Source organism: Trematomus bernacchii, unplaced genomic scaffold (assembly GCF_902827165.1).
Source record: "Trematomus bernacchii unplaced genomic scaffold, fTreBer1.1, whole genome shotgun sequence".
In the NCBI taxonomy this organism is placed as follows: Eukaryota; Metazoa; Chordata; class Actinopteri; order Perciformes; family Nototheniidae; genus Trematomus; species Trematomus bernacchii.
Genome location: NW_022988176.1, coordinates 780,332 through 897,466, shown reverse-complemented (window position 1 = coordinate 897,466; position 117,135 = coordinate 780,332). Strand labels below are relative to the sequence as shown.

The following is a 117,135-nucleotide window of genomic DNA, read 5'->3' as shown; positions in this document are numbered from 1 at the left end:
CTGGCAGACACATCCCTGTCTGGCAGATTCCCATGTCACCATGGAAACCTAGCATCAGTTGTTCCTAGACAATCAGAGCAGCACGTGGTGGATCCGCTCCCCTCGGTCATCATTGGCAATAAGGCAGCAGACTTTAAACAAACACGCTGTGCGGACTGCAGAAACACAATTATAGTCTCAGAAATCTGACAAGTTATGCAAGACCTGCCGACAGTAATGAGAAGGTTTATTGTATAATATGTGATGCGGTGGAGAGTCGCTAAGTGCATTTCTAAAGTACTATGCACATTTGAAGCACTTGTATTTTACTTGTCAATTTTCTTTTAATGCCACTTAAGCCTCTCTTACCTCCTTTGTAGTTTTTTTATAATTATCCAACAGCTTAAGTTACTAGTTTCTTTTAGCTCATAAAACTGTTTTGTTATTAATAATGCGAAAACATTTCATGGCTTGAAACATGAAGATTTGGTGCTTTTCCTTTATATTATTTTAAATTTGGAGCTGTCATATGATTTGTTTAATACTTATTACAAACCAAACAAACCTTTAATCCAAAAGTAATCAGCCAATTAAGTATGAAAATAATAAGTAGCTGCACTTTTATACAAATGGCCAAAGACTTGTAAAACTGCAAAGGTAAAATGTTGATTTTACATTGATGCATGAGTAATTATAACTGAGTATATAATAGTGTATATCTAGGTTTTTTTTTTACTTTTCAGTAAATGTTCTTGAATATACTTACATTTTGCCAAAGTAATATTCCCAATGTCTATTTCCTTGTCCCTGTTACATAGTATTTTTACATTGTGGTATTAGTACTTAGTTATAGTAGTAGTATTAGTATACACTTGGCACAGTCGGTGCATATTTCCCTAAGTGCATTGCATTTGATTTCAACATGTCCCAGTGTCCCGAACAGAAGGCCCTCATGGACAACACTCCTGCTGACCAGTTGCTCTGCTGGGACAGCTGCACTGGCCTGAAGACCCTCCCTGAAGCCCAAACACACTCTCAGCTGGACACACAGGAATGTCTGTCTCTATGTCCTTGCATTGTTTTCAATGTTTAGTGTGTGAGAGTACATGCATATGTGTGTCTGAGAACAAGTGTTTATTTGTGTGTGTCTGACAGGCTCCTCCAATTGAGACACCCACTTTTCTTGCACCTCCTCGCCACTCCGGTGGTGAAGGATGACTCAGGCTTAAATGAGTCTTTCTTTCTTTCCTTCTTTCTATCACATTGACCCAGCAGAACAGAAGCACTTCACCACTTCGCCCCACTGAGTACCTACTTATCGGTAAAAGTCATCAATAATGACTCAGACCTGGTGTTATGTTTGATTTTTAGAAAGCTTGGTAGGCTGTTATTTAATCTGTAATGTATGGCCTTCAGGATAAAAGTCAATGTTGGTTTATATCTGGATTGTGGGCATGAAGTAGAGGTTGGGGTTCCTGTTGAAAGTATAGTTAGGTTAAGGTGTAGTTGTATTAAGGTGAATAAGTGGGAGATCCAGTCAAATCATACCAGTGAAAGCGGAAAACTGACCCAGAAATCCTGTAGCTCCAACCTTACAACTGGTTTTTAATAGTTTAATTGAATACGTGTTGGTGTTTACCCCAGGACCAGGTTTCCCTATAGCATTATCCTGCATGGGTCAAGTTTTAGGGTTAGCTGGGTCATTTTGATGTTCACATTGGAGATCATTTTAAGATTGAAGGAAGTCATCGTGGGTGTGGTTTTAGGTCAGGACATTAAAGTGGATGAACTTGTTAAAGTTGGTGTGAACTTTAGGGTCTGGTGTCAGTGAAAGTAGGATGTTCTTTACAAAGATAAAAGATCAAAAATGATGAGTGTAGGGAGTCATCACATGACTCAGCAGCGTTTATACCAACCCAGGCACGACCACACGATCACGCACTTTGCTTTTTTTTATCAGGTGATTGCTTTTCTGTCGTTTATCAGGACTCTCTCTGTATCTCTCTCTCGCTATCTAAATATGACTCTGTTTCTCTGAACAGTGAAGCCCTGCCTCTTACATGCCTGTTCAGACTGGTACATCAATGAGGGAATTAAAGCAATGCAGCTGCTCATAATTCAAATTGTTTAATCAAACTTAAGTGTAACTCTCAGTGTGAGTGCTGAGCCGGTGTGTGAGCAGATCCTGAACAAAGAGCTGGCTGCTGCTGGTGGAGAGGGCTGGGTTTGCTCTCCAGACTGCTAAGGGATTTTTTTAGACTCTCAGACGGGACCATCGGACACAAGGCAGGGCTCGGTAAGGAAACCAAAACATGTAAAATATATTTGTACTAATTAATCCGTTCAGATTTCAGTCCCGATATGTTGGAAGGGCGAAGATCATGATCATAGGGAATATAAAGGATTGGAAGTGTTACCTCGATAAATAAGTTAATTGACAATGTAATCGATTTATGACTGAAACACATTAGGAACTTTCCCCCCCATTGGATTTCCCTTTGAATCCCGATGGTAGCCCGGTGGTTTCGGTCCTATTTCCAGTCGGTGTGTGATGGATGTGGGTTTATGGCAGGCGGGCTGGGCAGTTGTCCGAGGTTTTCCACTGAAACGTCAGATGTTTGCTCACCGGTTATTTCAGAGACTGTGATCCTCCCGGCGTCCTGACGTCAATTTATAAGGACCAGCAGTGCCGGGCGGCAGCAGAAACAGCAGAGAGGAGCGGGACCATGTCGGTGTGATATTCTTCATTTATTGCTGAGCATTCGGGTAGGATTATCTCTGTTTTCCATTGCTTTCTTTTCTTTCTTTTCCCTGTAATCTCGTGGTGAGCCTGACTTTCTCTCATTAATATTCCCTTTCGTTGTATGGGTAATTATGGTAAATGATCTATACTATACTATAGTACAACTATACTAGGGTTTATTGGTCGGTTAACCCAAATAGTTGGTGTAAATGATGGTATGAATTATTGGTGTGAATTGTCGGAGTTTAAGACTGTGGGCTCTTTCTTTGTATAGCGCACCGGTATCTCTTTGTCTGAAATCATACAGACAATACTATCATAGCGTTTTATGTAACCAGGCTTTTCCGTCCACTTCTGGTGAACAGAGGATCAGTGTGTGCTGCTCCGAGGCTCCGCAGTGAAGGTGTTTGTCTGACACGTTGTGTCTCCAGCTGGCAGCAGATCTGGGATCAGCCAGAAGCCAAGTCATTTCTATTTATTGCACAAAATCAGATTTCAAAATAAGTGCATTTTAAATAAATCAAAGTAGGTGTTAATAGCTAACCTGCTGGTCCGAGCTGATATGGAGATCCTCTTCATAAAGCAGATAAAGGGGATTCCTCTGCAACACATCCCCATAGCAACAGATAGTAAAACCAACAATGGAGCTGAAGATTAATCCATTCATCAAATAGTTGTCAACTATTACTATAAACGTAACACATTTTGATAATTGATTAATTGCCAAGAGTCATTTTTTAAGAAAAGAAAATGTTTAAATTACCTAATTCCCTCTTCTTTAATGTGAGTACTTTCTGGATAGTTTACTCCTTTATGACAGTTAACTATGTCTTCGTGTTGAGGATGTCGTCTTGGGCTTTGAGTTGAATTTTCACCATCATCTGACAATTTATAGACCAAAAGGTGAATCGACATGAGATATAGCACTCAGTGTTCCCAAATCTAACTATTGCCAAATAGATTTCACAGTAAAGCTCTGAAGATGGAGATAGGACATTATGCTGCTAATCTGTCCAGCATCTTCTGTGAAAAGTGTTATAAAACTCTGACAGTAGCCTGGTATCTCTCACCAGTGACTGACCACAGCCTGAGCTGAAGAGGGGGGTCCCAATCCCGACAGTGTGTGCAGCAATGGGAAAGGACTACTACAAGACCCTGGGCATCTCCAAGGGCTCCAACGAGGATGAGATCAAGAAGGCCTACCGACGCATGGCCCTGCGCTTCCACCCCGACAAGAACAAGGACGCCAACGCAGAGGAGAAGTTCAAGGAGATCGCAGAGGCCTATGAGGTACTCAGCGACCACAAGAAGAGGGTGGTCTATGATCAGCTAGGAGAGGAAGGTGAGTAGGGGGCAGGGGGGGTTCATGTCTGGGTTTGATCTTGTCTGTCTGTGTATGATCACAGACTGAAAGCGGTCAGAGAGTGCAGGCCTTGTTATACAGGCGTTATGATGTATTAAGTTGTTATTAAAATAGCTCAGGAACAGCATGTTATATCATAGTAAAGGGCTTTGGGGGGAGGGGAGGGGGGTCAATCACTCAAGTAATGATACTGTGTTCTTCCATGCTTTCTTGTAAGTGTGTGTATGTGCTGAAACGTGTGTGTGATTGTTGTCTTCAGTGTCAACAACACTTACTAGCTCTAATACCTCATAGTCTACCTCAGCTGCTAGTGTAGTGTAGTGTAGTGTGTGTGTGTGTGTGTGTGTGTGTGTGTGTGTGTGTGTGTGTGTGTGTGTGTGTGTGTGTGTGTGTGTGTGTGTGTGTGTGTGTGTGTGTGTGTGTGTGTGTGTGTGTGTGTGTGTGCGCGTGCGTGCGTGCGTGTGTGTGTGTGTGAGAGCTGACAGACAGATGGCTTAAGATCATTACGTGGTTGAGTTATGAATAGCGGCGGCTGCTGAACATTTGTGGGTGTTTCATGCATGTGTGTCTCTGTTGAAAAGGTGTGTGGGTGTTGGATGGAGTGACCTGGTATTTGATGAATTCCTCCACCACCACCAGGGCTGTGTGCAGATCACTGATGCTGTGGGATTTACCTGCCCACGTGGGCTGTGCTCTTCTCTGTGCTCTTACCCACACAAAGTATTTTCTGAACACGGTCCTGTGTCTGGTCTCTGACTTCATTTTGATGTGTGTTTTTCAGCATGTTGGGTGTTTTGCACGTCTCACGTTCCTCTCTCTCCTATTTCTTTCAGGTTTGAGGAATGGCGGCAGCAACACTTCAGGTGTTCCTGGCAGCTCAACGTACCACTACACCTTCCATGGAGACCCACACGCCACCTTCGCCTCCTTTTTTGGCGGCTCCAACCCCTTCGACATGTTTTTTGGCTCCAACCGCAGCCACAGCCGCTCCAACGGTTTCTCCTTTCACAACGACCACGACGCAGAGCATGACATGGACATGGAAGAGGAAGACCCCTTCGCTCATATCGGGAGGCAGTTCGGCTTCCCAGCGGGGGTGAACAACGGCTTCCCAGGAGAGGGTCGCAGGAGGCGGGGGGTGCACTCAGAGCGCCTGGGGACAGGGCGAAAGCATCAGGACCCCCCGGTGGTCCACGAGCTGAAGGTCTCGCTGGAAGAGATCTTCCACGGCTGCACGAAGCGAATGAAGATCACGCGGCGCAGGCTGAACCCGGACGGCCGCAGCATGAGGACAGAGGACAAGATCCTCAACATTATCATCAAGAAGGGATGGAAGGAGGGGACCAAGATCACCTTCCCCAAGGAGGGGGACGAGACCCCTGAGAACATTCCCGCCGACATAGCCTTTGTGCTGAAAGACAAAGGGCACGTCCACTTGAAGAGAGACGGTTCCAATATCATTTTTAACTGCAAGATCACTCTAAAAGAGGTGCGTTTTCATCCATCATCCCTCTCTTTTGTGCCTCTGCTCATCTGTCTATCTGTAGTGCTCTCTCTTTGTCTCAGTGCATGCAAATTAGTAGATAATGTTGCTGAGGTTGGAAGTTTGATTCCCAGTAGAGCAAACCAGACGGAGAAGTGAATGCATTCACCGGGGTGCAAAGGCTTGGATGAAAATCTAAAAATGGCACTCCTTTTCTTTGTATCATTCATGTCATATTATTATTTCTCGGGTAGGTGGATATACATGTCATGTTAAGGAGGGAGTGTGCATGTGTGTGTGTGTTGCTGAAGCCAGGATCAGTGAGCGGCAGAGTCTCTGTCGCTGCAGTGTGAGAGGAGCAGCAGAATGTGATGTCCTTGTGTGACCGGCACAGAGCCATCGTCCTCACTTGTTCTGCACTGCTGTATGAATTAATATCCATAAACGCACATGCAGGCAGGCATAACAAAACTACACACAGGCATACACATCCACTTAGGCGCACACTCTCTTGCATCTTCAAGGGTATTTGCAAACACACTCGGTTGTTAAAGATTAATTGCAGTGTGACAGTGGTGACAATCCAGGCTGCTATTAATGTGACTGGCAGGACATTTAATTAGCCGCTCCTACGGGGGCATCGGGTCCAGCTCTGCTCTGTCTGTGAATTACACAAGCTTTAATGTTTCTAATAGCGCCTGCGCTTCACATGGCTGGCTTAATGGCAGGTGTTCTCAAAGATGTCAGGGGAGTAGTTTGTTCTCCACTCAAACCAATTTTGAACATTTTCCCTCTAAAAGCAGCTCCGACTCCATGAGGTAATTCAATGGTAAACAAGGGTCCCTGCACGTCATGAAGACAGTCTATTTAATGAGAGCACAGTGCCGTTTATGAAGTCGCACTAAGCAGGAGATGGCTCTTGAACAAACCCACAACGATTACGTTTGCACTGCAGAAGTCCCACAGCTAAGTCCTCTGCTCTTATGGCAGCCAGATAAGAGACTTAATTCTGATGCAGCTAAAGACAGGATGGGGGAGAGAAGTGGAGCTGAGAATAAGGGTGGAGGGGCTATCTTGGGAATATTAGGGAAGTGGGTCAGATGATTCAGTAAGCAAATAAGAGCTCATATTCCTCTGCTCCACTCTGCTTCCCTGAAGATGTGATTCAGGGTAAGCAGAGCAACGGCAACATGCTGCACACAGGCCATATATAATGTTGCAGATGTTATGCAATGCACCCGTATATATAATAAACCAGGCCAACAAGATGATTGTTTCCAATCAATGCCCATTCTAAACAACAACAGCAGTGGTTATTGTGCAGTCTATAGTCTCATTTCGCCCCCTGTATGAGTCACCATGCTCAGGTTTGTTTACAGCCTGAAGCATGTCCCGGTGAGCAGTTTTTATTTAGTGCCGCCAAGCTCATTTGACCTCGCTGTAAACTCCTTGGAGACTCTGCTTTGCTAGAGGCAGCCCTGCGATGTCTTCACCTTGACAGCAGTCAGAAGCAGTTAGAGAGCTTAGCAGGAATTTGACACATTGATTTCATTGAGATCTATATAGACCTATAGACCTATATTTGGATCTTTCTGCCGTTAATGGTCCCTCTGCAGTGTGTTGGTATCATCTGTGACCGTGCATGTCTAGCTCCTGTCACTCTGCACTCAGCTCGGCAGCGAAAACCCACGTCCAAAACACACGTAGGTGCTAACTGTAGCTGTGAGGCTCTAAAGGCAAAGTGGGCCATTTACAGCAACACTTCTGATATCAATTAAAAAGGCAAGTATTCAGTTTATCCGTGATGGTAGAATATGTTCAGTCAGTGGGAGTGAGGAAGCATGTGCATATTTTAGCAATTGTTATGCAAATACTTAAACACAGCAGAAGCTGAATAGACGGCCCACAGCTTTGCTTATTATTTTCTCCATCAATAATTTGTTTTATAATATGTCAGGAAATAGTGAAATATATCCACCGCAGTTTGTCAAAGTCCACGTTGATGTCTTTAAATGTCTTGTTTTTTCAGTCCAAAACAAAAAGATATTCAGTTTAATGTTATGTAAAGCAGAGAAAAGCAGGAATTCTTGATCATTTAGAAGCCGTTTTTGCTTGAAAAAAAATTAATGGATTATCATAATAGTTGGGGATTATTATCTTCGACTTGAATAGTTCACTAATGAAGCTTAGTCCACAAACTTTGGATTATGAGTAGACTTTTAACGAGTCCTTTTGGTTAAAAACAGCTGATCATAACTGCCGGGTGCCATGTAAGAAAGATGTTTAACATTAGGATGTGACCCTAAAGGAATGAAGGTCATCTGTAAAAGTATAGCCAATTCAAAGTGTGTGTGTGTGTGTGTTTTGGTGTCTCTAGAGCGGTTGTCTGAGCTCAGGCTTATGTAATCAGTGGGTCCTCATATCAGCTGCCAGCGTCATGGCAACCTGTCTGTGTGTAAGACTTGTGTTCGTGAATGGACGTGTTCATAGCAAGAGGATGAGTCTCCATCACAGTCACAGGCTTACTCACTTATCATGTATGTATCGTGTAAAAGGAGGCTGATGTTATGGCTGGAAAACTCTGTCTGTCCTGAGAAGCAGCTGCTCTGCCCGACTGAACTCCAACTGTTAACACGCCAGACTAGACATAAAACATCTCCAGCAGCTTTGATACAACATTGGTGGCATGACGACAGGGACCTGGTGTGAGAGGTTAAGCATGTGCCAAGCCCGGCAGAATCACTATTACATCATGACAGACTAAATACCTCGGGAGTGTAAAGAGTTGGTATGCTTTGGACTGAGAAGGATACATCAACGACTTAATGAGCTTCATAGCTTGATGAAATGTGTCTTAGACATTAATGAGCAGAACATCTCAACATGAATTCCTCTCTTAATAGAGTATTCAGACTCTTTTGATGTCTTTTTAATTCTCTCCGGTACCACACAAATGCTTTATCTCATCGTTGATCTCATCTCTTACACATGCCATTACCTCTGCCTGAAAGGGATTCATGCTTCCCAGACTAAGGACTTTAGTGATCCCCTAACTTTCCTTTAGCACCACCGTTTGGTGATTTTGCTGAAAAGTCCCAATAACTAGTAAACTATCACCTTCCCCTCTGGATGAATTGTAATCACTTCTCTTTAGTTCATCTGCCTCAGCTGTACCTTGTGTTTTAAATTGAATCAAAGTAATAATCAATCATTGATCATTGGAAAATCTTAACTTGTTCCCATGCTAAATTGGTATGCTAACCAAAGGTCAGACTAACAGCGTATGGTCAGGGTTAGGTTTGTGTGTGTGTGCGTGTGTCTCTCCTTGCCCTGCCAAGCCCATCTGACAAGCCTTCCAACTATTTACGAGCTCAGCCGATTCCTGCCTCACTTCATTAGTCCCGGCTATGAGACCGTTGCTAAAATTAGACCCCTTGTGCAATGTGAAGCCCCTCCAACATTCACACAACTACACACTCACGCACACTTCTACCTACACACAGACACACACACAGACACAGACACACACACACACACACACACACACACACACACACACACACACACACACACACACGCACACACACACACAATGAACAGAACAGACACATGGAAGTTTGAAATGTTCAGATGACATACTGAGAGAAGATAAGCTAAAGTCTTGAGTTCATGGAAACATGAAGTCATTGAGATATTCACGGCTTTGGCATTTCCTTCCTACTCAAAATGTTAACCGCACTGCTCTTTTACTTTTAACCCAGATATACTGTGCATATCTTACTATTCCTTCATAGTAATTTGTCATATTCTTGTTGTGTTTCCTTTTTTTCAATTGTTATGGGTTTTTAAAAACATTTTTATAATAGATTTTTCAACTGTTTTTATTTTTTTTATTTGCTTTTATTTAACATTTTATTTGTGGAAACACATAAACCAAAGGAAATTCCTTGTATGTGAAAACCTACTTGGCAAAAAGACAAATTCAGATTTTCATTTGAACCCTCTCCTCTCTTCCTCTCCAGGCGTTGTGTGGCTGCACAGTCAGCATTCCCACGTTGGAAAACCGCATCATCTCGCTCCCGTGTCACGACATCATCAAGCCGGGGACGGTGAAGCGACTCAGAGGGGAAGGCCTGCCGTTCCCAAAGAACCCGTCACAGCGCGGCGACCTCATCGTGGAGTTCTCTGTCCGTTTTCCCGACAGAATTCCCCCTCAGTCCAGAGAGATTATCAGACAACATCTCCCCCAGTCATAGGAGGACTCACCTTTAACCCCCCCATTACCTCACTTGAGACTAAATGACCCAAACCCTAGTTCTCAATTCTGACCCTTATTGTAGTTTCCCTTCCCACTTCCTGATGTCCTCAGTTGACGCACGCAGCTTCAAACAGACGCTGCTGTTTGAAGGGACTTTGCAGTGGGAGGACGACGGAAGAATGCCAAGATGAGTGGCAGAATCAGGATGTAATTATTCATCTTTGTTTTCTTTTCAGGCCCAATCAAACACACACACACACACACACACACACACACACACGCACACGCACACGCACACACACACACACGAGCAGCAGAGTTGTGTTGAGGGTGGGCTCAGCACCATGAGCTGGCTTTCAACACAGTTTTTTTACAGATTTATCAGTGGGTTTTATATGCTGTCCAACTCTCTGATCCTCAACTTTTTGTGATAGGATGAAGCGTGAGATCTTTTTCTTTTTTTAAAATAAACTTTTTTCCAGGGTTTTTCTTTCCGAAGGAAGTTTTAAAGAGGATTATTTATTTTTACCTTGAGTGTACCAGCAGTGTGTTCAGTGCAAACCCCGGTTTTAACTTAACCCCTTCCCCCCTATTTGCCACCTACTAGTTTGTAGGCCATTTTGTTGTCTCCTATAATCAGCTGTGTACTGATGCGTGATTCACTGCGCATTTATAGTACTGCTCTACTCCAAACAATATGAGCGTATCTCAGCTTCATTGGAAAATCTAGGTATGACAATCATGGACAATAACAGCAGTGTAAGCTCGGACAATACAATCTACACATCATATGGGTGCTTTCCCTTCTGAACTGCCTGGCTTGCTATCTGAGGGACATTCAGGTGCCTTAGCACGGTGTCATAACACGTATGTGAACACACATACACACACAATGTTACACTGTAATAAACACAACCAGCACAGACGATGCCCTATGCTGTTTTAGACAATAACAACTGGTGATCTTGGACAACCTTCAGTAAGCAATGTAATGTCAATCACCATATTATACTTTTATGTGAGTGAGGACATTTTTGGAGAGATTTGATGCAAAATTGCTGAAATGTGCCAGTCCTGTTAAGTGCCATACAAGTACAGGTTGGATTTCCCAGAGGAATATATCTGAAGTCCGTAGTACACAGTGGAGCTTTCTCTGGGAAACACAGCTTTATTTATTCTGATTTCTCCTGTGCCATTTGAAGGCCATATCTCGGTGCTACTGGAGGCAGTGCCAATGTAGACCAATTCTGTGTCTACTTGGTTTCATGGTTTTTGATATCTGCTCCTTTCCTCTGTAACATGTGTACATCAAATGTGTTTTGATGTTTAGGAAACAGGCTTTTTTTAACATTGCAGCTGCCGTTCTCTGTCTGAGCTGCAGGGGGGCTCTGATCCTCTCTTCAGCTCTTCCTACTGTACGACAGAGATATGATGTATGTGTGAGAATGGTTTCATGCAGGCAGCAGTAGAAGGTCATATGTCACGTCAATGGGAAAATGTTTGTTGAAACATGTTGATAAATGCACTTTTATGTCATTCAAGACAAATTGACTAACTATGAGATGGTGGGAAAGACTTGAATGACTTGTGTGTGAGCGTCCTGCTGCTCGGGGCCTAGGGGGGTGGGGGGGGGGGGACTTTGGCGACAACAGGAAGCACAAGTGCAGCTGCTGGAAGCCTGCCACTGCTTAGGTGCATTCAATAATATTTATGATCTTTTCAAAATAGCTGCAAATAAACCAAATGTGTGAACTTACAGTGTGTGTCATTTGAGTTTCTCATTCAAGAATGATCACCTCCCTGAGTATGTTAACAGCATGTGCACCTCACATTCTTACATTAATAAGTATGTTAATATGTGTTTACACAACTATAGGGACTTTTGAGGTTCAAGAAATTACTTGTCAGAGTTTATAGATGTTTTATCTTCACAGTCTACTTTATATTTTCTACTTTTTAATGCTGTTTTAATTCTATTTTGTTTAATTTCTAGTATTGTTTATTTCTACTCTTTAATTTCTACTGCCTTGTTTTGTTTTTTTATGCTGCAACGCAAACATTTCCCAATTTGGGATCAATAAAGTACCTCTTATCTTATCTTAAAACAGGATTTGTTTTGAAAATACTTCAAATAAGAGCTTAGGAAACTTTAGCAGTTCCATCTAGGAGAGATTTTCACTCCAAACACCTGACATGGTTTTGTTTGTTTTCTGTGATTCAAAAAGGTAAAGTTGGACATCATGCCGTTAAAGACAAGCCCAAAAAATGTATTAAAAAATGGTGTGTTGCAGAACTTTGTTTTTCGGCTTTTCTGCCTGACGGTGGCTCCTTGAGAGGGGCCCCTGGGTTCAGAGCCAGTGGACCAAAACTGAACTGTATAAACAACTGACCTGTTACAACAGTAAAATGCTGCTTAAACCATGGATGCATCCCTATTAGATCTAATAATGCACCTTATGATAATGTATCAATCACAGGGGCCACTTCTGTGCAGAATAAGTCTAATTAACTGTTGGATTTTCCCAGTAATGCAGTTTTTTTCCATCGTTGTATAAGAACTATCACTATAATAAAGAGTACTTCTTCCACCACAGCTCATTCTCTGTTGCTACAGATATGTCTGGCAGAGATGTTTAGGAATAAAGATGATCATAAACCTTAATAATAACTAGGTTTCTCAACTCAGAATAACATCAGTTGAAAACGAAATGATGTGTGAACGAACTGACAGATCTGCTTTAACCAACAAATGGAGGTAAGAAATTGTTTTAAGAATCTTGTCTGATCAAACATTGCCAATAAATATTTAACTTTCTGTTTTTTGTTGAGCAGAGTTTGGCCATTGTCCACGAGTTTGAGTTACAGATAAACAACGGAGGCAGACTTTGACCTCTGTTCAAATCCAGATGGACAGCTATACCCTCCGCTGATCACCGCTCCGTCTACCAGAGCTATTACAGGTAGGAACTAAAGTCTAAATTTAGACTAACAAACTAAACAAATAGACAATAACTCACTTCATGTTTAATGTAAAGCATTAATGAATTGCATGCTGTCTTTTGATGCTGGGTCAGGAGGCAGGTGATCTGTGTTAACTGACTCGATCATGTGAAACAAATTGTGTGTGTGTGTGTGTGTGTGTGTGTGTGTGTGTGTGTGTGTGTGTGTGTGTGTGTGTGTGTGTGTGTGTGGAATATAGCACACCATTAGCGACCCATTGAAAGGCTGTGAGATGTGCTGCAGTAACACCGCGCTGTGACTAATGCCAAATACCTGAATCATCTATTTCTGGCGATAGGGCAGAGGGTTTATATCTCCACTGAGACACAGAGAGTGGATAGAACAAATAACAAAAAACAGGCCACCAAATGATTTATATTGTTTTGCTGCTGTCTGCTGTGTCTTTTTATATACATGTGTGATGGCTAATGGCTGGAGTGTAGGAACACACAGCCAAAGGTGGGAGAAGTACTCAGATCGTGTACTTAAAGGGGACCTATCATGCGAAATGCACTTTTGTACGTCTTTTATACATGAATATGTGTCCCCGGTGTTCCAGGGAACTCACCAAGTGTCAGAAAACACAACCCTCTCTATTTTCCTCCATACCCAAATCTCTAAAAAAGGGGCTGCAACGGATCTGATAAAAACTGATCCAGATTTGAACACTGTCCTGACGTCAGGACGGTGGCGCTACGGCTATTGGGCCAACTCCACCAATCAGGAGGAGACAGCCACGGCCATTGCCGTTCGAAAGCGCTGGAGACGCTGTAGTACATATGCCAGGCCTGTAGATGGTGCTGTTCTCACTGAATCTGCCCTTGCTAAAACAGATCTAAAAAATGTCAAATTGAGCAAAATGAGGCATGGCTAAAATGCATGATCTGTTTGGTATTTTGAAAAAAAAAAAAGTATAAATATGCCATATATAGGTATGGTCCTACACTATATTATTCAAATATAGCATGATAGGTCCACTTTAAGTAAAAGGAGAAGTACCAGAATGTAGCAATACTCTGTTACAAGTAAAAGTCCTGCATCAAAACGTTACTCAAGTAAAAATACAAAAGTGTTAGCATCAAAATATACTTAAAGTACCAAAAGTAAAAATACTCATTATGCAGATTGGTCAATTTCAGAATAATATCATCATATGTTTTGATTATAATTATTGATGTATTAATGTGTTTATCAAAGCTGGTAAAGGTGCAGCTAGTTTTAAATACTTTGTATACTGCAGGGTAGATTGTGAATTTACTCCAGGTGTGACTAAAGTCTTATTTAAGTGTTGAATATATTTCACATCATTAATCCAAATCTGCAAAGTAACTAAAGGTACTAAATAAATGTAGTGGAATTAAAGTACAAAGTAACAAAAAATGAGAATCCTCAAGTAAGTACAAATACCTCAAAATGATACTTAAGTACAGTACTTGAGTAAATGTACTTAAGTTTCCCTTCACCACTGCACAGCCCCTGCTGAAGTGCAGGAGTTAATGAATTCTGATGTGAGTGATAATCAGTAACAAAGTATTAGTACTTGGTCATGATGACTGGGTCGGTCCCACAGGAGTCGACATGTGAACACCTCACTTCTCTGTCTGTCCCCTTCAGGTCTTCAGGGCTGAAACATGAGCGACTTCTTGACCCTCTCCACGGGGCAGAGGATGCCCGTGGTCGGACTCGGCACATGGAAGAGTGCTCCAGGACAGGTAGGACTATAAAACCCTCACACAGGTATTGAATCACATTTCTGGAAATTGTCATGTGATGAAATAGAGTGTTTCGTCTGTGTCCATGTGTCCTCAGGTGAAGCAGGCCGTGCTGGCAGCGTTGGATTGTGGGTACAGACACATTGACTGTGCTGCTGCGTACGGCAACGAGCAGGAGGTGGGGGGGGCTCTGTCTCTCAGGGTCGGCTCCGGGAAGGTGAGAAAAACTCTGGTTGAGCTTAAATCAGGGGTTGAGTTCATGCTTGACCTTGGAAACAGCAGTTGAAAAAACAAGTGTACCTGAAGATCCACTCACGTGCTTTCTCTGGAGCTTTCAACCAAACAGTGGAGTTTGATTATCTTTGTTGGTAAAGCCCAAAAAGAGTGAACATCATCGTATATATTTAGTTTCTAAGTTATTATGGCTTTGGTAAATCGAGTATAGTAAGTGTTAAGTTCAGGATTAAAGGAATACTTCACCCCTAAAATGATCATTTGTTTCAGTTACTCACCCTGTTTTACCTTGAAATACTAAAGAACTCTCACACTCAACTCAATGATCGAACAAGAACCTAAAAACTGACACAACTCAAATGTATTGACGTAAAAGGGGGTCAAAGTTGAGCAAAACCTAATTAAGTATTTACTCATCATAAACCTCATGAATATCAAAATCAGAGCTGAAACTTGTTCATGCTTTGTTTCCGGTTCAAACGTGTAGCTCAATCCTTCAACTATCAGATATTTCCCTGTATTGAACATATGTCCTCCACCCATGATCCTTCCCCCTCCAGGCTCTGCGTCGTGAGGATGTGTTTGTAACATCCAAACTGTGGAACACCAAGCATGACCCGGAGGATGTGGAGGAGGCCTGCAGGACCAGCCTGGCCCACCTGGGTCTCTCCTACCTGGACCTGTACCTCATGCACTGGCCCATGGCCTTCCAGTGAGCCGCTGCACACACTTCACTGCCTCAGGCTCTGATTGGCTGTCATCGTGTGGATCAGAGTGATATGACATATTTTCATTATGTGGATGTTTCAGGCGGGGGAAGGAGCTGATGCCTCGGAGGGACGATGGAAGTATTTGTTACTCTGACACACACTACAGAGACACCTGGGCAGCCATGGAGAGCCTGGTGGACGAAGGTCTGGTGAAAGCTATCGGACTCTCCAACTTCAACGCCAGGCAGATGGATGACATCATCAGCATGGCCAGACACGCCCCTGTGGTGAACCAGGTACCATCTGGCTCTTATGGTCCAGAATAAATACATTTGATAAAGTTTTTATAGGTTTGAAAACCTTGTTATTGTGCCACAGGTGGAGTGCCATCCTTATTTGTCTCAAGCAGATCTCCTGTCTCACTGTCGGTCAGTATGACACATTTCTTTAAAGTCCATTAAATATTGTTTCATTAAAATGTAACTTTTACTTTATGTCACTTTTTACTTCTACTCCACTACATCTCAGAGAAGTTTATTGTATTTCCTGTAGATACAACTACCCAATATTATATTCAAGAACAACTGGAAAAAAATGGATTAATCAATTAACTGGAAACGATTATAGTTATCTTTTAGTCATTCTTCACAAAAAAAACATATCCCGGCTCCAGCTTCATACATTTTTTAATGATTTCTTTAAATATTCCATCTCATGTATCGGTTTCTAATCTCTAAGAAACCAAACATTACAAAAGGAATTCAGGATTATTATTATTATCAGCTATGTAAGATATACTAGTATAATAGTAACAGTCACATGGGACCTTATTCTGCAATTTTACTTTTAAGTACGATTTCATGATCATATTTCACATTTTAACTTAAAAAACATTGCAATGCATTTTCAAAGCAGGTCTTTTCACAGTGTGGTATTAGTAGTTTAAATTCAGTAAATGATCTCCTTCCTCCACCACTGACAGTAACAGAGCACACACACCTCCTCCTCAGGTCCGTGGCAGTGTGTGTGACGGCCTACAGTCCTCTGGGCAGCGGGGACAGACCCTGGGCCGCTCCAGATGACCGGAGTCTGCTGACGGATCCTCGACTAGCAGCCATCGCACAGAGATATCAGAAAACACCGGCCCAGGTCGTACTCAGGTGAGACAAAGCTTCAACCTCCAAATAACTTGTGAGCTCAAATGTACAAGAGATGATCCCGGGCCTCTTTGCTTTAAAGGTCACCTATTATGCAAAATCCACTTGTTCATGTCTTTTCTACATAAACATGTGTCCCCTCTGTGTAAAGAGATTCTGAAAGATTCGCTCACTTTTTGTCCTGATCCATTTATAAAAACCTGTCTGAAAATGAGTTGATCAGATTTTGGCCACTTTATGATGTCATAACGATTTTTTGGCTTGTGTAACCATTAGCCAATCACCAACCAAGGTAACCCCCCCCCACCTTATCAACTGAATTTCCTCCTAGAGCTCCATTGTGTTATTTTTTTTACCAAATATCTCTCAGAGGGGCGTGGGGAGTGGCTCCTTATTTTCATCTAAAGTAACAGACAGAGTGTTTCTCAATGTCGAGGACGCTTCCTTGGTAGGACATGTCTTCCGAGTCACTTCCTTCAGAAGCGAGGCAAGAATCCTTCCTAGCCTCGGAAAACGAACAATGGTGGAACAGGCTAACAGGTGTGCGTCATATGCGAGGCCCCGCCTTAAATGGAGCGCGATTTCCGTGCGCAAAGCATTGTGGGGATTTTAAGACCGCGGAGGATACACATGTGCAGCCTCGAAATTTCTCGCTACGAAGGACGCCGGGCTTGGTAGAATTCCAAGGAGCCTGGACATTGGAACAGTCCTTCGGCGGGACTCGATGACGTAGCATCCTTGAAATAGTGGCTCTGGAGCATCCTTCCTTGACATTGAGAAACACCCAGAGAATCAGCACTTTTGAAACAGGGCTGAAACAGAGGAGATTATGGGATGCTGCAATAATCTGTTTGGTTTTTTCGAGCCAAACACTTCAGAGACATGTTTTGTGTATATCTGAGACCTATAATATATTGATGAAAAACAGTATAATAGGGGACCTTAAAATCTGTGGTGTCCTGACAGGTGGCATGTTCAGAGAGGCGTGGTGTGCATCCCTAAGAGTGTGACGCCCTCCAGGATCCAGCAGAACCTGCAGGTGCTCGACTTTTCTCTGTCTGCAGACGACATGAAGCTGCTCGAGTCCTTCAACTGCAACCAGCGCCTCATCGTCCCAGCGGTGGAGGTGAGTCACTGAGATGATACTTCACTACATTTTAACAGGAAGGTTTCTCCAAGCAGAGCCCACTTTAACCTTTGACTTTATATACTTGTAACAGCCATCTCAGTCCAAAATTAACTTAAAGCTTGGACTCACAGATGACTCGGCTTGGGTGACACACCTGCCTGTTTTAGATCGTCATGCATCTCAGATATACTCAGGGGAGACTCTTAGCTTGCAAAGCTAAACTTCAGTATTCTTGTTCTAACTCCTTGGCTGCTATAGTTTATTATTTTGTAAACATATATAGCTTTGAGCTGAACTAACCAACTGTTTTTCTTTTTACAGAGGGATGGCAAGAGAGTGTGGAGAGATGCAGAACATCCTCATTTCCCCTTCAATGATCCTTACTGAGGCGACACAAGATAGATGCAATAGTGTTTTTAACATGATTGTCACAATAAAATATGGAAAAAAAATCTATTGTCTAGTTTTTCTGGGATTAATTATAACAATGAAAGCTTAGTGTTCTATAACCTATTCAACTAGTTAAGAACAAGTGACTTCCACTGGCAGAGTGACACTGTGTGGCCGGTGGCAGAACTGCCTCTGTCCAGGGACGAGCGCTGATCACCTGCTTCCTGCTTCAGAGTGAAGACTCTTTCAAAGTAAATCATCACTGAAGGAGCAATGCTCTCCAAACTGATTTACAGTGAGTTATCCCTTTAAAACCCATGTAGAATTAAGTGCACAACTGTTGTGAATTTAATTTATCCTAGTCTACATGTTTCCTTTATGTAACTGCTGTAACTATGACATGTACCATTGTGAAAAATACATAATAAACTCAAATTAAACCATTACCATGTGTGCACACTTTAAAAAACAGATTAATTAATTCACAAGATGATTCAGTCCAATTAATGTTAAACTTTGCCAAAGAGACAAAATGTACAATCAGCTAAAACACGTCAGTTTGCTATCCTGGCTCCAAAATGGTGGAATGAGCTCCCCATTGAAATCAGGACAGCAGAAAGCTTACACATCTTCCGGCGCAGACTGAAAACTCATCTCTTTCGACTCCACTTCGAGCAATAAAATGACTAACAAGGCACTTATATACTAACAAAGGACTGGCTTATCTAAAGCCAGTTGAGTAGCACTTGAAATGTTTTGGCTCTATGTAACCTGATGTACTTATATGATTCTGTTTTCTTCAAGTTTGTATCTTCTTGGTCGAATGCACTTAGAAGTCGCTTTGGATAAAAGCGTCAGCTAAATGCAATGTAATGTAATATGTACAATAAAACCATTTTTATTCATGTGGGGCGCTGAGGATGGAAACAAAGCAAGAATCAAATGAATTCAAAATGATATGAGAAGCACTGAATTATACACGTGTTTCTGATATTTCATTTCTTAAATAAAGGATTTGAACAACCTTAAGATTGAAAACTTAATATGCTAAATCAGTGACGATGCACATGTATCAATAAAGAAGTTTTAGACGCCGATAACACTTCCATTTTGTGAGATTTTATTTTCAACAACATAACTTTGACAAATTTGTAATACATTATATGCTACTGTTTATTTAAAAAAAAAAAAAAGAGTAAGTCATAAGCAATATGTTTTTTTCTTTTCTTTCTTATAGTCTAGCATAGAACCCCGTCACTAAAGCCATTCATGTTGGTTGTGATATACTGACCCCCCCCCCCCGCCCCCCCTAAATTCCCTCCTAAATCTGCCTCAGTCACTCACCTTCCAGATCCAACATCCCCTAACCCCCACCCACATCAAAGCCAGGGCAAACCAAGCGGCTACATGCTTTCTCCAAGGGTAGTCATACAAAAAAAAGGAACACATGAAAGAAGCACAAAGTCCTAAAAATGTGGAATCTGGTGAGAATTTGTACAGGTGTGATCCCGGTACTGACCACTGATGGGCAGTGTACATTTATCCGTAAAGGTCATCGTCGTTGTCTTCATTGAACACTGGGCCGGTGCCAGTTCCTCCTGAGCCTTGGGTTGGCCCGCTGCCGCCTGCAGTGCCGGTGGGAAACCTGGAGGAGGATGAAAAGTCACTTAACATGTGTACTGGGGAAATGATGTTTGATACGGCATCATCAAATATTTAGGAACGTTTTAGCATTTTAAGTGTTTAGTAACAATAATTTGCTGTAGTCAGTGTTTCAGGGAAAACATATTGATTATTTCTAATGCATGTTGTATTTAAGTCTACACAATCAAATCCATACGAAACGTACCTGAAGCTGCCGAAGCCACGGCTCTGCTGCAGTGTCTGAGCAAACATCTCATATTTGCGAATGTCGTTGTCACTGACGGAGCGACGAGCAAATCGCATCGCCTCCTCAAAGTGGTCCTTCCTGATTTCGGGCACAGGATCGTCCTCTTCCACCTCCTACGGAACAAAGTGAAGAAGAAGTTATTACACTGCAGAGACTTACTCTGATCAGTAACACAGCAGTAGAGCAGGTATGATGCGGTTAGCGACAGAACAGGAGCTGACCATGGCTGAGGGGTTGGTCTGCCTCTCCCTCTCTCTGCGGATCTCGTTCTCGATGCTCTCTCTGATAGCCAGCTTACACGCCCGCTGGCAGATCTCGGTCAGATCGGCTCCAGAGAAGCCATTGGTCATCTTTGCCAGGAATTCCAGGTCCACATCCTATTGACACATTTAAAGAAATTGCAAACAGGATAAGTTAAGAAACGTGACACTTTTTTCCTATTCCAAATTATCTCTGAAGTTACATTTAAATCAGGATAATTTCTCTCTTAGCAATGCTCCAACCAGGCAGCATGGTTAGACCGAAATAGCACACGACTTAATGACAGCCAGGGTTCATACACTTTTTCACCAATGATTTTCCAGGACTTCTCCATGACCTTTACCTAATTTTCCATGACCTTTACCTAATTTTCCATGACCAAAAACATTACTCTTTCTCAGCAGTACCACTGAAAATGGTTTATTTTAACATGGAACAGGAAAATAAGGTCTGCATATGAAACATGTTGAGCCTATCTAAAACAAATCAAATAGTAGGCTTACTAGCTTCTACACGCTAAAGCCACTAAAATCTCTCACCAGCAAAATACCTCGTCAGCTAAATGCCATTTTACATTTCATTACTACACAGTATTTATTATCATTATAGTATCACTATTTCGGCGAATAGATAAAATATAAATTATATTTGATGCAACTTTAGTTACATTTCCATGACTTTTCCAGGGCCTGGAATTAGCATTTTGAATTTCCATGACTTTTCCAGGTTTTCAATGACCGTAAGAACCCTGGGCAGCACTGTCACCTTGGCGATGGGGCTCTTGCGGAGGTTGGCCTTCAGGATGTTCATCCGGCTCTTCTCGTCGGGCAGGGGGATGTAGATGAGCTGATCCAGACGGCCGGGTCTCAGGATGGCGGGGTCGATGATGTCTGGTCTGTTTGTGGCTCCGATGATGAAGACGTTCTTCTTGCTGGACATACCGTCCATCTCGGTGAGGATCTGGTTGATGACACGGTCGGCTGCTCCGCCTCCGTCTCCCACGTTGCCTCCACGAGCCTTGGCTATGGAGTCCAGCTCATCAAAGAAGAGAACGCATGGGGCTGCTTGACGAGCCTGGGAACATCACACACAGAACGATCTTAGTTAGACGGGAGCATGGGGGGGGGACGCATTTCATTTCTCTCAGCAGGTTTTATGGCAGACACTCCAAGCACATCCTCACCTTGTCGAAGATCTCTCTGACGTTGGCCTCAGACTCTCCGAACCACATGGTGAGCAGCTCGGGTCCTTTGATGGAGATGAAGTTAGCCTGGCACTCGTTGGCGATGGCTTTAGCCAGAAGGGTCTTACCACAACCAGGGGGACCGTAGAACAGCACGCCCTTGGATGGGGTCATGCCGAACTTGAGGAACTTGTCTGGGTGCTCCACTGGGTACTGAATTTAAAGACGGGGAGAAAAACATAGTAAGGGAAACGCATTTAAATTGACCGTTTTTGATACATTTGACATTTTAAAAGATCTCCATACCTGCACCAACTCCTGCAGCTCCCGCTTGACGTCCTCCAGACCGCCGATGTCCTCCCAGGTGACGTTGGGAACCTCGACAACCGTCTCCCTCAGAGCTGATGGGTTGCTCTGGCTCAGGGCCCACTGCAGGACAACGTTGAGCATGTTAGTGAGGGCTCTGAAGGAACACATGTGCTCTCACTGTAAACTCTACAACAGCTCTTACCTTGAAGTCGTCCATAGTGACAGCAAGTGAGTTCATGACCTCAGCATCAATGGTCTCATCCTCAAGGTCGATCAGGTCCATCTTCTTCCTGATGGCCTGCAGGGCGGCCTCAGAGCACAGAGCAGCCAGATCGGCACCAACATGTCCATGGGTCTCATTGGCAACCTAGAGAAGAACAATATTACTGCCTGTATACGACTGTTGTGCACTCAGATTTAAAGATTGACATTGTATTGAACATTTCAAATACAAAAAGGCACACTGAAGGATGCCACTGCCTTAAAATGATATCAGTCCTTTAAACAAGATATGAAGTAAACCTTTTGACAGTTTAAGACATTTCCCTTTCACTTAAGAGGCAGTGATAATAACCATGCGGCGACTCCTCTCTTCAGAGTGGTGTCACCCGACTGCACAGAATAAAATGGTGTACAAACCTGTTCCAAGTCAACATCGTCAGACAGTTTCATGTTTTTGGTGTGAATCTGGAGAATCTCCAATCTGCCGGTGGCGTCAGGGATGCCAATGTCCACTTCCCTATCGAAGCGCCCTGCGGGTGGTGGAAGATCAAACACTCTCATTTAGTTCCGACTGAAACCGACTTAAAAGCAATAAGACGGTCTGCAGGAATGCATCGTCTTCTCAAATGTTGGGGCAGCAGATGTAACATTTAAGAGCACATCATTTATTAAAAAATAACCATCTAAGATTGTACTAAGTAAGAGTATTTGTCAAGGCTTTCAAAAACATACAGCCCACTAAATATACAGCAGTCAATCATATGACAACATGCTTCAGTGAGCCATACGGGTCCATTAGAGTTACATTATATAAATCTGTCTCAAAAAACAATCTAGGAAATCAGACTATTCTTTTATGAAGAGCTGTTCAGCAATTCAACATCTGTGTACTGTGCAAATACATACAATATTTTGACTAGCTATTAATAGAGTTTGACTAATCAAATAATAAATACATAACCAATAATTGATGAGTTAAACATAACCAGCTGGAATGATGCCAAAACAAAAGGATCCAGGTATAAAAGTGAAATGATATTCTGAACTTTATGCATTGGATGCTTCCTCTAGTTCTACTGCAGTAATTTACCGAATCTCCTGAGAGCTGGGTCGATGCTGTTGGGTCTGTTGGTGGCTGCCATGACGATGACATGAGCCCTTTGTTTCAGGCCGTCCATGAGAGTCAGCAGCTGGGACACAATGCGCCTCTCCACTTCTCCGTGAGTCTACAAAAAAAAACACGACATACATTTAAAACCTTATTGACTCAATTCAGTTATTCAAGTTTCTAATCATTTCTTACCACGGTCTAGAAAACGACCTGCACTGTGATGTATTTCAATCAATTTAAATGTATTTGAATCATGAACAGACGCAGCATATTTTTGCAGCTATTGATTTAGTTTTCCCGTCCGCTCACTCACCTTCTCTCTCTTAGGGGCGATCGCATCAAGCTCATCAATAAAGATGATGGCAGGAGCGTTCTTCTCTGCTTCCTCGAAGGCCTTCCTCAGGTTACTCTCGCTCTCTCCTGCCAGCTTACTCATGATCTCAGGACCTAAAATGGAACCCAAAATACTTCAGTCAGGGTTCATACACTTTTTCACCAGTGATTCTCCATGACCTTTACCTAATTTTCTATGACCAAAAACTTTACTTTCTCAGCGGTGCCACTGAAAATGGTTTATTTTAACATGGAACAGGAAAATAAGGTCTGCATAGAAACATGTTGTGCCTATCTAAAACAAATCAAATAGTAGGCTTACTAGCTTCTACACGCTAAAGCAACTAAAATCTCTCACCAGCAAAATACCTCGACAGTTAAATGCCATTTTACGTTTCATTACTACACAGTATTTATTATCATTATAGTATTACTATTTCGGCGATTAGATAAAATATAAATTATATTTGATGCAACTTTAGTTACATTTCCATGACTTTTCCAAAACTTTGGGAAAAATATTGTTTTCCTAAACTTTTCCAGGGCCTGGAATTAGCATTTTCAATTTCCATGACTTTTCCAGGTTTGTAATGACCGTAAGAACCCTATTCAGTTTCAGAGAAAGCTGACCTAAGAGCACATGCTATATTCAATAATCATCATAATATGTATGAATCACATGATAAACCCTAACCCAGCAACAATAAATAAATAAATACTCGTCTGAGACACTTGCATGGACTTGCATGGATTTATTGCATGAATAAAGTATTATCAAACAATACCATTTTCCTTAGTAAACCTTATTATGGAAGATGTTCTATTTGACCAAAGAAGTTTACAAAAGGCGAGTCATTATGTTTCTTAAAAGAGTTAAAAAAGTATCTACTTGAGTTTTGGGATTGGATAGAATAAGGCTTTGGTTTTGTCCTAACCAACAGCATGTACAAGGCAATGCTGTCGGGGACAAACCACACATCAGAAAATGCTACAAATAAGTAGGTAGGTGGATGTTCTCACCATTAATCAGGAAGAAGAAAGCTCCAGTTTCATTGGCCACAGCTCTGGCAATCAGGGTCTTTCCAGTTCCAGGGGGTCCATAAAGCATAATTCCACGTGGGGGCTGAAAAGGGGGAAACCGTTGAATATCTTAAATCGAAACTTTATAGCACAAACAAAGAATGACAAACACAACCAGTAAAAAAATATATATAGTGAGTTAGTGCATCTACTTGTTTCGATTAGATGATACTGCTAAAGGGAATCAAAAATGTAAATCTCACATCACTAGATTGGCAAAGCTCAATATATTGCGTGTTGAAATTGTGGATGGGTGGATGTTTTTTCATACAGTTTCAACTTCACAATTTTTAATTCTTTAGTTACACATGCTCAGTTCAAACTCAATGAAGGCCAACGTGTTTATGCGTCTCTCCATGCATATTAATGAGGGGACCTTACCTTGACTCCGATGGCCTTGAACAGAGCAGGGTGTCTAAGAGGCAGCTCCACCATCTCTTTGATCTGAGCTAACTGCTTCCTCACTCCTCCGATGTCATCATAGCCCACCTCGTTCAGGGACTCTTCCTCATCCTGTATTTTCAAACGCAACAAGTTCAAATGAAAATGCACATGTATTTATTGGTAAATGTTAACCCATGCACTGTGTGCCTGCTACCCACCTCTCTTCTGATTGGCTCTCCCTCACAGTGGATGACGGTGTCAGGCGCAACGATGCAGTAGGGAGAGGGGTCGGTCTCTACCACCTTGAACTCCACAGCACGCATGCCTCCTCTGACCAGGAAAATATCCCCTTCACAAGGCAATAGAAAACATTGTTCATTTTAACAATCCAACAAGGTTGCATGTAATACATTGTAAATGTTTTGTTCTGAAAATGAAAATGTGCACTCACCTTTACGGATTGGCCTGTATGCCTCCAGAAAGTATGGCTTCAGGTAGACCTCAAACAGGTTGCCAGTAATCCCTTCTACTGTGTCATCTATTGGCAGAACGTGGATCCTCTTTCCATACTTCACATCGGGACATGGCTGAATGCTGTAGGAGATATTATACTTAAATACACCACTTTTTTTTTTTTTAACGGGCTGTGTAAAGAAAGTCAAAATGTGTGCTTTTTTTTACCTGATGACATCACCCAGTCTGACCCTCAGATTGTTGCGGACCACCCTGTTCATGCGAACCTTTTCATCGGAGCAGGTGTCGTCAGACAGCACAATGCAGACAGTCTCCCGCCTCTTCTTACCCTTCATCAGCACCGTGTCTCCACGGAAGAGCTGCAGCTCGTCCATCTTGGTCTTAAGAGACATTAACCAAAGTCATTTTGAGCTTTCAATGTTTATAAATGTTGAATGTCAAGTCAAAAGATAATTGAACCATTACAATATTTAACAGGGTTTAGAAATGGTAGAGACATTAGCCTTGCATTAAGCCTTCTGAATGTTTACCTGAGAGAGAGAGACCACACTGTTGTCTTCATTGATGGATTCATCAACGATCAGTCTGTTGGGTCTGCTCTTCTGTTTCAGAATTGCAGTGGCCAGATCATCTTGTATCTTGCTATGAAAATAATAATAATAAAGTTGTAGATTAATAATCAAATAAACTTGGTGCACCTTTAAGGCATTACCCACATCCTGCAATAAGCAAGTTAGTAACTGTATAACAGACATTGTACAGGAAACCATTAATGTTACACACTAAAGGGTTAGTGTTTCCAAATTGTTAGATTTGGAAACTTAATTACACATGTTTATGTTAAACCAGTGCCCCTAAAGGTGTTCTGTGAAACTTCTCAGTTTCTTTGTAAAGTCTTGGGGGCATAACAAAAAAAATGCTTTAAATGTTAACTTGGAGAGCTTACTGTGTTCAGGGGGTAAATACAATGAACTCCTTACCCTAGAAGTTCTACACAGATCATGACTGGTGTCATATTGCTCTCAAAAACAAACAGTGTCTGACGAGAGATTACTCTATTTACTTATACTTAGTACTCAGGAATTACTGCATGTTACCATTGATTGTTTGTCTGTTGTATTAGTGGTTGTGGGTTTATTTAAGCAATATCCAATCGGGATTTTTTTTTTTAAGAATATGAATTGTACATACATTTAAATTATAAATGATATGAACTATTCGTGAATTCTAGTAAACTGGTAATGTATTGTGAGTATATATATCCATGTTTTCTTATTAACAGAAACTCTAAGAATAAATAATTATTTAACGTCATTTATGTAACAATAAGTGTAAACAGGTAGGCTAAACAACAAGGCTCTTAACCCCCGTGACCAAACGTTTCTTTCTGATTATATGTACAATCTGTTAAAAAATACCGTCGAACCAGTAGTCAACGGAAAGCTGTACTGTCCACAGGTTTCCTGAAAGATCCAGGACCTGTTTTGAAGTTTCTCTTTCATGTTGTTAGCATGCTAATACTAGCCTTGAAGCTAACTGACTGGCGAGCAAGCGAGCCCAGATGACACGGCAAAATAATTAGAAAAAAACTTTGTAGCTAGCTTGGATCCTCAACATAAAGACTAACGTTACACTTTATCGGGACTTCAAATACAATAACTGCCGACCTAAGCTTAGACTACGAATGTTATTTCACGACCGTTAGGCTCATAGCAAATTAGAACTCAAGTAAAATGTCAATCGTTTGGAATGAATAGCCCGTTAGCATGCTAGCTGTTAGCCACCTGGATGACTAGCGTAAACGGTTCGTGGGGCCGTTAGTCTGTTACCCACGTCTTTGCCACTTGCCCGTCATACTTATAACGTTATGTGTCCATTTACATAATGAAACGCGTTTATAAGACAGGCCGTTAGCTGGTGTATAAGCTAACTTGTCGGTGTAATGGCGTTGGCCTTGACACAGTTGCTAAGCTAGCGTTAGCATTCAAACACGACAGCGATGACTGCGCTTTGTCAAGTCGCTGTCACAGCAATGGCTAATTTGAGACAGTTAACTGGCCAACGTGTGGATGGAAACTGTCAACAATACGTTGGGATAATACCACCATATTAATACCCAACTGTCAATAGATCTGCAACAATAGGTTAATCAACGAAGGGACACAAGTGCGGAGGCTGAAGTAACTGACCCCGTTAGCAACCAAGCTAACTTAAATAAACCAACGTTAGCCGTTTAAAAGGCATTTGCTGGCAGACATTGTTCAGAAACCTGCATTTTAATACGACAGAAAGATGTTGGTACTTACTCCGCTGCCGAGGACATGGTCGTCCGCCTGGTTTACTGTTAATAAATAAAGAAATTCTAGCTAAATGTTTAAGAGGCTTAACCGGTTCAAGATACACAACGTTCTCTGTGATTCCACACGAAACAGCAGCAGTTTCCGTGCTCTTCTTTACAATTATACCGTGAGCTGAAAGAATCCTGCATTCTGATTGGCTGGTAGCTGTACATCAGATTCGGTGACCAATGAAAGAGTCTGCAGTCTGACGTCATCGAGAATATTGAGAAAATGTGTCCAGTTACAGATAAGGGGGGGTTTCTATTTTCCCCAACTCAACTCTTATTGGCCATTTAAGCCCGTCAGCAAACTTCTGTCATCCAATACATTTGCACCGCGTTGTTGCTGTGAAATCGTATACATATGAAATGTGTTTTTTACTCTGGACATTTAACGGCATCCATGTAAAGAACGGTGCAAGTCATTTGTGAGTTTTATTTGTAATGGCAATCCATACAAAAACAGGTATAAATAGACATTTTAGAGTAACACAGTTTATTGTGTGTGTCTTCTTAAGTAGTACGTATTGTGTTATCTTATGTAACCCACAATCAATTTTAAAGTAACATTCCTTATTACCCATGCCTGGCAAAATACACATTTTGTTTCTAACAGGCCAGTTGAGACCCTCTGTGACCAAACAACAGCATATCAAGTCATCTTAATTTCAGGAATAAAACACCTGCCAGATTTACCACACCATGCACTTTCAAGACTTGTTTATTTTTACTGTCCAAGTAGACACGTGTTTGTTGTGGGTATGGGTTTGAGTTTACAGGACAGAGAAAGTTGATCCTGTTCAGTAAGTGATAGGGTATTCTTCTTTTGTCTCGCTCACAATAAAGGACCAAGTTCCTGTATTCTGCGGCGCAGCTCCATGGAGTCCAACTGAGGACCAGACTGGGGTTCGTGTAGGTACACAGATAGACTCCTGCAACACAGTAGGCATATACCATTAAGAATTAAGGTAACATAACTGCAGAGTAAATGTGCTTAGCTTGAAGCAGCAACAGAACAATTATACTAATAGGGGCTTTAATTGTGTTTTCTTTGAAGAACATCCTGATCAGAACAAGTATCTCAAGTTAGCAGCACATATTCAGCGTCTAAATCCAAACGTGATAGACTCCACTTCATATGTGGAATCAGAATACATTTAAAATGCATCGAGTAACCAGTTTTAATCAGATTTTAACCTCCATGTGTATATTTTGGTTCATCAGTCTGATTAAATGTGGTCTAACTTTATTACTTTGTGAAATTGTATGTTTGAGTGATATTACCTGATCATGACAACTGCCTGCATACCAACAACAATGACAGGAAACAACAGGCATTACTGCTTTATCATTTTGCTGTAATTAAAATGTCAAACTCCAGTCTGAAATGTTAAGAAAAAGCCAAATTACCATTTGTCCTGGTATATAAACTTAAAGATAAAGGCAAAATAATCTGGGTTCATCTTACTCTACACGGTGCAAGGTCACATGGGGTCGTTACTACTTCTGGGTGTGGCTACCATCAAATCCTACTACTACTTTCAGGCACCTTTACTCATGTATTTAGAGCTGTACACGTGTAACCAGGTCACCCAAGAGATGATAAGATTTACTTTATTGATCCTAATTTGGGAAATGTTTTCATCACAACAGCATGTTAAAAACAAGGCATTGCACATATTTAGTAGAAAATAAACAAACAAAACATATAAACATCTCAAAATAGAAAATAAAACAGAACTAAAAAGTCAAATATATAAATGACGACAGTGAAAGATACAAATCTGTAGACTATCTATCAAATAAACACTATAAAGGGCCAAATTAAAGCTAAGAAAATGTAAAAGTAGGATATTGTTTAAATTAAGTGTGCAATATATAATATGGCCGTGTCTTACTCTTCTGAGGACTGTGGGGTGAAGCTCCAAGTAATTTCCCAACAAGCCGCTGCCTCCCGTCTCCTGCCCAGCCTCCACAGCACCTCTCCACACCAGAGGCCTGCAGCGGCACACTCTGAGGCAGCACATCAGACACACATTATTAGTTTATAGTAAAAGACCACACAGACCAAATACAGAAGTGTGATTGTATTGTCCTCTACTCAGACTTCAAACATCTGGTAAAAACAATACTCAATCAGAATGCTGTTCGTTGATTTTAGCATCAGAATCAGAATCAGAATCAGAATCAGAAACAGAAACAGGTTTATTACCAGGTAGGTTTACACGTACGAGGAATTTGACAGGTAGAGAACTAGAAAAATATTTAAAATAATAAAAAAGATAGTAAAATATATAACAGTATTTACATTGCAATGTAATGGAATAAAAAGGAATACAATATGGAATAAAATCGGCAGTAATAAAAAAAAAAGAAAACAGATATTGTTGTATATTGTGTGCATTAAAAACAATATTCCCCTTGAAACAGATGTAGCACCCTGGGCTTGAGTAGCACACCCTAATAAGGTCTATTGGACCACCACCCAGGTAGAGTGGTGCTCAGAAAACAACTTACATCTCAATTAAAAAAAATCAAGGAACTGATCGTTGATTTAAAATAAAAAAAAGAGGTGCACATGCCTGGCTACATCCCTGGAGCTTTGGTAGAGCAGGTGAACAGTTTAAGGTTCATGTATAGCCTGTTTTTAATATCTATTCTCTTATTTCTAATCTCTTGCCACTTCAATAACTGTTTAAATGTCATTTTATAATGTGTGTCTTTTGCACTCATTACTTGATGCTTTTGATGTTTTTGGTCTAGCACCATGAATTGACTCCTGTCCTCATCCTCTACACAATCCAACACATAAATAGACTTCTGTTTCTCTTGGTGTTCTTGTGTAAAAAGTGGGAATACAATTGCATTTCGTTGTTTATTACAATAAATGATCCTTGTATCATGTTGTTTAGATATCTTACAGACAAATACAGTTCGAATCATATGGCTGACATTAAATTGCCTTTCACCCGTGCAAAGGCATATATCTTGTGTCCAAAATAGCTCCAAGCTCTGCGGTCTATATCATTAAGTTACAGCTGCGGTAAGTGTACCTGGGAATGCCTGCAGGCTGAGCTGTAGGTCCCTCAGTGCCTCTCTCAGTTGGTCTGTTTGGGTGAAGCTGATGCCCCTACCAGCCAGTGAAAGCCCCTTCAACCTCTGGAGGATACACAGGTCTGTTCCCTGCTTTCCAACCATATCTGCACTGGGAATCTGCGGTTGGAAGCCTATAATTGAACAGCAAAGCAACAGAATTAAAAGCAGTCGTAGCAGTAAGGTGTGTTAAAGCAAGGCAATTACTCTCCAAACTGTCAACAAATAACACAAATCATTCTCACCTCTTTTTTTCACGCGCACCTTCACCAGCAGGTTGAAACACCTGTAAATGCAGAGTACATTTCACATCAGTAATACATCTCTGATCTCCTGCTACATTAAAAACTCTCAGGTGTCCTGGGACGGGTCAGCTTTCTGTCCCCAGAGTCAGAACTAAACATGGAGAAGCAGCGTTCAGTTATCCAAATATCTGGAACGAACTACCAGAAACCTGCAGGTCCGCTGCAACGCTTATTACTTTTAAATCCAGGCTGAAGACTTTTTGCCGCTGCTTTTAACTGAACTATTCATATCTTACACTACACTGTAGGGCTGTGCAATTAATCGTATTTTAATCGCAATTACGATTTTGGCCTGCCACAATTACGAAAACAACATAATCGAAAAAAACGATTATTTTGCTTTGCTAGGTTGTGACTGCACTGCAACATATTTGATCTCATTTATTTTGGTCTCATTTATTTGTATTTATCATATTTATATATGTTTAGTAGCTTGTGGAAGTGCGCTCCAAAATATTTGTTGATCTTGTTTATTGGTATTTATTATTTTTGATATTATTTATTTAAATGTATCATTTATTTTATTTATTTTTGTATTGGTTTTTCAGTTGAATTATACGTTCAGGGTAATCAACAGTTAAAAAGATACTGTTCAAATTATTATTTGTATTTGTTTTAAAGTTCAATAAATTGATTTTTTCAAAGTCAATGAATAATCGTATTTAATAATCGTGATATCAATTATTGACCCAAATAATCATGATTATGATTTTTGCCATAATCGCACAGCCCTACTACACTGTAACTTGTATTCACATATTCCTGTGTAATTCTATATTAGCTTGTTTTACGTTTATTTTATTCTCTTTGCTTTTGAATGAGAATGTGTTTCCGCTGCACTATTTCTTAATGCTCTTAATGTTTTTCATTTTTGTAAAGCAGTTTGATTGCCTTGTGTTGAAAGGTGCAATACAAATAAACTTGCCTTGCATTGATTTACAATCTTACATTTTTGTTTTTAATCTCAAAAACTGTAGGCAGAAATAAAGGCAATTGTACGGGCCTTGTGTAGTGGGTCACAGCTTGTTTCCAATCCTTCAGGTGAGTGTTGCAGTGACCCTGGAGGAGGTAGGCAGCCGCCGCCCAGAGCAGCATTCCCACCCTATCTTCACCCCCCCCCGCTCAGAGCCTTGCTCCCAGCCTCACACTCCTCATCCGGCTCTTCCAACACCACTCTCTCAGGCAGCAGCTCCAGTGTTGTAGTGATGACTTCATCGCACAGCGCAACACAATCAGCGGGGCGTTGGGCCATGAGCAAGGCAGCGCCGGCCTGCAGGTAGAGCTCAGGCAACCTGGGGAGGGGAGGGCTCCCAGCATGCATCTGAGGAAGAGACATACAGCCAACAGATGGGTATTAATGAGATAGGAAAGTATATAGGTAATGTGCTCTGTGCTTTTTAAATATATCTACTGCTCAAAGAGTATGTGTCGTTCATACTTACTCCATGTTGATCTTCTGATTGAAGAGCAGCCAGCAGATCTAAATAATATTCAACACCCTCTGACACCCTGTGGAAAAAACACCCATATCAAAAATCATAATGTGCACTGCTCTCATCTTTCTGTTTTTAAGTAAGATGCCAACAAAAGACAGCGCCTGTCTTCATACCTCCCATGGAGCACACACTTCAGGGCCAGATTGTGAAGGATAGAGAGAGCAGAGGGGACTGAGAGCATGCTGCTCAGTGATTGGCTGTGCAGCAGTAAGGACGGGGAGAGGAGATCAGTACCGGCCAGAGGGGGCTCTGTGGCAGAGGGCAACATCAGAGTCTGTGGGACAAGAGAGGCTTCATGTTTCACTATGCAGGCCTACATTTACATGAATATATGTCAGTGAGCCAAATTATCTTTTTGTTAACTAGGCAGAGACTATGTTTTGAACAACATTAGTGTCTCTACAACTACAAGGCCAACATTTAGACTTATTTCACAGGCATTTGACACTTCTTTTGTTGTTGCTTTCCCTGTATGTACTGATGATGTGTGCTACTCACTGAGTGCAGCAAACGCAGAGCTTGTATCTCAGCCTGTGTGTTGCCAAGCTGCCTGTAAATGAGCATGCTCCGGTACAGAGCACACACACACCGGCGATCTGTTTCCAGGGCTTTCCTGTAACACTGCAACGCCATCTGAGGGCGGCCCTGGAGACAAATGCAAACACACACACACTCTCACTGCATGCACATCTAAAGACTGTAAAATATATGCTATTTTTATTTTTTTAGTACTGTTTGAGTAGTCAACGTTTGCATGTGTACCATATGGGCGAGGCAGGATCCTGAGAGGAGGTGTGTGTATGCTATTAGAGTCCTGGGAGCAGGCAGAGAGGAAGCGGTGTGGAGACCAGACAGCGCTTCTGAACTCTGACCTTCACTCAAGCTTTCTGCACCTTAATAAGACATACAGAGGACAGCAACACATATGATTAGTTACTCAATTCCTCAAAGAGAAGGAGACAGATCTTCCCTATGCTACTACTGAATTATAATCATGTTGTCTTTCATTGGCCTCCATGCAAAAGTATTACCTATACTCAAATATGCATTAACAAAAAATAAGAATGTTGCTGACCTTGGGCAATGTAAGTGCAGATCTGCAATAATTCAACCAGCTTCCTTGGGTCCATCACCAGTAGAGGATCGTCAGAGCACTTCCTCCCCTTATCCCAAACTTCAGTAGACAGTCTTTCAAACACAGACATCAACTCATTCTGTATAACAGGAAAAATACAGTATAGTTTAACTGGATGCCACAAAGTTGGGGACTGGACACGTAAGCATGCCAGCAAATATATATATTGAAGAATATAATTATCATATACTTGATTTCTGTGTCTGTTTGTGTGTGTGTGTACATAGTTGGGTTGTGGCGCGTGTTATGGCATATCACAATAAAAAAACACTCACAATAAGTTGATCTTGAAGAATTTACATTATCGGAATATTCATGAGTATCATTTCAGGAGTGAATTGAAAAAGCTGATTGGTTTGCTATCATGGTAGAGTAAACCCATTAAAACATGGTGGGGTTTACTTGGAAATGACTTGGAGGTGTTGTTTTATGAGGACTTTGGTGGAGTGGTTTGGTCTACACTATCCTAAACTAAACTGTACTGAAGGGAGGTTAAGCAGAGTCCCTTTAACCACAATAAACATGTGAGGAGAAACACAGCCTAAGAGCAGGATCTTACCTGAAATTCCTGTATAGTTTTCAGCTGGCAGGTAGACAGCCATATTGCCCACTGCAGACAGAGAAGGCGCAGTACACAGGGAGCCAAAGCGGTGTTTCCCACTGATTTAAGAACTGTTCTCCAAAACAAATGAGGGTCCGAGGCAGCAGGGTCATCTTCTGTAGAAGAACTGTGTATTTGTAGAACTGCGAAAAACAAGAGCAGGCTGTTAAAAGTCAGAGCTGAGCTATTTTTCAAAAACAATAATACAACTGAATGGCCCTTGTGTATGGCACGAGTTCCAGTTTCGTCTTCATGTCTCGTTTTGTCATTTAACAATTGAACCTACCTCTCTCTGTGGATTGTTTGAGGAGCAGCTCAGCTTCTGAGAACTGAGACTGAGCAGTGAAGCACACACAAGCATTGTACACCACTGTCAGCTCCAACTGTGTGTGATCTGCAAGAGGAGGGATACCTGCAGGAGGGGACACAGGGACAAAGAGTGAGACAGAGGAAGCTTAAAAGGTAACAGCTGAGCTCTCTGCATCAACAAATGAGACCCAGATGGGTTTCTGACCTAAGAGGTGGTGATTCCCACTACCCTACAATGGATTTTAGATACATTCAAACATGCATGTCACCATAATGAAGGACTTGGATCACCTTGGATTTTCCTTAAAAGTTTGTGAAACTCAGAGGAACAGCATCTCAGATGGGTCTGGCTCTGGCTCTGGTCTCGTCCGAGGGTATCTCCTCCTCCTACTTGCTGCTGAAATAATAAATTGAAAGAAAACGTTGTAACTTTACTATCATACTGAGGGTATTAAGATGTTATGCTACTGTAGATTGCTACTGTACTACACATTAATATGGGCATATTTAAGGGAATGTATCACATAACATATATTAGATCTTTTTAAATGATCGCTCCAAAAAGACTATATACAAAACACATTATCAGTTTATAATGATTACAAAACCCAACAGTATTTGCATCGGTCTTCAACTCATCCAGCTACAGCAATACAATTACCTTGTAAGATGTTAACATTATGTAATTATAATAATGTTATGTAAAGCATTAAAATAGCAATATAAAATTAACGAAGAGCCATTCTGGATAATGACTAATTTCCCTTTTGATATAAGAAGTATATTTTTCTGTCAATACTACAGACTTGCGGTGGTGGCGAAGTCCATAGGCCATAGGGACTTGGCTTGGCAACTGGAAGGTCACCAATTCAAGTCCCGGAAAGACCAAGTGCTACCGAGGTGTCCCTGAGCAAGGCACCGTTCCCTACACTGCTCCCCGGGCGCCGTACATAATGGCAGCCCACTGCTCCTAACACAAGGATGGGTCAAATGCAGAGACCGTCCGGCAGTGGCTCAGTCAGTAGGGGGCTTGGACTGTGAGCCGTAGGGTCGCCGGTTCAAGTCCCCGAACAGACCTAAATATGGAGTGTGGACTGCTACTTGGAGAGGTCCCAGTTCACCTCCTGGGCCCTGCCGTGGTGCCCTTGAGCAAGGCACCGGACAACCCCCTTCCCCCCCCCCCCCCACTCCCACTGCTCCTAGTACTAGACTCCTGGTACTAGGATGGGTTAAATGCAGAGGCCACATTTCACTGTGTGCTCTGCATGTGTGACCATTACAGAGGGTTTCATCCCTCCGATTCTATTCTATTCTGCTTTAAGTTTAATTTTAAATGCAGGACATTATTATTGTACTGCCATACATTGCTACATAAATCGACTCAAATCCTTGTTGTGCCTTTGGTTTTGATCATCAATACATAAAACATGCAATGAAACCTTCATATTTCAACTATCATATCATATCTTTCAGAAATATATGATATGATATGATTGTACTAGGCAGTTTGTTATTATATACCGACGTTTACGTTTAATGTAAGTAAAACTAAAATACTGTTTTAATGCTCTTTATTCTATTCTCAAGCATAGAGTATAATATAACGCTAAATTAAGGTTACAGTATTTAACAGAGTTGTTGATGCTAGTGTTAAGAGACGAGACACTTAAACTTCCTACCTTCCATTTGTTTACTAACTCGTTGTTTTCCTGGACCCATCTCTCTAACAAAGGAAGAGGTTGAAACGGTTTAATAGACATTACATCGCTGTTTTGTGTAAAAGTTAGACGTGTTTTGTTTAAACTTTCCCTCGTTTGTGGAAAGGGAGCTGAAACAGGAAGTAAACATTAGTGAGGTTGTTTTTAACATTGGGGCTGTGCTGCCCCCTGTGGACAAAGCAGGAAACTACACATGCAGTCTGCTAACTGTCCAGCAGGTGGTGCTGCTGCAGCGCCAACAACACTTGTGTTCTAGAAACTTCAATTTTAGGATTTGTTTTTTTACAGCCATCAACCTGAAGTGAAGTGTTTCTGCTGTTTATGTGTGTTTATTAGCTCTATAATCAACAAAATAAGCAAACAGATATAGACATGATTGCACATCTTTTATATATTCAGGAGAGTATTCACACAACAGGTTTAAAGCAAGTGAACAGTAGCCAAGGCCGTAATTGTATTGGTGCTGAGTCATCCTTGAGCCTGCCAGGATGGCCATTTCTCTAGTTGTCCTTACCAAGGTGACTCCCTCTTTTCTCACCCATCTCCACTCCTCTCACCCATCTATCATCCCTCCATCAGTGCATCGTCTTGTTCCCTGTTGTCTGCAACCTCCATGTCTTAGCTTCATTACAATCTTCCAGCTATTCCCTTCTTTCATTGTCTCAAATCACAGAAAACTCTAAATATATCATCATGGAAAAACATCCACTGCTTCACACTCAAAGACTTGCAGATGCACAGGCACGCACACACAAACACAAAAGATGACTTTATGTCTGATTCGACACATTTGTCCTCCTAGGGTTTCACTTCTCTCGTGGCGTTTTTCCATTTCTTTCCATCCATTAAAGTGCAAGGTCATCAAATGACTGAAGTCTCCCATCTCATTTGATGCTGTCCCTCTGACAATGTCATTCACATGGCAGGAATTCAAACTTTCACAAGAAAGGTTTGAAAAATAATGTAACTGCGACAAATCCACCCCTGGCAGCAGTGAAGTGCAGATTGTGTTTCATTTGAGAGGAAGCCTAAATCTGCCTGTTCTGCTGGATTTAACAGCACCCAAACACCTTGGTCATTATAATGAGTTATACCACTGACCATCACTGGTACTAAAACATCAAATTAAAGCCGATATGTTCTAACACAGAATGATTACAACAAATGTAGAATTGAGCTGCTAACAGTTAGTTTAAATAATAATGAATAAAGGGCAACATGAGCCATCGTGGAGAAGAGATCCTTATAACACAACTGAATTCTGCCTACTCTGCTCCATTATCCTCATCTTTAAAACATGAAGCTAGGGAGGGGCTGCATGTTATTTCTGTCCTGCATGACCCTCAGCCACTGTAAACATGTGACATGTTATGCAAAACACTCTGACTGTGTTTCACAAATAAGAAAACCAACACGTTTTATATAACGCATTTGAATACGTTTAAGAAAAAGGGTGATCAACTGGTGTTCAACTTTGATAATAAGATTAAACAGACAAGGTTGCTGGAGGACAAGCCTTTTGTGTCACACAGTCCCCTGGGTGTCATTGGGCTGACAAACACACATGTTCCGGGACGAAGAAAATGCTGATACAGATAAATTAGTGTGTGCTGAACCGTCTATTAATAAACAGGGAAAGGCTCACAGTTATCCCTGCTTCTTAAATGCATGCAGTCTAAACTCACTCACCCTCAGTTTGAGTAATCAATAAGTTCTATACGTGCTCCTCAGAACTGGTCCTTTTCTGAGAGCAGACATCCCCTCAGCAAAGTGTGTGTGTGTGTGTGTTAGTGCTGTATCACTGTAGCTCAGTGTGTGGTGTGCATGAACTACAATACTTGGATTCTTATACAAGGCTGCCATGTTTGGTCTGCAAACACATCTGCACAACTGGAGATGATTTAATTTTTAGAAACAGAAAGAAGCAGCAACAAAAGTAATATTTAAACTAAAGGGGGGAATAAACCTTTGTGTGTGTGTGTGTGTGTGTGTGTGTGTGTGTGTGTGTGTGTGTGTGTGTGTGTGTGTGTGAGTTAATAGGGGAAAAGAAAAAAGAGATTCTGTCAATGGCCCAGCAGTCCCAGGGGGGTGGCGTGGATCTGCAAACTCACACTGCAGCACTACAGCTGGAGCATCAGCAGAACACACTGCACACTCACACTATCAGTTCACACATACTTCAGCCCAGGATTATAAATGTATTAAAATGCATAATAAGCTTGCAAAAGCAGACTTGTTTATAGATATAAAAATCACCCAAATCCAAATATGTTAGTTAATATTTACCACAAATGCTTCATTTTTTCCCCATGTATTTTTACGCACTCAAGCTTTAGGGTGTACAATGATGAGAGAAGCTTGAAAACATTTTACATCCCTTTAAATCAGTATTTAGATGTGTTGCTTTGATCAATTACACCTCGTTAACACCTTAAATAATAAAACTCAACAACAAGGTGCTACACTGATGCGGGTGAATATTTTCCTGCGCAGCCAGTACTTTTCTGGGGAACAGATATCTCTTTAAACAGAGTGTGTGTCCTGGTGCTGACTTGAGAGTTTTCCCTCCCTCCTATAAAAGCTCAGCGCTCTCGCTCCTCTGCAGTCACATCTCATCCAGCCAAGATGAGTTTCACAGCAGAGCACCACCTCTACGGCCCGTCCTCGTACCGCAAGGCTCGGCCCTCCTCCGGGTCCTCCAGCGGCTTCCACTCCCAGCGCCGCCGCCTCACCTACAGCCAGCCGCCCTCCGCAGACAGCCAGGACAACTTCGGCGGAGACATGACTCGCAGGAACGAGAAGGAGATCCTGCAGACTCTCAATGACAGGTTCGCCGGCTACATCGACAAGGTGCGCAACCTGGAAATGCACAACCGCAACTTGGAGGCAGAAGCCGAAGCTCTGCGGCAGAACCAGGCCGGGCGCAGCTCGGTTGGAGAGCACTACGAGCGAGAGCTGGGCGACCTTAGGGGTCTCCTGCAGCAGCTGACCGGGGAGAAAGCCCGCGCTGCCCTGGAGCACGACCACCTGGATGAAGACATCCAGCACCTGCAGGCCCGGCTCGAGGAAGAGGCGCGAAACCGGGAGGAGATGGATGCTGCCGCGCGCACCATGAAAAAGTATGTGGAAGAGTGCCGCTTGACGCGTACGGAGCTGGACAAGAAGCTTCGCGCCCTGGAGGAGGAGGGCGTTTTCCTGAAGAAGAACCACGAGGAAGAAGTGGCGGAGCTTCTCGAGCAGATTCACGGTGCGCAGGTGAGCTTTGACATGCGGGACACGATGAAGAGTGACGTGACCGGCGCACTGCGAGAGATCCGCGCGCAGCTGGACGTCCATGCATCCAAGAGCTCAACACAAGCCGAAGAATGGTTTAAAGGTGAGTAGAGTGAAAAGGGAGAGTCAAAAAAAGTTTTAGTTTTTAGTTGAGTTTTTTAACTAAAGAAGAGAAAACTATTACGTGAGCTTTAAATGCGAATCATAGTGTTTTGTATCTGCCCATGGTGCTGAAGACTCAGTTACTTTAGCGTTTGATTATAGTTAGAAGCGTCATTGTAGCCCTATGCGTAAGGTCATTTAAGGTGATGCGCAGGAGCTTGCAGTATAGTGCAGACATCGGGTTTGCAAGGATTACTATTTTTTTTAAATATTAACATATCAACAATAAAACTATGAGGGAAACGGGTCCTGCCTTGATAACCGTTAGACCAAACCAAATTCCCAGATTACAAACTTTCCACTAAATGGAGAGGTTTAATAAGAGAATCAAGTCAGATATCAATAATATAAAATGCAGAAATATAACCCTGGTAATATGACTTGCAGTTTGAATGGTTATCCTCTATGGGTGCATCGCTGCCGCAGAGTGATACTTTTTACTTAAGGCAGGCACTGCAGGAGAGAGATGGCACAAAGAGAGGAGACGATGATTCATTTGCACTCACTGTGGGTAACAGTGGGTGTGCTGTTGCTTCCCCCAATCTGCACTGTGTGTTTCTCTCACCCTGAACCTCTACAAATAGAATAGCCACTTCAAGGTCACGGTTTGTGGTAGGAGAACACGAATAATACTGCTCCATCACTCTAGTCATCCATAATGATGTCGTGACTGGAGCTCTCCAAAGACATGGAAGTAAGCTAGTATTTAGATATAATGGCGAGATGATAGATGAAGACACATTTATACTGCAAGGAAATGCAGCATCAGGTCCACACAGCACTTCTGACCTTTTGTGGTATACTGTACAAATAGACAGTCGACAGCTTTACAGGCCAGGAAGGTTTTCTCTTAACTGCATGTCACAGAATGATTTATAGATCCACCCTTGCTGCACATCTACATGCTGACGTGATAGAACAAGTGAAAGGTGTAAACAGAATGACCTTCCCTGTGAGGTCCGGCTGACTGCAGCACTGTGGCTTTTTCATGCTTGGAGGAGGGAGGGAGCTGAGTCAGACTACTGACTGATAGATGCAAACTGCCAAGGTTACTCAGTAGAAACTCCCTGAGGACAGGTCAAATGTCTCAGGACCAATTAACAAAAAAAGACAAAACTATAAATAATTCAGAATTTCTCTATACTCCAGCAGATCACTTGATACTGTTTTTGCACAAATCGAATGACACAGCAAATGTGATTGATGAATTGTGTTCAATCTCTGCAGTGCGCATGGACCGTCTGTCTGACGCTGCTCGCACCAACCATGATGCAATTCGTGGAAGCCAGGAAGAGATTGGAGAGTACCGCCGTCAGCTCCAGAGCCGCACCATCGAGCTGGAGACTCTTCGGGGAACCAAGGACTCCCTGGAGAGGCAGCGTATGGAGTGTGAAGACAGACACCACGATGACCTCAACTCCCTACAGGCATGACATCCACACACACATCTAATTTATCCCAAAAAAGGGAAACACACATGCATTGCACATTTCCTTTTATAACATCTGCATCATATTTGATTTGTTTTCTTTTTGCAGGAGACCATTAATCACCTGGACAACGAGCTGAAAACCACTAAATGGGAGATGGCCAGCCAGCTGAAGGACTACCAGGAGCTGCTGAATGTGAAGATGGCTCTAGATATTGAGATTGCTGCTTATAGGTTGGTCACGATTTCAAACCACACATAATTAAATTGATTCTTTCATTATTTACCTTTTCCCTAACTACGTGTTTTGGTCTTTTAAACAGGAAGTTACTGGAGGGAGAGGAAAATCGCCTTGTTTCAGGAGCAGGTCCCTACTCTTACCTCGAGAGCAGAATCTCTTCCCACTTGAAGATGAAAGCAGAGGAAATCTCCGATACTGTCATCGTGGAGGAGCAGACCGATGAGACCCAGGTGACAGAGGTCACAGAGGAGGCAGATGAGGATGAAGAGGAGGGAGAGAAAGAGGAAGGAGAGGGAGACGAGGAAGAAAAAGATGAGGAAACCAAAGAAGATGAGGAAGAAGGAGAGGGAGAAGAAGACAAGGAGGAAGATAAGGAAGGGAAGGGAGAGGAAGATGAGGCAGATGAGGAAGAAGATAAGTCAACATCTCCAGAAAAGAAGGGATCTCCTCAGCCTAAATCTCCTGTTGTCAAATCACCAGTATCCAAATCACCAGCACCCAAATCCCCCATGCCCAAATCTCCGGCTAAGTCCCCTGCAGTCAAATCCCCCGCAGGAGCAGAGTCCAAATCCCCTGAGTCCAAATCCCCTGAGTCCAAATCTCCTCGTCCCTCTACCCCTGAACTGAAGTCCCCAGAAAAAGAGAAGGCCGAGCCCGCCGCCACTAAAGAAACCCCAAAAGAGGAGAAGAAAGAGGAGAAGCCTCAGCCTGTCAAGGAGGAAAAGAAGGAGAAAGAACAGCCCGTAAAGGAAGAGAAGAAGCCCGAGCCCAAGGAGAAAGAGCCCGAGGAGAAAGAGCCCAAGGAGAAAGAGCCCGAGAAGGCCGATAAACCTGATGCTAAGAAAGAGAGCAAGGCAGAGGACGCTTCAAAACCTGCAGCTGCCAGCAAGCCCTCAGAGGACAAGCCCAAGTCTGAGCCTAAAGAGAGCGCTGCCCCCACCAAGGAGGAGAAGCCCGCTGCTCCTAAATCTGAGAAGACCGAGCCCGAGACAAAGCCTGCATCTAAAGCAGAGCCGGAGAAAACCGATAGCAAGAAGGACGAGAAGAAGTCAGAAGAGAAGGCCGCACCTAAAGCCGAACCCGAGAAAACCGACAGCAAGAAAGACGAGAAGAAGCCCGAGGCTAAAAAGGAGGCTAGTAAAGATGAGAGCAAGGAAGTGAAGGATGAAGGGAAGCAGGAGAAATCCTCTGGCACCGAGGCAAAGGATAAGGAGGAGAAAGTGAAGAAGTCAAACTGATAAGCTGTGATTGAAGGCACACAGGGAGGAGGAAGTGGAGATGCCAAAGAACTATGAGAAGTGAAGGAAGCCAGGGTAAATAGCAGGAGTAAGAAGCGTGATGCTCCCAGCTGTTCAGATGGACGCCTTAATGTCCAAAGTAAAGCAGGTTATGGTATAAGCAATAGTGATTTCTGTAGCAAATAACCCCCAGCACCCTGAGTATGGCCATTACCCCCCCCCCCCCCCCCTTGAGCTTCTGATGTATGACTGTGAATGCTCTAAACTCTTTATCTGAATGTGACAACTAAATAACAAGTGCATTTAAAATGAAACCCGCTGAGGGGAACCGCAGGGGCCTGCTGAGATGTCAAAAAAATGTCAAGTGAGAGATTGTGACAGATATTATATATATATATATATAAACAAGTATATTTAAAGATACAAATGTCTATATTATATTTACAGATACATCAGTAAGAAAGACTTGAATTTATGCTTTTTGTGCACCTTGCTGCTGCTTCTCCTGACAGGTGAACTGCAGCGTCTCACTTCTCTGGTCTGCAATGCTAGGACAATGATGACTATGTGTTATGTATTAACTGCTGAGAATATGCAATATGAAACAGATAAATAAAGAATGATATCAAACACAGAAGGCGTTTGGGAGATTGTCTTTACATTGCATGCCAAACAGAGTCAATTGCACGCTGACCCTCAAGTGAGGATTCGTGAAGGAGAAGTGTCAAGAGTAATCATATACAAGGTGTGAGGCTTTAAAAGGTAAATGCACTGCACTGCGGACAATGAGAGGGGGAGCTGTACCCCACCAAAGCAGACACCGCACCCTTCCTCACATCCCATAGACCACGCTCATGTATAAATCAGGAGCGGTGATGCTTGCTTGCACGAAACACATTCAATTTCGCCTCTTACTTCCACTCCTGCCTCACTGCAAAGAGGAAAGTCCACACACTGAAGCTGTGGTTCAAAATGACCATAAACACAAGTCATGTTAATATCTTAAATATCACGAGTACGGTTAAGATGAATAAGGATCAGGCCTTTTTTAATTTGAAGATAATACAACATTATCCGGTTATGCATTAAAGTAGTATTTGAGCTATAGATTTTAAACGTTGATATTGTCTATAGCTGCCTATCATGCCTATCAATGCCTATGCCTATAGGATGAGTAGAGCAGCAGGTTCAAAAACCCACCCATCTTTTTTTATAGATACATTTATTGACATTGGACACACTTTGGCTAACTCAGGAAGATTTGTTCAACCTGGCAGGGCTTTAGTGTTTTCTTCACATCCAATGTTTGCATCACGTAATAAAACACTAATCCTTTTGAGTATATCCAAATATAAGAGTTATTTTACCCTTAAATATTGAAATGGAAATGTTCCCATGCAACAATGTGTCCCTTAATAGAAGTACATGAGAGCCAGCAACTTTCTTTTTTCCTTGGTTCACATATATGGAGGAGTACCAGATTGCACCACCTTCTACACCATTGAAGATGCTCATGAATGAAAACATGCGGCTTAGTCTTCTTCTACATACACCCATATATCTGAGGGATTACTGTCTGGATTTGGATTAATCCCAATGGAATTGGATGGATATTTTAGCATCTCTAGACAGCTGCTAGCTAATCATAACATGTGAGTAATCCTCGATTGAAATGGCTCCAGTATCCAGAATAACCTGTTTTTTCTCAGTTAAATAATGCAGGATTATAAATGAAAGGTCCAAAGTTTCATTTATACTTTGCTGACTGCAAAATATACCAAATATCATATTCCTTGGACTTAAATCTCTGGGGAAATGACGCAGCTCGCTGTGGCAAGGAACCACAACGGCATAATAATCAGAGAGTGCAGACGTCGCCTATAAATAGAGCCGCACGGAGAGGTGAGTAGGAGAGGAAGGAAGAGGGATGGAAAAGAGAATTTAGATTACACAGCAAAGCACTGCTTTAAATAGACCAGATACACACTCATTCAAGAAAATAACGCAGCTTTTATTTCCACACATGTAAAAGGACTTTAAAAAATTGATACTTTCTGGATCTAAGAGCCACAAAAAGGTAAGCATACAGGAGTTACAGTTGTAAAGTACAGCACTGAGAATCATATGGACAAATCTAGCGGTGACTGAAGAAGCCCTGAGGGTGGTTGTACTTGAATGGCTTCAGACGATTTGGACCCCTGAGGAAGAGAGTGACATGTCAGCGATACAGTTTATTCACACACAGATACATTGTGTGAGCTGATGGCTTCTTGTGACGGTGTACCTGACGGTGCGCAGGCACATCTTTTCTCTGGGAAACTCTAGTGGTCCCTCCACACTGTCATCTTGACCTTCAGTCTCCAAATAAACATCCAGGCAGACACAGAGGCGTGAAATCTGATTGGTCAGGAGCTGGTGTCCCGGGCGGGGCCCCTGTAGTTCATTTTTGAACACATTGATCTCGCTCTCCATGGCCTAAAAAAAAGCAAAGATGAGACTGAAATATCTGGACGTAAAGTGAGATGGCGCAACAACAACCTAATTGATCAATATTGACAAATGCTCATACTCGAAGGTTGTCATCTGTGCGTCCGGTGCGCTCTCCCTTCCAGCTGAGGGAGAGGGAGAACAGGGGGGAGATTTCTGGGTAACGGGGACTCAGCACCAAGGCGGCCTGGAGACGAGCTGAGAGGAAAAGGAAAAAGATAAAGGCAGGATTGTTATAAGAAACAAATACAAAATCTAGCTATTGAAATGGCCAATTCTAGCATTAGTGTTAATATGTTACCTGTGCCTCTCTCCACCACAGACATAAAGTACAGATCTGACTCCTTTGCCAGCCCAGCATCAGACACATGACGAGTATATGGCAGCTCCTACCGAACAAGAGAAATATCACAGTAAGACAAGGTGACCGGTCATTTAAAATATCAATGCATATGTGGTGATGTGTGTATACCATGTACTCCTGCTGAGTGATGGTGGTCCAGCGGGATAAACGGGAGATGATCTTGGCAGGAAAGAGGTGCTGACACTCACTGGAGACCGGGATGATGCTGTGCTCTGAGGGCAGGAGCACAAATAAACTCAGTCAAAATGTCATATCTCCTCTTCAGCACTATTTGTTCTTTGATGGTTAACATGAAGTGTACCTAAAGAGGCAAACTGTTTGTGCAAAGCCAAGCGAGCCTGCAGCCGTCCCCTCAGCAGCTTCATGGTGTTCTCCATGTGGCTGGCACTCAGAGAACTGCCCACACTCACACCCTGGAGAGACATGAGCATAGAGGAACATGACGAGGCTGTAACACACAGAAACTGCTGCACAACGGGGATCATTTCAACACACACCTCTGAGGAGTCTTTAGGGAAATGTAGTCCTCCCAGACTCTGAACCCACATGTAGGGATGGCCCAGCTCCTCCACATAATCAGCAAAGGTAACAATCCTGAAAGGAAATGTTGAGTTATTTTCTTAAATTCAAAAAGGGAAGGATTCTCCATACATCTTCTAATTTCCTTTAATAACTTCACATCCTCACCCGACTTTATCAAACTGGTAGCGATTAGCTGGATTGGGCGTTTCTTTGCCCTGGTCGCTGCTGTAGAGACAGCTGAGTAGAGTGTCTGATTTCAGCAGGTCCCTGTAGAGGAAGACATCATTAGACATTCAGTGACACAGATAGGTAGGCAGGGTGCTTTAAAGGTGGGGTATGTCATTTTGGAGAAACCAGCTCGAGATCGCTAGAATTTGAAAATACACAACCGGAAAAAATCTGCCACTTCCTTACAGAGCCCCTCCTCCAACACACACATGACCAATGAGGGCACGAGATAAGTGTGTGCACGAGATGGAAGGCTGACAGGCAGGTAGGCCATCCAGTTATTTTAGCCGGGCCGGCTCAGATGATTGGTCGTGCTTTTTACAGCGCCACGGCTTCCACAGATGAAATGTTTTTTATGTATTTATTGTCAAAGCATTTCATATATTCATTGCTATCGGGATGTTGGGAGCATTCCATGGAATATAACAAAAAGTGTTTCTGAAATAAATTACCTTTCAGCTGTATTTCAGGTGTTTCAAAGTGGGGTTTTATTACAAGTATAGTCAGTGTATAACCTACAGAAGATGTTGGTAGGCACGCCCCCAGTATGGAGAAACAGGCAGGAGTTACGGCGTGGGACGTGTTTTTTACCAATCAAGACAGCAGTAGACCATAAACCTTTGTGCGGCTAGCTACATTTCCTGTTTTGGTTAATGGAGTCTGGTGGCTTTTATAAGAGAGCATAGATAACGGCTTAAGGCTTCTAAGGTCTTTGACGTCAAGGTAAAGCGTTGAAAATATTCCAAAAATATCAAGCCGCTGAGGTTTATCGATGTACATTTTGCTGCTGCATCATCCACGTCAGTGCATTGCTTTACTCCTGTGCCAGAACTCCATTATGTTTCTCCAAACTGGGGCTGTGCTGATCACCATCTACTGGAGGTAATAGACTATGGCCAAGTACCTCATATAACCTCACTTTAAACGATCTGACACTATCTCTTTAAGGCCACACACACACACACACACACACACACACACAACACAGACACACAACACAGACACACAACACAGACACACACCCTGCGCTGATGGCCGAGCTGAGGTCTGTTGAGGTGGAGACCTTGGCCTTGACAGTCGTAATGTTCAGATTCATCAGGTAGTAGAAGTGGAGATGGAGGATGCTGCCATCTGTGGAGACATAATAGATAACACATGGTGAGGAACTAATCCATTACTAGCTCATTGCTGCCCCCCCCCCCTCCTCTTTTCATTACTCCTCCCAGTGAACGTCCCCCAGGGTTTACTTCACACTGCAGCGCATCGGAACAATAACAGGGTGTGGTCACGACGGCAGCTAGCAGCACTCAGGGGATACATATACAATGCTGATGGTCAACCTTCACACTCCCCTCCCTGCAGTCACTGTGAACTCTGTGGCACTCTGTCATTCACTGAAACCTGCGCTGCTCTCTTTTCGCCTTTACTGCAGCAAATTGACTGCTGCAGCTGGCACCAGTGAAGAAAAAGGGGCAGGGGGAAGAGACTAGAAACACAAGCAGAGGTTAGAGAACAACCGGTGATGAGAAAATATGCTTACAGCCTGTTGTAGGTGCTGCAGACCCAAAATGCTGCAAGCATCTCTCGCCCCTCTCTCTCTCCTTTAGGTAGAGTTACGCCTGCAATGCAGATCTCCCTGTAATCTGTCACTATTCCTCTTATTGCCAGCAGAGGGAACACAAGGGTCAAGTGGTGTCCTGACATCATAACAGACCAGGTCAGCTTACTTTCTTTCACTTACTATTCGTTAGGTTTAGAGTTCCATCTGGCTTGAATGCACAGACCTAGTTGGTGCAGACTTTAATAATTGAAGTCAACATGAATGTAGAATGAGTTACCTTTACACTTGAGGTCTAAGCAGAGCGACAGAGGGTGCCTTTTCAGCATCTCCTTTCTTTTGTCATCCAGCTGGCCCCCTGTAGTTGGCCTTCTTCTCTTCTGTCGATAAGAAACAAAGGAAACAAGAGATGAAGCGAAACAAATAAAGAAAACAGTGCATGTTCGTCAAGTAAAGGTTGAAAAAGAAGCAGGAGTTGCAGACGTGTCGTTGTACTTATCTCCGACAGACATCTAAATAGGTCTTTAAGAAAATATGTATTTACTTTACTAGAGAAACATTCCATCAGACCAACTGACAACAAACTGAGCAGAATTTAAGCGAATGTGCTTGTGCAGGGTGGGCTCAGGTTACAGTCATCTCGCCATTCTTGGTCAATATTTCCCAGAACCCCCTAGCTGGCACTTGTAGGGATGCAGGAGGCAATCGATAGCTGCCGCTACCCGACCCCCCTGAACACATCGTGTCGCAGCTTAGGCTTCAGGGACAGTTTGTGTCTGTGGCAAAGACGAGTGCATTAACACATAGTTTAATCCTCGGACCTGAGGGTCCCAGTGTGTGTGTTTTGGGAGTAAAGCAGAGGGTAACACTTACCGTCTTTTCTTGCTCCTCCTCTGCATCGGAGTCACTCTCGTCATCTGTATGAAACCAGAACACATAATTAAATGGGGTTTTGTTTTTGTTGGAGATGCCACAATGATTTGTTTGATATGTGCGGTATGTCTAATTTTGGTAAAGCCATGTTTGTACCCTGGGAATCTTCTGGAGGTTTGGACAGGGCCTTGGCCTCATCCACATCACCACTGATGGAGACACTGAGGTTCTTGTCTGTCATGGAAACAAAATACATCAGTGAAAATTAGGCCTTCATTTATATAGAACATTTTACATTACATTCTTAAACATTTTCTACGGACTACTTACCACAGGCTTGGCCATAGGCGTTGGCCTGAACAAACAGCACATAGAGGGCTGGAGGCAGGTGGCGGGCGACCTCTGTCTGTATCTGAGCCTGTTCAAACGGCATGGCAAGGTACTCCTGCACGGGGAGAGAGGCCTGGGCAAGGAGGGAGAACATACATTGTGTTATCATTCAGAGGATCAGTTCATGGTACAGCAGATAGGATTGTCACCTCAACAAAGAGGTCAGTCAATATCATAATTATATGAACAACACAAAATAATGCTCCAATCCATTCTTACTGAAACAAAACCAGTTACTTCCAGACTGCAAGGAAAAGTGAAATCAGATCTGTTTTTTGTTTACAAATCAATGGTAACAGTACAAATGCAATCTGATCTTTTCAGATCTTCTTTGGCTATCATACTATGTGGTCAGACAAAGCTCTAATTGTTTACAATGCAACCAAAGAATAAGCAATACATGGGTATTCATGTGGCTTTTATTTAACTCAAAGATTGGCATTTTTCACAATTCTGCGTATGCTGCAGTTACTCTGTGATTAATAAAAAACTTGACACCCTAACATTTTTGAAATAATTCTGTATCAGAGAGGCCACTTAAGTCGTAATGTAAACACTTTTCTTTCTTTTTCCTCATCCTCGTTATCATCTGCTCATGGATTTGCTGGCTTTGACTGCAAATCGACTTAGAAATGAAACCGTAAAAGCTGACCACGCTGGCATCTATTTTTACAACATTGTACAGCATGACTTCTTTGGTTTTTGTACATGTGGGTCAAATCAGCTACCTGACTCGTTCAAACTGAAAACTGATATTGGCTACATTTCAAAGTAATGTGACCAATCAAAAAAAGGGCAGATTTGAGCAATAAGGCTTGCAGTCTGAACGTAGCAGTAGTGTGGTGAAACCTTTATATTATAGCAACTAAACAGATGTAATACCTGCATGATGGCATTGAGTCCAGGCTGCAGGCTCGTCAGATGTTCCTTCTTCACCTCGATGCTCTTCTGGATCTTCTCCTTCGTGGACTGGCACTCCTTGTATTTTTCTGCCAACCTGTATAAAAGCACAATCCTTCACTAGCTGCTCTGTGCCTCCCTGCATCAGGTTTTATTTTCACCACAGCATGCGGCACATGGACAGGTTTGCATACCTCTTCCTCTGTTCAAGCTCCCAGTCCAGTCGGGCCAGTGTGAGTTGGTGGGGATCGTTTTTTGTGAGGTGAGGCCTGGAAATCTCATCTGGCGCTTCCTGGTAAAACTCTGACTCAGACACCAAGTCGATCTCTTCATGCTTAGACCTGGATCACAGAAAGGGATGTTAGGGAAAGGTACGTCACAATATAAAAAAAGTGTATCATTATTACCAATGTAGAAGTCTCTGTGACTTTTTTAAAATATCAGCATCAACTGTATAAAGTAGAATTCACAAGTTATATTTTACTCCACAGGTGAGTAATTCATTTGACTTACATTCTGACTGATCATAAACATTTGACAGAAAGGAGGTGACTTTATTTGTATGGGTTGATGTGTATTTTATTAGAGGACATTTTGTTATAATCTTGATTCAAAGTGCTGAATAAGGCGGCTTTCTTTGTTACTTCTTTTATATAATGATTGAGAGCAGATTTTCATTGTGCTTGGTTTCTGACATGTTCAGTATGAAAGCTGTTCTTATTGAATTATTTATTTTGAACTTACTTGAACTCCAGACACTTGCTGATCTCCTTCTGAAGATGCATGACTTCATAGAGCAGGTTCTGTAACTGAAGGTGCAGCACATCCACTTTCTGCTTTGCCTGAGGGAAAAAGAGATGGTTACGGTTTGGTTTGTAAACACTATTCAAGTGCCAGGTCAAACAATATGCCAAGAAGATTTAATAAAAACAATCATCAATATGCAGGATCTGAACTGGATCAAAATATTCTAAACAAAAACAAAAACAGGTGATGAAGCGTTTTCAGCTCACAGTGGCAGACACTGCGGTTTGGTATTTAAAGTAGAAAAAGTACTTGGTGTTCAACTTCCTGATCAGCACAAAAAGGAGTTGAGGCAGCACTTTTTTCAGCAAATAAATGGAATCCAGTAAACTTAACCTAAGCTGTAATATATTTGAATATCTCATTGTTGGAAAGGATTTGAGGGCTGTGTATTTACATCATGTGTTTGGTCTCTGCCTCTCTTTAGTCGCATATGAGCCAGACGGTTGAGTTTTTTCAGATTCATGAAGTGGATGCATCCCTGCATACGTCTCTGCTCGACCTCAGCACTCTGAGGACAGACACAATCAGTTAGACTTCCTTATTAAAGAGGTGAACAAATAAAATCAACATTGGCTTGGATCATATATACAATGCTATGAGAATAATCATGATATTCATGTTCTTTAACTTCCCCTAACTCTTGGCCAATATCCCATAACATATAAAAAGATCTTCGCTTAGGAATAACAGTCCCATTATTTTTAAAACATATTTATCACTGTCAGTATTTATATTAAATGTTACAAAAAACACCAGTGCCGTAATTAATACGACCAAGGATTCTTTTACAATTGTTTTGTTTATTATTACTATTATTATAACCATGAACCTGTTTTAAAAATGATTACCTCATTCTGTCAAGTAAACAACTATCCAAATTAAATTGTAAATTCTAGATTAGGTGTTTCTCACCTCTCCTGCATAATCTATTTGGTTATTGTTATGTCTTTGCTTTAATCCCCTTATTTTGGCTAAGCTAAACCTAAGAGGTGATGTATTCGGTTCACCAATTCTACAAACTGTATGTATAACGTTTCTGCTGTAGAGGACTGATATCACCTTGAAGAGTTTAACTATTGTGTAATCTGACATCTCTACAATATTACTGAAAAATACAGAGTAATGACAGAGGCGATTAAATGTGTGAATCTTAAAATTGTGATTCTTACCCCTTCCTTTGCTCCATTAGCCTTGAGCTCCTGGATCTCACTCATGATTGTGGCCAAACCCTCACATGACTCTTTGTACTGCAGGAAGTCCTGCTCAGGGTCCCTGCTGTCTAGCTCCACCTCCTCATTGTACACACGCACATCCTGGGAAAAAAACAAACGTACATCAATATATACAGTTACCACTATCAGTAACGCTTCAACCTGAGCCCACCTTTGTTTTGGTGCTGTAAGAAGTCAGAGTACTGGGTCCATTTACAACAGATGGGATTCTTAGGTCGCTGAACTTGACTCAAATATTGATAACTTAAAAGGTCACTCTCCTAAATGAATCACCTGGTTTTCTGGTTGGTTACAACATAATGACGAAAATGGATGTACACCCAATCTAATATTTGCTCCCATATTTCATGGGATAAAAAGTTCCTTTGTATTAATCATAAAAGCAGATCATATCACGTCCAGGCATTTCTAAAATACAGCCATATTTCTGTTAATGGTTGTGAAAACAGTTGAATGTTGTCCATGTTGAATTTCAAACCAAACTAATGCTCGACTGTTTTGAATGTGATATCTTGGCTACATTTCTAAATGATACCTTATAAATAGATACTACTATATCTTACTTATCATACTTTATAGTTCCCACATTGGGAAATTATTTTTGTTACAGCAGCAGTGTGTTTAGGCAATAACATATTTAAAAGGTGGAATAAATTATAATCATTATAAAAATAAAAACAATTAACAGCAAATGTAAAGATATTTACTGTAGACATATATCAAAAAAATATATATATTCTGATACATTAAACTGTTCCATAATAGACCAAAAAACTGCAGCAACAGAAGTATAGACTTATACTACGGTAGCAGAAACACATAGGCATAGTATATAAATTACAGATGTGCAAGGTAGCTGTTGTTCAAATTGTTCATGGTTATAGAGAGGGAGAACATATAACTATGGAGCAGCGAGTTCTCTGCCAGCTAGGAGGTGTATTTATTCTGACAACAGAGGACTTTGGCCCCAGTCTTCCTGCCCTCCCTACACACTGCGGCCCCTCCGTCCCCGTCACTAGGTCCCCTCCTCCCGGTGTGACCTACCTGCTGCTCCGCTTCTCGACCTCGCTTCATCTCTGGGGTTCCTCCTTCACTGCGGACCACCTTAGACTTTCGCTTCTTCAGGGCGTCCGACGACATGACTGACTGGTTAAAGAGGGGAAAACATATAGACGAAAAACAATATAATAGAGATAAACCAAAATGACTTAAATTGGTTATAGTAAGCGCCAACTATACTTCTCTATTAGCAACCTAGCAAATGTTAGCATGTTAGCTCAGTGGTTCTTACTAGCTTATTTGCTAACAACCGCTAGTTTGTTGGCTCATAAAGGCATGTTGCCAGTAACGGATTAAGAAAAGTGAATAAAGTGCTAGTTTGACGGGATATTTATCAATAGGAACATACCTCCAAGGTGCAAAAAAACCTCTGATATCCTTAAATCGTGCGAAAATTGGCATGTGACGTTACAGGATACTTTGTTTAGCCGCTAAGCAAATAACTGAAGATTGACGGAAGCCCTGACGTGCCAAAAACACAATCCGGATATCGACCGGAACACTGCCCCCTAGAGAAAGAACCTAGTATTGTGAGTAATTCGGTAAACTGCACTAGGCCTCTCATTCATATCTCTATTGTTTGATCCCAAGTTAGGAAAAGGACAAAATGGTGAAAATAATAAGCTACAGTAAAAGTAGCAATATCATAGTCCTTGTACATACATTTCAATCGTTTTTTGTACATATCGTTTTACATTTAAAGAGACAACTACATAAACCCGTATTTTCTCACTTACCAAGTTCACTTTAGTTGGAAATACACAATATAAAGATTTACCTGAGCTTTTAATGAAAACCCTTCTGAAAAACGACTTATTTCATATACATACATACATACAGTGTATGTATTATAATGCATACTTTGTTTCAAGATAGTTACACACCGAATACATTGAAAAGTTATTTATTCACAGTACTGGTGACACTATAAAAATGTACAAAACACATTTGACAATGATCAGCATACTGAAGTTATCTAGAATGCAAAAGTTTCTATTTATTTATTCTCTTTCACAATAAGCAGCACAAGGAATCTGTCAGTTGTCCCTCACTTGGCCATATCGATCAGACTCTGCAAAGACGTGGGGACCCAAGTTTTCTCTCCTTGCACAAACACAACCCCTCTGTCGATGTAGATGACAATACGCCCAAAGGTGTACAGCTGTTTGCCCTCGTGCCGTTTAGCCACTAAGGGCATAAAGACAATGTTGTTCTCCTCTGCCTTTGCCTGGATAAGATCTTTGAAGTTAGTTGGCACACCCGAGCTGATTCCTCTGTGAGCCACACTCTCTGCATCTCTACGCTCCTGCATCGCTTCGTACTGGAAGTCTTTTCGCCTCTCCGTCTGTGTGAGGTATGCAATGTTCTCTCTTGCACCAGGTTGCATGTATCCACCTGTGGATAAGAGAATCATGAGTTAAGTCTTATTTTTTGTTGAAACGGAGAGAAAAAGAGATGAATTGTCATATATCTTATACAAGGATGGTGTTCTATAGTTTCCATGTTTATTTTCTGAGACGCTGCCATACGAACCCATGCCTGAAGACACTGCGCGGTTCATGATGTCCAAAGCTTCGTTGAATTTGTCTTTAATGAGGGGCTGTGTTAACAAGGCGTCACTAAACATGGTTTTCCAACCCAGGTACCATTTAGTGATTTCCTCGTAGTTAGGACTGTTGCTCAACCATGAGCACAAGACCTAAAAACAACAAAGCCCACACAGACATAACAAAGTCAACAAAAACATTTAATCAGTCAAATTAAGTATACACAATAACCCATTGCAGTTAAGTGCATTCCCATAGTTTCTGATATGTGCTCGTATCTTTACTGACCTGCAACCACTTTGTGAAGAAGTTTTTGTCCAGCAGCGACACCAGGCTGGAGGGGGACAACATGCCCTCCCAGTCCATCACCCAGTGAAATGGCTCCATCTGCTGCTGGTGAGGGTTGATAACCAGCTCCTCCAGACACAGAGCTAAGGAGGAACATCACATCAAAATAAGAAACCAGGGAGGGACAGGGAAGGATAATAATGTAGGGATATTCTTCCCCTGCTTTGGAATAGTTAAAAAGGTGTCACTTATAAAGACATACCTAGTTTAGGGATGATATTTTTCACCATGAAGGCCTCCCATGCACCTGGAGTAAAAACATCTTTCCAAGGCTGCAGGATGAGGCGGGCTGAAGTGTCGCTGGGATGCCATCGCTGCAAGGCATTGGATAGTTTGCTCCTGATTGGTGGGTAAAGAGGCTCTAGACGTGCTTGTAGAAGAGGCAGCCAAGGATGGATCCAGGAGTGGATGGGCACTGTGTCAGTTAAAGGGTTCCAGGTATCCACCTATCAAACAAGACACAGAAATTATATTTTAGAAATTTACTCGTAATTATCCACAAGTGAATTATGTTTCTGTACATCAAAGTAAGAGTGTCTTAAAGAGGTGTATCTTGCCTCTCGCTGTAGCCGGGGGAGGATCAGCTGCTCCATCAGGTGATCTAGGATCCACAGAGGGAGTATAGGAGCCCACAACTCCACGCAGTCCACCATTGGCCCCACGTTACGAGGCTGCCAGGCCGTCACACAGGGCCGCATCACTGAGATCCACACCTCCCACAACAGTCTGGACCAACAAACACAGGACACACATGTTGTTTAAAACAGGCTGTAATACCTAGCCAGTATACCTAATTAACATAAATATGTGAGCAAAGCTTTTATATGATTTTGTTTAAAGTGACCTGTGGTAAGGGTCCATGTTTGAATCTGGGGCACTACTGTGGAAGTCTCTAGATTCAAGGATTGCTCTCCACTGACCGATGTCTTCCAGACAATAGGAGCTGTCCTGAAATGTGAAGAATTCAGTTTGAGAAGTGGTAGCATCATTATTAACTCATTATTAACAATAAACGTTGTAGTTGCATCAGAAAAGATAGTTGCAAGAACCTACCTTCAAAGGGTCCCAGGACCGAAGTTTGTCCTTGAGTAATGGCTGTACAACCGCTACAGCCAGGTCGGCCAATCCCATTGTCTTGTATTCTTCATAATAGTCTTTTTGTAAAGTATCAAAGATCCGGGCACACTCCTGAAGGAAGAGAAGGCAAAACAGTTACATATATAAACTGCAGCTGACACATTAATAAAAATCAGCCCCTGCTTAAAATCAATTCCCATTAGAATATTTTAGAAATCTGATGTTTAATCTCCCTAATCAAAACACTTCAATGGCTTTTGCCCTTTTTAAACTGGTATTGCCTTTTCCCTGGATGTATATTTATTTCTTGTTGTTTTGTTTTTGTTTTCTTTGTTTATGTAATTTACTAAATGAGAATCGCCCCTCAAGACCTTTCGAGTATAAAACAATGAATCAATCAATGGTTAAGCATGTGATAACAGAGCAATGACTACAACACGGAAACAGTCTGATTACAGTAGGTGTGGTCTTTTTGTGTTCACTGTATACATTACTGCAGAAAACATATTTGTACCTGCAGGCTGGGTCCCTCCTCCCCAGGTGCCATCTCTCCAGAAGGAAAACGCCCCACCAATTCCAGAACGGCCTCTATTCTCTGGATGGAATCTTGTTCTGCCTCCAGTCTGCTCTGCAGTGCCCGTGACTCATGGCTCAGAGACACAACTACATCTTTTTCATGCTGCAGACGTCTGGCAGACTACAGGAGGGGGAAAATACGATGGTAAATATGTCAGCATGTGGTATAAGAAGTAGCAGAGTGGTACATAGAAAGTAATGATACTTTTGGTTCCCTCTTACCTGCAATATGTCTTGTTCTGTGAGGTCTATCAGAAGCTGCAGGTTATGTTCAAGTTCAGGGAGAGCAAAGCCAGATCCCTTCTGATCCTGAGTGGAGAGGCTTGGTGGACCTTCATCTGGAACACTGTGCTTGTTGGTCATCTGACTGTAACTATAATATACCTTTTGTTCTCTTCCAGTCATATCTATGACCTAGAAATGGGAACAGATATGGGGTAAATGAGATTCAGAGATAAAATGGCAGCCTATATCCACAATATAATGTCATCCAAATGGGATTGTACCAGTATAAAAGTAGAATTGACTTAAGTTCCAGATTGTTATTACAGCATTGCAGCCTAATTCAATAATGATTTAATATAATTCCTGTGAGAAGACGCAAGTGTAATTGCCAGTCTTTTCAAACGTACCTTGACCTGTGCCAGCTCCCCAGCGGATACGGCTGTAGTGCGTCCTGCCAGCTTGCCTTTCGATTTTAGCTCGTCCACAGTCCTGTAGGAGTACTTTGGTTTCTTTTTTCCTACAGAGCCTGCCGGATCCTTACGCCACTGGCCAAGCTCCTTCTGAAACTCCTACACAGACGTTTAAAATAACATTAAAAATCGATATTGAATGATACTCCTATATAATCTCATAGTTATTATGTTATTCTAACTACCTTTTCCTCCTCTTCCTCTGAGTCAACGGTAGGAAAGTCCTGAAGACTCTGCTTGGTTCGTTCATTGCCATAGGCACCCACTGCTCCCTTTCCTTTACGAAGTTTTGCCTCAATTGGGTTTATGATACCTGTAGAAATAAAAGGGTGTCAGGTTATATCAACTCTACTCTGTTGCTCCTACAAAGCACACAATATTACCAAATATCTAAATAACAAAGCATACTCAGGGCTACCCACCTTGAGCATTCTTGCCCAGTCCTTTGCCTGGTTGGTATCCCATTTTCTGCAGAAGTTTCTGTCCAATTCCCCTCGTATGCTTCTCCCAGGTACCAAGGCCTTTCCCAGACTGAATGCCACCTGCAAACCGCTGGGGCTGGTTCCCCCGGAAAGTACCCTAGCAAAAAAGAAAAAAAAAGAAATCCTTCTTCACAAAACACTGTAGCAGAAAACACTTCAATGGGCATGAACAAACGCGCAACAAAAATCTACCATTTGGAGTTTTTTGGGTGCAGTGCTGCGAGCGGGGGGTGGCGGTGCTGAAGGACCTTCATCTTCTGAGTCATCAGAGCCTCCTTCTGCTTTTTGCTGTTTCTCCTCTGCTGCAGACTTACGCAGTCCAGCACTCACAAAGTTTACTGGAGCAGTGTAGTCTTTGGAGCTGGACAAAAAACACAAACAATTGATACATTTTGTTAACATTTGTTGAAAAGTCACTAAGCACTAGTTGGTGTTTATGTGTAGTATTTATGTTGGGCCGACTACAATGGGGTCTTGTTTTGAAGTTTATTCCCTTTTGTATAGTGTTTCCTTCCTGTTAGATTTTCAATTGTTAGGAGTAGAAGAACAAAGAGAAAGCAATGCCTTACTTCTTGCCACCAAAGCTAGGCCTCTCATCCTCATCTGAGTCTCTGTCAGCCCAGATCCCGTAGGTGGCCTGATCCTTGGTCGGCCTATGTTTGTGACGCGCTGGGTTAAACTCGTTGGCGAGGTCCCAATCTGTCACCTCAAAGCTCTCCACCTCCACACCGTCCTCCTCCTCCTCCCGCCTCCCATATAGATGGGACATAGACATCTTTGCATGGCACAAAAAATAAAGGATGAAGATTGTTTAAGTGGTGTAACACTTGTAGTAATAAGGCGCACAATCTCTATCTGCTGATGAAAGCCAAAAGGTGGTTGAAAGCTTGTATTATGAAGTAACAATCGATAAAAATAAAATAAAATAAACTTTTCATATAGCAGTTTATTTTACAAGAGAAGCAGCCCAACACCAAAAAATACCAATAAAAATATATATTATATTTTGAGAATTAGTAAATAAATAAAAATGACATCAATATTTTGCCAAGTAAAGCTATGAGAGTTAGGATCAATTTAAATTGTTTGTATTGGAAGATCACTAAAAAGAGCATTTTTAACATGTTTACACGATACGAAAACATTAAAATTAGACTCTGAATCTAGTAAAATGTCCAGGAATGTAACTTATTTTCAAGAAAATTAGAATTCTTCCTGCAGGTTTAGACTATTTTGAATGCTTTATAGCTGTGATCATGTGGTTATGCAGTGAGGTTAATAACAATTAAGGTGTATTTGTACTTTAATAGTTAGCAAATTATGCAACTCTATTGCTGTTTTGTAAACACAACTAAATTAGATTTGATACATACAACGTGAAGAAAGCTAATATTTACTAGCAACAGCTAGCGTTAGCTTATGATAACTGCTCGCTTTGCCCAGAAACTTGCGTAATGGCACATGTAAAACAAATTACAGTTATCTATAACTCACCTGAAACGTTAGTTATCCTTCTTTCTGGAAATAAGTAACAGATGAATTCATCCGCGGCAGTTATAAAAAAGTAATGCAGCCAAAACCAGGCAGCAACTCGTTCTACAAACGAAAACACTAGTACTTCCGGTTGTCACCGTAGCTGCCGGTGTTACACCGAACTTTGTACCCATAAATTGTCTATCGCTAACTTATATCATTATTATAATATAAAGCGTATTACCGTTTCTTTTAATATATGTAACCTACACGTCTATAGTTCGTTTATTGACCAAGTAATTTTACAAACACGATTTACTATTTGACATGACATCGGAAGAGAAAAATGATTGTGTTGCACTCAAAATAATCCGTATGGCTTTAGACTCGCCAGCCCATGGAAGCAATCACATAAGAACTTTGTTAATGAAAAATATATTGTAAATAAATGTGTATACGTTTTTACATGGGTCACCGGTGAATTAAAACAGATGTCGGACACCGGGGAGCAGTGGCAAGTTGCCCGGCGACGAAAAGGTGCAGCGCGGAAATCAAAACCACTTCAGGTGTCCTCAAACTCAAGATGCTGCCAGGAGCCACTGGACATCGGGAAAACTGTAACAAGAATCAGAGACACCGTGTAAGAAGTCCAGTTAAGCAGAAACTATAAGGATATCATTAATTGTTCATGTTGTAACCAGTTAACATTGCTAATCCCCTCCTTCTGCAGGTCTGAGCTAAGATGCGAGGAGTTTTGGCCTCAGTGGAAACGTGAGTAGGCTACTCTGAAGTGGTGTCAGTATCACCAAATATATTAGTTTGACTATGGAGTCATTTATCATGCAGCTCAGTGACCCTTTTGGGGACTCTTGTCTTCAGAGCAGCTTCTGGTGGCACTAGGATCAGTCGAGCTCTCAAAACCTCAAGAGGACAGGGACCCTGAAGGCCCCACAGAAGATGGCCAGCTGTTTCAACATCTGGACTGTGTGTGTTATGGCCTTGGCTCCTTTTCCTCGTGTGTCTCAGCTCGCTTCCAGCTCGCCATGTTGCTGCTGCTACTGGACGCAGGACAGGTTAGAGGATGTGTTTATCTAATGAGATAACTAACAGTCTTCATGAAACCCTGTTCATTGAGTTCTGTGTCTGACTTCACCTTTTGTTTTAGATTCCTCTGAAGGACTGCTTTATTTATGACCCCGCCTTCTCATCTGGAGAGAGGGATGTGTTAATGCAGCTGGGTTTGACTGTACTCACAGAAAATGAGGTCAGTTGTTCTTTTTTACCTGTTATACATCTACAAAAACTGCAAGTTCCCTGCACATACAATCGATCAAATACAATTATAATTAATCTGCCAGTGTTGTTGAAGATGTTGAAACTCTAACAATACGATGAACGTCTCCCTATATTTTGCAGGAAGGAAAGCGTCTGGCGACTAAGCCCACACTCTTTTACCTAATGCATTGTGGGAAAGCTCTGTACAACAACCTTCTGTGGAAGAATTGGAGTACTCAATGTCTTCCTCGGATGATAATAATTGGAAACAGCTTCAATGGCATTTTGGACAGGTTAGTACAAGTCATAAATGAGGGAGATGATGTTAAAGAAATGGCAGCTGAGGTGAGGTTACATTTCCTGTCTGTCATCCCAACAGAACAATCGAGAGAGAATTCAAGCGGGACTACATCTACATTACTCAGGCTGTGTCTGTGTGTGAGGACAGACTGCTGCCTTGTCCATCCCGTCTGATTGACGTCTTCAGTGACACTGCAGTCATCACCTTTCCAACCAGCAGCCTTAACCGTCTCCCACAATCCACCTGGGCAGAGCCGCCTGAGCCACAGTACCATCACTGTCCTGATTTAGAGATAATTCAGAGGGAAACACATGTGGGAGAAAGGGGAGGAACCATAAACTGACTTTATATTGTTGCCATTTTTTTTTTTTAAACAAGAGAGCCCTACCTCTAATTGGAGACTCTTTCAATAAAATCATAGTTTGCCTCAAGGTGTTGTTTCTTTTGTAAAATATTGGATAAATGCAATCTGAATTTTCTCAACACACTACGGTTTTTGCACATGTATGGCGTTCCATTCGTTTCTGAGCACACCCAGCCACACCTGTTCAGGGTTAAGCTGGGTGTGGCTCCCACTGGTTCAGCAGGTGGGACATCACTGGATATCCAACACCGTGTAGACTTAACTTTCCAGAGCATTACTCTGCAGCAGGCTACAGTTTATATCTTTATCAAGGGTGTTGCTGCCAACGTTTTTACAATGATCAAAATCACTTGTCATTGTTGTCATCAATGGGAAAATGTTAAGGTTCTTTTTCACACATAGGCCAATTTATTTACGCTAATTATATGTTTGCATAGTTGTACTTTGATGTGCATTTTCAGATATATTTTAATGTTTGTAAAGGGCTTTCAAAAATATCTACTCTGGCACACACTGCAGTAACTCTAAGGAGCCCCTAGGGGTCATAAACCCCATTTTGGAGTCCCATGCTTTCAGGTATGTTTTGTAATGTGATTGTTTGTAATGTATACAACATTTCTTGTAAATGGCAAAAAACACATCCGGTCTACACCCAGGTATTTAAAAAAACAACAACAACATCATAATCAGAGTAACCAGTAAAAAGTTTATTGTTGAAAAAGAATAACACTCAACAGTACAGCCCTCTCCCAGAATCAGGAAAAAACACCTTCAGCAAAAAGTAATATTCATCATCTCATTCTGTTGCCTGCTTTAGTTTATCGGATCATAATACATCTAGGATCCTGGGAGAGTGTCATCTTACAGCAGTGACTAAGAACAACTTGACTACAACACTGTGTTCCTGTTTGACATGTTTTCACCCTTCAGCTTCTCCGTTAGCAGTGACACTGCCTGCTGTTCCATTGACTGCTGTGTCTGCTGCTCCATTGGCTTTGGAAACAACATCTGCCCAGGTTCCATTGCTCTTATGGACTGAGTGCTTTACAGTGATGTCACAGGCTCCATTGATCTCACCATTAACCCCATTTGACTCTGATTTAATCTCATCAGCTGTTGCATTAGATTTTACCTCCCCATTGACTATGTTGCCGTTTACTTCATTTGGGGCACTGGACTCAGTTTCCTGTCCTGCATCACTGACCTCTGACCCCCCATTCACAATATTGACCTCAGCATCTGAAGCTCTGTCACTCTCTCCTCCCTCTACATCTGCTTTCTCCCCTTGCTGGCTCTCTACAGCGGGCTCCACTACATGACCATTAGTCATGGCAGCACTTTTCTCTGAGCTCTCTTCCTCTGGCTGCTCCTGTTGGCTGTCGCTGGCATTCTCCACCGCTGGGCTTCCTCCATCCTCAGCTTCCTTCCCGCTTCCTGTGTTTGGATCTGAGCTTTTCTCTTCTCCGTTCGCAATCAGGGTGACGACCCCGTTGGTTACAATGAATCCAAGTTCCTTTGCCACTGCTGCCTTTAGTTCTTTGTGTTTCTTCCAATACTCCTGGAGCCCATCCCTGTGAGAGCACAAATTAATGTGGCTTCCAAAACATTTAAACACTTTTTCTTACATTTCTGTAATAGCAATACAGCTATGCAGAAAAAGCATCTTTGAAAAAGTGAATGCATGACTTAGTGTTTGAAAGTTATAAAGTGTAATCACTATTATTAAAATAGTGATTCAACTTTTTTTGATTTGTGGAATTGCAACAAAAGTCCAGGAGAACAAAAAAAGAGTATTAAAAATACTTCATAAATCTTGGGGGAAATGATACAGTCACATCACAGATGTAGCAATATGTGTGCATTTGTTGGAGTATAAGTAAGAAAGATATGCCAAAATAGGTCTGAGACAGTATCACCATTACTTACTTCAGTATAGATAGTACACACATTTGCAATAAGAACATATCTTGTTCATAATTCTTCAAATAAATTAATTTAAGGGATTTTGGGGTAATTTCTTACAATGATACAAAAATCACTATCGATCAACAACCAATTGATGCCAGAATTGTGGGTCAAGAGTGTGGGTCACATTGCTTCAACAAGTTTAAGCATATCATATACATCACAATGAATATTTACCTGTGTGTGATGCTCCTGATCCCTGTCACCAGAACCATTTGCTCCAGCACAGTGTCAGATTTGGAGGATAGATACTGAGGACCGAGAGGACAGGGAGATAAATAAACAAACTTCCCTTTAACTTTGTAATATTCAAACATGTCAATGCTTTCAGAGACAGACTGAGCTCCTGGGCTTACCTCCACCGCCTGCTCCGTGCAGTCGGCTCCTGCCTGCCGGAGGGAGCGCTCCACCTTCACTGCTTGCTTGGTTATTGTGCACAGAAGCTCTTTGCTGATGCGTGTCTGAGCGTGATCCTCTCCAAACTGAGAAAAGACATATATCATAAGATTACTCTAATGCGCAAACAACACAGAGGTTTGTATGATTCAAGAGGATACCCATAAAAACTATTCCCTGAAAAACAGGAACACATTTTTCACACCTTTAGCAGTAGAACCATGACAATAACAGATTTGTTTAAACAAGTATTTTGTGTGCGTCATTTGTGTTGTATTGTTTGTCTGTGTTAGTTGGAGAATTTGTTTGGGAGGATTTCTTTCCTTTACCACAACATTATTTTTCATATCATTTCAATAGATGTACTCACTATGGAGGTGAAAGCAGCGAGGGCCTCTTTCTCATGGGTCATGGCACTCCTGTAGTCACCCTTGCTACACATCCAGTGGGCCACCAGGTGCTCGCTGTACAGACACGAAAAACACGTCAAGGAATTGTGTGATGTTAGAAAACGGGACAAAGTAGCTCAACTTTATTACTTTTATTGCAAAGTATGAATGCAAGCTTACCTGAGAGCAGTGTGCAGATGTGAGGAGCCGAAGAAGGAGGTGTTGAGTCTCAGAGCGTTCTTTAAGAACTGACCTCTCTGATCCGCAGTCAGAACCAACCCAAGACAGCTCTGCAAGAAAACAATGAGGATTGTCATTGTCAAAAATGATATTGTTAAAATCGTTTTTTGTGCGCTATAGGTGTTGTAACTTACATCCACTGTTGCGATGTAGGGATGGTCCTCTCCGTGGACCGTTAGCATAAGCAGACGAGCTCTGAGGAGACACTTCTGGGCTAGGGCTGTTTCCCCTCCAGCAAACACATACACCGCCAAGAGGGCCTGCATAGAACAAATGAGAATAATCGCACTCTAAACACATTTAAAGTGCATTAAAAGTCTCTAGAGATATACAGTTCATATCTATCTCAGAGTGACCAGGGGTTTGTAGCAGCAAGAACAATATGTAGGTATACTCACGTATTGCTGGATAGTGTTTGGATGGTCGAAGCCAAGCACTCTCTCACTGATGACCACTGCCTTCAGCTGGACACTGCGAGCCTTTAGAACAAAGAAAGCCACGGTGATGACAATAATTAATGGCCAGCTTAATGTATAAACAATCATTTCAATAAGTGAAATTCGTTTTTTCACGACATTTTTACATTTTCCATAGTGTCATGGTACACTCTTTCACTTTGTAAAATCTTCTGAAGTAATTTTAACTATACTGTCAGATATATGTTGTAGAGTAACAAGTACAATATTTCTGTCTCAAATGTTTGTAAAATGTGTTCATTTCAAAGCAAGTCAATAGCTTGTCTAATGTAGCAGCTAATATTTAGCACAGTTAGCCTACCTCAGCTGCTTTGCCCTGCATAAACGCCACCTTGGCCAACAGGGTGTGGCAGAAACAGGACTCTGGGTTCAGGTCATCACACACTCTACCAAACAAGTAGGTGGCTTCTTTGAGCTTTTCATGGGCCTGATCCAGCAGACCTGCAGTTGAGAAACATACCGTTGTGAATTTACATTTCATTTTCATTTTGTTCAAAAGGCCCATGTAGCACAAGGATTACAGATACAAGAATCTGGAGCTTAAGGACTCGTCTTGATTGACCTACCCTTCTTAATGAAGCTCTCTGCAGCACGGTGTGCTTTTGAAGCATCCACAGTTGGCATTTCATTGTGCTTGACAACGGGGAAGATGTTGAGGACGTCGTCTGGACCAATGGGAGCTTTATTTTGGTTGTCGAGGATGTAGTCTCTCAGTCTCAACTAGTGTAGACAGAGAAATAAGAAACATACTTTCTTACTTACTTTCTTTTCAATTTTTTATCTGCTATTTTCAATTTTGAGTCAATGTTTATAAAAGCCTCACTCTATCTGTTTGCTCTTACCTGTACTCCAGTCTTTATACAGAACTCTCTGAGCAAAGAGAGCTTCTGAAGACCGTAGTGCTCCACCAGGTGGTTTGGACCAGAGCTGTCACAGAGAAAAAGGACATGTGTTTCTTAAATTGTAAAGCAAGAAAAGTCATAAGCATTGACGAAGAATAAGCCACTAGCCTGTACACCAATTCATCCTATACACAGCAAAACATTTTAGAACACAGTATCCATCCTCTTCTAAACAAGTAGGAAGGAACTCACTTGTATTTTAATATTAATTTGAAGTAAACGGACTCTTTTTTTATTCTGTCTCAGTCTCACTGTTATCAAATATGTATAAATATGACTATTTCTGGTCCTATTATGTATTGTTTTTGCTATTGACTTTGTGGGGTCCTCACGTCTTGAGCACTAGATCAAAATCTCAAACTTGTTCTAAAATGGACTCTGAGCCTTTGTGTAACAACCAAACAAACATGAGGGGAGAACAAACAAAGACTGTTTGCTCACCCAAGGCTGTCAGAGATGTTGTATGTCTCAGCAGCCTCCTGGCAGAGCAGGGTCCACAGCTCTGCCCCAGTGAGCGTGCTCCAGGGTGAGCTCTCAGCGGCCCCCGCCCCGGGCCCTCTGCCGCGCCGCCTAGACTTCTTCTTGGTCTCCTCCCCCACAGGACTAGGTGTGAAGTGGGGAACCAATAGGCAGCACAGGAAGTGACTGACAGCTGCAGAGAGGCTAGGCACGTCCACACCCTGCAAAGACATAACCGGAGGCTGCAGTTCATTTTTGTGCGAGGACCCACACCTGCAGAGCAACTTGAGGTATGCAAACATGCTCTGTGCAGAATACTGTCAAGTACCTGGAGGAAATTGTTGAACACTCTCCTTGTTGAGCGGGTGAAAATGTCCCCTATGACCACCCTCTGTTTAGATGGAAAGAGGGTGTTAAACGCACAGTTAAGAGGGTGATAACATCAGAAACACTAGTTTTAGTTTGAACTCATTCGTAATTAAACACACCATTATATGCCTCAGGCGCTCCTTGTGTTCGGATTGGCTGATGGCGGTCATCACATGGCCCAGATAGCGGAGGCTGATGCCCCTCTGATGTAGCGCCTGTTTTAGAGAAGCTCCATCCATTGGTGCCTCATTGCTGTCTAGGCAATACTCCACCTGCACACACAAACACACACGTATGATGAGCAGGTGTTCATGTTTGCAAAAGCTGTGCCCATTATAGAATGTAAACAATGGATCTACTTACAAAGGCTGGTATCTGATGTGTGACGATGAAAGCGGCGGCTTCCCTCAGTAACCTCTCCTGCAGCTTTGTTGACTTACTATCACCAGGAGGGAAGGATACTTCTAAACATAAAGCACAAGAACCCCCATTATATATGTGTGTAAAAGATTTATTTGTGTTTGAGTGTGTGTGTTTAGTTGTTCTACCTGGAGAGAAGACACTTGGATTAAAGCGCATCTCAAAGATGATGTTGCTGACTGAGCCCACTTCTTTACAAGCAGCTCGTACTGCATTAGTGGATCGAGAATCACCTGCAATTATACAGAAATATTTCAATAGAATGGCCAAAAGATCCGTAATAGCTGTGATTTTGGTATCAGTTACATCTACTAAATCACTTCTTACTAGCTATTGCACATTCTTCAAAGCCTCCATTCTCTTCCAAGAGCTCCCTGACATGCTGAGTGAACTGGCAATGTCTAAAAGAAGCACAGAAAAAAACTTCAACCATACAGAAAAGACGTTTTTTAAACTGAATTGAAAGTATTTGTTTTTCATATGGAACTCACTTGTGCTCTTTGAAGGCCTGCACCAGCTCTGGCCTCAGTCTGCAGAGTCCGTGAGGGAAGCTCTTGGGAAGCCCAGAGTCTGAGTGATAATTCTCTGGCCACCCTTTTTTGACACAACCCTTCTCCTCCTCGCCCTCTTCAGACTTTTTGTTACTCTCCTCGTCTTCAGTGACTGTCTGGCCTTCTCTCTCAACGTCTGGGCAGAAGTTGGCATCAGCTGGGAAGGTCCTGAACACGTCCAGTATGTAATACCTCCCATCAGCCCCCAGCAGGCCCTGTGCGTCCACAGAGGTGAACAGTGGTACCTTGTAATTGTTGGACGTCACAACAACATATCTCTGCAGAGAGAGATGTTTGGCCGACACAGCCAAGAGCTCCAGCAGTCCCTTGCGCTGGGGGGACTCTTGAGGTCCTGCATTCACCCCGTACAGCAAGCCTCTGTAGAGAAAATAAGAACGAATAAGCAGAAAAAAATGAAATATAGACATGATGTTAATATAAGATATAACACATGTGATGCAATCTTTTAAATAATCCAGCAGCTCTTAAATCATCAATCAAATAACGTATTTGTATGCTTTGGTATATGAATGGTTACAGGCTGTCTCTGCATCTAAATACACTATTTTAATTTTTTTTTATTACTTACTATTACTATTTTGTGATGTTTATATTTCATGTTTCATGTTATTTTTCTACTCTTTTTATTTTTTAAATGATGTGCAATGCCTTGTTTTAACATGCCGCTGTGATGAAAATATTTCCCAATTTTCAGTAAAAAGAGTTGGAAACATTTTCCAAAAAGAAAGACAAGGATTAAGGATTGTGTAGTTGATTTATTCTCAAAATGTCTATGGAGATCCCAAAATATATTTTAAGTGGGTTTGTGACAGCGCTAAGTACCACATTAGACTGTTGAATAATGAGTCCTACCTTTCGGCAGGAGCAGTTGCCTGGTCTCGGTCTGAGCCCTCCAGCCCGGGGGCCAGACCCTGAGCAGACAGACGAACCCCCCTGTAGTCGACGATGGCTGTAGGCAGAGTGTGAAGACCCTGCAGACCCTCTAGCTCACTGTAGGCCTGCACGCCCTGGAGCTCCAGCCTCTGAGCAGCCCTGCAAGTAGAAATGAGGAAACATTTAGATAATCAGGTCCAAATCAATTTCATTCACAGAGCGAAACAAAAACGTTTTAATAATGCTCTTATCAGAGACATAATATGATATTGGGCTAAGACAACCAACATGGATAAAACTCACAGCTGTCAAGTTAACATTAAATGATTGGAACATTTTGTCTGCCAAGTCTTGTTGAAGACTACGGTGACGCACGATGAGTACAAGTCTGGCAAAGGGCCTGCCGGTACACGGGCATGGAGGCCATTCAATCATTTCATGTGACTCAAATTAAATGATTGAATGGGATTTCTGCAACAGCCACAGATGCCAGACTTTTTTTGCAGAACCTTTAATTCATTGACTGCTTCGCGATGTAAAAGGCATTTCAACAAATCTGACTAATTACGCTTCTTAAATAAATTGCCTAGCGTAGCTTTAAGAGCAAATGTCTGTACAATCTTGTAACTGAACTTGTGATCTGCTCTCACCTGCGACCCCTCTCCCCACCGAACATTGTGCTTGCTGCCCCCTGGCTGATGAACAGGCCTCCCCACAGGAAAGCTGGGTCTTCAGGGTTTCCATTCGCTGGCTCCACAAAGCCATCTACAACTGTTTCTGCCCCCTGCGCCACAGCCCTGGTAAATGCGCTGTTTACCTGGAAAACAACAACACAAACACAGGTACGAATGAAGGGACGTGGAGGAGTTTACAGAGGATGTTGAAAGGCCAAAACTTGTCCTGAACTGTCCTGCTGTGGTTTGGCATTCTTTCTTTTTCTTTTAACAATATGTTTATTAATTTGTCATTCTTTTATCAAAAATGTGAAAAACAGAGGCAAAGACAAGACAGGACATAATTTGAAAGAAATACAATTGAAATATATAATAAAAAATACATTATATGAAATAAAATAAAAATAAAAACCAAAACAATTGGGCAGTAGCAACATTATCCTAAAAAGGGTACATTGTCTGCTACTACTACTTTACTTTCCCTTTCAACCAGATCCCGCTCATGGATTCCTATTGTTCTTATTTCTTAGCATGTTTGACACATTAACATTCATTCCTTCTTTCTTGGTTACCTGGAGCAGCGTTTTGTCTCTCCGCAGCCTCTCTTCCAGACTGCCTTGTGGAAGATCTCTGGCAGCTTGCAACTCCTCATTCCAGTCAGGAGCCTACAGATAATACCACACAGTTACATTTAATATCACTGCCAGCAGCTTGATACACAATACAAAGCCACAACTTTGCTTGTTAGAAATAACCTGTGTTTCCAGCTGATCATCCATTCCCAGTCTGCTGAAGGTGTTCTTGTGGGTGCGAGAGGCGCAGGGAGGCCCGAGCCAGCTCAGGGTGTGGTAGGGAGTGGGCATCACCTCCACCGAAGGCAACTGAGACCTAAAGGAAGAAATGCAATAGTTAATATCATCATATAATCATAAATCTCAAGTGAATCATATAATACCAAACAACACTCCAAAGTCCTAACTGTTTCTGGATTCTGACAAAATATGTATATATAGTAATGTCACCTGTTTTTGAGTGTAGTCAAAGCTTGTTTGAAGGCAGAGCTGATTTGACAGAGCAGATCAGTTAAACAGTGACAAACTGGGGAGGACTGTGAGGGACGAGGGTCAAACAGTTCCTCTGTAGACCTGAGATGAAGAAGGGGGAAGAGAACATTATAAAAGATTAAATACAAAATGTATCTTCTTAAAGTCTAATTATTGTGTTGCCATTTATTCCTTCATTTACTCAGATAGAAGGGTACATCACTCTTTTAGAATTAATAAATGTTGTCACATATATTATCATTATTATTATTAACTGTACCTATAGAAGGGAGATTGTAATTATACATTTAATCTAATATTGTTTCTTTACCTATTGATGAAGAAACCTTTAGGACAGGAAGTGATGTCACACCGCCGTCCCTCCATTGTCACCACGGTGATGTACAGGAAGTCTCCCTGCAGCTTCCTGTGTCCTGGAATTGGGTTCCAGCAGCTGAGAGACAAGTCCTTCAGGTAGCTGGGAGCCTGATGAGAAAGAAATTCAGATAAAGAGAGTCTGTGTGTGTGTGTGTGTGTGTGTGTGGTGTGTGTGTGTGTGTGTGTGTGTGTGTGTGTGTGTGTGTGTGTGTGTGTGTGTGTGTGTGTGTGTGTGTGTGTGTGTGTGCGTGTGTGTGTGTGTGTGTGTGTGTGGCACAGTGTGAAACGAGGCTCCGGTGGTTACGTACGTCGTGTTGGGAGCTGTGTGGCAGCAGACCCATGAGGGGTCTGTCCAAGGATCCAGGGAGGAGGAACTCAGGCGGAGCTCCATTCTGGCTGCTGGTTTCTGTCTTTGTGTTGCTTAGAGAGCGTTTCAGGCTCTTTCCATTTGGTGAGTCTTCAGCAGTAATGAAAGGAGATTATCAAAGTTCATCATCATGTAAACTTTATTTACACTTGAGAGAGTAAGTCAATTACAAAAGAAAATGAAAACAACAACAAAGAGATATACAGAGAGAAAAAGAGCATTCTCAAAATAGTCAAATCCATTAAAACGTAGGGATTATGGAAGATGATTTATAGCTAAATTAGGATAATTAAGATGTAAAATAAAATACAGTTATGTAAAAAGCCCCCAAAATGTTGCATTTAGGGTTGATATTTAAATGTTCAAAAGGTATAAGAGAAAATATTTTAAGGAGGGGCTGTATTTTGTTGTAAGGTGTACTAATATAAAGAAAAGTTTTTCAAAGTAGAGCTTTTAGTTAATTTTGTATCTCTTTTTGGTTGTTTAAGTGCATTGTGTATGTGTACCTGGTGTTGGTGTGTGTGTGAGTGTCTCCAGTATGCTGGGGGAGCGTCCCTCTCTGAGTGCATCCTGAGGTCCAGGCGCTCTCAGCAGCTCCACCACTCGGGCCAGATGGTGCCTGGCTGAGCGGGCGGTGTAGGGCTCTGAAAAAGTCACAAGGTGGTGTTATAAATGTGACCCTCTCCCTAATGAAACTGTGGACCCTCTTTGTTTTTCTACAGCAAGAATGCACAGGAGAGATTTGATTCAAGATCATTCAGAAGAGAATTACCATTGGATGTCATGATCCCCTTACATGAGTTCAAGACTATTTAGATTGAAGTAATATTAAGAACCATGTAGTCAAAGGTGTGTATTCTCAATACTGAGTGTGAGTCAATATACTGTATCTAATAAAAGATGGCAAGGTAGTTGGTTTTTATTGTTTCAACAGCTATCTGGCGAGAAGCAGAATAATTTGTTGGCACAAATTTGAAATCTCTGCAACGGTAAACCTTGTTAAGATGACTCAGTCAGCTATTTACAAAGAGATGAGAGTTTTTATTGGGTGTGACAGGGGAAGGACAATGGGTGTGATGAATATATGGACTAGAGTAATCTTGTTGTATATTCTGATTCTATAATTAATCATTACACCATTATCCTACATTCAGCTTATGCAGACTAGGACACACGGGGACGTGCAGGAGAGCATAAACCGTATTGGTAAAAGTACAAAGAAAAACTAAATACATTAATTGTTAGTGTTCAAACGCTAAAACTGCTTAAAATAAGGGCACTCATTGATGAATATCGTGATAAGATTGTAAATTATAATAAATAAGTTATAAAGTGTACTGAGATCTGCCTTTCTGCTGCTTTTATTATAGTGCAAAAATACAACAAAATGCTTGTTGAACTGAATAAAACATTCATTTTTTAATATTGAACTGGACACAAAAAGCAGCATTAATTAGGATTATAGTTACATATCATCGAGCCAGTAAGATGATATATTGGGCAGCCCTGTTTAAAAATGTATTAGTAAGTCATTTAATACAGCTTGAGTATGCAATTATGCTGCAAAAAATCCCCCAAAAAACATGAAATACTGACATTACAGTTATTAAGGAAAATAATACAAAAATATAGATTGGACATAAAGCAGAATGAAAAGAGAATTCTCTCAGAAAAACCGAGTATAATACCTTCCACCAGGCGAATGATGGCTCCTGGTTTAAGCCCCTTTAGGCTTTGCAGTTCTGCAAGCGGGTCCAGAGTCGTACCAGCGAGCGCTAAAGACAAGTTGGAACGGGGACACACCTCGTCCTTCAAAAGCAGAGTCATTACTGCATCCTGAACAAGCCAAAAGCCATGGACCTACAAAGACACATAATTACACTCAGAAAGAAGAACATACCGAATATAAAACTGTTGTGTATAAGTATAGTCTCTGCAAAATTGTGTCAAATTATTATAACAAAGCAGTGAATAGGAGGAAATTGCAGTCTAGTTGTGTACCTGCAAGTCAAATGGCTCTACTCCTGCTCCTTGGATCTTCACAGGGAATGATGTGTCCTCAAGTTGCTTAATACCAACAGCATCTTTTCCACCAGTCGGGCTCACTGCATCTGTTTAAAGGAGAAACGCAACCAAGTTAGGAATTGCACTCAACGAGAAAATAGTTGAGGTTGTTTTCTTGCCTTCAACTCATTACATGCTTGGATTGCTTCCAGCTCACTATTCATCCTGAAAACCGGCCCTGCTGTAGAAAATGCATGAGTATCGGAATGAATGAAAGAATGAATGAATTATGTTCAGATCATCTGTTCATTGCCGCAGAGACAAGTGTGCTGATCTCCTCTTAAATTATCATGAGCTTAACTACAGAGTCTGTGTGTGTGAGAGTGCCGGAGGATTAGGGCAAATGTATGCAAGAAACTTCCCTAGAGAGAAAGTGGGGTGTGCCCGTTTCATAACACTCACGCAGAACCAGAGGGGGAGCAGGTTGTAGCGTGTTCCTTAACTTGCAGTGTGACTAAACCAGTTGAATTTCCCGATGAGTCTTTATGTCATCTCAGCGTGAAGGGACACACCCAGCGCTGGCATGTGGAGACAGCAGGATGCCAAAACACCTAAACACATATACAAACCTAGAGCCTGCTAGTATAGCGTGCTTAGAGTCATGGATGCATGAACATAAGCCTGATGCTAGATTTCATGTCAGTCTGGGACTAGTTTAAAACTGGGAAAACACCCAAAAAAGAGTTTCTCTGTTCACGATTGGTTGGAATAAGTTCCCTCCTCTCTGCGGGCAAGGAGCCATCAGCCTCTTTTCTACTGAAGCCTTACTACTACAGAAAGTAGCATTGTTTTCAGGCCTGTAGAGTTTATTTTGTCAATGATTTCTGTGGTTAGTTTGTACCATAAAAGTGGTAGAATTGAACATCATCGTGTCTTTTTTATGTAGGGTAAGAGGTCTGATCTCACCTGAAGAATGGATATCACACTCTTCCTAAAAATCAATCATTCTGTCTCGTGAAGGGTTACAAAGGTTCAAACAAGGTGAAAGACTCACTTGAAATTATAGCAAAGCATAGGTAGTTTAGGTTGTTGACGTTTTTAGTTTTGGAGAAATATCATACAAAGATTTCAATAAAAGCTTTTATTTGTCTTCTCTCTCCATTAACAATCTTAGCCTAAAATGTACAGTTTGTCTAAGGTTTTCAGGTTGGTTCAGAATTTGTCTCTGTGCATACATTCGTCGTAAAAAGTTAGAACAGCAGACCAGATTGGACCAGATCTTCCAGTGGTTAAAAAGTTGGTGAAAGCAGACAACAGCACCAGCCATGTTCAGGGCAGCAGTGCAGTGCTAAATCTCCCACCCTCCTCACATTCTCCAGCGAGAGAGGCAGCAGGCGGAAAAAAGAAGGAAGAGGAAAATGCAACAACAAGAGACACAAAGAGAGAAAGAGAAGCAGAAAAGAGAAAACATTGCAGGGATTTCTCACCAGTTTTGGCATGATTTCTTCCTCCTCTCCTCACTTTGTCCTTCATGGCTGCGTGTTTTAGTTTTTCTTGAGCTGTCCTCTTGTGTTTTGACTTCTTTGTGCTAGCAGACGCTTCTCCTTTAAAAAAAAGTTTTGCTTCAAACTGCTGGAGGAAGGCACACAGAGTGAGAGTGAGAAGAGAAGTGCAGCTGGATTGTTGAGAGAGCCCAGCAGAGTGAAAGTAAACGTCTGTCTGGTGAGGATTTTGACTCCTGCCCCTCTCTCTACAAGTAAAACGCAGCTTATCTGTTCTCTGAGTGAAAAAGCCACACCCTCTTATTGCTCTGTGTGTCTCTCAAACTTTGTTGGACTGGGTGTGTCCACACACACACGCCACTCTTGACTTGAAGTACTTCATCATACTACAAATGTTATTGAGTGAATCACATGATTTGATGATAACAGAGGGACCTGTCTAACTAACCACTAGCATTCCTCTAATCTAAGATCAAAGCGGTTCATGCGGGTGAATACTGTTTGTTACACTCATGATAGTGAAGGCTGTCAGGAGACAGTTAACCTGCCAAAATTGGGTGTGCCTGTCTCATTATTTAGTGGCTCTGTAGTTGTTGAGAGGCCTACACCTTCTACATTCACATTTCACACATACCTGGGCATATCTCAGTGCAAACCAAACATAGAGATTACTGGGTATGGCGGAGCAAGTCACTTCTTTGGTATTGCTAAAATGCCATGCTGTATTGATTTACATTCCTCCTAACATCTACATCTACAGCATGTTAAGCCCTGGTATTAGTTACCAATCAGATAAGACAGGAAAGTCTAGCATGCATCAGTTCGAAACACACACCTACTTATTCCTGCAAGTGCTCGACATAACATGGATATTACAGTTGAAAAAACGATTGTATACAATTCTCATTTAGACAACCACAGGCATAAGCCTATATTTTGGTTCATAACAATGTAACGCAGCTACCACACAACAATCATTCAATTCACAATGACTGCATTGATGTAGAAATGTTACAAGTTAAGTTTACCTTCAACTACATTGTTGAAATCTGAACTTTGTACGCCTCTCGTGTTCACTGCAGAAAAACAGTAATGAAACTCATAGCAAACGTCAGCTTAATAGTTAGGGGGCGGCGGCCTGGTGATGTTGTGTGGTTTCATGTTGCCTTTACGTGTTCCTCGTAAATGTACCCTTTACCCAGGATGGTTGGGTTCTTGTGTGATACATGTTTAAAGGTGGTTTTCGGGGACTTCTTGATTAAGGATTATTGAATAATAAATGTATTAATATATTAAGAATATTATTTATACAAACCGATGTTTATACCCTTTATTTCTTCCGTTAGCTTGGTCGTTAGTTAACGTCCGTCTAGTAGTACTCATAATTCCGAGCGCACAGAAACACGGCATCGTTTGACAGGAGGCTGTTCTTTACTATCCGAGCTAGCATGGACGAGCTAACCAGCATTTCACACCCTCTGCATTAACTGCGAAGTTATCGGTGAGTTTATGTTAACGACTGATTGTGATTATTGCTATATGATCCAAAAAACACCAAAACCTGAGACGGAAAGCATAACTAGAGTCCCTTCTAGCCATCGTCATTTAGCTAACGTTAATTAGCTAGCAACATCCCTTGGTGGTGTGTTGTTGCATCCCTTTAAATACAAAAGAAACCGCTGTAAGATGTAAACATTAGGTCGTTCTGTTTAAGATTATGTTAGAAAGTTAGGCTAACTTTTAGGCTAAAAGTAACTAAGTAGAAATATTCAAATACTGTACTCAAGTACAATTCTGAGAGACTTGTACTTCACTTGAGTATTTCCATTTGTTGTTACTTCGACTTTTACTCCACACATGATTAATGATGTGAAATATAAACAGCACTTAAATAAGACTTTAGTTACACGTGGAGTAAATTCACAAGCTCCCCTGCAGTATACAGTAATAAAGTTACCTCTACCTTTACCAGATTTTATCACACTCTAATGCATAAATAATTATAATTTGAAACATATGATATTATTCTGAAATGGGCCAATCTGCATAATAAGTACTTTTTACTTTTGTTACTTTAAGTATATTTTGATGGTACTTCTGTTGTACCTTTACTTGAGTAACATTTTGAATGCAGGACTTTACTTTTAACACAGTGTTCCTACACTCTGGTACTTCTACTTTTACTTAAGTACAATATCTGAGTGCTTCTTCCACCTCTGGTGCTGACTAACTGTACATACATAAACCTAACTTATAAAACATCCCTTGTGTGATTTAACGATACATATAACTGTAACCTGTTTATATTCTTCATTGACTTAAAGGTTTCTCAGCAAATGAGCTGTCAGTTTATTCTGAGACCTGCTGAGATTAGATGCATGTTAAGGTTAAACCGCTCCGTTTGCTGCAGGTATCACTAGTCAATCCCTTGAAAGCTTGTCAGGCTACATAATATTTTATGTAATAGTAACAACAGCTCCTTTCTGTTATTGCAGGTCCTGTGCTTTTGCGGCCCCCCTTCCCCTCTCAGGTCAGAGCTGAGGGTTGGGGTCAGCTCCTTGGCTAATGTCGCACGTTCCCGGTGAAGAGGGGGGGCTATCTGAGGCTGCCCCAGAAGTCAACAACCAAGACCTGCTAGATAATCCTGCTCAGAAAACAGGGAACGCACCTGAGGATCAGGTGAGGGAGCGTGTGTGATTTTTGCCAATGGGTGTAACACAGTTGTTTCCTGTGGCTTTATAATTGGGTTAGGGTTCAATTATAATTAGGCATTGCAGATATGACTGGCTGGATTAAATTGAGGTAAAGGGAAACCCATTAATGTGTAAAACACTTTAACACAGGCATACAGACCTTGTGCATACTTTACATAGAGTGGTATGACCAATTTCATAACAAAAATACAAGTTGAAACAGAAACATTTGACTTTATTTTGAAAAAAAAGCCTCTATTGCGGTAATTGAGAATTAGTCATCGACATCTTTTATCTCAAGAATAATTTTGAAATCCATAATGCTAGAGAGAACGAAGACCCAGTCTAACTTTTCAGTTTTGTGAGCCTCAGAATTTATCAAGTCAATGTAAATGGTTTATCTAAGATTTTCTTTAGTCCTATCATTCCTCATTGATCAGCTGTAGTTACAGTATGGATAAAAGAACACCCTGTTCTCTCCAATAAGGTCCAAATCTCAGCCCTGGACTAGGCTGATCTGTGATCAGGGAAACCCTTTAGAGGTTTAAGCTACTGTGGAAATTTGTATAGAAGAAACAGTGTACCTTTTTAATAAACAACAACAATGACCTTGAAACCCTCTAAAGTTTCAAGGTCATGCTAGTATTAAAATTCTCTGTCGCAAAAGTAGTGATAGAAATATTATTTTAAAAAAGTGTGTAGATTTGTTAAGTAACGCAAGTAGTAACAAAATCCAGTTATCACATGACATATTGTAATGAGTCCTAAAAAAAGCATGTCCTTGTGTCCTCTCAGGCAAAAATAGCAGCTGCACTTTGCACCTACTGAACGATAGTAGGGCAAAGTAGAAATGAAGGTGCTATAGATGCAAGTCACATACGGACAGTATGTCTCTGTAGTTATGCACACGTTGTAAATGTTTGCACACAGAACCTAGTCCAGACGAGAAAATCAGCATGGTGTCTAGGCCTGGTGTCAACTTGTGTCTGTCTGTCAACACGATAATGTGGATATATATGTAAATAATACATTATTAGCATTGTATCATTTTCCTAAAAGTTAAATACCAAATGAACTTTGAATGTTGCATGTCATGCATGCAGAAAGTAATGTTTGCATGGAGATAAACCAGATTAATTTCTGAGGAAGGGTGTCATACTTCTCAATCTTTTTTTAAAATCTGTACACCTGTTGTGTGTGCACATCGGATAATTGATTTGGCAGATGATTTGGCAGATGATTTGGCAGCTGATTTGGCATTGTGTGAATGTGGGTGTATGTTGTTGTGTCAAGCAGTGGTAGGCTCTCTTTCAACACACTGAAACAGAAGCGGCAGTGAAGGACCAAATGGGTTACTTGCAGCATTGTTTGTGATTGTTAGATATTCAGTGGCAAAAGGTTGTTTACAAGCTGTAGCTGTATCAGTTGTGGAAAGAAGAAGAAGAAAGAATAAAACAGGGCTTTGTGCACCCGACCGAGGGGAGGCCTGATCCTTTTCCGTCCGACTCTCCTTTGCTTTGTCTCATGGTCTCAGGTTCCTCAGTAGGAACTTAATGGAAGGGCTCAGAATAAGCTTAGATTTCTTTATTTCCTTATCCTGGAAGCTGCAGAGTTGAGCAGTGGACAGGTGTAGATACAGGTGTATATAGCAGGCATTTGCTTTTTACTTGGGAACAGAGCAATATTGCTGACAGGAAGAAGAAATATTGATTAAGCATCATTTGTCCTCAGGTGCCGCCTGTGGTGGATGAGGCCTCTCCTTCTTCCACATCTTCATTTGAGCTGCTTGACATGGATTCGGCCCCAGCTCCTTATCAAGAAGTGCAGCCTCACTGGTTCTTCTACAACACAACATGGCTTCCTTTCAGCAGAGACGACTCCGACAAACTAGAGAACGCCCTCAACACTGGTGAGCAGCTTGTGTATATAATTTACATGTACAAAATATATCGTAAATTTGGTATGTGAAAAGTAAGAAAATAGGGAGTTTGCTGCTTAAAGATAAAATATCAACACATTACTGTTGTTAACACCGGCCTGGTACCCAGTAGGAAGTTTAAGGTGCTTCTGTTTCACGAAGTTTCGAGGTCAGCCTCTTTATGATTGATATTTAGATTTGACGTCTGTGATATTCATATTAAAAGTCTTAGAGATCCTTTTTTGTAAAAACAACACATTGTGGTATTAATCAGACAATAACCATTGTTGTCTTTGTGTGAGATCTTCCTTTCAATATATTGAGCTTCTACTGTCCAGTGATAATCATACACAGCCATTACCTAAAGGGAAAATATACAACAACAAAAAACAGTAGTGATTAATTTCCAAATAATTGGAAAACATGATTTCCCAAATATTCTATAGGGACTCACTTAAAGGGTAGGTAAGTTTGAGAAACCGGCTCGAGATACACTTTTTGTTATATTCCATGGAATGCTCTTAACATCCCGATAGCAATGAATATCTTAAGTGCTTTGACAAAAAATCCATAAAAAAATGTCATCTGTGGAAGCCGTAGTACTGTAAAAAGCACGACCAATCATTTTAGCCGGCCCGGCTAAAATGATTGGATGGCCTACCTGCCTGTCAGCCTTCCATCTGTGCACAAACTTATCTCGTGCCCTCATTGGTCATGTGCGCGTTCGTGTGTGTTGGAGGAGGGGCTCTGTAAGGAAGTGGCAGATTTTCTCCGGTTGTGTATTTTCAAATTCTAGCGATCTCGAGCCGGTTTCTCAAACTTACCTACCCCACCTTTAACATACTAAGTTATTGCCTTTGACAATATAAGTGTTCCTTTGCTCACAATCCTAAAGATGATATGTCCATATTATTCCAGGAGAGTTCACTCACTGTATTATCCTGGTGATGCTGCTGCAGAAGACATTTAAAAAACGTGATTAAGACACAGTATTTGGAGAGTGTCTTATAAACCCCTTGTTTTGGCTTGTGTATGTGTGTGTGCAGTTGGAGAAAAGGAGGGGGATGAGGTGGTGATAGCTGTGGAGGGAGAGCGGTATGACGTACATGTCAGGGAGAGGAAGCGCTACGCTGTGTACTGGGAGCAGGGTCCCACTGAAGTACGCCGCTGCTCCTGGTTCTACAAAGGAGACAAAGACACCAAGTTCATGCCTTACCCCGAGGACTTCTGCAAGCGCCTGGAGGTACTCTGCCAAACCCTCACCATCACACTGAAATAAAACTCTTTCACACACATCCAACAAAGAACATCGGGCTTTACAATAGTCAAACAAATCAAAACAAAAGAGACAAAACGTATATCGTATTTCTTTCTTTTACTTTGTGTTGGCTAATATAACTTAATGGTTAAAACTATGTCTTGCAAAGGTTGCCCATCTCTGTGTCTTTTAAGAGTCTGGCACTGCGGAAAATGTAGTCTTTTATACTTCCTTGACTACAGAGGTCACGATTAGGTGACAATATTTGGCACTTGTTACAAAACAGAAGACTTGCTCTAACACTGCTCACTCCTAGATCTTCTGATTTTATTCTCTTCCTACTTTGCCTGTTCCTATTTACTTTTTTAATTTCTGTTTGTCTTTGATTCCTTCCTCTCCCTTCCTCCAATCTTTCAGGAGGCCTATATGGTTGCAGTCACCTTGAATGAATGGAAGACGAAGCTCGAGTTTCCCTCTGGAGAAACTGTCATCTTACACAATCCCAAAGTAAGGTCACACCAGGGCTTTTATGTAATGTATTGTTTTCTCCTTGTAAGCCTCTTCTCCTTCATTTCCCTGCTCCAGCTGATAATGCAGTATCAGCCAGTAGGATTGCAGGATGAGTGGCAGTCGTCCCCCTCGGAGCAGACCCGGCCTCGCACAGTCAAAAGGGGAGTGGGCAACATCACTGTAGAAATACCTGAAGGTATATGTGTGTGTGTATCAGTAAAAAATTAACTACAAAATAATCATATTCAGAATTCCTTTATTAGTCCCGCTGCCTGGAAATGTACAGTGTTACAGCAAAAGTGGCATAGCAGGTAGAAAATGTGTAATACAATAAAAAATAAAGGCAGTTAACTGCACAACCATGGCTTAAAAAATGAGTAGCAGCAATACAAAAAAACCAAAGTGACATAAGTAACATACTATGGTGTTCAGACATTTATAAATAATGTATGTTCTTCACATAAAAGTGATTATTGCACAATACAATAGCAAATAAAAGTGTCTATATTGCACATTGCAGGTTTGCAAGAGTGCATCAGTCTGTATTGTGTGGGGGGTCTACCAGGGGCTCATTACATAAGGTATACCTACAGTTTACACTTATTTATGCGTGTGTTCCCAGGTGAACCAGAAAAGGTTGACCATCTGGTCTTTATGGTCCATGGCATCGGCCCGGCATGTGACCTGCGCTTCAGATCCATCATACAGTGCGGTAAGTGTGAGCTGGTCTGTGTGTGTATTGTTGTTTATATGCATATATTGATGTGTATGTAGGACTTTATTTTGTTTAATGTCTCTCCAGTAAATGACTTCAGGAGTGCTTCCCTGTCCCTCCTGGGCTCTCACTATAAGCGCGCCCAGCAGGACGGACAGGTAGGGAGGGTGGAGTTCCTCCCAGTGAACTGGCACAGCGCTTTACACGGAGATGCCACTGGTGTGGACGAGTAAGTATACAGACAAATACACATCTACATTTAGTTTGTATTCAAATCGTTTTTACAATGTTGTTTACTGATTTTATTAATGCATTATTATACACCAAAGCTAATTCCTTAGCATGTCCAAACCTGCTCGGCAATAAACCAAATTCTGATTCTGAGATTGACAAAACAAGATCACTCTGATGCATTAAAAATAATAATAATAGTATTTAAAATAACTATATTTTGCAGGAATTAACATAAAAACAGGGATAAAATGCCGAATGATAAGATAGAGATAATAGATGAGATAACATAGAATACATATAATGCATAAAATAAGATACAAAATAAAACTCGCTGAATAATAAATACATTTAAAAATGATCCAATTTGTAGCCATATTTGCAGTTTACACATTAAAAAAATGAAGCAACGCATTTTCTGCATCGGTGGGGTAGATTTACATTTTACTCTGAAAGTAGTCTGGCTTCAGTGCACTCTCTACCAATTGGCACCAGTCTCTGAGGCTATAAATAGAGCCACATTTTTCCTTCTGAAGAATACTTGCAGAAAATGTTCGAACTCTGTGTTCCCTCCCTTCCCCCACTTTCCAGGGACATCCAGAGAATCACGCTGCCGAGCATCAGCAGGCTAAGACATTTCACCAACGACACTCTGCTGGACCTGTTTTTCTATAACAGCCCCACCTACTGCCAGACCATCGTGGACACAGTGGCCTCAGAGATCAACAAGCTCCACACCCTCTTTAAACAGAGACACTCAGGCTTCAAAGGGGCCATTTCAGTGGTGGGCCATAGCCTGGGTAGGACATGTACAAAGTCAAACACAAACACACACACAGTCACAACAAGTCATTAAAATGCTGAAGTTCCACTCTTTCCTTTTATCTCCTCAGGTTCTCTAATCCTGTTTGACCTGCTAACCAATCAAAGGAATGGATCAAATGCCAGACAGGGGGTACGATAACATTCATGGCTAAGATATACCATCAGTAAACAGATAAAAAGGATTGCTAGTTTCCCTGCATGTGAATAATAAAATCCTCTCCACTTTCTCTCCCTTCCTTTGCTTCAGGTTGTCTCTGGTGAATCCTTTCATATGCACCACGACACGCTGCAGGACACTCTGACCAGACTGGGCCTGCAGCAGTACCTGGACACACTGCAGGCAGAGAACCTAGACCTGGAATCATTGGTAATGCACAACACACAAACACAATGGACATTGGTGTACACATGTAAGTGTAATCCAAAGTTAGAAATGTATGGATCTTCTCTTTTAGGCTCTTTGCCAAGACTGTGATCTCAAAGATTTAGGAATTCCTCTTGGACCTCGGAAGAAGCTCCTGAACTACGTCAGAAAGAAATGGCTTTCAGAGGTCAGCTTGAACGTATACAGGGTTTTCTTGTTTTGGAAAATATGACCATTACGACCTTGTTATGTTGGGGAAACTGTGAAAACAACATTGTTTTATTGGGCTAATTTCATTTATGGCCAGTTCCCCCTTTGCTTGAGGGCTCTCTTTCTAATTATTGGCAACTATATCAAGTTTCTCCAGTTCAGATTTCTTTAAAATTACTTTTTATGTCTGTCTTTATTAACACTTTTTTCCTCACTTCACTCGATTTCTGCTTCATCTAATATTATAATTGTTCTTTATGTACATCGTAATGTTTATGAAATCAATTAGGTTTGATCTTTAAACTGTACAGTAAACTATAATAGGGCTCTGTAGGAGCAGAAACATGGGGCGGGGTATAGTGCATCTGTGATTTATTGCATTTAATATGATTAAAACACCCTGTGCAAAAAAGTATTAACTTTTGATGTATTATTTCAATAGGATAGTAAGAACCGTGCTGGACGTCTGCCCCCAGGAATACAAGTTCAGGCTGAAGCTAGCAGCGATCAAGATGGTAACCAATCTTCAGCAGCGTCTAAGAGGAGGGCTCACTTCCACAGGGCGCAGTCCGTCACCAGTGCTGTAGAGTACGAATACTTCGACGTCGGCATTGGACAGGTACCACACATGGACACAGACATAAATAAACATGTTATTAGGAGTACCGCTAGATAAAAGCTTTGATGCATCACCTTCTTGCTTCTCTCCTCTACCTGCTTGCCTGGACAGACCAATGGAGGCATAGCCAAGGGACAGGTGTGTCTCACAGGGCGTTCCCATGCTCTCAGGCTTTGTCCTGTTATGATCTCACTGTGCCTGGGGGTTCTTTTCACCTACATCTGGTCAGGGAAAAATTAAAGGAACTTGAATTATAGTGGATTTTCTATGAGCAATAGGGTTTCCATGGCTAAGTCACATTGTTTCCTGACTGAAGCTACCATTTCGTCCCAGTCGTTCAACACCACACTCTGTGTCTGTGCTCATCCAGTCCTGCATGAATGCTCAGCTCCGTGGTCTCCACTTTCCTACTATCATACTGCCCGGTTGTTGTCTTCAAGTCATGAATGGTAGTTTGAATGTTGAATGTAAGCACCATACTGCACCCAAGTGAGTGTTTCATCTGTCTGAATGGCTGTGTTGTAAAACAAAAAAAACATTTAATAACATATTTTTCCAACCCAATCATCTCTTCATCACAGGTATCCATCAACTACCCACAGCTGGCTTTCCATCCGCAAACATTTTTTGCTTTTGGCTCTCCGATTGGGATGTTCCTGACTGTGCGTGGGCTGAAACACATTGATCCCAACTACAGCTTCCCAACCTGCAAGAGCTTTTACAACATCTACCACCCGGTGAGTAATCACATAGTAACTGCATCTGCCCTTTCAGGCACACTCACTCCCACAAAGGGAAAACACCTGGTTTGAAATGCCACAACCTTTGATTGACATTTTTCATGCACGCTTCAATCTAAAAGGCATTAAGGAAGCATCTCTTAAGGTTTAAAACATGTTTTGCATTGTGGAGCGATGATAACATATTTAACTAAAATATTAAGATCAACATAATTAGGAGAATACTACTTAGTTTCCCCATTATTTAATAATTAGACAATTAAGAAAAACAGACTTTTTGCATTGTAAACATGCACAAAACTTGCATTAAAAAGTAAAAAACAACCAATATTGAAATGATCTCATAGTGGGTCAACTATTAAAAGTGACATGAATCTGTTCCCCTTCATGGCTGTGTAGTTTGACCCTGTAGCCTATCGGATAGAGCCCATGATTGTGACAGAGGTGGATCTGGAGCCCATGCTGATCCCTCACCATAAAGGCCGCAAGAGAATGCACCTGGGTGAGGCTGTCTGTTCCTCTTGTCTTTGTGGAGCAATATTGGGGTGTGGTCTTTTGTTTAATGATGAACTCTGTTTCTGTTTGTCTCATAGAACTGAAGGACAGCTTGACCCGTATGAGCATGGATTTGAAGAACAATGTTTTTGGATCATTACGGACGGCGTGGCAGTCCTTCGCCAGGATCCCCGTGGCTGCACTTCCCCCGGTGGACGAAGCAAACACTACAATAGAGAACGACCTCCAAGAGTCACAGGGTAGAAACATTACTTTTGATTTGACTGTGTGATTTCTGTGTGTGCACAAGAGTTTCTCTGACCCAGTCTCCTTATACTCTCTCACCCCTCTCTGCATGTTGCCACCCTTTTCCACCCTACCTTTTATTGCTCTATCTGGTGGTTGGTCTGGATCCATCATCCTTTACCACTTTACCGTGAACCTCAGCCTCAGCGGCAGTCTCTGCTTCTGCTAAGAGGGAAGAGCAAAGGGCTGATTTTTGGACTAAAGTACTGGAATGGCCCAGGGCCCTTCATAAGCATAACTTACAAGGTAAGCCAGGTTAGTCACTTGGCTACAGTAAGAGAAAACCAGTAAAGCCAGTTTACTTCTTCTAGTTTTGCAATCTTGTTCTCTCTGCAAACGGTCAACCTGCAAGCCTATATAAACTTGTCATTCATTCTATATTTTCCGTTTAACTTCCCTGGCTTCAATCTGGAAAAAATAACATGCACAAAAGAGGCAAAACTGTATACTTCTACGACCTGTTTGCATGCTGTAGTACCTGCAGAATGTCATAAACTTGGAAGGACTCCATAACTGCATTTTACTTTGGCACCTCAGCTCTCTCACAAAGAGCAAATGTTATATAATGTACTGTGTTGCATTTTTCCCCACAGGCTCTCACTAACCTCCGTTTCTGACTGCACTACTGCTGATACTAATATTGTCTTCAACTAAAAATTCGATAGTCTGAGATCCCCCTGAGGCCTTTCCCCCCCAACCTCTCCTGCTGTCATTTCTGTTCAGTTGATTAATGACTGATACATTTATCAACGTCATTGCCAGCATCAGATGCTACTTGAGTAATCTTCCCATGGCGTAATCTTGAAAGTGCTGAACAATCAGGACGAGTTATATTGTAGTGATTACAGTTATGTTTTCAGCAAAAGTATTTCATACAGTAAGTAAAGTCAATATTGAGTCACCTACATTCGCTACATGCAAATACACGTCCTGCCCTTTTTTGTAATTACTCAGCCTGTCAATTAAATAGGTCACGGGGGAAACAGCTGCCACTAGAAAAACAGAGAATTAAACACAATCCCTTTTTTAAAAAACGTGGAACTCTCTTATATTTAAGAGGATTAAGCACTTTCTGACAACCCCTACAACCTTCACCTGTTCTATCTGTTGTGTAGGTTTGCAAGATCTGAAATAATTAGTACTAAAAGGTCATTTGAGGGTAAGATTTTCATTCTTTTAATGTCTGAATAACAAGCTAGTAAATGCTGTAAACATCCAGTAGTCAAGAAGTCATTTTCAGTGCATTGGGTGTTTGTGGAGATACATCTTAATACAACAATGCATTCTTAACATTGCAACAAATACACCATTCACTCATCGCAAAACTCACCCACCCAACTGAAATTGACTTGGCACCATACCTGCCCCTATGGCTGAGTGAACACTCAGCCATGTAAAGGGCAACATTTTGAAACCTCTATGATTCATTCTAGACATCCATTCAGTACTAATCTAAGCATCATTATACCAAAACGTTCAACTGCTAAAAAACGTGTGAGTACTCGCAGCGAAGTAGATGTCATATATTCTGGTTTCTTGCCCAAATTGTAATTGCTTTCTAACAGGAGGTCTGTGAAGTTTTGCAGGGCTTTGAGAGTCTCCCATTTTTGGCTTAGGTAGCTTTAAAGTGCTCGAATTACGCATTTAATAAGCTGTAAAAACCTTTCTCTTGTAGATTACTGTGAGTTTGATTCACCTGCAAACAAGCTGTCAATTTCCTGATGCGGTGTAGTTTGACCAAGAAGCTGCTGCTGGCTTTTGTCTTTGTTTTTTGTTGTCTGTTTCCTGCCTTTACAGCCACATTATGTCTCTGCAGGAACGTGTGAGGAGGCAGAGTCCTCAGAATCAGCAGAGCAGAGGGAGCAGCCTGAGATTAAAGTGGGGATGTTGAACGAAGGAAGAAGGATCGACTACGTACTTCAAGAAAAACCCATTGAGAGCTTCAACGAGTACCTGTTTGCTATCCAGTCTCATCTGTGTTACTGGTGAGTCCTGCATACCTGTGGAGGGTGTTCTTTTGTTTTTCGAAAATGTCTCAAATAAATGACATTTCCCCTCTCTGTCTGTCAGGGAATCGGAGGACACTGCTCTCCTGCTGCTAAAGGAGATCTACGACAAGCTAGGTGTGGCCTTTGAACAGCCACAACAGTAATAAAGTGTTATGAATGTAGACTTGATTTTAACATGACAGCTACCTGAAAGGGAGAAAGTGAAGATGTGCTGCACAATCCTCTCCCAGAATGCCTTATTGTCCGGGTGTCACCAGACTGCCCCGCCCTCCCTGACAATAGAGACTGTTTAACTGCAGTCAGGCAGGGTGTCAGTCAACCTTCATTTGAGGTAGCCGGTGCTTCTTGGTGCTGCAGGACTAATGTCTGATAGTTGTTTTAAATCCACCTGAACATCTCTGTCATTTTCATTTCATTTCAAACCTTTATTTAACTAGATTGGTCCCTTGAGATCATAGATCTCTTTTTCAAGGGAGACCTGCAGCAAATAGGTTCCCCATGAAACATAAAACAACATGAAACAATAGAGGACATCATACAACATATTTACAAGCTACATTTACATACTTATCAACATTTACAAATACCCATAGTTTCAATGAGCATTTCATTTACACTTGCTCCTGATCGCACTTTTCTGTCTACACCAAGTCATTTTTTTTTTTTACATACCTTTGCACTTTTATTTTCCAACAGTTGTTGACATATCATGAGTACAGCTGCAGCTGAAAAGTAAAATAATCATCATGATAACCAGAAGATACACACAGTTGGAAAAACAGAATATCAATGTATTTGACGACAAAAAAGATCCTTAAAAATCACCCGAATACAGTTTATGTATAAATGAAATAGATTTCAACATTTTAACATTTCAACATTTCAAATGTTTATTTATTTCCCAGCCCTATGTACCTCCTTGAAAAGTCAGGAATGTAGAACTATGAATATAATTTAAGTGGCAATTGACACTTTTTTTGCTTTAACTGATTATTATAAAATGTATATTGATTGCACCATGTAGAATGTATAGTTTTACTATCGGCATTTACATTGGTTTCCTATTAGCCTCGTTTTAACTATGCAAAACTGACTGATTAGATCTCCTGGGCAAATGAAGGCTTGATTTACAGCAAGACGTTCAAAACAAAATCCAGTGCGTCCTGTGAAGTATTGCCCACTCTTTCGGAGTGTAACTTTAAAAAGTCACTGAAAGTTGCCAGATGACATCCTACACTCATTTGCATATTGGTCAAATCATGTGGAATAATTTGCATGTTTTAGGAGCCGCCTGCACAAAGTGCAAGAGGAGAGTGAGCAATCGTATGTTGTTGGCAGAATAACTGTTGTTATTAGTAGGCTCTATAAAGGGAATCAAAATCTAGTTGTCTCTTTATTGAATAAGTGCAATCAACCTTTAAAACACAGAACAGCTGCACAAACAATAATTCAACTTTTAAACAATGAGGGGGGAGTTGAAAAGTTATCTATTTGCCACTTTAAGTGTTTAAACTTGAACAAGGAAGCTCTCCTTTAGCCTAACATTCGACCTTACCTTTATAAATAAGCAGGTCTGCTGGTTTTATTTTGATGACAATAAAATTGTTTAGGTTTTGAAGGGAAATGAATATTGATAATGTGTCTACTGGCAGCTATATTTCCTTTCTGTCAAAATTAAGGCCCAATTTAAACCCAATGTTATGCCTACATTAATTTGTGCAATATTACAACAATGTCGATGGTACTTATTTTTCATTTCACAGACGTGGTCCACAATTCTACTTCAACTTGTCTTCTAATAATATGTTTACTTGCAATGTGTATTTTATTTTTTCAGTTTATTTTTGTTTGTTTTTAGTTTAAACCAATCTATATTCTAAAATAAGGGATCCTGATTAATATTTGTGTCAGAAATGATCAAGGGATGCAGGGGAATTAAAAGGACAAGCTTGTGTGTATGTATGTTCAGAAAGGCCAGCTCTATCTCTCTGAGGTCTGTGCCATTCATTCCTTCTCTTCTTCCACTTTAAACCCTAAATGTTTCTTTCTGTGTCTCCCAATAACAGTGTATTCTTTATCCCAAAACATGGTTAATTCCAATACAAAGTGGCATCTCAGATAAATAATTCTAACTTTTGTATTATCTAAGGGCCAAATGATACATGTTTCTTTCAACTGTTCCTTTGTATGAAGGAATTGTAAAGTCATATTCTGTACTGCATGCACTTTTCATAATGTAACAGAAGGGTTTCTCAACAGTTTCTGATCCTGACCTTAATCTAAGGAATAGAAATACTTTTCACAAACCCAGCAATAAAGAGAGTTGTCACTTTTAATTTGATTTAAAGAGTATGTTACATTGATTATGTAGAAATTATGTTGCAATGCATATCAATTTATGCAAACAAATATCAATGTGTCAGTGTTATCACAAATCTGCACCATCAAGCAACATGGGGTCCAGACTGCAACGTTGAGAAACAGGGTGTTTTAGTGTTTAAACTTTACAAAACAACCCATACGATATGCACTGTCAGGGCAACACAGCCCAAGCACTAGAGCTCCGCACAAAACATGAAGAAACCTCACAAGGTTGTTCATTTTCTTCCAATAAGTTGCACTGAATATGAATGATCATTGAACATCACCCGTGTCTCTGTCATGTCCGTTTCAGTAAAACAGGACTTAAAGTTACTAACTCCTCTTCCTTGACATGAGTACTGTTTTTGCACTTGATACTTAAATGTTTAAATAACCAAAAAACAAATGTTCTCATTTCTAAATACACACCCTATGATAACATGTTGTGTGTGCCATAATAAAACTTTACAAGTCTCTTGTTGTTCTTTAGAATTCATACAAGCATGCTTTCATTGGATTGGAAACACAAAAACATTCAGCCTTTTTTTAGTATATGTATCATATTTACCCCGGACATCAATGAATGCCCAAACTCACTTACATCATTTCCACATATTGAGCTAGTTTGAAATGATTAATGCACATATATAATACAGCTAAATTCTGTCATAAGCAAACAGGGAGATGGTTCCACATTAAGAACTTTATTTATTGATCATTGTGACTGGCATGTAAAATACATTTTCATACAATAAACGCTTCCAGTGTTGTGTTCAAAAGTGAATTCAACTTGTTTGTAAATACATTTGGAAATTATTCTGTTCACGGTTAAATGTTATATAAGACTCTAAAGTGGTGTCTGTGGCTCAGTGGGATAGTGCGTTAATCTTTGGATCAGTGGAGCACTGGTTCCATCCCCACTGCAGTCAGCAGCATGTCGTTGTGTCCCTGGGCTGGACACTTCACCCCAAATAGCTCCTCTGGGGATTGCTCACAGTATTGAATGTATGTAAGTCACTTTGCACACCGGGACAGAGTTGCACTCTGAATCTCGTTATACTCTGTGTACAATGACAATAAAAGGCTTTAACTTAACTTAACTTTAACTTTGGATAAAAGTGTCTAAAAGTGAATTTACCTGATCTTGTTTGAAACACTGAATTGTAAAGGGTATAGCCTTATCCATTACCAAACAACATGTGCCAGTTTTAGTTTTTTTGTGTAATGTAATTGTAAATCCCTAAAAAGGTTTCCCTTTGGCTGAAATCTTACAACAATTTTATTATTTTCGTTATTTGTTTGATTGTTAATTTTATTCCACCAAATTTAGAAAATTACATTGCATCAACTCGAATACACCTGTGGGAATATCCTTCAAGTACACTTAAACAACTTATTTATTTTTTGAGCTGCGAAATGTGGCTCGTAGGACTTTGTCATAACTTTAAATATTTTTCTTTCATAAAACCAAGTTGTTTGACAACCGTTACTGTGGCAAGCTACTGGAGCATGCGCAGTCGTGAGGAAAACACAGCATCACTTTCAGCGGTAGAATTGACTAGCAACCCCTGGACAACAACAATCAAAGGCAAGTTAAACTCTTATTGTTGTTGTTGTTTGCGTATGTTTTATCTATATTCCTCAGAGCTATTGGCTACATTGTGTCCTCATTCATGTTCTTGTATCTGCCTAGTCTATTATTTATTCGTACTTTGCAGCGCTAATAACTTTAAGCTGTCAAGTAGTCAGAGCAATGCTCAAGTCTCTGTAAGTATCTGGCTTACAACAAGAGAAACGTATTCATACCATAACTTATAAGTCATAGTAAATACCACGCTACATGTGCTTAATGCTCATGTGTGCGTTGTTTGTGAATGCTTTGTGATACAAGCCATTCAAGAGGTAGGACCTCCATAGTTAGCCTCATGTGATTTATCTCAGTGGGAGAAAGTTATGCACTAAACTTAAGCCTCTCAGTTATTCTCAAAGGCGGGCCTGTCCTATGCAACACTGCCTGAGCCAGCAGAGGGGTTTTAGCCATTTATATTTGATCCTAACAGACTATCAGGATGGGACAAGCTGTAATCAGGAGGTAGGATTTCCTACTTTAATCATTAAGAGGCTCTGTTGTGTTGACACTCAATGTTGGTTAAGACATGTCTCACTAGCCTTATCCATTTTTACATTAAGCTACTTTAGTTTTTCAGAAACACTGGAAGCATTTAGCTAACTCTAACCCTAATTTTGAATTGTGTACATTTTGTAAGGCGGTAAGAGGTCAAATTGGACTGATTGTCTTATTAAATTAATGCAAATAAGCCTAGCTTTGAGTACTGAGCGTGCGTGTGTGTGTGTGTATTGTCATGCTAAAACTCAAGGGGGCTACAGTGGTGGGTTTGGGGTCACAGCAGGTAGCGGGAATGTGGCACAACAAGTGGGGCTGTGTTTTATGCCGCCTTCTCTCCCTCCATCATCTTCCATCCCTCCCCCTGGATCTGAGATCTGGTATTCAGCGGACTAACAATAGAAGATACTCTTTCACGCTTGAACAATACCCTTAGCACCACACACACACACACACACACACACACACACACACACACACACACACACACACACACACACACACACACACACACACACTCCAATCTCCATCCACCCCCCTCCAACTCCTTGGACTAGTGTGCTTTAAAACAACCCCCGTCACACACACCACCTCTCTGCCTTTCTCCTTCTATAGGCTACTGCCTGGCAAGGGAATGCAATCTGACTTTGGTGTGTGTGTGTGAGTGAGAGAGACAGAGTGATAAATCGGAGGGTGTGGAGAAGCAGAGCGAGGAGGCGGGACTGTAAGCATTCATGTGAGATCAGTGGTACTCCTGAGTGTTTTGACTGTACAGCATCAGCAGAGAAGGGACACGGAGAGGAGGAGAGGCTAAATAATGAAAAGTCAGTCATGAGAAGCAGCGCTTTGTGCGGCTCTGACGCTGAGCCAGGCTGTCCAGAGGAGAGGCAGAGGTGAACCTTTGGAGGACAATAAAGGGACGTACGCAACATCTTTGGGAAACCTGAAACAAACACTCGGCGGCTGTTGCCATGGGGGGATCCTTCAGCCAAAACAGGAAGGGCTCCTTCAGCTCTACTCGGAAGAAGAGCAGCATGTAAGATGTGATGCTTCATTGTTTGTGTGGACAAGCTTTTAGTGAGAACAGGAAACTTGTGGGTGAGTGGGTGCACTTGACAGTAGATCAATAGCGCCCTTTGCTACTTGTGTTGTCTTGTGTGTATGGACTATAGACTGTATATATAATGTATGAACTAAGCACTTTTGTATCGGATAGTGGAAGAGGAAGTGTGAGATAAGGGGTTGAAGGGCAGTGCTGACACCTTGATGCTTCCTTCAGAGCCAGGGCTTTCCCTGCTGGAATGAAAGCAAAGCATCCCATCAGACTGCTCTGCAAACAACCTGTCCTGTCGTGCTATTTTGGTATTCAAATATAAGGAAATAGAGGGAAGAGGCAGAGTGCTACAGCTGGTGACATTATGAGAGAGGCTAATGTAATGAGCATCATGCTCCTAGAATTAAAGTCTAAGTGTTATTGGTTCTAATATTTTAGCAGCAGCTTTTGTAGTTACAACTGTAGAAGAGATAATGCTGCCTCTGGTTATTAATTTTGCAGCTGTGACCTTAATTCTAAAGTGGTGTTTTAATCATACAAGCGGGTCTTTGGGTCTGGGCAGACATAGTAGGACACATCGTCCTGTTCTGATCACGCAGTGTTAGGAATCCTGAAAGTGCCGTATGACCTGCAGCTGACTGGAGCCTTTCATCTTGTCAAAATGAAGGAAAATGTAGATGCTGTTGCTGAGGCATTTGTCAGAGCTTAAAAGCATGCTCCCTCTTCTTTTCCTTTAATCTTTTGTAACAGAGAGCGAGTCCTTTCACTTGTCCCCTGATCCCAGTGATGCTTTATATTGTTTAAGCTTCTCTATGCCCCTTGTAGCGGAACACTTTCCCTCAACAGATGTAAATGCACAGGCATATTTCAGCCAGCCTATTCCTAAATGTCGCTGTGTTCACTCAGTGATTCAAGTCATGAGAACAGCGGTTGTAAACATCATCAGCAGCAGTAGTGCTGCCGGACTGAAGCAGATGTTTTTGTTTTGGATGAGGCAGGAAATCATGACCAGTGACAGTAAGGCAAGGATGTCAGAGATCAGAAGACTGAGACGACGAGGCCATGTCAAAGAAATTATCATTGTTATTTTTGTGTTTATTTTAAATCTCCCTGATCACAAAAGCATACTGTGGTCTTCTGGATCTGTGTTATTGTTAGGGCAGATGGGGGTTGGGGTCCTCCCTGTGGGAAAACTGGGTAGATAACCAGTGCCGTGGGATCTCAGTTTTCTCATTTGAGTTGCCTTTAATCATCCGTTTTATGGCCTAACTGGAGCAGTCTTTGATGTACAGTAGACTTCCTGTTCTCCAAAACCCAGACAGTCCCTCATTTGGGAAGAGCTGACTTTCATTTGGAGCTCATTTAATGCTGCAATGTTATGAATTCAGGCCAGTGTAGGCCGAACAACTGGGACTGAGAGACAAAGACATTGTGAATACATGAATACGCAAAATGTGAAGATGTACACTTTAATTGTGCATAAGCCTATGCTGACTAGGCGTGCAAGAATTAAAGTGTAACTCAGGGCAGAACTATGTCGAAGTTAATAAATAAAAACCCAGTTGAACAAAATGGTTAGATTATGTAGATATATCACTGCAATGAAACAAAAAATATATGGCATTTTAAAGGGACAAAACACTGTACAGACAACACTATGTAATTGCACACCAATGAAAACATTGTTCTTATTATTAGCTACCATATAACCCCCTTAAATATTATACGGTTTAAAGGGATTTCCATGTAGTTTAAATGGATTTGCCAGGCAAAGAAAGGGAATGGAAACATTATCAAGTAAAACAATAAGGGTTGTGTTACCTCCCGGCTCTGTGCGTGCATGTGTGTACAATGTTCATGCACTTCTGTCTGGTAATTGTGCGCTCTTGTGTCTCTGTTGTAGTCAGGAACAATAGCTCAGCTGGTGCCTGTACGTGACTCTTCTGGGGTAAACCCCCCCCTCTCTCTTTTTCCCTTGTTCCTTCATTCTTTCCCCCCTTTTGTCTTATCATGCCTCCATCAGTTTAGATATTCCTGTGTAATGTAGCACGGTGAGTGCATCGACCTCATTCAGTCTGACTCTGTTCACCCCATGCTAGTTTTATGCTCTGATTGCAGCTAATTGGATGTTCCTTATTAAAAATGCTAAGATATCAAGAATGTAAAAACAGTAGAACATTAGATACTTTAAAGCCTCTCTGTTTACATTGTATCCCACTGAGATTTTTGTATCCTGCTAAATTCTGAATTAAATTATAAAAGATAACAAAATATGAAAAGGAAACATTATCAGCAGTGTGCTACTTTCTCTTTCTCCTTCTCTCTCTGTGATATGCATGTTTCCCGAGTGCAATACACTAATGACCATTTCCCAAACGTTGCAATGATGAAACCAGAGATCCTGTCAACTCCCATAGGTGACGTCAGACCTGTTTTTTGTCTCTCTTGTTCTCCCACTCACAGCTATTCTTCCTTCATTTCCGTGTGTCTTCTATGCCCTTTCATCCTGACATTGAGTCCCGGCTGATTTCAATGCTGCTGTTCTTTTGTTATTTTGTGGTATTTATGTAATGAATCTGGATGATAGTCCACTTATGACCGCTAGATGGAGCCGTATCACTAAACAAGCCATCAAGTGTGACCCAGCAGTATTATTGTAGAGTTGCTGTGAGTCATTACACAGACAAATAGACAGAATGGCAGACATACAGATAGACTCTCAGCTAGTTTCTCCATCCCAGGAGGGACATAATTCTGAACGCATTACATACAGTTCACATGTGCTCACACAGAATATATTCATGCCCTTACTTGTATCCCCGGCCTACAGGCACAGATGTACAGAGGGCCACATATTTATACATGGCGGACTGTAGTCTCAGCAGAGCATGAACGTTATCCACCACGACTTATTTTTACTATAAATAACCTTTGTGCCGCTGTCTATTGGAACCAAACAATACTGACTCAGTTGATTGAACCTCAAATCTTCTGTAGATGTTTTTGAGCTTGTACTCTGCTGCAAAGAAGATATCACGTTGAATACGTTTGTTTGAAGTAGCCGAATGAAAAATTACAGAAGTCACTATCAAGTACTTTACTGCTAGTGTGTTTATTCCTCAAATCTAAGGGATACAAATTAAGACCCAACTATGTTACCAATTTGACAAAAAAACAACTATTTTTGCAGGTTATGTCTTAGCATGAGGAAAGAAATGTTTTCACTCATACACAGCTTTTCAAATCTGTTTTGTAAAGGTTTAATTCATAGTTTGGTGCTTTAAAAGCTCAAACACATATTCCACACAAACAACAATACCTGAAGAAACATAGAATATAGAGAGAAGAGAACTGTTGTTTGTTTTGACAACATCTTCAACAACCTGTGTTATTGGGATAGATATGCTAACTTACCAGCTGTTTGGGTTAAGACACATGACCAGGAGCACTTAGGCTATATAAACACTGACGCTGACATGTTTATTACACTGCAAGTGCTGTTTGCCATGTGTGCTGTGTAAATGTTGATCAAAGTAGAAATATTTAAAGCTTTCTACATTTCGTTTAATGTAACTTGTAATTGAAATGGGGTTAGTGCCCACGTCTAAAATTAAAAGAATGAAAGCTACAATTACACGCCGCATTAAGAAATGTTGGACAGACAACATACTGACGACTCTCTTATCCTTAGCAGTACTGGTCAAATAAATTGTGAATGTTAAAAATCAAAATGGCTCATTATATCGAGAGTTTAACCATGCTCGGTAATCCACAGAAATCCACCCAAAGAGGTGATTATTTCATTATAAACACGTTTTCCTCATGGTGGTGCTAGAGGAAAGACCAGGGATTTACTAGCATGTCTCAAAATAATCACAGCAAATTTAATGTAGACCCAATTATTTTTGAAGATACCCTGCTGGGAACCACATCGTTTGTCTGGGGAAATGTTGACCTGACGGTGGAGCTGAACAAAATGTAAGATATGTGCTCTTCCATCAACATCGAGGGGATTGAGAGCAGAGATAAACAGTGTGTGAAAGTTGAGTGTGTACTGCACACACACAGTTATTTCATGCAGTATAACATCACCTCTGTCGTGGCTCACAGACATCATTGCTGATGTATTCTTAGCTCATAACCACACATGCTGCTATCAGTCAAAACCTAATTGATGATTAAGGATGGGCATTCTTGCTGGATTAACTTGTGTGTGTGTGTGTGTGTGTGTGTGTGTGTGTGGTGTGTGTGTGTGTGTGGTGTGTGTGTGTGTGTGGTGTGGTGTGTGGTGTGTGTGTGTGTGTGTGTGTGTGTGTGTGTGTGTGTGTGTTGTGTGTGTGTGTGTGTGTGTGTGTGTGTGTGGTGTGTGTGTGTGTGTGTGTGTGTGTGTGTGGTGTGTGTGTGGTGTGTGTGTGTGGTGTGTGTGTGTGTGTGGTGTGTGTGGTGTGTGTGTGTGTGTGTGTGTGTGTGTGTGTGTGTGTGTGTGGTGTGTGTGTGTGTGTGGGTGTGTGTGTGTGTGTGTGTGTGTGTGTGTGGTGTTATATGTCTAACACTGTGGGCTAAAATGGCAGCTCTACATTGCATATGGTTGTATGTGTGGGTTTGCCACTCTCTCACTGTGTGCTATTTGTGGTTTCAAGGTATTACATAAGCGCCCATTCTTCCCTCTCTCTTTTCCTTCTTCTCTGTCCGTGTCGCATCTCTGCAAGGGAAAGAGTCAAACATGTACCCACTGTCTAATTCTGCTTGATATCTCTCTGTATGTACTGAATGCAAACGTGTGTTATCTGTGGGACATTGCAAGTCCAGAGGCAGGTTGACGGCTTTGAAGGTGTAGCAGAAAAAGCAGGATATCTCTTGATGCTCGGGGGTTGTTAGCTTTCACCGTCCAATGCAAGACAGACAGGTTTGTCCTCTCGGCTGTACTTACTGACAGATAAGGTGACAAAGAAGAGAATGGAGACAATGCCAGGAATGTTTACGAGAAAACAAGAGCGCGTTTCAGGTTGCGGCCCTGCCCCAAAAACTCACTTAAAATGATGGTCTCTTTTCTCTCTCCGTCTCTCACTCCTCACTTTTAATGAACGCTGTTTTCCATCTGGCATGCCTCTAATGTGTCCCTCTTGTCAGTTCAGCTATCACAGATTCAACAGAGCATCTTTATCTGTGTTCACCAGTGCGTGACTTTTTTTTTCGAGTGGGTACGTATTCATTATGCTCAGTGTCATCTGTGACAGAGCTTCTGCCTGTTTTACCCCCTTCGGTTTTTTGCATGTGAACAGTTAACAGCAGGGACAGGAGCTTAAAATTGCAAATAACAAATAAAGCATCCTTGCTGCTTTCCTTTCTTTCCCTGTTCACCTTCTTCACAGTGGCTGAATCATCCTTCTTTATTAGATTAGTCATGGTCCGTGTTTTACGAAAGAACTCCTCTCATCTGGCCTAGATGTCTGTGTGTGTGTGTGTGTGTGTGAAAGAGAGAGAGAGAGAGAAAGAGAGAGAGGTATACATGTGAAAGCCTTGGTTATGTAAGCCATCCATGAACAGCCTCAGAAGCACATGTGTGGGGGAAAGTGTGTGAGCAGAGATGAGAGCTTTATCCAAATGACTTTTGTGTCAGTCGCACAGTGCTGTTGAATCTAGGTTTGCTGTATTGATTCCTTTGCTGTCTGACCCGGATGTGGACAATAGATCCTCTGTAGGTTCGGTCACAGTTGTAGCTTTATGTGTGAAGTATTTATGCAAAGCACATTCTCAGTCCTTCTTCAAAGTATCTTTGCATCTCTGTAGCTGTTATCCCCCTTTGTTCATCCAGAGAAAATAGTCATTAGTGCTGTGTTTCTGCAACAATGATGCATGGTCTCTGCTGAGAGCTGCCGAGTAAACAAACCACTAACCTTTCAAACTGAGTGGTCTTCTACGTCAGCAGGCTTGGTTTGGGTTTACATTGTTTAAGGGAATTAGAGACTGTAATTTCTGTGAGGTGGGCTTTGTTTGAGAGGTTGGATATTACAAGGTTATGAGTTCCTGATACACTATGAGTTTATATTCAATCAAAACTCATCTATTTGCATCTTTTCAAACATACTGTTAACCGCATATTTTGCTGACTAAATCTTATATTTTGATCGATAAGATGGAAGGAATTGTGAAGAATCTTAGCTTTCTAAGGTAATGCCTCAAAATGTATTGTGTTGTCAGTCCAACACCAACATGTATTCAGTTGAATATGATGAAAAACAGAGAAAAGCAGGACATCTCCGTGTTTAAGAGGACAAAAACACTATTTTAGCATTACAAAAATACCTATATTACCATAAAAAATTGTTCATTCTTTTTCTGTCAAAGGAATACTTGATTGCTATGCGTTTCATCTCCTCTTCCTTAAAGACATAAACGTCTGGCAGTCTGTTTGTCCTGGAGTAACCAGACGCTGCTTTGCCTCTTAAAACAGGAAGCATTGCCTCTCCTCTCCCCCCTCTCTTCCCCCAACAATTGGCAAACCCTGAAAGAAAGGAGCAGAGGGGGGAGGCAAACTCCTGAGAGCGAGAAAGCGAGTTATAGCAAACACACAGGAGCAGGGCGAGCCGATGTCTGTTAACCAGCTGATCGTCCACCCAGACAGAGAGGGAGAGGGGAGGGGAGAGAGAGAGAGAGGAGTGACTACTGATGCTCCAGTAATCTGCACTGTGTGTGAGTCAGTGCTGTGGAGAGCAAAACAGAAACAGCAGCAGCAGCGTGAGACTCTCGCGATCGTCAACAACACAGAAGAGCAGGATGGGAAAGCTCGGCCGCTAAGCATAGGAGGAAGTGAGCGAGAGAACAACAGAGCAACAGCAGCTCACAATACGAGGGATAAAGACTTCATTTTCAGTCTCCTTTTTGAGATAAAGAGGACTGTGGAAGATCACTGAACCTGGTTGACAGCAGTGACAATCTATCCAGAGGAAGAGGAAGTTTACAGTTAAGTCTCGGAGGTGGCAGCAGGTTTTGGGACCTGACGTGCTGCAGGGATGTCCTGGTTGTCTCCGGTCCAATGGGCCAAATGGACATGGTCAGCAGTGACTGGAGTAGCAGGAGAAGAGGGGCAACCCCTGTCCAAGGATGGAGGAGAGTACAAGTAAGAGGGCTAGGCCAAAGTGTGTGTGTGTGTGTGTGTGTGTGTGTGTGTGTGTGTGTGTGTGTGTGTGTGTGTGTGTGTGTGTGTGTGTGTGTGTGTGTGTGTGTGTGTGTGTGTGTGTGTGTGTGTGTGTGTGTGTGTGTGTGTGTGTGTGTGTGTGTGTGTGTGTGTGTGTGTGTGTGTGTGTGTGTGTGTGTGTGTGTGTGTGTGTGTGTGTGTGTGTGTGTGTGTGTGTGTGTGTGTGTGTGTGTGTGTGTGTGTGTGTGTGTGAGAGAAACAGAGAGAGTGAGACAGAGAAGGAGGGAGATGGAGTTGGTGTATAATTAGGTTTCAGCTAAAGAAATAACAAAGAGAGTATCTTGAAAGGAAAGAGTCATTCTTTGTACTCGCCTCAGATTATAAAGCAATAGATTTAGTGGTTGTTTGTGTGATGACTGCAGATACCCCTGAGTCATACTGACAGGTGGTGGATAATACACATACAAGAGAGCAACACACACACACACACACACACAGACTGTTGTGGTGGTATACTCTTGGTTCCTTCCTATGCTGTGGCATGGTCATACTGTCATTGGCTAAAAACAGACGACTAAAATACACTCTTACGAGTCTCTGCTCTGTGTACTCCATCCGGTTTCTTTATGAGACACCAAATGCTAAGGATATGACTATGTAGGCTGGTTTTTGTGTGTGTTAGTTTGTATGTGTGTGTGGCAGTCTGGGAACAGTTGCTGAAAGTTGGGGGAAGGGGAGAGAAAAAGCCACAGTTTCCAAAGCTTTTGATTCGGTTTCTGTCCATTTCTAGTTTCTAAGTAACCATCCAAGATTGCAGCCGATGGGGCCATCATTGGGGCCATCACTGGGATGTAATTCAGTGTGTGTGTGTGTGTGTGTGGGGGGGGGGTGGGTTATGTATATTAGGATTAACTCTGGCTCCACAGTGTGTGAATGTGTGAACTGATATCAGAAAGATGGAGTGTGTCTGGGTTTTGGCAGTGAGAGCTTTGTTCCTTCTGGGGCTGTTTTTCATTAAAGGGCCAACGTTTTGATGTGTGTTCAAGTAGCTGGGAATGGGTATACACACACACACACACACACACATAAACTCTCACTATCCCTGTCTCTACTTTCCTTTTTGTCTTTACGCAGTTTGGAAATACATTTGGGCTGGCTGGCTAGGCAGCTGACACAGCAAACCAAAAGACTGTGTGTGTGTGTGTGTGTGTGTGTGTGTGTGTGTGTGTGTGTGTGTGTGTGTGTGTGTGTGTGTGTGTGTGTGTGTGTGTGTGTGTGTGTGTGTGTGTGTGTGTGTGTGTGTGTGTGTGTGTGTGTGTGTGTGTGTGTGTGTGTGTGTGTGTGTGTGTGTGTGTGTGTGTGTGTGTGTGTGTGTGTGTGTGTGTGTGTGTGTGTGTGTGTGTGTGTGTGTGTGTGTGTGTGTGTGTGTGTGTGTGTGTGTGTGTGTGTGTGTGTGTGTGTGTGTGTGTGTGTGTGTGTGTGTGTGTGTGTGTGTGTGTGTGTGTGTGTGTGTGTGTGTGTGTGTGTGTGTGTGTGTGTGTGTGTGGGGGGGACAGTGTGTCCTATTGAGGGAGAAAGGATGCAGGTGGCCTTCAAGGACTTCACTTCTTCCTCCGACTTCCTTTAAAATTAAAGCCTTGTTTATTTCGAGCTTCTTTGAACCCTAAAATCTATTGTTTTTATGTCACTCAAGGAAAACAGGAGATTGACATTAGATGGCAATGTTTTCTTGTTAGAAATAAGTTCACACTGCTACAAACAACAAGCGCTTTTATAATTGTATTTACATAATTAAATAGCTGTTTGTAGCATTTTCTTATTTAGACCTACCATCATTGTCAATGCCTCCATTGTCCTCAAAGACAGTGGACTGCTGTTATCACATGCTCTAAGTAACTTCATGACATAGTTCTTTTGGTTTTATGGATCATATTTGTCTCAGAACAATTTCAACTGGAGATTTCATATATAGTTCCAGATGATTTCCCAGCACTCAGTCGTAGCTCTGACCTCTCTCCTGCCGTATTTCTGTCTCTCTATAGCGTTCCTTTTATTGTGACAGATGTTTTTTTAAGTTTTCCGTTCTCTTTCTCTCTTACAGTTCAGACTCCGAGGGGACTTTTGAGACGCCAGAGGCAGAGTCTCCTGGTGTTGTGAAGCACCTTAGCCAACTGGACAACTCCAACTACACAGGTGAGACGACCCAGGGCTCTCATACAGGTCAAACTCTGACACCTGGCAATTATTTTAGATATTCTCTGGTCGCTAGCAAGCTTTTAGGAACAACACAAGACAGATAACACAGAAGATGTCAACATTACAAATAACCACAAATCTAGCAAAGGGGACTCAGATTTATAGAGAGACATTTTAAAAGTCCTTTTCATTATCAGATAAAACAGTAACATCGAAATTAATCAGCCTACATTTCACACGATCAATTCATTTTTATTTCAAGATTTTCTGCAACATATTTTCTGGCCAAAAATACACAAATGCCCTTTTCCCAATTTTGATGTGGCCTTAAAGGTGGGGTAGGTAAGTTTGAGAAACCAGCTCGAGATACACTTTTTGTTATATTCCATGGAATGCTCTTAACATCCCGATAGCAATGAATATCTTAAGTGCTTTGACAAAAAATCCATAAAAAAATGTCATCTGTGGAAGCCGTAATACTGTAAAAAGTACGACCAATCATTTTAGCCGGCCCGGCTAAAATAACTGGATGGACTGCCTGCCTGTCAGCCTTCCATCGGGGCACAAACTTATCTCGTGCCCTCATTGGTCATGTGCGCGTTCGTGTGTGTTGGAGGAGGGGCTCTATAAGGAAGTGGCAGATTTTCTCCGGTTGTGTATTTTCAAATTCTAGCGATCTCGAGCCGGTTTCTCAAACTTACCTACCCCACCTTTAAGGACGGTCTCCAGCCTGATACTTTGGTAGATAGGTGCAATGTCCACTGTGAAAAGACCTCCTAAATGTAACATTAACACTAGTCGTATTCATTAGTTTTTAGTTCTTCAATAACCTTTTTGCTAAAATGCTAAAATCATCAGCAGGTTTGAAGTGGTCAAAAATGTTTTACGACACTCAAACCTGATGATGTAGATAGTGTAACTTGTTTTGAGTTATTCGGCTTAAAGATTCGGATAAGGTATTTTGTATAAACTGCAAAAATTGCAAACAGGTTTTGAGATTTAAGTGGTGTTGTTTACGCAATGTGCACTCTTCCTTCTTGTCACTATGTTGTTCCTTGTTTATGTTGGCCACGTTGTTGCTATGCCGGCTTTTGCTGATCAGAGAGCCCTCACCCGGTTTCACAGACTGATACATCGTCTGATAAATGGGTAGTAGATGAATCCAGTTTGTTTGAAGCTGCAACAGAAGCCCACTGCTTTCTAATCAACATCCCCCTCCTCACCCATCCCCTCCCGCTGCCCTGCTTTCACCCACTCAAGTAGCACACATCACCATGGTAATAGATATCTGGAGTGCATCTTCTGTGCAAAAAGCTATATCCCTAAAGTTTACAAAATGTGTTCCTCCTCCTCCATCAGTTATCATTATAGTGATTTTAACATGAAGTGCACATGTATCAGAATTAAATTAGTCTGCATGTTTTGGATGGATCAACCGGTTGATATTAGACACGATTTGACTCGGCATATGGGATACTGTGCCAGATAATAACAGAGAGATTAAAGTGTTTATTATTAAGTCTAGGTCGCAGATGATAACAGTCTCCTTTTCATGCTTTCCATGCTCTGAACAAAGTCTGGGGTTGGATTCATGAATAAAAGATTGACTTGAGAAAGTGATATTCTTGTTGACTATTATTAGACTTTAACAGCTCACTTTAATCGTCTATTCATGAACGACCACAGGCTACAATCAAACTGTATGTACTGTAGCTCCAGGGTGTAGCTGAAGACCGCCATTTGACTACTTATACTGTTCCTCTCTTACTTCCTTCTCTGCCTCCTTTTCCTCTTTTTCACAGAGTTGTGAAACTGCACTAAAGCCTGATGTTGTCTTTGTTGCTAGGCCACTTGGTGGGGTGTACTCTGCAGAACTGGGTGTGGTTCCCCCTCTTATATTAGCCTCTCTGAAGGGTGTGTGTGTGTCTGAAAGTACCCAGATTTTGAGCAGAAGCTTACATAAACTTGCAATATTGAATGTATGATGTAATAGGTCACAGTCATGACGCCTCAAGTCATGACAAACGATGTGAGAAGCTGTTATCCGTAAAAGGTGGACACAATAAGTTAATTCAAGTTGTGAGCCACTTGAGAAGAAACACAGGAGAATATATTGGAGTTATTTCCGTTGTATTATCGTGGGTAGTTGTGAAAGTTTTTTTACAGTGGGTGTATTTTTCAGTAACAGAGAGTCCTGTGTTTCAGCAGCAGTGTGACTCAACAGAGACCAGCCTGCTGCTGTGGTCGTTAGCTAGCTGTTAACAGGATGTGAAGTGAGAGGAAGTCAGCAGCCATCTTAAATGTTCTAACAGGAGAACGAAAGGCCATCATTTCAAGTTTAAATCTCCAAATGAAAGATACTATCATTAGGTCGCCACAGGATGGAGAAAGTAGGTTAGACGAAGGATGCCAATCTGCTTTTATCCTTCTACCTTTCTGACAACAGTTTCTTTCTCAGTAGCAATTGGTTTTCATGGTTCCTCCTATAACTCTTTAGTTTGGTGTTGCCCAACACTTACCTCAACTTTATAACTCTCTTTTGACCTTTGGTGTTGACATCTGCGAACAACTTAAAAAAAAACTTAAAGACCCATCTGTTTGAATACATGTTTCACTGATTCTGTATGTTGTTTTTGACTTGTTTTATTCCTCTCAAGTCTCTATTATATGTCTGTTGCCATATTCAATAATAAATGTTATTATTATTATTATGCCAGAGTTTAGTTTCTTGTTATTTATATTCATAATGATAATACATGTTTATTCTTATTTGATTCTATTTTTTATGATTTTACATGTATTCCTTTTATCCCTGTGTATATTGACACGTGTACTATCTGTGTTTCTGTCTCATTCTGTTGCTGCTTTGACACCTGCATTTTCCTACAGGGATCAATGCAGGTCCATCTTATCTAATCTTATCTTGTATTCATTTTGAGAGGCACCTCTATAAACCTTATGTTAACTAGTAACATACTGACCTACTTTTTCTTCTCTTTTTATAGGTACAAACCACTTTTTGGACAACAACTCCAACCAGGAGGTCAGCCCAGATTCATCCCCAGATGTTGATTTGCTGAACAACGTCAGCAACTCCACAACCAACAACCGCAGCTTCGGTTTGGACCAGAACCTCAACCTGACCCTCAGCAACAAACCCAGCCCTGGAGGGGTCCACCAGCCCCAGCCTCCAGCCCTCCGGCCCCCATCACTGTCCGTCCTCTCCTCTCTGAACAAACCCGACCCCTCGGAGGTGGACGACGTGGCCCCGGCGGTGTCTGACTCCAGCACGGACTCCAACTCCAACCCCAGTCATGACATTTGTGTGGACCCTGATTTGCTTAACGGCAACATGAACTCCAACACAAAACTGACCTGTGAGACCAACGGCACAGTAATCACGTGAGTAAAAGACTCGTTAAAAAATACACAAAGGTCTCTTCAGTGAGAGTGTGGCTGAAACTGAACTGATATGACTCACTGATTTTCAGGCTGAACAAACAGTGCTCTCTCTTTTATGGCCGTAGAACGGTAATGAATGCTTTCTATTGTTCACGATGAACCTGGAGGGATCGAAGTGTTCCCATTTTAATCAACTATGTTTGCCTGTTGTGCATCTTCTAAAGTTATCTCAGCATCTGTGTCTCTCCTGCACATCCTTTCATCCCTCACCACCGTTAATATAGTTTTTTTTATTGCTTCTAGTTATGATTTTATTTTAGGATTTCAGTTCACTTGAATTTTTTTCAGTAGGATTTTCTTTTACTATTCCACAAAAGAAGGTTTAAAGCAGTTTTTAATGTTAAGTGTATTTTTAACACATATTTTGTGTTTTCTGAGATATTCTCTGAGTTGTAACAAGGAGTGTCTCACGACGCCCTCTGGTGGTGTTTTCATGTTCCTGCAAATGATGAATCCTGATCACATTTCTATTCATTTTTAATAGATACAGTCTTTCTTCAAGTTCAGCGTTGTGCACAGAGATAATCCGATTTGACCTCAGTACTTATATCAAATACATTTGCTTTGAGATTCCATGATATTTGTATTATATATTTCTTTGTTAAAATGGCTGGTTTGAAATGAGACACAATACTTTTATAGGAACAGGGTGACAGAATGTATTGTATATACAGTTTTATTTATTGACATTCAGGTCAGGTCATCCTTATTTGGAGGGTTTGCCTGCACTCATTTCTTGCTGAGGCCATTCGCGTCACGTCTCTTGATTGATACTTTAAAATATTAAAGCCCAGGAAATACTTGCTTACTACATTTTAGTTAGTTAAGTGGTAATAGAAGATTTACATTTAAATTTAAATATTCTAGTCTTTTATTTACTGAGCTATAATAACCCTGCACTCACCTTATGTTTAACCTAACCCCTATCCCATCCTCTCCTTTGTCTTTCCTTCCTTTTCCTTCCAAACTTACATTCTGTTTCCCTTCGCTCTGTGTGGCATCAGGACTTCTGAGCAAGTCCATTTCCTCTGTGTTCTGTTGTAAGTACTGTGTATGCAGACGTGTGTGTGTTCGAACGTCACTTCTTGCTGTTCTTAATAAGTCCAGTGCCAGGCTTGCTCCACGAGCTGATGTGGAAACAACCTGACCTAAATGTTCCTTCATTCACAAAGAAGTTGAAAGTAGAGAGAGTGTTACCGGAAATCCTGTAATTCCCTCTAACACTCTGAACAAAGGTCCTTGCTCTTATTTCAATTTGGCAACAATCTCTTTCATTGATCTGCTTTTAATTCTGCGTAATTCAGCACTTTAAGCAGAGCATGCGAGCTCAGCGCACACTCCCAGCAAAGCGATGAGGATGTAAGGCTTTCAGTCTCCTGCTTCCTCTTCTCATCCTCACACCCGCCCACATGTACACACAGGCAGATTTATCATCAGGTTAGTGTTGACACTTATGTTGTTATTGTCTTTCATTCTCAGGAACTCCTGTAAAGTAAAGCCGAACCAGCCAATGCAAAAGAATTTCAGTGGACAGGTAAGAACTGATAATGTGTCTGCTGCTCATCTGACTCACGTGGTAATATTACCATCAGGAACGCTTCATGCATTCAGTGTGTTTGATTATGTTTGCAGCTGTTAAAGGATGACCATCATGGAGGCCACGCCACAGACGAGGAGAAGCTGGCGATCAGTGTCAAACCGGACAAGGACCAAAGCGGTGAGTCACCGGATCAATGAACATTGATTTGTATGCTGTGCCGCCCAGTTACAGCGCACACTGATACAATATAGAGAAACTCAGTTATCAGTGACGGACTCGACTGTACAGGAAGTTAAAATTTAGACAGCATTCTTCACTCGATCAATACCGGACAGCAAGAAGGTCATCTGGGCTTATCTGTTACAGACGCACACATCATTTAATCAACAGCTTCACATGTGCACTGAAACCTGTAACAAACACAACATCAGTGCAGGTGTTCAGAGCAACAGTTCACAGTGTTTGCTGTGTGATTGTATGATCATGCACATGTGACACAGCTTAAGTAACTGTCTGTTGCAGATGTTGCAGTATATTACGTGCTGTAGCCTGTGGTTTTATAGTTTCTAAAGGTATCGTGTTCTTTTTTTTTAGAGTGAACAGGCAGTTCTCAAAGCGAGTTTGATAACATTCTGAAACAATATCTTGAGCAGACATCGAGGCTCCTTGTGAGTCATTACTAAAGTGGAAGTAAACTGCGAGTAAGCTCATTGATGAGACCACTCCTAACAGATCATCATACACATTTGAATAAAGTAACTTATAAAGACCATTTGAATAATTTGCTGCAGTTCTTATGTGAACATGTGGTGATCTTCCTGTCAAATCAACATTCAGAAATGTTGTAATATTTCTCATGCACTGCCACCTGCTGGTCATGACGATGAACTATATTATATTACGTGGCGCATTATCCCAGATCCTAAATTCGTATTACTTTCTTCCAGCTCAAGACTGCCATGTGACATCAAAGCCCGAGGACTGCTGCTCTGTGGTAAGTAAACACCACAATCAATAATTCATGTTTTACCCTACATCTGCTCTGTCAGGCACATATACAATACTGTTGGGATGGGGAGTAAAGCACTCTTTATTTAGACTCAACTGTTACCATCCCTTACAGAGACACCGAGACAAGTCCAGGCATGTCTGTACATTTGAGAATGTAAAAGTCATATTGACAATTTTTGTTTAATTTTTTGTGAAAGTGAAGTGTGACTGTGAGATGTAATAGACTCTCAGGTTTTCTGTTTAGAGGCACCTGCATTATTATCTAAAGCTGCAGTTTGATAAGATGGCCGCACTGTGCTGTACGACAGCAGGAGGTACTAAGTGTCTGCCAAGGGTTTGTGACAGGTGGATTAAGATTGTCATTTATGAGATTAGAATATGGCTCTCATAATCCAGGAAGGTACAAAGCAAGAGAGGAGAAGGGACTTGGAGACGAGGAGAAGAAAGGATTGAGATGAGGGGGTTCAGGGTTCAAAATGACAGTAAAGCAAGTTTAATAATTTGCAGTTTATTACATACATTAATGTTGCTATTTGTTTTCTACTACAACAAATTGTTGCATTGTAACTTATTGGTGAAAGAGTACAACTGAAGGGTTTGAATTGGCTTCTCTAAGCACTTACTGTACAATTAGTTTCCCACTTATGAAAGATACATATTATAGGACAGCTTTGTTAACTACAACAAAGGTTTGAATAATAGCATCCATGCCACTTGTGTATTTGTCCTGAATACTTTTGTGTATTTATTTAGAGCCCATTTTAGACTTCTGGATGTATAATGAAACTGATTTCCTTCTACCTGCAGCAGTTCGAGGACCCATGCGAGCGGAAGAACAAACCGGAGGGAGGGGAAATGAAGAAAACAGGAAGTCAGGTCCTGGATGCCATCTGCATCAGTGAGGCAGAAAAACAGGCCGTTCTCACCCTCATCAGAGAGGAGGTACGAACTGTTAACTCATCCAACTTCAAATATGTCGTCAGCCTGTTGGTATTCCCTGAATGGATCTTTTAAGTATTTTCTTTAAATGTACACTTACATCTCGTTTCAGATCATCACTAAAGAGGCAGTGGCAAACGACTGGAAGAAAAAGTACGAGGACAGCAAACAAGAAGTCAGCGAGATGAGGTGAGAAAACATTTTGATGCACTCAGCCATCTCTGATTGACGGTAAAAATCTGTCTACAATCTGTCAAAAATATTAGGTTAAGATCTCATGTGTTTTGTTTCTACAGGAAGATTGTTGCAGAGTACGAGAAGACAATTGCTCAGATGATTGGTGAGTAGAAATGTTAGGGAAAAACGTTATGCAAACGTACGTCTCACTGGTTACTGTAATGATCCAAGTGCCACAGTGCGTACTTGTATCATGTACTGTGAGTGTCAGACACGGTCACATTATTCCACATTGTTTTAACGCAGGAGAAACAAATCGGCAATTACAATACATTCATTTCAAGCCTTTTCTCTTTATTTTTGATGTATCCTTGTTTTTGATGTGAATGCATTGTTTCCTGCTGTTACCAGACTAAATACAAAAATGTAGGTGATTTGGCTGTCAACAATAACAACTTCTTCTTTGCTCTTCACAGAGGAAGAGCAGCACAACACCAAGATTTCCCAGAAGACTTTGCAGGCTGTGACGGCGGAGAAAGAAAGCACCATGGCAGACCTGAACTCTGTGGAGCGCTCTCTCTCTGACGTGTTTCGGCGATATGAAAATCTGAAGAGCACCCTGGAGGGATTTAAGAAAGTAAGTCATAGAACTAGTCCATGTCAGTTTCAGCTGATAGTAGTACACATTGGAGGGCTGTAAGAGGGTTATAAACACAATAAGGATAAGATAAGATAAGATAAGATAGTACTTTATTGATCCCAAATTGGGAAATTGTTTTTGTTACAGCAGCATAATAGACAAAATGATGGCAGTTGTTGAGTAGCAGAGGTTTACATTTAAGAGGACCTATTGTACCTTTTTGGGGGGGTTTTCCCATTCCTGTAGTTTCTTATACAGGTTTTCATTCATCTAAATGGTCTGCCACGGTGGGAGTTTGATCAATCACAACAGAGCCGGCCAGCTAACCAATCAGAGCAGACTTGGCTAGGAGAGAGGGTGAAAAGAGGTGCTGCAGAACAGGCAGTATGAGAAAAATAAAGATATTTTTGAACATTAAAACATGTAACAGTAGAGGCACAAAATACAGATATGAACCTGAAAATCAGCACATGTCCCCTTTAAAGGTCACTAGATAAACCTGAGCCTCAAACCAATGAAATTGTTCTCTTCTTCAACAACTAGTGCAGCATTAAAATCTTTAATAAAGCAGTTTTCCCCACAAATCTTGATCACAGCTGGTTTAAAGCAGCAATAACACGTTGCTTGTTTTTTGTTTCCTCGTGCAGAATGAGGAGGTGCTGAAGAAATGTGCTCAGGAGTATCTGGCCCGAGTCAAGCAGGAGGAGCAGAGATACCAGACGCTCAAAATCCATGCTGAGGAGAAACTAGACAAGTATGTATGGGATTGAAATGAAGTCCAATTCTCATGTCAGGCCAGTTTTAACAAACAATTATCAGTTTTGAGATGCTGTTAATTTCCCTCATTTCACTCCTCTCTCAGGGCCAATGAGGAGATCGCTCAGGTGCGTGGAAAGGCGAGCTCAGAGAACATGGCGATGACGGCCAGTTTGAGGAAGGAGCAGATGAAGAACGAGTCTCTGGAACAAGCTCTGCAGCAGAAGGTAACATCATTCCTCATCTTTCTGCATGTTTATTCTAGATTACATTACATTTAGCTGATGCTTTATCCAAAACCACTTACAAAAAGTACAATCAACCATTAAGAAACAAATTCAGAAAAGCTAAAATCCTGCAAGTTCATTAGCTTCAAATTCGCCACACCACTTTAAGTGCTTGAAATGAGGTGGGAGAAGTTCTCAGATCTTGTACGTTAAGTAAAAGTAGAACTACCAGAGTTTAGTAGTACTCTGTTACAACTAAAAGTCATATTAAGTCATACAAAAATGTATATATTTACATAGTCATCCTTTGTTGTGTTGCCATAGAATCAAGAGATGGAGGAACTGACCAAGATCTGCGATGAGCTGATTGCCAAAATGGGAACAATAGACTGAGTGACTGCGAGTCCTCAGAGCGACGCCCTGTGCATGAAGAAGCAACTTCCATACCCTCTGCCAGCCCTGCAACACAGAGACTGCTCCTGTACAGATGTCTAAAGTAACTTCCTGTAAACTACAATTGCACTACTTGTGACCCGAACCTAGACGGTTTTGTACATGCTAATAATTGTTCTAGTAGGAACTGTGTTATATGTATGTGGTCACGTTGTTCTGTTTGTCTGTTACGACGCCATCTTGTGCTTTGCCCATCATGCCAGCGAGCAACAACCTGCTTGTGATTCAACTTTAATTCCCAGCGGATTAACAGCTAAATTCCCAGCAATTCCTTGAATGACATCATGCAGGCGGGGTTGTTTAGGAGTTACATTTTTGCATACAGTATGTTTGATTAGGCTTTGACAAGGATTGATTTTTGTTATTAAAGCAACGATCCATGACATGTATTTTATGCTATAAACTCTGAAAGAGAAAAGCTCAGGGGTGTGTGTGTGGCAGAATGAGGTCAGGGTCAAAGTCAGGCTGCACAAGAACTGGAGGAAAGGATTTACGATTATTTGAGGAAATACAGAAGTCCTCGGAGGCCTTGGTTTGTTCAGGAGAGATACTGAATCCAGAACGAGTCAGAGAAACTAAAGCTGAGAATAATTCACAGCGTTAGCTTTACCTAGATTCTGGACAATTAAAATCGACTGTTTCTCAATCGCAAAGAAGTATAACAACCTGAGAGTAACAGACCCTTATTGTATAAACAGTAAAGAGAACTTTATAATGAAGAGAAAAACACTTAATCCACTCCACCACTGTACGTTAACTATCCTGTGTTAAAAGTCCTAAACAACTGGAAAATATTAAAACATGGAGACTGTATTTTGATTAAAGATATTTTAAGCAATTATACGATTAGCAAGTGATGCACTTGAGTGTCCACTATCACCTTTACCTCCTACCGTGAAGTGTTTGATAGCTTTATAGGAAGTTTAGTCTGTCGCTTCTGCGTGATGAAGATGTGAGCGCTCATGCCTGTATTTACAGCTCTGCATAGTCTGTTTCTTTGCATGGTTTTTTTTAAGAGCTCTGTTTTTCTCCTAAAGCAAATCGTTTCCTCAAATCACCGGTGAGACTAGCTTTGTAATAATGACTTAAAAGGGGTTTGACTGAGTAGTAAAGGGGATTTAAACACTCAGTTCTGTGGGGTCGGTCACCATCGAAAACTTTGTAATGTCTGATACCCCAGACACAAACCCACTGATGTGCCACAGTTTATATTTTTGTGCCAATATTATGTTGTGTTACTTCTCAGCTGTTTTGTCAAAAATTATTGTTTTGTCACTTTAGTTTCTTCCTTTAATTATTATTGTTTGTAATTGTAAATTAGGAAAGAGGATCTCACACTTGTGTTGATACATTGACTAACAGTGTGTGTGTACATTTGCCTGAATAAAAATACATATAATTTGTTCTACAACAAGCTATTCTTGTTTTTTTTCACCTCTGGTAATGTTTTCAACTCAGTTTGTTGGTGTGGTTGGCAGCAGGGTAATGCAAAAATGAGTCATCGTTTTTGTCCATGTAACTTGGTGTAGGACAGGCCGAGGAAGCAGCCAATGAAATATTGGAGGTGATCTGAGAAACAGGGTGGATACCCCAATTATTTTTTTACTTACACATACGGCCTTGGCGGAGGTTTGCGCTCTCCAAGATCTCTTGTACTCAACATTAGTTTTTGCCGTTTTTATGATCGCTTTTACCACAGACTTAAAGCAGATATTGTAACTTCTCACTGTGTGTATTATTTTGGTGTATGGGCCTCAGCTAAAGCCTTGGTGCAAAGTGTTTACATCTTACACACATCCCTTACACACACACAAACACACTCATCCCATCTGAGGCTGTTATGTGAGTTAATAGTGACCTTTGGCTTCATAATGCCCCCACACACAGTCAGTCTTTAAAAATAGTGTTATAAAAATGACCTCGAAATTCTGTTTATAACACTGAACTGTAACCGTGTCTCCTGTTAAAGCTCGCTTGGTTAATCCATTACTGCAGGCTGCTGGCTGTGCAGCATGCAGGGAGATTACAGACTTAAGACCTTAATGCCCTCAGACACCTTCCCGTGCCTAAATCTGCACCTCAACCCACGCTGTCCCTCCATCACACTCATCCACTCTTCCTCTGGACTGTAGAAACAGAGTCCGTCAGCCGGCTGCCATGAAGACCGCTCTGGCCCTGCTGCTCGTCTCTCTGGCCTGCCACAGTGAGTTTCTACAACACTCATACTGTACCAACACTGCCTTTTGGGGTTTTCAGACAGTAGATGACAAGCAGCAGACAGACTTCCTTCTGAATCACAGGATCTTTGTTTTCCTAAAGCAAACCTTGGTCAAATATGCTGTAGCCAAGCAGTTTTGGCTTGATTTCTGCACAATGTGGGGCATTTTCCATATAAATGTGTGTGTGTGTGTGTGTGTGTGTGTGTGTGTGTGTGTGTGTGTGTGTGTGTGTGTGTGTGTGTGTGTGTGTGTGTGTGTGTGTGTGTGTGTGTGTGTGTGTGTGTGTGTGTGTGTGTGTGTGTGTGTGTGTGTGCGCGCGCGCGAACATGCATGCCTAGTGTTAAGTCAGGTGCTCTCTCCTGCTCTGTCTGCACAGGCCACGCCCTCAAGTGTCTCACATGTGTGGCGTCCAATGAGGAGGCCTGCATCCGGCAGGGCTCCACCTCCTGCCCTCAGTACGCTGATGCCTGCTCCACCATCACAGGACCCAGTGAGTTCAGACACACATGCACACACAACCTCAGGAAAACATGTAGCACAAGCAAGATGTTGAAGAATTTTTTTTTGCAAAAGCCTCACAACATAACAGCCCGTGTGAGAGAGAAGTTTAAGTATAAAAGTAATAAACAGAGAAATAGCAAAAATATTTTATAATTGACTTAAAGGTGGGGTAGGTAATTTTGGAGAAACCAGCTCGAGTGCGCTAGAATTTGAAAATACACAGCCGGAAAAAATCTGCCACCTTACAGAGCCCCTCCTCCAACACACATGAACGCGCACATGACCAATGAGGGCACGAGATAAGTTTGTGCACAGATGGAAGGCTGACAGGCAGGTAGGCCATCCAGTTATTTTAGCCGGGCCGGCTAAAATGATTGGTCGTGCTTTTTACAGTACTACGGCTTCCACAGATGACATTTTTTTATGGATTTTTTGTCAAAGCACTTAAGATATTCATTGCTATCGGGATGTTAAGAGCATTCCATGGAATATAACAAAAAGTGTATCTCGAGCCGGTTTCTCAAACTTACCTACCCCACCTTTAATATAGATAATAAATGTACCAAAACTAGTATAAAAAGTAAATGTCGGCTAAAAGTTAATAATACTATTTGACATATTTGATATAATAATTCTTCTATTTATTCAGTTTCCGGTTTATCTTTCTATTGTATTGAATTACTTATTTATCTTATATGTATTTTTGTTCCATTTTATTTATTTTTTGGCAGCTTTTGTCTTCCATACGATTGCTGCATCCATTAAGAAAGAAGGGTTTTAAAGTCTTTATTAAAGACACAAGGCCAATAGATTATTGTGTGTGTGTGTGTGTGTGTGCGTGTGCGTGTGCGTGTGCGTGTGCGTGTGCGTGTGTGTGAGATCATAAAGCCAGTCTCTCATCATATGTGGTTGCTGGATGTTATCCCGGCAGTTTACAATAACCACAAACTCTCTGTATGTCTCTATGTGTGTTTCTAATCGTGTGTGTGTGCCGTGAAGAGCAGCTGAGTGTGTGTGTGAGGGGGTTCATCGGGTTCACAGCATCACATAGCAGCAGATGAGAAGTCGTCCGTCTTCAATCATTTCAGAGCAATTCAACCGTGAACGTCGCCTTAGGCCTTATTGATGTCCCTCTCTCTTTTTTTAAAGATACTGTGATGAAGTCGTGCACGTATAAGTCGTTCTGCCAGAAGGCTCAGGGCTCTGGCTCAGGGGCCGAGATGGAGTGCTGTTTCGGGGACGACTGTAACGGGCCCCAGCGCAGCCAAGGGGTTCAAAACCACAACAGAGCAGGGGCTCCGGCCTCCAGCCCCATCCTGCTGATCCCGGCCCTGCTTATTTTCCTCAAGTGATTCATAAGTCCATCCATCTGTTCATTTGCTAGCTGGTCCATCTCTCTGCTGGTTGTCAGTTTTCCCCTCGGAAATGTTCAATCCTCCAAAAAGTGGACTGAAAAAACTGAAACTTTAATCACATTTATTATGTCAACAGATTTCACATAACTGTACTAGGTTGGTTGAAAGCAATCATTTTAAAATTAGGTTTTTTTATTTGGTTCAACTTAATATTATTGGTTTCAACTAACCTTATACAGTTATGTGACATTTGATAACATAATACATTTAATTAATGTCAATGTTCAGTTTGTTCAGTGGCACATGGTTTTAATTGTGTTTTTGATGACTGAGTTGGTGAAATGAAGATGGCTTTCATTTTAAAACAAGCTTCAGCGCCTTTGATTGTTTATCTTTTTCTATCATCAACAAAATAAATAGTGTCATCTTTTTATATCTATGGTGGTGTGTTCTCTTTCAGGTGATGTAAAGCTGTAAATGCGAACCTGATATCATGAGAGTGTTTGTGGTGTGTAAGTGTGCACAAAGTGAAGTGCACCTCCACATGGTGCGTGTCGTGGTTTCGGTAGGTGCTGAGTCGGTAACTAGTTTGCAGCTCGCTTGATGCCAAAGAACCACATTATTCACCTGCAGGGAAACAGAACAGCAGGGAGTTTTAATACAATCTTATTTAAATGTGTAAATAATTGTATAAAGTTGTGTTCAGTGCTTGCATTATTAAATGTGTGTGCATGCAAACTTGTCTTAAATAAAGATTTAATCAAACCCTTTTGTGTTTGTGTGAGAGTAAGAACACCTTTGTGTTACATTTGATAGCAATGTGTAAAGTAATAGTAAATAGTAATAGTAAAGTAGTTAACGCACCAGGTAAAGAGAAAATAGTCTGTGATCTAAAGCAGATATAGGACGGTCTGTGGAAACTTCAGGACTTCCTTCTGCAAATGTGTAACTTGTTTGATGTGCAGTCGCCACAGCATATGAAGTCAATGAGGTAGGTCTTCCAAATCATGCAGGTCATATGACGTGCAATCACTTCCAGGGGACACAAATTCACCAAAAGAAGAAAGAAAAAAAGAATGCAAAATCACTCCGGTAAATGCAGATGTTTGTGATGTTAGCAGTTGTAAGGAGGACAGGACGAAGTGTGGAAACTTTAAACCCAGATTCTGTGTTGAAACCTGCGAGTCATGTCAGTTTGTCTCATGTCTCTCTCAGGAGTTTCACCACATACACTGTGATCACCTTTGTTAAGGAGGAATGACAGTGAAGCAATACTGAAGTACTGTACACCACAACATTATTCACCATGCTGCTCCTACTTTAGCAGATATATACATAAGGACTCAATTGCTATTGCTAAACTATGAGGTAGTCAAGTATTTTTGTGGATCCCCTACAACATTCAAAGACATATTCATCTGTCAGGAATTGAACTACTAAAAAAACATGCTTCATAATTCACATCTTACCTTCCTCCAACAGCTTTGAGTCATGAGTCATGACCCTTGGCCACACTACTACATACATGGTTTGTTTCTGCATTTGTGTTTCTCATGTTTTCTCTGTGATTCATGTGATTTGCTTTGTTCAGAGGTGTCGCTTTGCTATATTTATAATGGCTGACACTTGTTCTGCATGTTAACACTGACAACCCTTTGACCAGAGCTCATATATGAAGAACACAATGATGTTCACACTAAAACTGCTGGCTTTTAACCAAACAAGCAACTGAAGCTAAAGGAAAAAGCTATTTTAAT

The 117,135-nt window shown here is 41.5% G+C and overlaps 11 protein-coding genes across 18 annotated transcripts; 6 read left to right on the top strand and 5 right to left on the bottom strand.

Annotated features, from left to right (window-relative positions):
* The first annotated feature begins 2,246 nt into the window (after positions 1-2,246).
* Positions 2,247-10,051, top strand: dnajb5 (DnaJ heat shock protein family (Hsp40) member B5). Its single transcript, XM_034122423.1, has 5 exons — positions 2,247-2,275; positions 2,618-2,745; positions 3,796-4,064; positions 4,919-5,574; positions 9,591-10,051. The coding sequence occupies exons 3-5, from the start codon at positions 3,854-3,856 to the stop codon at positions 9,822-9,824; spliced, it is 1,101 nt and encodes a 366-aa protein (XP_033978314.1). The 5' UTR covers positions 2,247-2,275; positions 2,618-2,745; positions 3,796-3,853; the 3' UTR covers positions 9,825-10,051.
* A 2,669-nt stretch (positions 10,052-12,720) lies between these two features.
* Positions 12,721-18,219, top strand: akr1a1a (aldo-keto reductase family 1, member A1a (aldehyde reductase)). Its single transcript, XM_034122417.1, has 9 exons — positions 12,721-12,786; positions 14,441-14,538; positions 14,636-14,755; positions 15,333-15,484; positions 15,583-15,778; positions 15,861-15,910; positions 16,493-16,642; positions 17,606-17,765; positions 18,090-18,219. Exons 2-9 carry the CDS (start codon positions 14,458-14,460, stop codon positions 18,153-18,155), a joined length of 975 nt encoding a protein of 324 aa, XP_033978308.1. The 5' UTR covers positions 12,721-12,786; positions 14,441-14,457; the 3' UTR covers positions 18,156-18,219.
* A 1,036-nt stretch (positions 18,220-19,255) lies between these two features.
* Positions 19,256-27,851, bottom strand: vcp (valosin containing protein). The gene is made up of 17 exons (XM_034122386.1): positions 27,713-27,851; positions 25,937-26,048; positions 25,614-25,786; positions 25,384-25,526; positions 25,151-25,281; positions 24,930-25,061; positions 24,489-24,591; positions 23,449-23,582; positions 23,115-23,250; positions 22,442-22,554; positions 22,005-22,169; positions 21,800-21,922; positions 21,494-21,706; positions 21,076-21,384; positions 20,271-20,426; positions 20,008-20,162; positions 19,256-19,803 (listed from the first exon to the last, which is right to left on the bottom strand). Exons 1-17 carry the CDS (start codon positions 27,727-27,729, stop codon positions 19,698-19,700), a joined length of 2,421 nt encoding a protein of 806 aa, XP_033978277.1. The 5' UTR covers positions 27,730-27,851; the 3' UTR covers positions 19,256-19,697.
* A 312-nt stretch (positions 27,852-28,163) lies between these two features.
* Positions 28,164-36,523, bottom strand: fancg (FA complementation group G). The gene is given in 15 exon segments (XM_034122307.1): positions 28,164-28,676; positions 29,643-29,757; positions 30,798-30,971; positions 31,083-31,123; positions 32,146-32,253; positions 32,255-32,463; positions 32,585-32,651; positions 32,752-32,912; positions 33,137-33,283; positions 33,401-33,531; positions 33,714-33,852; positions 34,333-34,517; positions 34,661-34,786; positions 34,975-35,077; positions 36,363-36,523. Coding segments are annotated over 15 exon segments (1,884 nt in total). The 5' UTR covers positions 36,444-36,523; the 3' UTR covers positions 28,164-28,579.
* A 2,499-nt stretch (positions 36,524-39,022) lies between these two features.
* Positions 39,023-43,379, top strand: LOC117475956 (neurofilament medium polypeptide-like). Its single transcript, XM_034122301.1, has 4 exons — positions 39,023-39,777; positions 41,064-41,263; positions 41,375-41,499; positions 41,589-43,379. The coding sequence occupies exons 1-4, from the start codon at positions 39,027-39,029 to the stop codon at positions 42,742-42,744; spliced, it is 2,232 nt and encodes a 743-aa protein (XP_033978192.1). The 5' UTR covers positions 39,023-39,026; the 3' UTR covers positions 42,745-43,379.
* Positions 43,380-44,734: 1,355 nt separating this feature from the next.
* On the bottom strand, positions 44,735-53,612 carry thoc5 (THO complex 5). The gene is made up of 20 exons (XM_034122416.1): positions 53,514-53,612; positions 53,150-53,251; positions 52,043-52,186; positions 51,268-51,381; positions 50,811-50,908; positions 50,261-50,407; positions 50,049-50,163; positions 49,107-49,239; positions 48,933-49,010; positions 48,777-48,820; positions 48,184-48,283; positions 47,368-47,476; positions 46,283-46,384; positions 46,093-46,189; positions 45,897-46,008; positions 45,704-45,807; positions 45,533-45,620; positions 45,314-45,429; positions 45,029-45,219; positions 44,735-44,942 (listed from the first exon to the last, which is right to left on the bottom strand). Exons 2-20 carry the CDS (start codon positions 53,243-53,245, stop codon positions 44,879-44,881), a joined length of 2,052 nt encoding a protein of 683 aa, XP_033978307.1. The 5' UTR covers positions 53,246-53,251; positions 53,514-53,612; the 3' UTR covers positions 44,735-44,878.
* Positions 53,613-54,052: 440 nt separating this feature from the next.
* tfip11 (tuftelin interacting protein 11) lies at positions 54,053-59,512 on the bottom strand. Of its 2 annotated transcripts, XM_034122414.1 has the most exons (15): positions 59,384-59,512; positions 58,459-58,664; positions 58,082-58,250; positions 57,830-57,986; positions 57,593-57,720; positions 57,345-57,506; positions 56,935-57,126; positions 56,651-56,833; positions 56,113-56,247; positions 55,904-56,007; positions 55,617-55,785; positions 55,262-55,505; positions 55,000-55,142; positions 54,698-54,863; positions 54,213-54,559 (listed from the first exon to the last, which is right to left on the bottom strand). In XM_034122414.1, exons 2-15 carry the CDS (start codon positions 58,662-58,664, stop codon positions 54,213-54,215), a joined length of 2,505 nt encoding a protein of 834 aa, XP_033978305.1. In that variant the 5' UTR covers positions 59,384-59,512. The 2 variants fall into 2 exon arrangements, with proteins under 2 accessions (XP_033978306.1, XP_033978305.1); XM_034122415.1 differs by lacking the exon at positions 59,384-59,512 and having other exon boundaries at positions 54,053-54,559.
* Positions 59,513-59,742: 230 nt separating this feature from the next.
* On the top strand, positions 59,743-61,386 carry srrd (SRR1 domain containing). The gene is made up of 6 exons (XM_034122413.1): positions 59,743-60,002; positions 60,093-60,133; positions 60,242-60,435; positions 60,528-60,626; positions 60,779-60,930; positions 61,017-61,386. Exons 1-6 carry the CDS (start codon positions 59,854-59,856, stop codon positions 61,279-61,281), a joined length of 900 nt encoding a protein of 299 aa, XP_033978304.1. The 5' UTR covers positions 59,743-59,853; the 3' UTR covers positions 61,282-61,386.
* Positions 61,387-61,988: 602 nt separating this feature from the next.
* Positions 61,989-75,441, bottom strand: si:ch211-166a6.5 (clustered mitochondria protein homolog). 3 transcript variants are annotated; one of them, XM_034122409.1, is made up of 29 exons: positions 75,360-75,441; positions 74,317-74,461; positions 72,827-72,936; positions 72,514-72,685; positions 71,332-71,469; positions 70,767-70,915; positions 70,412-70,566; positions 70,060-70,182; positions 69,793-69,925; positions 69,610-69,702; positions 69,014-69,180; positions 68,343-68,522; positions 67,410-67,847; positions 67,246-67,319; positions 67,047-67,151; positions 66,862-66,962; positions 66,618-66,770; positions 66,458-66,520; positions 66,112-66,350; positions 65,611-65,695; positions 65,335-65,488; positions 65,070-65,209; positions 64,691-64,771; positions 64,427-64,552; positions 64,233-64,342; positions 64,034-64,127; positions 63,624-63,749; positions 63,445-63,518; positions 62,222-62,873 (listed from the first exon to the last, which is right to left on the bottom strand). In XM_034122409.1, exons 2-29 carry the CDS (start codon positions 74,360-74,362, stop codon positions 62,222-62,224), a joined length of 4,281 nt encoding a protein of 1,426 aa, XP_033978300.1. In that variant the 5' UTR covers positions 74,363-74,461; positions 75,360-75,441. The 3 variants fall into 3 exon arrangements, with proteins under 3 accessions (XP_033978303.1, XP_033978301.1, XP_033978300.1); XM_034122412.1 differs by lacking the exon at positions 75,360-75,441 and having other exon boundaries at positions 61,989-62,873; positions 66,862-66,959; positions 74,317-74,602; XM_034122410.1 differs by lacking the exon at positions 75,360-75,441 and having other exon boundaries at positions 61,989-62,873; positions 74,317-74,362.
* A 283-nt stretch (positions 75,442-75,724) lies between these two features.
* On the top strand, positions 75,725-90,059 carry ddhd2 (DDHD domain containing 2). Of its 2 annotated transcripts, XM_034122407.1 has the most exons (19): positions 75,725-75,832; positions 76,827-77,010; positions 78,756-78,933; positions 79,989-80,185; positions 80,618-80,707; positions 80,786-80,906; positions 81,333-81,422; positions 81,513-81,654; positions 82,248-82,456; positions 82,550-82,611; positions 82,729-82,848; positions 82,937-83,032; positions 83,498-83,674; positions 84,256-84,411; positions 84,814-84,916; positions 85,008-85,169; positions 85,357-85,461; positions 87,032-87,200; positions 87,286-90,059. In XM_034122407.1, exons 2-19 carry the CDS (start codon positions 76,897-76,899, stop codon positions 87,365-87,367), a joined length of 2,373 nt encoding a protein of 790 aa, XP_033978298.1. In that variant the 5' UTR covers positions 75,725-75,832; positions 76,827-76,896; the 3' UTR covers positions 87,368-90,059. The 2 variants fall into 2 exon arrangements, with proteins under 2 accessions (XP_033978298.1, XP_033978299.1); XM_034122408.1 differs by lacking the exon at positions 85,357-85,461.
* A 2,445-nt stretch (positions 90,060-92,504) lies between these two features.
* LOC117475993 (transforming acidic coiled-coil-containing protein 1-like) lies at positions 92,505-112,718 on the top strand. Of its 4 annotated transcripts, none has more exons than XM_034122342.1 (13): positions 92,505-92,746; positions 102,004-102,095; positions 105,104-105,500; positions 107,040-107,094; positions 107,193-107,277; positions 108,048-108,094; positions 108,922-109,053; positions 109,163-109,239; positions 109,347-109,390; positions 109,704-109,864; positions 110,515-110,621; positions 110,730-110,850; positions 111,175-112,718. In XM_034122342.1, exons 1-13 carry the CDS (start codon positions 92,682-92,684, stop codon positions 111,241-111,243), a joined length of 1,452 nt encoding a protein of 483 aa, XP_033978233.1. In that variant the 5' UTR covers positions 92,505-92,681; the 3' UTR covers positions 111,244-112,718. The 4 variants fall into 4 exon arrangements, with proteins under 4 accessions (XP_033978233.1, XP_033978232.1, XP_033978231.1 ...); XM_034122341.1 differs by having other exon boundaries at positions 92,506-92,746; positions 108,919-109,053; XM_034122340.1 differs by lacking the exon at positions 92,505-92,746 and adding an exon at positions 99,313-99,884.
* Positions 112,719-117,135: the final 4,417 nt, after the last annotated feature.

Excerpts from the sequence above, each read along its gene's own strand:
- dnajb5 (XM_034122423.1), top strand. The coding sequence starts at position 3,854 with ATGGGAAAGGACTACTACAAGACCCTGGGCATCTCCAAGGGCTCCAAC. Across the intron at positions 4,065-4,918 it reads TGATCAGCTAGGAGAGGAAG|GTTTGAGGAATGGCGGCAGC; the intron begins GTGAGTAGGGGG and ends TATTTCTTTCAG. Across the intron at positions 5,575-9,590 it reads GCAAGATCACTCTAAAAGAG|GCGTTGTGTGGCTGCACAGT; the intron begins GTGCGTTTTCAT and ends CTTCCTCTCCAG.
- akr1a1a (XM_034122417.1), top strand. The coding sequence starts at position 14,458 with ATGAGCGACTTCTTGACCCTCTCCACGGGGCAGAGGATGCCCGTGGTC. Across the intron at positions 14,539-14,635 it reads GGAAGAGTGCTCCAGGACAG|GTGAAGCAGGCCGTGCTGGC; the intron begins GTAGGACTATAA and ends ATGTGTCCTCAG. Across the intron at positions 16,643-17,605 it reads CCGGCCCAGGTCGTACTCAG|GTGGCATGTTCAGAGAGGCG; the intron begins GTGAGACAAAGC and ends GTGTCCTGACAG.
- vcp (XM_034122386.1), bottom strand. Across the intron at positions 22,555-23,114 it reads CCCAGCTCTCAGGAGATTCG|GGCGCTTCGATAGGGAAGTG; the intron begins GTAAATTACTGC and ends CACCACCCGCAG. Across the intron at positions 20,427-21,075 it reads GCAAGAGCCCCATCGCCAAG|GATGTGGACCTGGAATTCCT; the intron begins GTGACAGTGCTG and ends ATGTGTCAATAG.
- LOC117475956 (XM_034122301.1), top strand. The coding sequence starts at position 39,027 with ATGAGTTTCACAGCAGAGCACCACCTCTACGGCCCGTCCTCGTACCGC. Across the intron at positions 39,778-41,063 it reads AGCCGAAGAATGGTTTAAAG|TGCGCATGGACCGTCTGTCT; the intron begins GTGAGTAGAGTG and ends CAATCTCTGCAG. Across the intron at positions 41,264-41,374 it reads ATGACCTCAACTCCCTACAG|GAGACCATTAATCACCTGGA; the intron begins GCATGACATCCA and ends TTCTTTTTGCAG.
- thoc5 (XM_034122416.1), bottom strand. The coding sequence starts at position 53,245 with ATGTCGTCGGACGCCCTGAAGAAGCGAAAGTCTAAGGTGGTCCGCAGT. Across the intron at positions 46,190-46,282 it reads TACCAGTTTGATAAAGTCGG|GATTGTTACCTTTGCTGATT; the intron begins GTGAGGATGTGA and ends ATTTCCTTTCAG. Across the intron at positions 45,220-45,313 it reads GCACAGATGACAACCTTCGA|GCCATGGAGAGCGAGATCAA; the intron begins GTATGAGCATTT and ends GCTTTTTTTTAG.
- tfip11 (XM_034122414.1), bottom strand. The coding sequence starts at position 58,664 with ATGTCTATGTCCCATCTATATGGGAGGCGGGAGGAGGAGGAGGACGGT. Across the intron at positions 57,507-57,592 it reads CAGAGGAAGAGGAGGAAAAG|GAGTTTCAGAAGGAGCTTGG; the intron begins GTAGTTAGAATA and ends ACGTCTGTGTAG. Across the intron at positions 54,864-54,999 it reads TCTTCACAAAGTGGTTGCAG|GTCTTGTGCTCATGGTTGAG; the intron begins GTCAGTAAAGAT and ends TGTTGTTTTTAG.
- srrd (XM_034122413.1), top strand. The coding sequence starts at position 59,854 with ATGTCGGACACCGGGGAGCAGTGGCAAGTTGCCCGGCGACGAAAAGGT. Across the intron at positions 60,134-60,241 it reads GTTTTGGCCTCAGTGGAAAC|AGCAGCTTCTGGTGGCACTA; the intron begins GTGAGTAGGCTA and ends TCTTGTCTTCAG. Across the intron at positions 60,627-60,778 it reads CTGTACTCACAGAAAATGAG|GAAGGAAAGCGTCTGGCGAC; the intron begins GTCAGTTGTTCT and ends TATATTTTGCAG.
- si:ch211-166a6.5 (XM_034122409.1), bottom strand. The coding sequence starts at position 74,362 with ATGAAGGACAAAGTGAGGAGAGGAGGAAGAAATCATGCCAAAACTG. Across the intron at positions 65,489-65,610 it reads GTATAAAGACTGGAGTACAG|TTGAGACTGAGAGACTACAT; the intron begins GTAAGAGCAAAC and ends TGTCTACACTAG. Across the intron at positions 62,874-63,444 it reads ATCAGGAGCATCACACACAG|GGATGGGCTCCAGGAGTATT; the intron begins GTAAATATTCAT and ends GTGCTCTCACAG.
- ddhd2 (XM_034122407.1), top strand. The coding sequence starts at position 76,897 with ATGTCGCACGTTCCCGGTGAAGAGGGGGGGCTATCTGAGGCTGCCCCA. Across the intron at positions 80,186-80,617 it reads ACTTCTGCAAGCGCCTGGAG|GAGGCCTATATGGTTGCAGT; the intron begins GTACTCTGCCAA and ends CCAATCTTTCAG. Across the intron at positions 81,655-82,247 it reads GATGCCACTGGTGTGGACGA|GGACATCCAGAGAATCACGC; the intron begins GTAAGTATACAG and ends CCCACTTTCCAG.
- LOC117475993 (XM_034122339.1), top strand. The coding sequence starts at position 99,778 with ATGTCCTGGTTGTCTCCGGTCCAATGGGCCAAATGGACATGGTCAGCA. Across the intron at positions 102,096-105,103 it reads GGACAACTCCAACTACACAG|GTACAAACCACTTTTTGGAC; the intron begins GTGAGACGACCC and ends CTCTTTTTATAG. Across the intron at positions 109,054-109,162 it reads TCACCCTCATCAGAGAGGAG|ATCATCACTAAAGAGGCAGT; the intron begins GTACGAACTGTT and ends ATCTCGTTTCAG.